The 144,179-nt window shown below is 39.2% G+C and overlaps 9 protein-coding genes across 9 annotated transcripts in view; all 9 read right to left on the reverse strand.

Moving 5' to 3' along the window:
* Positions 1-4,588: 4,588 nt before the first annotated feature.
* Positions 4,589-12,307, reverse strand: LOC131197001 (vomeronasal type-2 receptor 26-like). Its single transcript, XM_058180552.1, has 5 exons — positions 12,108-12,307; positions 10,535-10,826; positions 8,815-9,687; positions 5,624-5,750; positions 4,589-5,487 (listed from the first exon to the last, which is right to left on the reverse strand). The coding sequence occupies exons 1-5, from the start codon at positions 12,305-12,307 to the stop codon at positions 4,589-4,591; spliced, it is 2,391 nt and encodes a 796-aa protein (XP_058036535.1).
* A 4,203-nt stretch (positions 12,308-16,510) lies between these two features.
* Positions 16,511-24,399, reverse strand: LOC131197002 (vomeronasal type-2 receptor 26-like). Its single transcript, XM_058180553.1, has 4 exons — positions 23,599-24,399; positions 20,565-20,792; positions 17,547-17,673; positions 16,511-17,409 (listed from the first exon to the last, which is right to left on the reverse strand). The coding sequence occupies exons 1-4, from the start codon at positions 24,397-24,399 to the stop codon at positions 16,511-16,513; spliced, it is 2,055 nt and encodes a 684-aa protein (XP_058036536.1).
* A 12,795-nt stretch (positions 24,400-37,194) lies between these two features.
* LOC131197003 (vomeronasal type-2 receptor 26-like) lies at positions 37,195-43,421 on the reverse strand. Its single transcript, XM_058180554.1, has 5 exons — positions 43,228-43,421; positions 42,150-42,441; positions 40,888-41,751; positions 39,605-39,731; positions 37,195-38,093 (listed from the first exon to the last, which is right to left on the reverse strand). Exons 1-5 carry the CDS (start codon positions 43,419-43,421, stop codon positions 37,195-37,197), a joined length of 2,376 nt encoding a protein of 791 aa, XP_058036537.1.
* A 5,230-nt stretch (positions 43,422-48,651) lies between these two features.
* On the reverse strand, positions 48,652-53,570 carry LOC131197800 (vomeronasal type-2 receptor 26-like). The gene is made up of 4 exons (XM_058182307.1): positions 52,770-53,570; positions 52,188-52,415; positions 51,475-51,601; positions 48,652-49,550 (listed from the first exon to the last, which is right to left on the reverse strand). Exons 1-4 carry the CDS (start codon positions 53,568-53,570, stop codon positions 48,652-48,654), a joined length of 2,055 nt encoding a protein of 684 aa, XP_058038290.1.
* Positions 53,571-71,959: 18,389 nt separating this feature from the next.
* On the reverse strand, positions 71,960-81,652 carry LOC131197004 (vomeronasal type-2 receptor 26-like). Its single transcript, XM_058180555.1, has 8 exons — positions 81,456-81,652; positions 79,680-79,945; positions 78,584-78,708; positions 78,317-78,394; positions 76,808-77,656; positions 74,202-74,429; positions 73,305-73,431; positions 71,960-72,858 (listed from the first exon to the last, which is right to left on the reverse strand). Exons 1-8 carry the CDS (start codon positions 81,650-81,652, stop codon positions 71,960-71,962), a joined length of 2,769 nt encoding a protein of 922 aa, XP_058036538.1.
* Positions 81,653-91,453: 9,801 nt separating this feature from the next.
* LOC131197005 (extracellular calcium-sensing receptor-like) lies at positions 91,454-99,854 on the reverse strand. Its single transcript, XM_058180556.1, has 5 exons — positions 99,658-99,854; positions 98,844-99,135; positions 96,910-97,758; positions 92,818-92,944; positions 91,454-92,352 (listed from the first exon to the last, which is right to left on the reverse strand). The coding sequence occupies exons 1-5, from the start codon at positions 99,852-99,854 to the stop codon at positions 91,454-91,456; spliced, it is 2,364 nt and encodes a 787-aa protein (XP_058036539.1).
* Positions 99,855-107,627: 7,773 nt separating this feature from the next.
* On the reverse strand, positions 107,628-119,731 carry LOC131197006 (vomeronasal type-2 receptor 26-like). Its single transcript, XM_058180557.1, has 4 exons — positions 119,447-119,731; positions 117,307-118,170; positions 108,662-108,788; positions 107,628-108,526 (listed from the first exon to the last, which is right to left on the reverse strand). Exons 1-4 carry the CDS (start codon positions 119,729-119,731, stop codon positions 107,628-107,630), a joined length of 2,175 nt encoding a protein of 724 aa, XP_058036540.1.
* Positions 119,732-123,182: 3,451 nt separating this feature from the next.
* Positions 123,183-130,348, reverse strand: LOC131197007 (vomeronasal type-2 receptor 26-like). The gene is made up of 6 exons (XM_058180558.1): positions 130,149-130,348; positions 128,826-129,117; positions 127,623-128,486; positions 126,350-126,577; positions 124,213-124,339; positions 123,183-124,081 (listed from the first exon to the last, which is right to left on the reverse strand). The coding sequence occupies exons 1-6, from the start codon at positions 130,346-130,348 to the stop codon at positions 123,183-123,185; spliced, it is 2,610 nt and encodes an 869-aa protein (XP_058036541.1).
* Positions 130,349-136,668: 6,320 nt separating this feature from the next.
* LOC131197010 (vomeronasal type-2 receptor 26-like) overlaps positions 136,669-144,179 on the reverse strand; it is a 13,816-nt gene continuing 6,305 nt past the window's right edge. Inside the window, exons 3-5 of the mRNA XM_058180564.1 lie at positions 141,263-141,490; positions 137,666-137,792; positions 136,669-137,567 (exon numbers count right to left, since the gene is read on the reverse strand). Coding sequence (XP_058036547.1) covers positions 136,669-137,567; positions 137,666-137,792; positions 141,263-141,490 — 1,254 coding nt within the window. The remainder of the gene's footprint in view (positions 137,568-137,665; positions 137,793-141,262; positions 141,491-144,179) is intronic.

Raw genomic sequence — 144,179 nt, forward strand, 5'->3', positions numbered from 1 at the left:
AAATTCCTGGGATTTGAAAAGCAGGTCCAGAGTGGTGCGATAGGTCATCCTTGCATGGAGGTAACTGTCATATATGTGGAACCCAAGAGTGATGTTAGGTAAGACCTGGGAGTCCTCATTGATCTCTTTCACAGCAAAAGCCAAGGCAAGGACGTGTTGATGAAATTTGGGGATTAGACTGCAAATAATTTTAATAGTTGAAAGTGTAAATTGACAATTCTCATAAGGTGACAACATTTCTGTATAAATAACAAACATTTCTTTCTGTGATGGTAATAGAGAGAAAATAGCCTTTCCAAAATTCTTAATTTCTAGAATGATCATTGATGCTGTCTGAGCTTGGTTGCTTTCTTGCAGACATTTAACTACCCAAAGTAGATAACATCATCGCAACTCAACACTGATGTTGTTATCTGCAAGAAAACATTCAATGTCAGAGGACCCCCCATTATGAACAGATTCAGGAGCAATCATTTATTTACAGCATGTATGTTTTGTGAGAAGAGAAAATGCCAAATCTTTCTAAAAATTATCTTTATCCCAGTAAATCTTCAAATAGAGGCTTCTTGGTCTGACATTTTGTACATTTCATGTGAAAGACTTTGAAAATAATGTAAAGAAAATTATTTCTTCTTTCATAACCAGATACAATTGAAAGAAAAAAACCCTTCACAAATGGATATCTGCTTTTCTGTCTAACAGACAACAAGTGGTCAAAATTGGCAATGCTCTATCTAATCCTGTTCCTGTCAGGAGTGGAGATCCTCAAGGCAGCGTTCTTGGACCAACACTCTTCATACTATACATTAATGATCTTTGTGACCATATCTCAAGTAATTGTGTTCTCTTTGCTGATGATGTCAAACTAATTAACACCACAGACAATACTTCTATCATTCAAAAAGACCTTGATCATCTAACCGCTTGGTCTAAAACTTGGCAACTCCAAATTTCAATCAGCAAATGCTCAGTCTTACATATTGGAAAAAAGAACCCAAACAGTAAGTACATACTAGATAGACATTACCTTACAGATGACCCCCATCCCGTTAAAGACCTTGGAGTTTTCATGTCAAATGATCTAAGTGCCAAAGCCCACTGCAACTACATAGCAAAAAAGGCTCCAAGAGTTGTAAACCTAATCTTGCGTAGCTTCTTTTCCAAAAACACTACACTACTAATCAGAGCATATAAAACATTTGCTAGACCAATTCTAGAATACAGCTCGCCTGTTTGGAACCCTCACCGCATCTCTGACATCAATACAATTGAACGTGTCCAGAAATATTTTACAAGAAGAGTCCTCCGCTCCTCTGAAAACAACAAAATACCTTATCCCACCAGACTTGAAATCCTAGGCTTAGAAAACTTGGAACTCCGTCACCTTCGACAAGACCTAAGTTTAACTCATAGAATCATCTATTGTAAAGTCCTTCCTGTTAAAGACTACTTCAGCTTTAATTGCAATAATACAAGAGCAACCAATAGAAACTTAATGTTAACCGCTTTAATCTAGATTGCAGAAAATATGACTTCTGTAACAGAATCATAAGTGTTTGGAACACTTTACCTGACTCTGTGGTCTCTTCCCATAATCCTAAAAACTTTAACCAAAAACTTTCTACCATTGACCTCACCCCTTTCCTAAGAGGACCATAAGGGTTTATGCATAAGAGCATAAACGTGCCTATCGTTCCTGTCATATTGTTTTTTCTTTTCTTCTTCCTATATATATATGCTTATACCTCCTAATATTTACTCATATATATGATTATATACTATATAATTTTTTTGTATGACACTTATATATATTGTTGTGACAAAATAAAAAAATAAAAAATAAAATAAATTAAATAAATATGAAGGCATAGATGATGTTAAAACCCTACATTTATGATGAAATATCTTTTAATCATATAAAGGAAATATCTTTTAATCATATAAAGGATTTTTGACAATCTGAGTAAGCTAAGATAGAGAAAAAAATTCTTACATTGGTATTTCATAAGGTTTCTTGGAAGGATTTTCACTAAATTTAATTTCGTAAAGGTGGTAACCGAAGTGAGATGCCATGCCACCAACGATGAAGTCTCCAGGCTGGTACCACTCATGTGGAATAAGGAAAGCATCACTTGCAGGGCATTGCAGAGTAACTACTTTGTGTACCAAAAACATCACAAGAAACATCTTCATGCTTTTATTATTGTGAAAGTGTTTTGCCTTCCATCCTACCGATCACAAAGTACATATAATCCAATACTTCACCTAAAGATTGATCCAAGGTTTATATCTGAGAATGTTCCTAATGAGAAAATCTATTATTTTATATTTGAAGATCCATATAAATGCACATTTGTGTCTTGAATGCCACCAGGATTTGAACAGATACTCTGGCAGAAAGGAACAGAGGGTGGATACTTGAAACAACAAATCTGGCAGAGATGTTATTACCTCTTGTCAAAACTCCTTGTGCTTTGTTGTTGTATTTCAATAGCTTTCTGTACAGCCTTTAAAGTTTTAGCCTATAGTAATTCCTCTGGGATATAATTATTTTGTTTTGATGAAATAATACGTAGCTGATGGTTCAGCTATTTTTTTTAAAAAAAGAGCAATGCCAATGAAAGTAGCCTATGGAAGACTTGCAATCGAATATATATTTAATTTTTAAAAATAATGCTTTTTTCAAAGTACCACATTTATTTTCTATCGATTTTTGACAAAATAAAACACGAACAAATCCAATAGGTATCAATTTTTTATTGTATGTATTTTTTTTCAGAGTAACAATGCAGAACCTTTAAAAAAAAAAAGCTCACTAGAAAACTTCAAAAGATTCCTGGTACCCAAGTATCATACATTCTAATGCAAACACTTTAATATAACCTAAAGCAGAGGTCCCCAACCCCTGGCCATGGCAGAAACCAAGCCCATGGAAACAAGAGATGCCCTATCCATGGGATACAGGTAGCACGTGAAACAACATTTTTCCAGTATGCAGGAAAACCTCCCCCCTACCAGATAGTTTCATATTGGTGATATTTCTAGGATTTGGGCTGAATTTCATATTTGATTTTCTTGAAAAATGCCAGACTCTTTCTTATGGTCATTAGTCAGTATACATTTTGAATCATGGGTGAGACAGAAGGAAGAATACAAAGAATATCAAATAATAGAGTTGGAAAGGAACTATAAGGTCTTCTCATCCACACAACCCCTCCCCACTGAGCAGGAGACCCTAGACCATTTCAAACAATTGGTTCTCCAGTATCTTTATCAAAGCTTCCAGTGATAAAGCACCTCCAACTTCTGGAGGCAACCTATTCCATTAATTGATTGCTCTCACCATTAAGGAATTTCTCCTTAGTTCTAGGTTGCTTCCCTCCTTGCTTAATTTCCATTCATTGTTTCTTGTCTTTCCTTTTGATGCTTTTTAAAATAGTTTGACCCCCTTGTCTTTTTAGGAGTCCCTCAAATATTGGGAAAGTGCTATCATGTCACCCCACTTCTTCTTTTCTCTGGACTAGTCATACCCAGTTCCTCTAACTGTTGTTCATATGTTATATCTTCCAGCTGCTAATCATTCTTGTCTGCACTCTTTCTAGAGTCTCAGCATCATTTTTTATACTCTGGTGACGAGAACTGGATACAGTTTTCCAAGTGTGGTTTTACTAAGGCTTTGTAAAGTGATACTAGAACTCAATGTGATCTTCATTCTATCCCTCTGTTAATGCTTTCTAGGATTGTAGTGTGTTCGTTTGTTTTTTTGCCTGGGAAAATCTCATTTTAATAAATTTCCTATATTACATTAATCTTGATAACAGTTTACAGTGGAAATAGATTTATGGGTAGGGAGTGAATGATTGGGACCCAGTATGAAATCTGTTTTCTTTCAATACAGTTATATATTCAGGATCCACAAACTCAGCATGTATTACGTTTCAAAGCACCCTAACAAACCCAAACTAATGTCTTTATAACAGTATATTAACTATATATTCATAAAATGGTAGTCAGGTTCTTACTATATTTGTATAGTACTTTAGGAACAAAAGTATAAAACCCATGAAAATGACACTGCAAAAATTGGACATCATTTGAATGATGATGAAATAATATGCTAACAGCAAGAAAAGAAAACTAGATCAAAGTCAAGTTCAACAGGTGAAAAGGAGAATGAATGAGGTCAAAGAATCTAGGAAAATGGTGGAAATGTAGGAACTTAAGCACTTACTGTAGAATGGGCTTCAATATGAATAAATCTTAAATATCCTACATAAAACCTTCCTTGACAGAAAAAATAAATTATATTCCTATAGTTTTTTATAAATACTTCTTTAGACAGCAGTTTTTCTATTCTTTTTTTTCCAGCATTTTTTACACAAATCCTTCTTTGACGACGACAACAACAACAACAACAACAACAACAACAACAATAATAATAATAATAATAATAATAATAATAATAATAATAATAATAATAATAATAATAATAATTGTTCCTACAACTTTATATATGTGTCTTACAGACTGCATTCTTTCTATTTCTTTTTTCAGGAAATTTTATAAACAAGAAAGATTGCATGATTTACTAATTTCTCTTTGTGAGTTGTTCTCTGTGGTTGAGGTCAGATCTGAAAACAATGATGTAGCACTTTGGGAAAAATATGCATCCCAGTAATGCGGCACTGGAGGCCAAGATGGAGAAGACCTCCACAGCTACCATGGCTTTTCCTTTTGTGCTCAGGTAGGATGGAAAAAAGGAGATCCAAACACTGCAAAAGGCCAACATGCTGAAGGTGATGAACTTGGCTTCGTTAAAGCTGTCAGGTAATTTACGGGCAAGGAAAGCCACAATAAAGCTGGCGATGGCCAAGATACCCATGTAGCCCAAGACACAGTAGAAGAAGAAAGCTGAACCCTCATTGCACTGTAAAATCATTTCTTGGAGCTCTGAGTGCATGTCCAATTCAGGGAATGGGGGAAATGTTGACATCCAAAGAATACAAATCCATACTTGGAAGAGAGAGCAGGAAAGGACAGTAGAAAGAGCCAATCTTCTCCCCACCCATCTCCTCATCTGAGATCCTGGTTTAGTGGCCATGAAAGCAACAACCACAGTGATGGTTTTGGCCAGTACACTAGAAATGGCCACTGAGAAGGTGATGCTAAAAGTTGGTTGTCGGAGAAGGCAGGTCACTTTGCCAGGTTGACTGAGAAAGAGCAAAGAGGAGAGAAAACAGAGCTGAAGAGAGACAAGCAGGATGTAGGTGAGGAACCGATTGTTGGCTTTGACAATGGGAGTATCCCTATGCTTAATAAAAGTTCCAAGAACCCAAGATGTCAAGAAGAACAAACAAAGAGCTGCTGAGACCAAACCAATTCCTAAGGTTTCTTTGAAATTTAGAAAGACCAGCAGTTTCAGGACACAACCTTCCTTTTCTTTATTTGGATAATGATCTTCTGCACATTTAAAGCAGTCATCCATATCTGGGAGGAAAGTCAAGAAGTTTGTCATCTAGGCATTCCAAATTATTGACACTCATTTTATTAATTTTATGTATCTTAAATTTGTATATTAAAGTTCTTTTAAGTCTAATGAAAAATGGTAGAATGCATAACCTACCAATTTGATCCGAAATCTTCCCTTCTGGGCAGGGAACACAGTCATAGCAGCAGAACTGTTCCCCCTCAATCCCTTTCTTCCAGGATCCGTGGAAACAAGGGTCATTGCATCGAGAAAGTGGAATAATCTGGTAATAAACTTGAAAATGTTTTGAAAAGGAGGGTTTTTAAAACAGCTTCTGAATTTTCTCCTTAATGGAGTGATATGATTATTGACTTCCCAAAAGGATACTGAATTTAACAACTTTATCAACAATAACAACAACAACAACAACAACAACATAATAATAATAACAACAACAACAACAACAACAACAACAACAACAACAACAGCAGCAGAATTGGAAGGAACCTTGGAGGTCTTATAGTCCAACTCCCTGCCCAGGCAGGAAACCCTACACCATTTCAGACAAATGGCTATCCAACATTTTGTTAAAAATTTCCAGTGTTGGAGCATTTACAATTTCTGCAGGCAAGTTGTTCCACTGATTAATTGTCAGGAAATTTCTCCTAAGTTCTAAGGTGCATCTTTCCTTGATTAGTTTCCACCCATTGCTTCTTGTTCTACCCTCAGCTGCTTTGGAGAACAGCCCGACTCCCTCTTCTTTGTGGCAACCCCTGAGATATTGGAACGCTGCTATCATGTTTCCCCTAGTCCTTCTTTTTATTAAACTAGGCATACCGAGTTCCTGCAACCATTCTTCATATGTTTTAGCCTCCAGTCCCCTTATCATCTTTAAAAACTTCTAGAAATTTCAGTGTTGTAAAAAAGGTCCTGTTTGAAGGGCAGTATGACTATTTAATTACACATGGTGACAATCTCATGGAAACATGGCCAGTCTTGTGATTTCAGAAAGAAATGCCCAGCAAATTTGCAACTCTGGCTCTTACGTTGTAATATCGTATTTATCAATCTGAGGAATGCTTGATCATCAACAGCCTTTGAAAGCATATACCATTGTTTATATAAAAAAGAGAAATCGGAGACTATGTTCAATATGAGATCATAGTGGATTAAGGCATGGTGGATTCACTAATTCGATACCTGGTTAAAAGCTGGACTCCAGACAATCACATCATCATCAATCCATAATTCCTTCCCTTTTGGAGCCTGTAGATCCATCTTTCCAACTCTAACTTTCTGAAAAGATCTGTTTGAAAAAGTAATCAAGTTGGTGATGTCGAATCCACCTGTTGCTTCTCCTTTCTCATTCAGGAACACTCTCTCCCCAGCTGAATTGTTAAAAGAAATGCCTTGAAGAAATGAATGGAGCTATTTGAAAAAGAATGAAAGAGAAAGGGAGTTGAATACAATGTAGTGGGGAGGAGAACACCATATTCAAGGTTCATTCATTCATTCATTCTTTCCATTCCAATAACTATTTCTAAGTATGACCATTCAGAAATTTGACAATCAATATTGCTCGATAATGTACATGTTTGATATTAATATAAGGAAGAGTAAGAATGAGCTAGGGACGTGGTGGCTCAGGGGCTAGGACGTTGAGCTTGTCGATTGAAAGGTCGGCAGCTCAGTGGTTCGAATCCCTAGTGCTGCCATGTAACGGGATGAGCTCCCGTTACTTGTCCCAGCTTCTGCCAACCTAGCAGTTTCGAAAGCATGTAAAAATGCAAGTAGAAAAAATAGGGACCACCTTTGGTGGGAAGGTAACAGCGTTCCGTGCACCTTTGGCGTTGAGTCATGCCGGCCACATGACCACGGAGAAGTCTTCAGACAACGGTGGCTCTTCGGCTTTGAAACGGAGATGAGCGCCACCCCCTAGAGTCGGCAACGACTAGCACGTATGTGCGAGGGGAACCTTTACCTTTACCTTTAAGAATGAGCTGTAGCAGGATGAATAAAAGGTTCTGGAATTATGTACCTTCCTTAAATTATTATTTAGATCAGGGATGTCAAACTCATACGGTCATATTGTCGTCATGTGACATATCATGACTTTTTCCCCTTTGCTAAACCAGGGGTGAACATGACCAGCATGTGATGCATCCAGCCTGCGAGCGGTGAGTTTGACACTAATGATTTGGATTCACTACATAAAGAACTAATTCAACCTAGATTGGATCTAATCTTTCCTCATTGTCCTTTACAATGAACGTATCTTTTCTTTTATGTACACTGAGAGCATATGCACCAAGACAAATTCCTTGTGTGTCCAATCACACTTGGCCAATCAAAAAATTCTATTCTATTCTATTCTATTCTATTCTATTCTATTCTATTCTATTCTATTCTATTCTATTCTATTCTATTCTACTCAAATTTAAAATCTGAGACTCAAGCATTCCTCCATAGAGAGATGCAAGACGGAGATTGTTGCAAACATGTTTCATGTTTCATACTATGGAGGCCACATCTAAGAAGGGCCACTTTTATTTCATTACTCTAAAACTTTGATAGAGACAGAAAGCTGAGCCTGTTACCCATAAGCCACATAGAAAATTCTTGGAGAACTGATTAGTTTTGGATGAGGCAATGAAAAGTAATCTAAATTATCATTTTAACTAACACTTATGATGCAACTTAGAACTAAGGAGAAATTTCCTGATGGCTAGAACAATTAATCAGTGGAACAACTTGCCTGCAGAAGTTGTAAATGCTCCAACACTGGAAATTTTTAAGAAAATGTTAGATAGCCATTTGTCTGAAATGGTGTAGGCTTTCCTGCCTGGGCAGGGGGTTGGACTAGAAGACCTCCAAGGTCCCTTCCAACACTGATATGATGATGATGATGATGATGATGCAATGTATGGTGATATATTAAATAACCTCTACTGACATCTAAACCATAATTTATACAGTATTTTCCTGATGATCAGAATAACAACAGAAAATATTTTTTTTATATCTATTTCAGAGAGAGCAGTAAGTTAGGATAAAAAGGAGGCTGGAGGTCTTCTAATCCAAACCCTACTCAAGGAGGAGACTCTATGATATTTCAGATAAGTGGTTGTCTTTCTCTTCAAAAAAATCTCCAAAACTTCTGAAGGCAATTCCATTAATTAATTGTTCAATGTTCTCACCATCAGGAAATTTCTCCTTATTTCTAGGTTGCTTTCTCATGCTTGATTCCACATGCAGAAAATAAAGGACATTCAACAATGGCTTCAAGACATATTTCTACATCAAACTGCTCATTGAAATAAAAGAAGTGTCCAAGGCAAAGGGAATACCTGCCAAGCCTGGAGATGTGGAAGGTCAGGATTTTTACAGATCATAGGTTTTTTCCTATTTAAATGTAATGTATACAGAGCCTGCAAAGCATGAGCCACAGCATAAACAGCATTGTAGATGCTGTAGCTTTGGCCAGTCATCTCCATTTCAAAGGCAGGTGCAGGAAGATCCTCCAGCTTCATCTCCCCAGTGCATTTTCTACTCTGCGTTTCTCGTAACTCTGGTTTTGGAAATGAACAATCAAATGCTTGTTCCCAAACTTCCTGCAGAAACCCATCATTGTATTCTGAAAGTGGATTGATGGTCTGAAGAAATTCCTTGAAACCTACAACTTCTGTTGAATGAACAGTGAAGGAAATTGCCCCATGGAACATCTGGAGGTCCAAGCTGATTTGAAGTCCTGGCAATATGAAATCAATCTGTGCAGTCATGATCCATACCTTTCCAAATAAAGTAACGTCAGAATTTGAATTGCTGTCAGAATTTACTGGAAGCATTACAACTCTTAGCCACATAATTATCAATGATTCTCCATAGACAAGAACTGCATTGACTTTCCTATTCATCAAATGAATGGAAATCATTGAGAGTCTTTGAAAAAAATCTTGGAATTCTTCCATGTGGGCCAGTGGTGAAAGCCTTTCTATAAACGTTGAGCAGATTCCGATCTGTGAAAGTAAGGGCTGTATTTTTTGTAAGAATTTTTCTCCATTGTGGTTATCAACAGCAAACATCCCAATCCATGTCCACCTGAAATGATGAAGCAGTTGGACAATGCCAGTGTACTGGTTGTCTTCTTTGGGGACCATGAAGTAAACTGAAGAGAGCTTACTGGTCTCAAATTCCTCTTTGGATAATGAGCCATATGTCAGCTGCAAGAAAGTGGAGTAGTATTCTCTTGAGTTGTTAGATCAAATGCAATTGTCCTGATCTAGTCTTTATACAAAATATATGCAAGGAAGGAATTGTATTCCTGAAATTCTTCTAGGTATTAATATGGAAAGGAATTTATTCGAATTATTTCAAACACATATAATTGATCAATTATTTTGATAGAAACAAAGAACACTATGTTCCATCAGGGACGAAGTGTCTGTGGATACTCACTTCTTGTTATTTGGCATTGCAGTTTCACAATTATGCTAAGTAAAGGTAAAGGTAAAGGTTCCCCTCGCACATATGTGTTAGTCGTTCCTGACTCTAGGGGGAGATGCTCATCTCCGTTTCAAAGCCGAAGAGGCAGGGCTGTCCCAAGGCGGCTCCGTGGCCATGTGGCCGGCATGACTCAACGCCAAAGGCGCACAGAACGCATACCTTCCCACCAAAGGTGGTCCCTATTTTTTCTACTTGCATTTTTACGTGCTTTCGAAACTGCTAGGTTGGCAGAAGCTGGGACAAGTCATGGGAGCTCACCCCGTTACACGGCAGCACTAGGGATTCAAACCGCCGAACTGCCGACCTTTCGATCGACAAGCTCAGCTGTCTTAGCCACTGAGCCACCACGTCTCACTGAGCCACCGCATCCCACTGCTAAGTAATATACCTTATATGCTAGGTATATGTTAAGTATATGCTAAGTATATGCTAAGTAATATACCTTAAATCAGGGAGAACATCTTAATACAAACATAAATTTAATCTTTAATGCTCCTTAATTAATCCATAACAACATCAAGAACAGAATGTAAAATTTTTCTCTTTAGCCCTTTCACAACTTACTTGTGGAATTTTGAAGAATCCTGTAATTCCAGCAATATGAGATGATGTGACAAAATCCAGTCCTCCAATGATGGCCATGAGATTCTTCTCGCTATCACACTTGTAGTTAGGGACAAATTCCTGGGATTTGAAAAGCAGGTCCAGAGTGGTGCGATAGGTCATCCTTGCATTGAGGTAACTCTCATAAATGTGGAACCCAAGAGTGATGTTAGGTAAGATCCGGGAGTCCTCATTGATCTCCTTCACAGCAAAGGCCAAGGCAAGGACGTGTTGATGAAATTTGGGGATTATACTGCAGATAATTTAAATAGTTGAAAGAGTAAATTGAGAATTCTCATAAGGTGGCATCATTTCTGAATGAATAACAAACAATTTTGTCTCTGACAATAGTAAAAAGATAATCACTTTTCTAAAATTGTTAATAATTTCTACAGAGGGGTCCTTGGTGTTATCTGAGCTTGGTTGCTTTCTTTCAGATATTTCATTACCCAAAGTAGGTAACATTATCACTGCCTGGCACTGAGGATGTTATCTAGTTTGGATGATGAAATGTCCGCAGGCAAACAATCAATTTCAAAGGACCCATCATTTTCACCCTGAACTAAAATATTCTCCTTTATTGGTAATTTCTACAGAATTCTAATTTATTTTACAAAGCATTTCCCTGACTTTCAAGAAATATGTACTGCAATAAATACAAGTTGTCACTTTTTTTTCAAAGTACTAAATTTTCTATGACGTTTTCAAAAAAATGTATATGAACAGATTCAGGAACTATCACTTATTTAACTGAATGTATGTTTTGTAGGGACGTGGTGGCTCAGGGGCTAGGACGTTGAGCTTGTCAATCGAAAGGTCAGCAGCTCAGCGTTCGAATCCCTAGTGCTGCGGTGTAACGGGGTGAGCTCCTGTTACTCGTCCCAGCTTCTGCCAATCTAGCAGTTTCGAGAGCACGTCAAAATGCAAGTAGAAAAAACAGGGACCACCTTTGGTGGGAAGGTAACAGTGTTCCGTGCACCTTTGGCGTTGAGTCATGCCGGCCACATGACCACGGAGACCTCTTCGGAGAGCGCTGGCTCTTCGGCTTTGAAACAGAATGAGATGAGCAGCGCCCCCTAGAGTCGGCAACGACTAGCACGTATGTGCGAGGGGAACCTTTACCTTTACCTTTACCTATGTTTTGCGAGGAGAGATAATGCCAATCTTTCTAAAATTATCTTTATCCCAGTAAATCTTCATATAGAGTCTTACTGATCCGAATTTTTTTACATTTTATGTGAAAGACTTTTAGATAATGTAAAGAACGCTATTTCTTCTTTCAAACCCAGATACAATTGAAAGAAAGGGAAGGCAGAGATTAATTTCTTTTAATATTGATATTGTGATTTTTTACTTGGCTGTACACCGCCCTGAGTCCTTCGGGAGAAGGGCGGTATAGAAATTGAATAAAATAAATAAATAAATAAATAAATAAATATATTTTAAACCCTACATTTATGCACAAATAAGTTTTTAGTCATATAATGGATTTTTGAAAATCTGAGTAACATTAGATAAAGAAAAAAATTCTTACAGTGGTATTTCATAAGGTTTTATAGAAGGATTTTCACTAAATTTAATTTCATAAAGGTGGTAACCGAAGTGAGACGCCATTCCACCAATGATGAAGTCTCCAGGCTGGTACCACTTATGTGGAACAAGGAAAGCATCACTTGCAGGACATTCCAGAGTAATTACTTTGTGTACCAAAAACATCACAAGAAACTCCTTCATGCTTTTGCTATTGTGAAAATGGTTTTCCTTTCAACCTACTGATCAGAAAGTACATATAATCCAATACTTCATCTAAAGATTGATCCAAGGTTTATATCTGAGAATGCACCTAATGAGAAAATCTATTATTTTCTATTCGAAGATCCATGTGAATGCAAATTTGTGTCTTGAATGCCACCAGGATTTGAACAGATACTCTGGCAGAAAGGAACAGAGGGTGGATACTTGAAACAACAAATCTGGCAGAGATGTTATTACCTCTTATACCAAACTCCCTGTGGTTTATTGTTGAATTTCAATATCCTTCCGCACAGCCTTTAAAGTTTTAGCCTATAGTAATTCCTCTGGGATATAATTATTTTGTTTTGATGAAATAATACGTAGCTGATGGTTCAGCTATTTTTTTAAAAAAATGAGAAATGCCAATGAAAGTAGCCTATGGAAGATTTGCAATCGAATATATATTTAATTGTTAAAAATAATGCTTTTTTCAAAGTACCACATTTATTTTCTATGATTTTTGACAAAATAAAACACGAACAAATCCAATAGGTATCAGTCTTTTATTGTACGTATTTTTTTTTCAGAGTAACAATGCAGAACTTTTTTTTTTAAAAAAAAACAACAACTACCTTAAGCTCACTAGAAATCTTTAAAAGATTCCTTGTACTGAAGTTTTATGCATTCTATTGCAAAGGCTTTTAAGATAACTTGAAGCAGAGGTTCCGGGCCCCTGGCCATGCCAGAAACCAAGCCCATGGAAACAAGAGATGACCTATCCGTGGGATGCAGGCACCACATTCATCCAGACTGCAGGAAAACCTTTCTCCCCCAGTAGCCTGACTAGGTGGTTCAGTGTCTAAAACACTGTGTTGTGTCCCACTCCTCCTCTGATGGCCAGGTCGGGGAAGTCCGTATCAAGCGTGCCTCTGCAGCTCTGCCAAAGTCCTATCAGAGTCCTCAGGGCAGGCAAGAATCCAAGGTGTGACTTCAGCAATCCAGATTAGACTTTGCCTGACTCAGAGAATGCCAGAAAGCAGATCCTTTATATAGGCCATGGGGTGTGGCTCCATGACTCAGCACTTATCCAGGCCTGCCCCTCCCATCCTTTTTCTGACATCGCCTCTCCATTCTCCGGAAGCGTGGATCTATCCATTGCATTGTTTCGTCTCCAACTGTCAGTAATCCCAGCTCGTGGCTGGCTTCAGGCGCACATGCTATCGGAGGGAGGTTTGTTTGTTCGGTTTGTCCGGGCATGGTGCCAGGGCTGGGGGCTGGAGGCATGCCAGGACATTCTTCAGCACTATCAGCGTCCGGCAGGAGATAAGAGGGGCCCAGCTGCGGCGGAGGGGGCGAGCGAGGCACAACACACTGAGTTTGTCGATCAGAAAGGTTGGCAATTTGGCGGTTCGAATCCCTAGTACAGGTCTCCTGCGTGAGCAGGGGGTTGGACTAGATGACCTCCAAGATCCCTTCCAACAATGTTACTGTTGCTAGTTTCATGCTTTTCATATCTTCTTCAATCACAGAGGGATGTACGTTTGTTCTAGGATTTGGGCTGAATTTCATATTTGATTTTTTTTTAAAAAAAAAAATAATGCCAGACTTTGAATTGAAAGCCAAATCAAGTCACTCTTTATTATGGTCTTTAGGCAGTATGTCAACTCACAGAGCATCCCTGGCCTGCTCTTGAACTGCCATAAGCAAGAGGGATGGGAATCCGAGCAGGCATCATGGCAGCCAAATATGAAAGCACATTCCAGACATATCTATCTCAAGGCTGTCTCCAGGGTTATCCACAGTGGCCTGATGGAAGTGAGCTCTACAACCCGTGAAACTGCTCTGTTGACGAATGTGATAGATGACACACCCTGGAAGGATGGGGTGGGGAGGAAAGAGTCATGATTGGGGCGTAAATTATGTGGGGTCAGAATTGGCTTCATTTGGAACATCCCGACATGAAGCTCCTAATAAATAACTGGATTTCTTTTGAAGATTGGCTCGAGGCTCATGATTTAATTAGGACACCCGTCAGAACCCTGACAGCAAGCCAGCTCTCACCCCACGTAATTTATATTTTGAATAAAGTCTGAGAGAGAAGGGAGAATACAAATAATAGAGTTGGAAAGGAACTTATAGGTCTTCTTATCCACCCCTCCTCTGCTGAACAGGAGATCCGATATCATTTTAAAGGAATATTGTCCAGTCTCTTTGTCAATGCCTCCGGTGATGAAGCACCCCCAACATCTGAAAGCAAACTATTCCATTAGTTGATTGCTCTCACCATTCGGAAATTTCTCCTTAGTTCCAAGTTGCTTCCCTCCTTGCTTAATTTCCATTCATTTGTCTTGCCTTTTGGTGTTTTTAAAAATAGTTTGACCCCTTGTCTTTTTAGGAGTCCCTCAAATATTGGGAAAGTGCTATCATGTCACCCCACTTCTTCTTTTCTCTGGACTAGTCACAACCATGCGTTTCCGTCTGATACGCCAGTTGCGTCCCTTCTTAGACCAGCATTCCCTATGCACGGTCACTCACGCCCTCGTCACTTCCCGCCTGGACTATGGTAATGCTCTCTACATGGGGCACCCCTTGAAGGGCATCCGGAGGCTCCAACTGGTCCAGAATGTGGCTGTGCGGGTAATAGAGGGAGTGACTCGAAGCTCCCATATAACACCTCTCCTGCGCAAGCTGCACTGGCTTCCGGTGATCTTCCGGGTGCAATTCAAGGTGTTGGTTACCATCTTTAAAGCGCTCCATGGCATAGGACCGGGGTATTTACGAGACCGCCTGCTGCCACCAATGGCCTCCCAGCGACCTGTGCGCTCCCATAGGAGCTCCTCAGGGTGCCGTCAGTCAAACAATGTCGACTGGCAACATCCAGGGGGAGGGCCTTCTCTGTGGGGGCTCCTGCCCTCTGGAATGAACTGAATCCGGAGATACGACAACTCTCCGACCTCCGGACCTTTCGTCGCAAACTAAAGACCTTTTTGTTTTATTGCGCAGGGCTGGCCTAACGTATTTTAAATGTGGGTTTTATTATGGTTTTATCACTGTTTTTATTCGTTTTGGCCTAATTTGAATTAGATTTTTAAAATGTTTTTTAATTTTTTGTAACTTTGTTTTTATCTGGCTGTAAACCGCCCTGAGTCCTTCGGGAGAAGGGCGGTATATAAATTAATTAATTGACAGTTCCTCTAACTGTTGTTTGTATGTTTTAGCCTCCAGCCCCTAATCATTCTTTTTGCTATTCTCTGCACTCTTTTCAGAGTCTCAACATCTTTTTTATATTCTGGTGACCAGAACTGGATACAGTTTTCCAAGTGTGGTTTTACTAAGGCTTTGTAAAGTGATACTAGAACTCCATGTGATCTTCATTCTATCCCTCTGTTAATGCTTTCTAGGATTGTAGTCTGTTTGTTTGTTTTTTGCCTGGGAAAATTTCATTTCAATAAATTTCCCATATTATTAATCTTGATAACAGTTTACAGTGGAAATAGATTTATGAGTAGAGAGTGAAGTGTTATGACCCAGTATGAAATCTGTTTTCTTTCAATACAGTTTTCAATACAGTTTTCTTTCAATACAGTTCAATATTCGGGATTCACAAACTCAGTGTATATTACATTTCAAAGCACCCTAACAAATCCAAACTAATATCTTTAAAACAGTATGTTAAATATAGATTCATAAAATGGTAGTCATCTTTTTATTATATTTGTATAGTGCTTTAGGAATCGAAATATAAAACCGATGAAAATGTCGCTGCAAAAATTGGACATTATTTCATTGATGATGAAATATCATAACAGCAAGAAAAGAAAACTAGATGAAAGTCAAGTTCAACAGGAGTGTTGAAAGGGAGAATTAACTAGGTTAAGGAATCTTGGACAATGATGGAAATGCAGGATCATGAGCACTTACTGAAGAATGGGCTTCAGTATGAATGGATCTTAAGTATCCTACACAAAACCTTCCTTGACAGAAAAAATAAATTATGTTCCTATAGTTTTTTATAAATACTTCCTTAGAGAGCAAACAGTTTTTCTATTCTTTTTTTCGGCATTTTTTTTTTACACAAATCCTTCTTTGAATAAAATAATAATAATAATTGTTCCTGCAACTTTATATATGTTTCTTACAGACTGCATTCTTTCTATTTCTTTTTGCAGGAAATTTTATAAACAAGAAAGATTGCATGATATACTAATTTCTCTTTGTGAGTTGTTCTCTGTGGTTGAGGTCAGGTCTGAAAACAATGATATAGCACTTTGGGAGGAATATGCATCCCAGTAATGCAGCACTGGAGGCCAAGATGGAGAAGACCTCCACAGCTACCATGGCTTTGCCTTTTGTGCTCAGGTAGGCTGGAAAGAAGGAGATCCACACACTGCAAAAGGCCAACATGCTGAAGGTGATGAACTTGGCTTCATTAAAGCTGTCAGGTAATTTACGGGCTAGGAAAGCCACAATAAAGCTGGTGATGGCCAAGATACCCATGTAGCCCAAGACACAGTAGAAGAAGGAAGCTGACCCCTCATTGCACTGTAAAATCATTTCTTGGAATGCAGAGTGCATGTCCAACTCAGGGAATGGAGGTGATGTTGACAACCAAAGAATACAAATCCATACTTGTAATAGAGAACATGAAAGCACAATAGAAAAGGCCATTCTTCTCCCTACCCATTTCCTCATCTGAGATCCTGGTTTCGTGGCCATGAAAGCCACAACCACAGTTATGGTTTTGGCCAGTACACTAGAAATGGCTACTGAGAAAGTGACCCCAAACATTGATTGTTGGAGAAGGCAGGTCACTTTGCCAGGTTGGCTAAGGAAGAATAAAGAGGAGAGAAAACAGAACTGAAGAGAGACAAGCAGGGTGTAGGTGAGGAACCTGTTGTTGGCTTTGACAATGGGAGTATCCCTGTGCTTAATAAAAGTTCCTAGTACCCAAGATGTCAGGGAGAAGAAACCAAGAGCTGCTGAAGCTAAACCAATTCCTAAGGTTTCTTCGAAGCTTAGAAACACCTCTGGTTTCAGGATACATCCATTCTTTCCTTTATTTGGATAATGATCTTCTGGACATTTAAAACAGTCATCCATATCTGGAAGAAAAGACAAGAAATTGGTCATTTAGGCATTCCAAATTATTGAAATTCATTTTATTAATTTTATGCATCCTAAACTTGTATATTAAAGTTTGCTTAAGTCTAATGAAAATTGGTAAAAATTCCTACCCTACCATTTTGATTTGAAATCTTCCCCTCCGTGCATGGAACACAGTCAAAGCAGCAGAACTGATTTCCTTCAATTCCCTTCTTCCAGGATCCCGGGAAACAAGGGTCATTGCATCGAGAAAATGGAGGAACCTGACGATAAACATGAAAATGTTTGGAAAAGGAGGGTTTTAAAAACACTTTCTGAATTTTCTCCTTATTTATTTATTTTATTTATTTATTTATCATACTTTTATACCGCCCTATCCCCCTAGGGACTCAGCCATATAAAAACACATAAATATACAAAGTAAAACATTCGTCTAAAAAACTTATTATATAGGCCAAAATTTAAAATAGACATATAAACAATAAAACCCAATTTAAAACCAAATCTAAAATTTAAACATTTAAAATTTTAAAAAATCTAGTCCAGTCCTGCGCAAATGAATAGGTGTGTCTTAAGCTCGCGGCGGAAGGTCCGAAGGTCAGGAAGTTGACGAAGTCCTGGGGGAAGCTCGTTCCAGAGGGTGGGAGCCCCCACAGAAAAGGCCCTTCCCCTGGGCGTCGCCAGTCGGCACTGCCTGGCCGACGGCACCCTGAGGAGTCCCTCCCTGTGAGAGCGCACGGGCCGGTGGGAGGCATTCAGTGGCAGTAGATGGTCCCGTAAGTAACCCGGACCTATGCCATGGAGCTCCTTAATGGAGTGACATGATTATTGACTTCCCAAAAGGATCCTGAACTTAATAACTTCCATCAACAACTTAAAAAGATGTAGAATTTACAATGATGTACAAAAGTTCCTGTTTGAAGGGAAGGGGAAATAGATTGTAGCATAAAGCATACCATACCATACCATAACATAACATAACAACAGAGTTGGAAGGGACCTTGGAGGCCTTCTAGTCCAACCCCCTGCCCAGGCAGGAAACCCTACACCATCTCAGTCAGATGGTTATCCAACATTTTCTTAAAAATTTCCAGTGTTGGAGCATTCACAACTTCTGCAGGCAAGTCGTTCCACTTATTAATTGTTCTAACTGTCAGGAAATGTCTCCTTAGTTCTAAGTTGCTTCTTTCTTTGATCAGTTTCCACCCATTGCTTCTTGTTCTACCCTCAGGTGCTTTGGAGAACAGCCCGACTCCCTCTTCTTTGTGGCAACCCCTGAGATATTGGAACACAGCTATCATGTCTCTCCTAGTCCTTCTTTTTATTAAACTAGACATACCCAGTTCCTGCAACCGTTCTTCATATGTTTTAGCCACCAGTCCCCTAATCATCTTTGTTGCTCTTCTCTGCACTCTTTCTAGAGTCTCAACATCTTTTTTACATCGTGGAGACCAAAACTGGATGCAATATTCCAAGTGTGGCCTTACCAAGGCTTTATAAAGTGGTACTAACACTTCACGTGATCTTCATTCTATCCCTCTGTTTATGCAGCCCAGAACTGTGTTCGCTTTTTTAGCAGCTGCTGCACACTGCTGGCTCATATCTAAATGTTCATCCACTAGGACTCCAAGATCCCTCTCACAGGTACTACTATTGAGCAAGGTACCACATATACGGTACTGGTGCATTTTGTTTTTTTGGCCTAAATGTAGAACCTTACTTTTTTCACTGTTGAATTTCATTTTGTTAGATAGCGCCCAATGTTCAAGTCTGTCAAGATCCTTCTGTATCTTGAGCCTATCTTCTGGAGTGTTGGCTATTCCTGCCAGCTTGGTGTCATCTGCAAATTTGATGAGTTCCCCATCTATCCCCTCGTCCAAGTCATTGATGAAGATGTTGAAGAGTACTGGGCCTACAACAGAGCCTTGGGGTACTCCACTGCATACTTCCCTCCATGTGGATGTAGTTCCATTGAGGACTACACGTTGAGTGCGGTTGGTCAGCCAATTACGAATCCATCTGGTGGTGGTGCTGTCTAACCCACATTTTTCTACTTTATCTAGTAGTAGGTTATGGTCTATTTTATCAAATGCTTTACTGAAGTCCAAGTAAATTATATCGACAGCATTCCTCTGGTTTACTAATTTTGTCATTTTGTCAAAGAATGCGATAAGATTAGTCTGGCATGATCTGTTTTTGACAAACCCATGTTGGCTTTTGGTTATTACTTTGTTTGCTTCTAGGTGTTCAGTGATTCGTTGCTTGATTATCTTTTCCAGAATCTTCCCTGGTATTGAGGTCAGGCTGATAGGTCTGTAGTTTCCTGGATCTGTTTTTTTCCCTTTTTTGAAGATGGGAACTACATCAGCTCTTTTCCAGTCCTCTGGCAGCTCCCCTGTGCTCCAGGATCTTTGAAAGATATAGTTCAGTGGTTCTGAGATCATGTCTGCCAGTTCCTTCAGAACCTTGGGGTGTAATCCATCCGGTCCTGATGATTTGAACTCGTCTAGGGTAGACAGGTATTCACTTACCATTTTCTTCCCTATTTTAACTTGTGTTTCTAATCTGTTTTTTGTAGTGCTGTTTTTGATAGGTTGGATTGTTTTTTCCTTTTGTGTAAAGACAGATGCAAAATATGAGTTAAGTAGATCTGCTTTCTCCCTGTTGCTTGTCATCTTCTTGCCACTTTTCTATGATGAGTATCTCTTGAAAACATGGACACTCTTGTGGTTTCAAATGGAAATGCCCACCAAATAGGCAACCATGTTTTTTTATTGTAATATCGTTTTGGTCAATTTGCGGAATGCTTGACTGTAAACATTGCAAAGTGTTACGTTGGTAGAATGAGGAGACTGGAGACAGGCTTCAGATAACAGCTCTTTATTCAGCAACTACAGTATGTACAATCCAGCAGCTAGCATCTCTGACAGCTTGCCCTTTTATAGGCAGCTGTCAGGGGGCTCAGCCAATCAGGTTTGAGAATTGTACCCGCTCAAACAGTGGACCAGATAGAAAACTCTACAAATTGTCAATTTCTAACACAAAGAATATGCCATTGTTTATTTGTTTGTTTATTTAAAAAAACAGAAAATAGATTTCTAAAAAGTCTATGTTCAATATGGGATCATAGTGGATTAAGATACTAATGTAATACCTGGTTAAAAGCTGGACTCCAGACAATCACGACATCATCCATCCATAATTCCTTCCCCTTTGGAGCCTGTAGATCCATCTTTCCAACTCTCACTCTCTGAAAGGATCTGTTTGGAAAAGTGATCAAGTTGGTGATGTCGAATCCACCTGTTGCTTCCCTTTTCTCATTCAGGAACACTCTTTCCCCAGCTGAATTGTTAAAAGAAATGCCTTGAAGAAATGAATGGAGCTATTTGAAAAAGAATGAAAGAGAGAGGGAATTTAAAGCATTATAATAGAGAAGAGAAAATCATGTTCAAGTTTCATTCAATCATTCTTCCTATTCCTATAATTATTACTAAATATGAACTCTTAGAATTTGACAGTCAATATTGCTTGACAATGTACCTGTCCACACTATATATTTGGTCTAGTAGGATCAAACCAACAAGGACCTACTCACTCTGCACCTCAAACTCAGCAACAAAATCCACCCAACACTCTGGGACAAATCTAAGCAACTAGCCTTCTGGAAAGCCAAAACGTAAACCTCCCACACACACCAACGAACTCCACAGACTAGAAAAATGCCACTGTACAATCAGGCCAGAAATGTATTAACAAGCAAGATCAGAGTAGCAAAAAGAAGCTACTCTGAAAAGCTAAAGAATCCGTTCTCAACCAATGAACCAGCAAACATGTGGAAAACTCTTAAATATCACTGACTACGGCAAACCTCCTGCCCAGGCTGAAGGAAATCAGCAACTGGCAGATGACCTGAACGTGTTTTCCTGCAGGTTTGAAAGGAAACTACAGCCACCTAACTCCACAACCCCCATCTCAGACACACCAACAACTGCCAAGCCTCCTAAAACTGACCCCATTCCATTGGTTTACAACCCCTAGTGATCATAGAAAAGGAAGTGCAAGACCTATTTCACAGACAAAAGCCAGGAAAAGCTCCAGACCCAGACAAGATAACTCCTTCTTGCTTAAAAGTCTGTGCTGACCAATTGGTCCCCATCTTCACCCATAAATCACTAGACATATGCTATGTTCCTTCTTACTTCAAATGCTCTACTATCATCCCAGTGTTGAAGAAGCCCACCATCAAGGAACTGAATGACTACAGACCAGTTGCTCTAACATCTGTAGTCATGAAAACCTTTGAAAGTCTAGTGCTGTTCCACTTGAAAATGGATCCTCTGTTATACCCCTTGCAATTTGCATACCGAGCAAATAGATCAACAGATGCTGCTGCTAATATGGCTCTGCACTACATCCTACAACATCTTGAATCTCCAAAGACCTACGCAAGGGTCCTCTTTGTAGACTTTAGTTCAGCATTCAATACCATCATTCCAGACACTCTTCTAACTAAGCTAAACCAGCTACAGGTACCGGAACATACTTGTAAGTGGATCATAAACTTCCTAACAAACAGGAAGCAGCAGGTGAAGCTAAGCAAGATCACATTAGATACCTGTACAAGTAGCGCAGCCCTCCCCCCAAGGCTGTGTGCTCTCCCCACTTCTTTTCTCTCTGTATACCAATGACTGCATCTCTAACATCTGCATCTGCATCTGTAAAACTACTGAAGTTCTCAAATGATACAACAATGATCTGTCTCATTGAATACAATGATGAATCCGCACATAGATGGGAGGTTGAACAACTAGCCTCATGGTGTGACCGGAACAATCTGGAACTGAACACACCCAAAACCGTAGAAATGGTGATAGACTTTAGGAGAAACCCTTCCATACCTCCATCTCTTAGAATACTAGATAAAAGAGTATCTACAGTAGAGACCTTCAAATTTCTAGGTTCTACGATATCGCAAGATCTAAAATGGACAGCTAATATCAAAAATGTCATCAAAAAAGCACAACAAAGAATCTTCTTTCTGCGCCAACTCAGAAAGCTCAAACTGCCCAAGGAGCTGCTGATACAATGCTACAGAGGAATTATTCAGTCTGTCATCTGCACCTCTATAACTGTCTGGTTCGGTTCTGCAACCCAACAAGACAGACACAGACTTCAGAGGATAATTAGCACTGCAGAAAAAACAATTGCTACCAACCTGCCTTCCATTGAGGACCTGTATACGGCACAAGTCAAAAAAAGGGGCTGTGAAAATATTTACAGACCCCTTCACATTCTGGACATAAACTATTTCAACTCCTAACCTCAAAATGACACTATAGAGCACTGCACACCAGAACAACTAGACACAAGAACAGTTTCTTCCTGAAGGCCATCACTCTGCTAAACAAATAATTCCCTCAACACTGTTAAACTATTTACTAAATCTGCACTATTATTAATCTTCTCATCATTCCCATCACCCATCTCCTTCTGCTTATGACTGTATGACTGCAACCTTGTTGCTTATATCCTTATGATTTATATTGATATTGATTTTTTCCTGACTATCATTAAGTGTTGTACCTTAGAATTCTTGATGAAGGTATCTTTTCCTTTATCTACCCTGAGAGCATATGCACCAAGACAAATTCATTGTGTGTCCAATCACACTTGGCCAATACAAAATTCTATTCTATTCTATTCTATTTTTGGAGGAGGCAATGAAAAGTAATCTAAATTATCCTTTTACCTGTCTCTTCTATGCAATGTATGGTGATTTACTACATAATCTCTACTGACATCTAAACCATAATTTATACAGTATTTTCTCGATGTTCAGAATAACAAAAGAAACTATTTTTTCTATATCTATTTCAGACAGAAGAGTAAGTTAGGGTCAAGAGGAGGCTGGAGGTCTTCTAATCCAACATCCTACTCAAGGAGGAGACCTTATGATATTTCAGATAAGTGGCTGTCCTTCTCTTCATAAATATCTCCAGTGTTGAAGGTCTGAAGGCAAATTGTTCATTGTTCTCACTATCAGGAAATTTCTCCTTATTTCTAGGTTACTTTCTCATGCTTGATTCCACGTGCAGAAAATATTAGGACTTTCCACAATGGGATCGAAACATAATTCTACGTCAAACTGCTTATTGAAATAAAAGAAGTGTCCAAGGCAAAGCGAATACCTGCCAAGCCTGGAGATGTGGAAGGTCAGGATTTTTAAAGATCATAGGTTTTTTCCTATTGAAATGTAATGTGTACAGAGCCTGCAAAGCATGAGCCACAGCATAAACAGCATTGTAGATGCTGTAGCTTTGGCCGGTCATCTCCATTTCAAAGGCAGGTCCAGGAAGATCCTCCAGCTTCATCTCCCCAGTGCATTTTCTACTCTGCATTTCTTGTAATTCTGGTTTTGGAAATGAACAATCAAATGCTTGTTCCCAAACTTCCTGCAGAAATCCATCTCTGGAGATTGAAAGAGGATTTACAGTCTGAAGAAACTCCTTGAAACCTGCAACTGCTCTTGAATGAACAGTGAAGGAAAGAGCCCCATGGAACATGTGAAGATCCCACTTGATTTGAAATCCTGATAATATGAAATCAATCTGTGCAGTCATGATCCACACCCTTCTATATAATGCAATTTCCTTGCTTTCAGAATCTACTACAACTGTGACAAATCTTAGCCACATAATTGTCAATGATTCTCCATAGACAAGAAATGCATTGGCTCGGCTATTTACCCAACTCATGCCAATAACTAAGAGTCTTTGAATTATTTCTGGGTAGTCTTCGAAGTGGATTAGCTGTGCAAGTCTTTCTACGAACGCTGAGCAGATTCCATTCTCTGAAAGTAAGGGCTGCATTTTATGTAAGAAATTTTCTCCATCATTGTTATCAACAACAAATATCCCAATCCATGTCCACTTGAAATGATGAAGCAGTTGGACAATGCCAATGTACTGATTGTCTTCTTTGGGGACCATGAAGTAAACTGAAGAGAGCTTACTGGTCTCAAATTCCTCTTTGGGTAATGAGCCGTATGTCAGCTGCAAGAAAGTGGGGTAGTGTTCTCTAGAGTTGTAAGATCAAATGCAATTGTCCAGATCTAGTTTTCATACAAAATACATGCAAGGAAGGAATTGTTTTCCTGAAATTCTGCTAAATATAAATACAGAAAGGAATTTATATTCCTTCCTTTCTGTAAAGGAAGACTTTTTTTTTTCACCAAGCGGGGCTGGCCTGATTGATTTTAGTATGGGGGTTTTTAGCGGGTTTTTAATAGGGTTTTAGTTTTTGAAAAATTTTTAGCTAATATTTTAAGTATACAGCGGTTGAATCAGATTTTTAAACTTGTTATAGTATTTTAATTTGTTTAGGATTTTTGTTGTTTTATTGGCTGTACACCGCCCTGAGTCTTTGGAGAAGGGCGGTATAAAATTATGAATAAATAACTAAATAAATAAATAAATAAATATTGGAATTATTTCAAACACATAGAATTTATCAATTATTTTGATAGAAATAAAGAATACTCTTCTCAACCCTTTCCTTGAGTGTGGATTATCTATGGACACTCAGTTCTTATATTTGGCATTGTAGTTTCAAAATTGTTCTAAGTATTAATACAGAAAGGAATTTCTTGGAATTACACATAGAATTGATCAATTCTTTTGATAGAAATAAAGAATACTATTCTCAACTCTTTCCTCGGCTGTGGATACTCACATTAGATTAGATTAGAATTCTTTATCGGCCACCATGTGATTGGAGAACACAAGGAATTTGTCTTTGGTGCATATGCTCTCAGTGTACGTAAAAAAAAGATAAATTCATTAAGAAGCATAGGTACAACACTTAGTAATAATCATAGGGTATAAATAAGAAATCAAATCATACTAAGAAACAATCAATATAAATCGTAAGGATACCAGCAACAAGTTACAGTCATACAGTCATAATTGGAAGGAGATGGGTGATGGGAGTGATGAGAAGATTAATAGTAGTGCAGATTTACTCAATAGTTTCACAGTGTTGAGGGGATTATTTTTTTAGCAGAGTGATGGTGCTGGGGAAAAAACTTGTTCTTGTGTCTAGTTTTTCTGGTGTGCAATGTTCTATAGCGTCGTTTTGAGGGTAGAAGTTGAACAGTTTATGTCCAGGATGTGAGGGGTCTGTAAATATTTTCACAGCCCTCTTTTTGACTCGTGCAGTATACAGGTCCTCAATGGAAGGCAGGTTGGTAGCAAGTGTTTTTTCTGTAGTTCTAATTATCCTCTGAAGTCTGTATCTATCTTGTTGGGTTGCAGAACCAAACCAGACAGATGACAGACTCAATAATTCCTCTGTAGAGGAATTATTAATAATTCTTGTATTCAGCATTGTAGTTTCAAAATTATGCCAAATAATAGACCTTAAGCCAGGCAGAACACCTTAATACCAACCTAACCCTAATATTTATTGCTTCTTAATTAATCCATATTAAAATCAAAAACAGAATATAGAATTATTCTCCTTAGCCCTTTCACAACTTACTTGTGGAATTTTGAAGGATCCTGTAATTTCAGCAATATGAGATGATGTGACAAAATCCAGTCCCCCAATGATAGCCCTAAGATTCTTCTGGCTATCACATCTGTAGTTAGGGACAAATTCCTGGGATTTGAAAAGCAAGTCTAGGATGGTGTGATAGGTCATTCTTGAATTGTAGTAACTGTCATAGATGTGGAACCCAAGAGTGATGTTAGGTAAGATCTGGGAGTCCTCATTGATCTCCTTCACAGCAAAGACCAAGGCAAGGACATGTTGATGAAATTTGGTGAATATACTGCAAAAATTTAAAAAAACCCAATTGAAAGAGTAAATTGACAATTCTCATAAGATGGCATCATTTCTATGTGAATAACAAACATTTCTTTCTCTGACAGTAGTAAAAAGATAATCACTTTTTCTAACGTTCTTAATAATTTCTACAGAGGGGTCCTTGGTGCTCTCTGAGCTTGGTGGCTTTCTTGCAAACATTTCATGACCCAAAATAGGTAACATCATCACTGCCTGGCACTGAAGATGGTATATAGTTTGTATAATGAAATGTCTGCAAGAAAACAACACATCTTAGAGAGCACCAAGGATCCTTCATTTCAACCCTGAGCTACAAATATTCTCCTTTATTGGTAATTTCTGTAGAACTCAAATTGTTTTTACAAAGCATTTCCATGACTTCTGAGAAATTGCAACAATACACGAGCACACAATAGATTTAACCTTAATGTTAACCGCTCCAATCTTGATTGCAGAAAATATGACTTCAGTAACAGAGTTGTTAATGCCTGGAATACACTACCTGACTCTGTGGTCTCTTCCCAAAATCCCCAAAGCTTTAACCAAAGACTATCTACTGTTGACCTCACCCCATTCCTAAGAGGTCTGTAAGGGGCGTGCATAAGAGCACAAGCGTGCCTATCGTTCCTGTCCTATTGTTTCCTTTCGTTATATCCAATTAATATAGTTATTACATATTCATGCTTATATATATGCTTATATATTGTATAGTTATTTCATGCTTATGCTTATATATACTGTATGACAAAATAAAAAAAATAAAAAAATGTACTTCTATAAATACAAGTAGTCACTTTTTTCAAAGTACTATGTTTTCTATGATGTTTTCAAAAAACGGTTTATGAAAGGATTCAGGAGGTAACACTCATTTACTGTATGTATGTTTTGTGAGGAAAAAATAATACCAAATCTTTCTAAAAATCATCTTCATCCCAGTAAATCTTCAAATAGAGGCTTCTTGACCTGAAGTTTGGTACATTTCGTGTGAAAGGCTTTAAAAAATAACGTAAAGAAGGTTATTTCTTCTTTCATAACGATTGGAGAAAGGCATGGCATAGATTCTATTTTAAACCCTACATTTATGCACAAATAACCTTTTAGTCATATAAAGGGATTTTGAAAACCTGGCTAAGATTAGGTAGAGAAAAAAAATTCTTACACTGGTATTTCATAAGGTTTTATAGAAGGATTTTCACTATATTTAATTTCATAAAGGTGGTAAGCGAAATGAGATGCCATGCCACCAATGATGAAGTCTCCAGGCTGGTACCACTCATGTGGAACAAGGAAAGCATTAGTTGCAGGGCAGCTCAGAGGAATTACTCTGTGCACCAGAAACATCAGGATAAACATCTTCATACTTTTGTTACTATGAAAATGTTTTCCCTTCCATCCTACCGATCAGAAAGTACCTATAATCCAATACTTCATCTAAAGATTGATCCAAGGTTTATATCTGAGAATGCAACTAATGAGAAAATCTATTATTTTCTATTTGAAGATCCACGTAAATGCAAATTTGTATCCTGAATTCCACCCGTATTTGAACAGATACAAGAGAACAGAGGGTAGAAACCTGAAGCAATGAGTCTCACAAAGCTCTTATTACCCTTGTGCCAAACTTCATGTGGTTCTAATATTTCTTTATATCCAAGCTGATACCTTGATTGTTATTGAATATCATCCCTACTGTGCAGCCTTTTGGTGTTTTGGCCTAGCTAAGAAAATATGGTGATTCCTGTAGGAGATAATTATTTTGTTTTGATGAGATAATAATTGGCTAATGGGTCATTTTTTTTTAAAAAAAAATGAGCAAATACCAATGAAAATAATATAAGGGAGATTTGCAATAAAATATATGCTTAGTTGTTGAAATTGTTGGAAGTGTTTTTTTTGAATCTACAAACATTTATTTTCTATCAATTTTTCACAAAATAGAATATGAACATATCCAGCAGGTATCAGTCATTTATTGTATGTATGTTTTGTGAGGAGTAAGGAGCGGGACAAAACTCAGAGGTAATTTCAGGCTTCAGCAAACTACAATGGCATAAGAAGTTGCAGTTCCACCATGACTAGGTTAATAATAGAATAGAATAGAATGGAATGGAATGGAATGGAATGGAATAGAATGGAATAGAATAGAATAGAATAGAATAGAATAGAATAGAATAGAATAGAATAGAATAGAATAGAATAGAATAGAATAGAATTTTTATTGGCCAAGTGTGATTGGACACACAAGGAATTTGTCTTGGTGCATGAATGATGGAGAAAGGACCAATATACTTAAGTCCCAACATTTTTGATGGTTGCAAGGATTTTAGAAACAGATAAACTTTGTCACTCACCTTGTAAGGTTTAGGTTCTATTCTTGTCTTGTTGACTTGTGCCTTATAGGCAGGTCTGGTTTCACCCAGAGCTTTGTTGCCAGGTGGTTTGCAAGTGACTTATCCATTGCTTCAAGGAGGGGATTTCTGGTTCATATGAGGGCAACTCTGCAATAGCGCTAAATTCTTGCCCTGCGGCTACTCTGAAAGGGGTGAATCCTGTGCCAATGTGTACAGCATTATTATAAGCCACTTCAGCAAAAAACAGTATTCAGTTGTCTTGTTGGGAATTAATAAACCAATGCAGCTATTGCTCCAGAACTGAGTTAGTTCATTTCATCTTCCCATTTGTTTGTGGATGATGACTAGAACTGAGTCCCTATTTGGTTCCAAGGAAGTCCAGGAAGGCTTTCCAGAACTTGGAGGTAAATTGGGCCCCTCTATCTGAAATAATACATTGTGGAGCACCATGCAAGTGATAAATGTGTAGTAAAACTAGCTTAGCTCGGGCTTTTGCTATAGGGATCTTTTGGCATGGTGTGAAATGAGCCTGCTTTGAGAAGAGATCTGTAATGACCCAGATTACTGTGTTTCCAGAATTCTCAGGCAATTCTACAGTGAAATCCATGGAGATCTATCTCCAGGGTGCTGAAGGGTCTGCCACTGGCTGTAGTAGACTGGAGGTCTTCCCTTTATTTATCTATTTATTATTTATTTATTCATATTTTTATACCGCCCTTCTCCGAAGACTCAGGGCGGTGTACAGCCAATAAAACAACAGAAATCCTAAGCAAATTAAAATACTATCACAAGTTTAAAAATCTGATTCAACCGCTGAATCAATACTTAAAATATTAGCTAAAATTTTTCAAAAACTAAAACCCTATTAAAAGCCCGCTAAAACCCCCCATATTAAAATCGATCAGGCCAGCCCTGCTTGGTGAAAAAAAGAAAGTCTTGAGCTCGCGTTTAAAGGTCCAGAGATCAGGGAGGAGATGGAGTCCCACCGGCAGCTCATTCCATAGAGCTGGGGCCCCCACAGAGAACGCTCTTTCCCTGGGGGCCGCCTGCCGACATTGACTAGCCGACGGCACCCTAAGAAGGCCCTCCCTGTGAGTGCGCACTGGACGTACCGGACAATGGAGGTAACTGTCGGCAGCAGGTGGTCCCGTAAGGTTCCCTTGCCTGTGCTTAGCTGCAGCACAAATGAGACAGGTTGCTACACAGCTTTCCACATCCTTCTTTAATGAAGGCCACCAGACTTGCCATTTTAGCAAGTGTAGAGTTTTTACAAAACCCCAATGACCTGCTAAACTGGAGTTGTGACGGTCCTGCCTAGTTTTTAATCTTTCCCTGGCTGGGACACACACAGTTTGTCTCCCACCCATGCTAGTCCACCCTTCATTGTGCAGGTGTGTTTGTGAGCAACGAACCACTCATCTGCTTCCAATGCTTTTTTAAACGTCATAATGATGGTGTTATATAAGGCAGAGTGGAGTACTCTTCTTGTGAAATACTTCTGGACCCATTTAATTGTATTAATGTCTGATATACAGTGTAGATTCCAGGCAGACGAACTGTATTCAAGAATTGGTCTGGCAAAGGTTTTGTATGCCCTAATTTGCAGTTCGATGTTACCAGAGAAGAAGATTTGCAAAATTAGGTTAATAACTCTTAATGCCTTTTTGGCAATGCTCTTACAGTGAGCTCACGGCCATCATTCTGTCAAGGACCTAGGAATACTCATCTCAAAGGTCCTTTGAGATGAGTATTCCTAGGTCCTTGACAGAATGATGGTCGTCTACAAAGTCGTATCTGCCCAGCTTGTATTTGGTGTTCTGATTTTTGTTGCCAATGGGTAAGACAGAGCATTTGTTGGTTGAGATTTGGAGTTGCCAGTTGTGCGACCATTAGAATAGACTAAAATAGAATAGAATTTTTTTTTATTGGCCAAGTGTGATTGAACAAGGAATTTGTCTCAGTGTACATAAAAGAAAAGATACCTTCATCAAGGTACAACATTTACAACACAAACGATGGTCAATATATCAATATAAATCATAAGGATTGCCAGCAACAAAGTTACAGTCATACAGTCATAAGTGGAAAGAGATTGGTGATGGGAACGATGAGAAGATTAATAGTAGTGCAGATTTAGTAAATAGTTTGACAGTGTTGAGGGAAATTATTTGTTTAGCAGAGTGATGGCCTTCGGGGAAAACCTGTTCTTGTGTCTAGTTGTTCTGGTGTGCAGTGCTCTATAGCGTCGTTTTGAGGGTACAGTTTATGTCCTGGATGTGAGGGATCTGTAAATATTTTCACGGCCCTCTTCTTGATTCGTGCAGTATACAGGTCCTCAATGGAAGGCAGGTTGGTAGCAATTATTTTTTCAGTCAAGGTTTCTAGGGCAGCAGCATTGTAGGTGGTGTTAAATAGTTTGATGTCATCGGTGACGAGGATGCAGCTGCTTATAATATGATCACAAGGGTCATTTATGTAAAATAGAAAAAGTGTAGGTCCTAAAACTTTGTCTTGGGGGACATCACTGTTTACCGGTGCTGGGTTTCATAAGGTGCTCCCTATTTTGACTACTTGTTGCCTGTTTGACAGGAACATGGCTATCCATTTGTGCAGGGATCTGGAAATGCCATAAGAGCTTAGTTTTAACAGTAGTTTGTCATCTGAATTGAAGGCTTTGCAGAAGTCTATGTAAATTGCTTTACCCTGATCAAGTTTCGTGGTCCAAATGTTTCTGCAGTATAGAAATTGTAGATTACAGGACAGATTTTTCCTGAAACCTAACTGCTTGTTAGAGAGCAGGTTGTTTGACTCTAAGTGGAGGGTGATGGATTGGTTTATAGTTGATTCCATGACTTTACAGGTGACGCAATTTAGTGAGATTGGTCTGTATTTTTCAACTAGGTTTGGGTCTCTCTTTTTGAAGATCGGAATGACCGTGGCTAATGACCATAGGTCGGGCAACGTCCTGGTTCTGAAAGATATCTCATAGATTGTGGTTAGAGGTTCGGCTACAGCAGTGGAAAGTTTTTTTCAAGAAGTAGGCGCATTATCCATCAGGTCCAATAGAGAGAGATGGTTTTAGGTTGCATAGTGCCCTTTCAGTGTTATCTTTTTTATTATTATTAAAAAAGTTTTACAAAAAACAAATAAATTTTCCCCCTCCCCTCCCCTCCCCTCCCCTCCTCCAAAACCACCTCCCCCAGACTTCCTGGAGCAAACACAAGGTATAATTCAATAAACAAACATTGTTACATTAAATTTTTAAAATCTAACACCATTATAATCTTTCTCTTTTGCATATCCTGACTTCCTCCATTAAGATCAAAAATAACTTTCTTCATTCAAAAACAGGCTGATATCTCTTAATCTAGTATCTGTTTTGAATATAGTCAATCCAGTTCTTCCATTTGTTTAAATATTTTTCTTGAGTACTGTCTTTCAAAAAGGCTGAGATTTTGGCCATCTCAGCCAAATTGGAGACTTTCAATATCCATTCTTCTATTGTAGGTAATTCTTTTTTCTTCCAGTACTGTCCAATCAATAGTCTTGCTGCTGTTATTAAGTTCAAAATCAATTTAGTATCAATAACTGTACAATCCATTGTAATCCCTAAAAGAAAAGGTTGTGGTTGGAACTTAATCTTCTTCTTCAACACATTTTGCATAATCCACCAAATTCTTATCCAGAAAGACTTAATCTTCTTACAAGTCCACCATACATGAAAATATGTAGCATCATCAGAATTACATCTCCAACATTTCGCTTGCATATCTGGATACATACATGATAATTTCTTAGGATCTAAATGCCATCTATAAAACATCTTATAAAAATTTTCCCTTGAATTCTGCACTTGCGTAAATTTAACATTTCTAACCCAAATTTTCTCCCATGTTTCCAACATTATTGGTTCCTGACTATTCAGTGTTATCTTCTGTAATGCAGTGGCCGACACAGTTTTGTGCAGACCCGTTTGTATTACCTCTCCTGCGGGAGCTACATTGGTTGCCAATTTGCTTCTGGGTGCAATTCAAGATGCTGGTTGTCATTTTTAAAGCCCTTCATGGCTTGGGACCAGGTTATCTGAGGGACCATCTCTTGCCGGTCATATCTATCTGACCCATCGGAGTGGGGAGGCAGGGAATGCTGCAGGTCCTATCCCCGAGGAAGATACACTTGGTGGGACCTAGAAGAAGGGCCTCCATGGTGACTCCCTCACTCTGGAACATCATTCCCCCACAAATTAGAACAGCCCCCCCACCCTCTTCCGGAAGGCACTGAAGACCTGCTTCTGCCAGCGGGCCTGGGGATCCCAGAGTGGGATGGAGCCCATTAAATGGCTCTTGTGAACTGCTGCCACAGGGACAGGGGGTGTGGGGGGTGATTTTATTACATTAATTTATCTGATTTTTTTATTAGTTTTATTAGTTTTGCTGTTTTTAAACGTGATTTTATATTTGGTAAGCTGCCTTGAGTCTCTATGTGTGAATAGGCAGCAATATTAATTAATTAATTAATTAATTAATTAATTAATTAATTAATTAATTAATTAAATAGTCACTCTCTGAATGATCGGGTTCTTCTGCTGGAAGGATCAGAGATCCCATAATCAGAGGCGACTCTGGCGGGAACTCCATGAGATGAAAAACCAGCTGCAGAAAATTTGTACAAAATGTTTTATAGGTGGAATTTAGCACCGGCGAGATTGGCTAAAATGTATACAAATATGAAACCGGAGTGCTGGAAGTGCAAGCACAAGGGTGGAACATTTTATCACACGTGGTGGCAATGCCACAAAGCAAAAAATAAAATAAAAAATGGGAACAGATAAGGAGGTAGCTGCAGGAGATAACAGGAGAACAAATTGAAGTCAAAGCTGAACTATTTTTATATTCAAGATGCTGGTTGTCATTTTTAAAGCCCTTCATGAGGAATGATTAACCGAAAGATCAAGAAGCAACTCCAATACATTATTTTACACATAGTAACAGCAGCAAGAATTGTCTATGCTCAATGTTGGAAACTAGAAAATGCACCAGCCAATGAGATGATTATATACAAGGTAGTAGAATGTGCTGAGATGGATAGGCTCACGTTAGAAATGAAAGGCAAGGAAGAAGTAGAATTTTATGAGGTGTGGGATAAGGGTATAACTGGTTAGAACAGAGAAACAAGAAATGTATAGGAACAAATGTAAATACCTGCAAGAGACACATGACACAGTACTGTTAAAAATGTTTATTGTTATGTAAATTGAAAATAAAAAATTAAAATTAAAAAAAAAATTAGAAAAAGAAGAAGAAAAGTCAGCTGCATAGTGGCCTTCCTTTCCGCAGTTGAAACAAGGGGTCAAGCACGGCAGGGAAGAGTAAGGTTTGGCCATCTCCCTCCTTCCTGGGATCTACTCCAGGAGGAGCTTGCATGGAACTGGTTTGAGGCTTGGTCAATTTCAGCTTCCTCACCCAACACATACCATTCATGCAGGTGGATTGGGGCTTCATGGGCGACGCAAGCATTGTTGAGCCCACCCCTGAACCAGCTCACAAGTATTTCTTCTGGCCAATCTATGTGGCAGACCAGGTCTCAGAATCTTTTCATGTATTCGACGACTGTCCTTGCCTGATGTGCCTTTCGCCTTTTGATCACCTAGGGGGTCCTCAAATTTCCATCTCAGGGCTGTCATGAAACGGTTGAAATTGTGGTGTTCTGGGGCATCTGCATTGTGGAGGGTCACCATCCAGCATGCAGCCACCATTTCTAGGGCCAGGGTGACGACCCTGATCTTGGCTCCTTCTCTTAATTCCATAATTCTGCATGCGGGTCAGCATTTTTTTGTAATGACAGATAATGCCAAACCTTTTTAAAAATTACCTTTTCCACAGTATATGTTCAATAAGAGACTTCTTGATTTGAAATTTTGTACATTTCACGTGAAAGTCTTTAAAACAATGTAAGGAGGGACGCGGTGGCTCAGGGGCTAGGATATTGAGCTTGTCGATCGAAAGATCAGCAGCTCAGCAGTTCGAATCCTTAGTGCTGCCGTGTAACGGGGTGAGCTCCCGTTACTTGTCCCAGCTTCTGCCAACCTCACAGTTTTGAAAGCATGTAAAAATGCAAGTAGAAAAAATAGGGACCACCTTGGTGGGAAGGTAACAGCGTTCCGTGCGCCTTTGGCATTGAGTCATGCCGGCCACATGACCACGGAGACGTCTTCGGACAGCGCTGGCTCTTCGGCTTTGAAACGGAATTGGATGAGCAGCGCCCCCTAGAGTCGGCAATGACTAGCACGTATGTGCGAGGGGAACCTTTACCTTTACCTTAAAGATGATTATGTCTTCTGCCAGAATCAGATACATTTCAAAGACACAGAAAGCATAAATTACATTAAAAGAATTATATACAGAATTTATGCACAAACAGCTTTCACTTATATAATGGTGTGTTTTTTTGGGGAGATCTGGCTAAGATTAGATAGCAAAAAAAAAAAAACCCACAAAAAACCCACAAAACCTTACACTGGTATGCCATAAGGTGTTATGGCAGGATTTTCTTTAAATTTACTGTCAATAAAGTGGTAAAGGAGGTGAGATGCCATCCCACCAATGGTGAAGTCTTCAGGTTGGTACCACTCATGTGGAACAAGGAAAGCATCACTTGCAAGGCAGCTCAGAGTAGCCACTTTATGCACCAAAAACATCAGGAGAAACATCTTTATTTATTTATTTATTTATTTATTTATTTATTTGTCACAACATTATATACAGGAACATAAATTGAAAGGAAACAATATGACAGGAATGGTAGGCACTTTTGTGCACTTATGCACGCCCCTTATAGTCCTCTTAGGAATGGGGTGAGGTCAATGGTAGACAGTTTTTGCTTAAAGCTTTTAGGAGTTGGAGAGGAGACCACTGAGTCAGGTAGTATATTCCAAGCATTAACAACTCGGTTACTCAAGTCATATTTTCTGCAATTAAGATTGAAGCGGTTGACATTAAGTTTGAATCTGTTGTTTGCTCTTGTATTATTGCTTTTCCTTGAGGCTTTTGTTATTGTGCAGAAGTTTTGTCTTCCATCCTACCCATTGGAAAGTATAGCTAATCCAATACTTCATCTAAGGATTATATTTGAGAATGCAATTAATGAGAAAAATCTACCATGTTCTATTTGAATATCCACGCAAGGGCAAATTTGTATCTAGAATACTGTCAGGATTTGAACAGATATTCTGACAGAAGAGAGCAGAGTGTAGAATCTTGAAGCAATGAGTCTGACAGAGCTCTGATTACCCCTTGTGCCAATCTCCCAGTGGTTCAAGACTTGCTTTATAGCCAAAGAAATACCTAGATTGTTGCTGAATTTAAATACCCTTCTGTGCAGCCTTCTGTTTATATTTAACATAACATAACATCAGAGTTGGAAGGGACCTTGGAGGCCTTCTAGTCCAACCCCCTGCCCAGGCAGGAAACCCTACACCATCTCAGACAGATGGTTATCCAACATTTTCTTAAAAATTTCCAGTGTTGGAGACACTGGAATCCACAACTTCTGAAGGCAAGTCGTTCCACTTATTAATTGTTCTAACTGTCAGGAAATTTCTCCTTAGTTCTAAGTTGCTTCTTTCTTTGATCAGTTTCCACCCATTGCTTCTTGTTCTACCCTCAGGTGCTTTGGTGAACAGCCCGACTCCCTCTTCTTTGTGGCAGCTCCTGAGATATTGGAACACAGCTATCATGTCTCCCCTAGTCCTTCTTTTTGTTAAACTAGACATACCAGTTCCTGCAACCGTTCTTCATATGTTTTATCCTCCAGTCCCGTAAACATCTTTGTTGCTCTTCTCTGCACTCTTTCTAGAGTCTCAACATCTTTTTTACATCGTGGCGACCAAAACTGGATGCAATATTCCAAGTGTGGCCTTACCAAGGCATTATAAAGTGGTATTAACACTTCATGTGATCTTGATTCTATCCCTCTGTTTATGCAGCCCAGAATTGTATTGGCTTTTTTAACAGCTGCTAAAAAAATATGGTGATTCCTCTAGGAGATTTTTTTTTTTGATCAGACAATAAGTGGTTGATGGTTTATCTTTTTTTTTTTAATCAGCAATGCCAATGAAAGTAGCCAAGGGAACACTTGCAATAGAATATATTTTTAATTGTTGAAAATGTAGAAATATAAAATAAAGCTTTTTTCAACGTACCACGTTTATTTTCTACCAGTTTTGAACAGTTGAAAGAGAGTTGAAAGGGAGAATGGATTCAGTTCAAGACTCTTGGACGATGATGAAAATACAGCAACATGAGCACTTACTGTAGAATGGGCTTCAATATGACTGGATCTTAAATACCCTACATAAAGCCTTCCTAGATAGAAAAAATAATCTATGTTCCTATAGGTTTTATAAATACTTCCTTAGAGAGCAAACAGTTTTTCTATTCTTTTTTTCAGCAATTTCTTTTACACAAATCCTCCTTTGACAAAAATATATATAAAAAGGTTCCTACAACTTTATAAATGTTTCTTATAGACTGCATTCTTTCAATTTCTTTTTTCAGCAAGTTTTCTGAGCCAGAAATAGAACATGATGAACTAATTTCTCTTTATGAGTTGCTCCCTGTGGTTTAGCTCAGGCCGTAAAACAATGATGTAACACTTTGGCAGGAATATGCATCCCAGTAATGCAGCGCTGGAGGCCAAGATGGAGAAGACCTCCACAGCTACCATGGCTTTTCCTTTGGTGCTCAGATAGGCTGGAAAGAAGGAGATCCATACACTGCAAAAGGCCAACATGCTGAAGGTGATGAACTTGGCTTCATTAAAGCTGTCAGGTAATTTACGGGCAAGGAAAGCCACAGTAAAGCTGGCAATAGCCAGAATACCCATGTAGCCCAAGACACAGTAGAAGAAGAAATCTGAACCCTCATTGCACTGTAAAATCATTTCTTGGAGCCCTGATTTCATGTCCAACTCAAGGAATGGGGGAGATGTCAACAACCAAACAACACAAATGCACACTTGTAAGAGAGAACATGAGAGGACAATAGAAAAAGCCAATCTTTTCCCCACCCATCTCCTCATCTGAGATCCTGGTTTAGTGGCCATGAAAGCCACAACCACAGTGATGGTTTTGGCCAGTACACTAGAAATGGCCACTGAGAAAGTGACACCAAACATTGATTGTCGGGCAAGGCAGGTCACTTTGCCAGGTTGGCTGAGGAAAAGCAAAGAGGAGAGAAAGCAGAGCTGAAGAGAGACAAGGAGGGCATAAGTGAGGGACCGGTTGTTGGCTTTGACAATAGGAGTATCCCTGTGCTTAATAAAAGTTCCAAGTGCCCAAGATGTCAAGAAGAAGAAACAAAGAGCTGCTGAAGCTAAACCAATTCCTAAAGTTTCTTCAAAGGTTAGAAAGACCAGCAATTTCAGGATACATCCATTCTTTTCTTTATTTGGATAATGATCTTCTGAACATTCAAAACAGTCATCCACATCTGGAAGGAAAACAAAGGAATTTGTCATCTAGACCTTTCATATTATTCACATTACTTTCTGAATGGGTGACAGTTCTTATTCCTTTTGAATTCTTTCCACTGGTTATCAGATTGATTATGTTTCTATGAAAATTCAGGTTTTCCTTAAATGGAAAATTTAAGAATGGCATAAAACAAAGCAGAAATGGAAGGAATATTATTCTTTGAAATGCAATCCTTTGTATCATTTTAAATTTTATTGCAATCTAGGCCATTTGGACTTTCCCCATTTTTTTCCAAAACATGGAAAAGGAAAAATAAAAATAAATATTCATTAATAACTAGTTATTTGCACACTAAGGTAGTGTAGTACAGTTTGCTTAAACGTACTTATTTATTCAGTATATGGTGATGTTACGTTAGCCAGGAGACTATAATGCTAATACAGACAAGTACTTTGGCTGCCTAAGACTGCTAACACTGTTTGTCTATGAAGATTCTCAGTCACCCAGGTTTTGGTTGTCCCAAAGGTGCTTTTTCAAGAGGCAACTTGACTTTCTTGCTTTTTCTTTGAATATGTTTCGCTTCTTCTCCAAGAAGCTTCTTTAGCTCTGACTGGATAGTGGAGAATGGAAGGATTTATATTCCTTGGAGAAAGCTGGCCATTAGAAACACCTTTGAGACAACCATGACCTGGATGACTGAGAACCTCCATTAACATTTAGCTATGCACTTTATGATGAATACCCTTCAAATGGTGTGGAAGTATGAATGGATTTCCAGCAAAAAACATGCAGACTACAGGAACCATTTGTGCTTCAGTTTGAAAAGCAAACAACACAGACTCATCCCCAAAAGTCTGTGTCTGTCTTCAAGAGTGAAGGGACACAGGACAGAAAGGAACAAAGCTCCAGAAAGCACAGCTCCACAACTCAGTCCTTTCAGCAGCTCCAAGAAGGCTCCAAACCCATTTGCACTACTCAAGTGACCCTGAGGACACAGACAAACCTCCAAGTGGCCTCAACAACTCTCTACAAGAGTGTAAATGACTAGCGGTCTCCAAGGAATATAAATCCTTCCATTCCCCACCATCAAGTCAGAGTTCAAGAAGCTTCTTGTATGAGAAGTGAAATATCTTCAAAGGGGGCGAGCTAGGTCTGCATCAGAAAGAAAGTTGAGTAATTTTCCTGCAGCATCATATGGGATCATGTCCCTCACCCAAAGCTGTGTCACAAATGGACATCGCAAATGGGAAGTGCAGTGCAAGCAGGATTCTAACCGTCCACATGAAGTGCCAGCTCATCTCCCCACCGAAGTGGTACCTATTTATCTACTTGCATATAACATAGTTTCAAACTGCTAGATCGGCAGAACCTGAGACGAGTGATGGAAGCTCGCTACACCACCCAGTGCTAGGACTCAAACCGTTGGAGCTTAATTACCTTCTCCAGCGTCGTTAAGCCTTTGAACCACCGCTCCTCTTTGTTTGCTTAAATCAACCGAATGAAAGCTTCCTGGAATGTCTAACCTACCCCTTTGAGTTGAAATCTTCCCTTCTGGACATGGAACACAGTCATAGCAACAGAATTGTTTTCCTTCAACCTCTTTCTTCCAGTATCCAGGGGAACAATGGTCATTACACAGAGAAATGGGAAGAACCTGGGGATAAACATAAAAGATCCTTGCAAAGGGAGATTTTTTTAAAACAATTATTAATCCTGCAGGATCCAATCTGGGTCAGTCACGGGGACCAAAGGTTGACCTGTGAACAATTCAGACTAGATTCTTCAATATTATCCTGGGACACTTTAACTGATGAGTTATTAATCATTCTCTTTTATTGGTGTAAAGAATCCTTTACTTCTCAGAGGGCTAGTGAATATTATCTAGCTGTATTTATATTATACATTGAAAGTTGTTGAAATTACAATGATGAGGGAAAGGCAAGGTGAGCAAATCAATATGAGGGATGAAAATGTTTGGGAAATAAGGCAACGTTCATAATTTGAAAGATAATTGCAACCAAAAAGATAACTTGACATTTACATCGTAAGATCATTTTGTCAATTTGATTAATGCTTGATCCTGGGCCATATTTGTTCATAGTATGCCATTTTTTCTTACAAACATAGAAATCGGATTTCTAAAGCGGCTTTGCTCAATATGGTTCAAGAGACCAAGGCCTCTATCTGGGATCATAATAGCTCAAGATATAGTCCATTAAATGAGTCCATGCCTGATTAAAAGCTGGGTGCCAGACAATCAGATCTTCATCCATGAATAATTCTTTGCCTGTTGGAGAACTTGGATCTATTCTTCCGATTCTAAGTCTTTGAAAAGACCGATTGGGAAATGTGATGAGGTTGATGATATCAAATCCACCCATTACTTCCCCTTTTTCATTCACGGAAACTTTCTCTCCAGCTGAATTGTTAAAAGAAATGCCATGTAGAAATGGATGGAGCTATGTGAAAGAGAATGAAAAAAAAGAGAGGGTTGAAAGGATAATATAGGTAGTCTTCTATTTACAACAGCTTGTTTAGTGACTGTTTGAAGTTGCAATGACGCCAAAAAATGTGATTTTTGTCCATTTTTCAAATGGTGACCTTTGCCACTTTCTGATAAGCAAAGTCAAGGGGGAAGCCAGGTTCCCTTTACAGCTCTATTACTTAACAAGACAGTTGTTTCTTGATGTTCATAATTAACTGGATTTCATAAGCATAAAATATTAAGACTTTCTGCTATAGGTTCAATTGGTAATTCTATATCAAACTGGTCACTGAAATAAAAGAAGTGTCCAATGCAGAGAGAATACCTGCCAAGGCTGCAGATGTGGAAGGTCAGTTTTTTTAAGCATCATTGTTTTTTTCTTATTAAACCCTGACATGAATAGAGCCAGCAAAGCATGAGCCACAGCATAAACAGCATTGTAGACACTGTAGCTGTGGCCGGTCATTTCCACTTCAAACACGGGCCCAGGAAGATCCTCTAGTTTCTTTTCCACTGGGCATTGCCTATTGGACGTTTCTTGTAATTCTGATTTTGAGAATGAACAATCAAATGATTGCTCCCAAATGTCCTGCAGAAACCCATCTCTGCAGCCTGAATGAGGTTTGATGGTCTGAAGAAACTCCTTGAAACCTGCAACTGCTCTTGAATGAACACTGAAGGAAAGAGCCCCATGGAACATCTGGAGATCCCAACTGACTTGAAAGCCGGACAGCACAAAATCAATCTGTGCAGTCGTGATCCACATATTTCTCAATAATGAAGTTTGCTTGTTTTCAGGATCTGTTAAAAATATGATAGCCCTGAGACACATAATTATTAGTGATTCTCCATAGACAAGAAATGTGGTGGTGTTGCTATTCTTCAAATCAGTGAAAATATCTGAGATTATGTGATAAAGTTTTATATAGTGCTCAAAGTGTATTAGTTGTAAAAGCCTTCGCATGAACGATGGACAGATCCCATTTTCTGAAAGTATTGGCTGCATTTTCTGTAAGAAACGCTCTCCGTTGTTGTTATCCATAGTAAAAATCCCAATCCAGGTCCATCTGAAATGATGAAGCAGTTGAATGATTCCAATGTATTGATGGTCCTCTTTTGGGGCCATGAAATAAAGTGAAGAGCCTTTGCTAGTCTGAAACTCCTCTTGGGCTAATGAGCCATAGGTCAGCTAAAATAAAGCAGAATAATACTCTGTTGAGTCATTAGCTCAAATCTGATCCTTCTGGATCTAGTTTTCCTCTAAAAGATATCCAAAGAAGGAATTTTTCCTCTAGTTCTTTTGAAATATTAATATAGAATGGAATTTCTAGGAATTATTTCAAACCTATTATAATAGTTCATTTGTTTGAACAAGATGAGTGTGTGCTCCATTCAAATCTTCCCTCTATGGTATGGAATGGAATGACTCTAGATTCTACGATTGGCATTGCAGCTTCATAAAAGAGTGCTAAGTATTATGCCTTAAGGTCTGTAGAATGTCTTAATACAAACCTAATATCTGATTCTTAATAATTCTTTCATAACAACAAAGTACCTTTATTTTCTGTTCATCTCGTCCATACTGACCTGTGGAATCTTGTAAAAACTTACAACTTCAGCTATATTAGATGATGTATCAGAACCTAATCCTCCAATGATAGCCATGAGGTTCTTCTTGCGATCACATTTGTAGTTAGGGACAAATTCCTGGGATTTGAAAAGCAGGTCCAGAGTGGTACGATAGGTCATCCTTGCATTGAGGTAGCTGTCGTAGATGTGGAACCCAAGAGTGATGTTAGGTAAGATCTGGGGGTCCTCATTGATCTCCTTCACAGCAAAGGCCAAGGCAAGGAGGTGTTGATGAAATTTGGTGAACACACTGCGAATATTTAAATCCCCCCATTGACAAAAATAATAATTTTACAACCTTGTAAGGTAGCATCATTTCTATATGAATAAGAATTTTTTTTTCTCTAACAGTAATAAGAATATTATAGCTTTGGTACAATGCCTAATAATTCCTACAGAGCTCAGATTTATTTTAAACAGCATTCCCATGACTTCCAACAAATATCTACTGCAACAAATACAAGTAGTGGCTTTTTTCAAAGCACTATATTTATTTTCTATGAGATTTTCAGAAAATGATATATGAACAGATTCAGGGGGTATCACTCATTTACTGTATGTATGTTTTGTGAGGAGAGATAATGCCAAATCATATATCTTTACCTCAGTAACTGTTCAAATAGAGATTTCTTGATCTGAAATTTTGTACATTTCATGTGAAAGACTTTAAAAGAATGTAAAGAAGGTTATTTCTTCTGTCATAACCAGATACAGTTGAAAGAAAAACAAGGCATAGATTACATTAAAAATGTTCCACTTATGCACAAATAGCTTTTATTCATATTAAAGATTTTTGAAAGTCTGTGTAAGATTAGATAAAGAAAATAAAATCCTTACACTGGTATTTCGTAAAGAGTTACAGAAGAATTTTCACTAAAGTTAAATTCATAAAAATGGAAAGCCATGTGAGATGGCATCACACCAATTGTGAAGTCTCCAGGCTGGTACCACTCATGGGGAACAAGTAAAACAGCTTTTACTCATATAACGGATTTTCAAGATTGTCTAAGATTCGATAGCGAAGAAAAATTCGTACATTGGTAACTCGTAAGGTGTTAAAGCAGGGTTTTCAACAAATTTCATTTCATAAAAGTGGTAACCCATGTGAGATGCCATCCCACCAATGGTGAAGTCTCCAGGCTGGTACCACTCATGGGGAACAAGGAAAGCTTCACTTGCAGGGCAGCTCAGTGTACCTATTTTATGCACCAAAAACATGAGGAGAAACATCTTGATGATCCTGTTACCGTGAAAATGTTTTGCCTTCCATCCTATCCATAGGGAAGCATATATAATCCAAGGCTTCATCTAAAGGTAGATCTAAGGATTATATTTGAGAATACATCTGATGAGAAAATCTATCATTTTCTGTTTGAAGATCCATGTGAGTACAAACGTTTATCTTGAATATCACAAGGATTTGAACAGATACTCTGGCAGAAGAGAACAGAGGGTGGGTACTTGAAGCAATGAATCTGAGAGAGACTTTACTACCCCTTGGACCAAACTCTCTGTGGCTCAAGACTCACTTTATAGCCAAACAGAAACCTTCATTGTTGTTGAATTTCAATAGCCTTCTGGGAAGCCTTTGGTGTTTTGGCCTATAGTAATTCCTCTAGGATATAATTGTCTTATTTTGATGAGGTAATAAGTAGCTGATAGTTCAGCTATTTTTTTTAATTAGCCAATGCCAACAAAAGTAATATAAGGGACATGTGCAAGAGAATATATAGTTAATTGTTATAATTGTAGAAATAAATACAAAGCTTTTCTTTTTCAAGATGACACATTTATTTTCTACCAATTTTTCACAAAATAAAATATGAAGAAATCCAGCAGGTATCAGTCATTTATTGTAGGTGTGTTTTCAGAGGAGTAACTACGTAGAAACTTTTACACCCCTGCTATAACATATTCTAAATATTTTTTTTTCTTTTCCTCGAATTAGAAAGATTTCAAACACAGAGGAGTTATAGACTAAAAAAAGAAGCCTACATTTTTGCTGAAACACCTTTTACTCATATAAGAAATTTTGGGGGAACTGGCAAAGATTATAAAAAGGGAAAAAAAACCACCTTTTACAATTGTATGTCATCAGGTTTTATACAAGGATGTTCCTTAATTTTCAATTCATAAAAGTGATGAACTATCTGGGACACCAGGCCACCAATTATGAGATCATCAGCTCTACATGGGACTCTACATGGAGCTGTCCTTTAAAAGTATCCATAAGCTCCAATTGTTTCCAAATGCAGCCACTCGTATGGTTTTCTGCAGACCCAGTTTTGTCACCTTTCCTGGAGGAGTTGCATTGGCTGACAATTTGCTAATAATAATAATAATAATAATAATAATAATAATGATGATGATGATGATGATGATGATGATGATGATGATGATGATGTTTTAATTTGTATACCGCCCTTCTCCCGAAGGACTCAGGGCGGTGAACAGGTGAATAAAATACAAATAGAAACATACACCATAATTAAAACAACCCTTAAAAAACTGATTCGATATGCCAGAGAATTTAAAATACCATTACACCCCATAAAAATGACAGGAATTTAAAACCCACAATTAAAATATTTAAAATTTAAAATCAGGCCAGTTCAGCCATATGAAATAAATAAGTTTTAAGTTCGCGGCGAAAGGTCCTAAGGTCAGGTAGTTGTCGAAGTCCGGGGGGAAGCTCGTTCCACAGGGTAGGAGCCCCCACAGAGAAGGCCCTCCTCCTGGGGGCTGCCAGTCGACATTGTTTGGCTGACGGCACCCTGAGGAGTCCCTCTCTGTGGGAACGTACCGGACGATGGGAGATAGAAGCCGGCAGTAGGCGGTCCCGTAAGTAGCCCGGTCCTAAGCCATGGAGCGCTTTAAAGGTGGTAACCAATACCTTGAAGCGCACCCGGAAAACAACAGGTAGCCAGTGCAGTCTGCGCAGGATAGGTGTTACGTGGGAGCTCCGAACCGCTCCCTCAATAACCCGTGCAGCCGCATTCTGGACTAGCTGAAGTCTCCGGGTGCTCTTCAAGGGGAGCCCTATGTAGAGAGCATTGCAGTAGTCCAGACGAGAGGTAACGAGAGCATGAGTGACCGTGCATAGGGCATCCCGGTCCCGGAAGGGACGCAACTGGTGGATCAGGCGAACCTGATAAAAAGCTCTCCTGGAGACGGTTGCCAAATGATCTTCAAAGGACAACCGACCATCCAGGAGCACGCCCAAGTTGCGTACCTTCTCCATCGGGGCCAACAACTCGCCCCCGATAGACAGCCGCATCTGTAGCTGACTGTACCAAGATGCCGGCATCCACAGCCACTCCATCTTGGAGGGATTAAGTTTGAGCCTGTTCCTTCCCATCCAGACCCGTACGGCTTCCAAACACTGGGACAGTACTTCGACAGCTTCGCTGGGGTGGCCCAGGGTGGGAAAGTACAGCTGAGTATCATCTGGGTACAATTCAAGGTGTGTTGTGACTCGTCCTCCCTCCTTTCCTCAGCCGGGCCCCTCCCGTCTCCAACCGGGCCTTTTATCAGACTCCGAGTCTGATAACGAAGATGAATGGCCTGTCATTCCTCCAGCCCCCGGCCCTGGCCCCAGGCCTGGAGAGGATTCCAGGAGTGAAAGGAGTAGCCGAATAAACCTCACTCATACAGCGTGTGTTCCTTTGGCTCAACCTTCAGAGCAGGAAGCCAGCCAGGTGCTGGAATTACTTGGGCCTACTCCCTCTGACCCCTCCCTTTCCCAGACGCTGACAGCAGATCCAGCTGAAGACAATTTAGAATTGGGTGGACCCTCACTTCTGGAGAACTGAGAGGCGATGCCAGCAGAAGGAAGGGTGGGGCAGGCCTGGATAAATGCTGAGTCATGGAGCCACACCCCACAGCCTATATAAAGGACCTGATTTTGGCATTCCAACCTTGAGTCAAGCAAAGTCTTATCTAGTTTGCTGATACCGGACCCTATCACTGAAATCACAACTTGGACTCCTGCCTGCCCTGATAAACCTCGAAGGAACTTGGCAAGCTGCAGAGGCTTCGTTGCCAAGTTGGTTATGGATTTCCTTGACTCGTTCATCGGAGTGGGGGTGGGACACGACAAGGTGCTGGTTGTCACCTCTAAACTCTACATGGCTTGGGACCAGTTTATTTGAAGAACTGTCTCTTTCTGATCACATTCATGGGATCTAGTGGAACAGGGGGAGAGGGATAGTTGTGGGTCCTCTCACTTAAATCAGGATATCTGGTGTCACCCAGAAGAAGTCTCTTCTTCATGATGGCTTCCTCCCTCTGGAACATCATCCATGCTGAGATTAGATTGGTCCCCACTTTGACCCTCTTTTCCAAAGCCCTGAGCACCTGGTTCTGTCAATGGGCCTGTGGAACCCAGCATGGGTTGGAACCTATGACGTGGCTCAACCAATTGATTGTTATCCCCAGTGGTGTGTTTTTATTCTTTGCATATTGGGTTTTTATTTTTTTTAAGCATCTCAGAGACGCTGAAAGTGATTGGGTGGCCACATTCATTCTCTTAAATGTTTATTTATTTATTTATTTATTTAATTTTGTCATAACAATATACACAAGCATAACAAGCATAACAAGCATAACACAAAAGATTATATAATGTATAAACATATATACGGGGAGAAAACAAGGTAGTATAAGCATATATATATATATATATATATATATATATATATATATATATATATATATATATATATATATATATATATATATATATATATATATATATATATATATAGGGGAAGAAACAATAGGACAGGAACGGTAGGCACGTTTGTGCTCTTATGCACGCCCCTTAGAGTCCTCTTAGAAATGTGGTGAGGTCAACAGTGGATAGATTTTTAATAAAACTTTTGGGGTTATGAGAAGAGACCACAAAGTCAGGTAATGCATTTCAAGCATAGATAATTCTGTTTCATAAATCGTGTTTTCTCCAATCTAATCTGGTGCGGTTGACATTAAGTTTAAATCTGTTGGTAGCTCTTGTGTTATTGTAGTTGAAACTGAAGTAGTCATTGGCAGGAAGGACATTACAATGGATGATTCTATAAGCTAAACCCAGGTCCTGTCGAAGGCGATGAAGTTCCAAGTTTTCTAGACCTAGGATATCAAGTCTGGTGGAATAAGGTATTTTATTGGTTTCGGAGGAGTGAAGAACTCTTCTTGTAAAATACCTTTGGACACGCTCAACTGTATTGATATCGGATATATGGTATGGGTTCCGGACAGGCGAGCAGTATTCAAGAATTGGCCTAGCAAAAGTTTTATATGCTCTGGTCAGTAGCGTGGTGTTTTTGGAAAAGAAGCTACGTAGAATTAAGTTAACAACTTTTAGAGCCTTTTTTGCTATATAGTTGCAGTGGGCTTTGGCACTTAGATCGTTAGATATAAAAACTCCAAGGTCTTTGACTGGGTGAGGGTCATCAGTGAGGTAATGTCCATCAAGCATGTACAAATAAAACTGCTTCCAATGTCTGTCTTCCAATGGTTTATTCAAGGCTTCTCCTTAAATTTCAATTTGTAAAACTGGCAAACTATGTGGGACATCATGCCACCAATGATGAGAACAGGAGAAGCATCAGGTGCAGAGAAGTACAGAGTAACTAGTTTCTGTCTGAATTAGGGCTGCACTTTCATTATAAATTGGGCTCCTTGTCCTGTCCATAGAATCAATCTATCTGTTTAGCTGTCGGTCCATCTAGCCATCCATCCATCCATCCATCTCTCTATCTCACTTTCTCTATTCCTCTCCATCCCTCCCCCCCCTCTCTCTGGATATCTAGCTACCTAACTATTTAGCTATCAATTTATAATAAATTATAATAAAACATGACAGTAAAGATACTCTTTATGGCATGGAAATGTCAGCCTTTTGTATAGATCATTATGCATTTACAAACTGGGTGGAATTTAGTTAATGATGTCATCGTACATTTTACATCTTTCAATCCCTTTCACTTGCTATAGCAGGTTTGTTTCATTTTATAACTTTATTTTATTTTATATTTTATTTTATTTCAGTGCTTCATTTCCATTTTATTTATTATTATTATTATTTTTACAATATATAACACTTTATTATTTTTACAAACAACCAAAGGCAGCAAACTTATCCAATATATTGTCCTTTTTATTTTTTCGACACAGCAACAACCCTGCGAGGTAGAGTGGGCTGAGAAACAGTGTTTGGTCCAAAGTTACCCAGCTGGCTTTCATGGCCAAGGAAGGACTTGAACTCTTGGTCCCTTGCTTTCTAACGCAGGCTCCCTACCCACTAAACCAGGCAAAAATCCCTTTAAATCTAGAAATTATAGAGAAACCTCAGTGAAAGAAAGAGTGTGGATTGCAAAGGCACCAAATATAAGGTTCTTTCCCTGAAATGTTATAAAAACCACCTTTGATATTAGGGGAGCCAGAAAGAACACATGATATACTAATTTCTCTTTATGAGTTGCTCCCTGTGGTTTAGCTCAGGCCGCAAAACAATGATGTAGCATTTTGGCAGGAATATGCATCCCAGTAATGCAGCACCAGAGGCCAAGATGGAGAAGACCTCCACAGCTACCATGGCTTTTCCTTTGGTGCTCAGATAGGCTGGAAAGAAGGAGATCCATACACTGCAAAAAGCCAACATGCTGAAGGTGATGAACTTGGCTTCATTAAAGCTGTCAGGTAATTTCCGGGCAAGGAAAGCCACAGTAAAGCTGGCAATAGCCAAGATACCCATGTAGCCCAAAACACAGTAGAAGAAGAAATCTGAACCCTCATTGCACTGTAAAATCATTTCTTGGAGTCCTGATTTCATGTCCAACTCAGGGAATGGGGGAGATGTCAACAACCAAAGTATACAAACACATACTTGTAAGAGAGAACATGAGAGGACAATAGAAAAAGCCAATCTTTTCCCCACCCATTTCCTCATTTGAGATCCTGGTTTAGTGGCCATGAAAGCCACAACCACAGTGATGGTTTTAGCTAGAACACTAGAAATGGCCACTGAGAAAGTGATGCCAAAAGTTGGTTGTCGGAGAAGGCAGGTCACTTTGCCAGGTTGGCTGAGGAAAAGCAAAGAGGAGAGAAAACAGAGCTGAAGAGAGACAAGGAGGGCGTAAGTGAGGGACCGGTTGTTGGCTTTGACAATAGGAGTATCTGTATACTTAATAAAAGTTCCAAGTGCCCAAGATGTCAAGAAGAAGAAACAAAGAGCTGCTGAAGCTAAACCAATTCCTAAAGTTTCTTCAAAGGTTAGAAAGACCAGCAATTTCAGGATACATCCATTCTTTTCTTTATTTGGATAATGATCTTCTGAACATTCAAAACAGTCATCCACATCTGAAAGGAAAACAAAGGAATTTGTCATCTAGACCTTTCATACTATTCACATTACTTTCTGAATGGGTGACTGTTGCTATTCCTTTTGAATTCCTTCCATTGGTTATCAGATTGATTATGTTTCTATGAAAATTCAGTTTTTCCTCAAATGGAAAATTTAAGAATGGCATAAAACAAAGCAGAAATGGAAGGAATATTATTCTTTGAAATGCAACCCTTTTTATCATTTTAAATTTTATTGCAATCTAGGCCATTTGGACTTTCCCCATTTCTTTTCCAAAACATGGAAAAAGAAACTGTGGAGATATATGTAAGTCTATAGTAACAGAGTGTACTGACCTGAACAACAGATTGTGAGTCACAGCGAATAAAAATAAATATTCATTAATAACTAGTTATTTGCACACTAAGGTAGTGTAGTACAGTTTGCTTAAACGTACTTATTTATTCAGTATATGGTGATGTTACATTAGCCAGGAGACTATAATGTTAATACAAAACACATTTATTCATTCAAGCGGGACTGGCATAACTAGTGTTGGATTTTAATTGGGTTTTCTTACTATTTTAAAATTTTAAATCTAATTTTTAACTATCAGCCTTTATAATTTGCTTTGTTTTAATTGTTATCTTAATTGTATATATTTTGTTTTTTACCCTTGGCTGTACACCGCCCTGAGTCCTTCGGGAGAAGGGCGGTATAAAAATTTAATAAATAATAAATAATAATAATAACAACAACAACAACAACAACAACAACAACAACAACAACAACAACAACAACAACAATAATAATAATAATAATAATAATAATAATAATAATAATAATAATAATAATAATAATAATAATACAGACTAGTACTTTGGCTGCCTGAGACTGCTAGCTCTGTTTGTCTATGAAGATTCTCAGTCACCCAGGTTTTGGTTGTCCCAAAGGAGCTTTTTCAAGAGGCAACTTGACTTTCTTGCTTTTTCTTTGAATATGTTTCGCTTCTCCTCCAAGAAGCTTCTTTAGCTCTGACTGGATTCTGGGGAATGGAAGGATTTGTATTCCTTGGAGACAGCCGGTCATTAAAAGGCACCTTTGAGACAACCATGACCTGGATGACTGAGAACCTCCATTGACATTTAGCTATGCACTTTGGGATGAACACCCTTCAAATGGTATGGAAGTATGAATGGATTTCCAGCAAAAAACATGCAGACTACAGGAACCATTTGTGCTTCAGTTTGAAAAGCAAACAACACAGACTCATCCCCAAGAGCCTGTGTCTGTCTTCAAGAGTGAAGGGACACAGGACAGAAAGGAACAAAGCTCCGGAAATCACAGCTCCACAACTCAGTCCTTTCAAGAAGGCTCCAAACCCATTTGCACTACTCAAGTGACCCTGAGGACACAGACAAACTTCCAAGTGGCCTCAACGACTCTCTACAAGAGTGCAAATGACTAGCGGTCTCCAAGGAATATAAATCCTTCCATTCCCCACCATCAAGTCAGAGTTCAAGAAGCTTCTTGTATGAGAAGTGAAATATCTTCAAAGGGAGCGAGCTAGCTCTGCATCAGAAAGAAAGTAGTTTTCCTGCAGCATCATATGGGACCATGTCCCTCACCCAAAGCTGTGTCACAAATGGACATCGCAAATGGGAAATGCAGTGCAAGCAGGATTCTAACCGTCCAATGAAGTGCCAACTCATCTCCCCACCAAAGTGGTACCTATTTATCTACTTGCATATAACATAGTTTCAAACTGCTAGATTGGCAGAAGTTGAAACGAGTGATGGAAGCTCGCCACACCACCCAGTGCTAGGACTCAAACCGTTGGAGCTTAATGACCTCCTCCAGCGTCATTAAGGCATTGAACCACCACTTCTTTTTGTTTGCTTAAATCAACCTAATGAAAGCTTCCTGGAATGTCTAACCTACCCCTTTGAGTTGAAATCTTCCCTTCTGGACATGGAACACAGTCATAGCAACAGAATTGTTTTCCTTCAGCCTCCTTCTTCCAGTATCCAGGGGAACAATGGTCATTACACAGAGAAATGGGAAGAACCTGGGGATAAACATAAAAGATTCTTGCAAAGGGAGATTTTTTTAAAACAATTATTAATCCTGCAGGATCCAATCTGGGTCAGTCACAGGGACCAAAGGTTGACCTGTGACCAATTCAGACTAGATTCTTCAATATTATCCTGGGACACCTTCATTTTTGAGTTATTAGTCACCCTCTTTTATTGCTGTAAAGAATCTTTTACTTCCCAGAGGGCTAAGTGAATATTACCTAGCTGGATTTATATTAATACATTAAAAGTTGTTGAAATTACAATGATGAGGAAAAGGGCCTCTTTGAAAAAGGCAAGTGAGTAAATAAATATGCAGGATGATAATGTTATGGAAGTAAGGCAATGTCCATAATTTGAAAGTTAATTGCAACCAGAAAGAAAACCTGACTTTTACATTTGAAGATCAATTTGATTGATGCTTGGTCCTGGGCTATATTTGTTCATAGTATGCCATTTTTTTTTACAAACATAGAAATCAGATTTCTAAAGAGGCTTTGCTCAATATGGTTCAAGAGACCAAGGCCTCTATCTGGGATCATAATAGCTCAAGATATAGTCCATTAAATGAGTCCATGCCTGATTAAAAGCTGGGTGCCAGACAATCAGATCTTCATCCATGAATAATTCTTTGCCTGTTGGGGAACTTGGATCTATTTTTCCGACTCTAACTCTTTGAAAAGACCGATTGGGAAATGTGATGAGGTTGATGATATCAAATCCACCCATTACTTCCCCTTTTTCATTCAGGGAAACTTTCTCTCCAGCTGAATTGTTAAAAGAAATGCCATGTAGAAATGGATGGAGCTATGTGAAGGAGAATGAAAAAAAAAAGAGAGAATTGAAAGGATAATACAGGTAGTCTTCTATTTACAACAGATTGTTTAGTGATTGTTTGAAAATGCAATGGCACTGAAAAATGTGATTTTTGTCCATTTTTCAAAATTGTGACCTTTGCCACCTTCTGATAAGCAAAGTCAAGGGGGAAGCCAGGTTCCCTTTACAGCTCTATTACTTAACAAGTCAGTCGTTTCTTGATGTTCATAATTAACTGGAATTCACAAGCAGAAAATATTAAGACTTTCTGCTATAGGTTCAACTGGTAATTCTATATCAAACTGGTCACTGAAATAAAAGAAGTGTCCAATGCAGAGAGAATACCTGCCAAGGCTGCAGATGTGGAAGGTCAGTTTTTTTACACATCATAGTTTTTTTCTTATTGGACCCCGATATGAATAGAGTCTGCAAAGCATGAGCCACAGCATAAACAGCATTGTAGACACTGTAGCTGTGGCCAGTCATTTCCACTTCAAACATGGGCCCAGGAAGATCCTCTAGTTTCTTTTCCACTGGGCATTGCCTATTGGACGTTTCTTGTAATTTTGATTTTGAGAATGAACAATCAAATGATTGTTCCCAGACGTCATGCAGAAACCCATCTCTGCAGCCTGAATGAGGTTTGATGGTCTGAAGAAACTCCTTGAAACCTGCAACTGCTCTTGAATGAACACTGAAGGAAATAGCCCCGTGGAACATATGGAGATCCCACGTGACTTGAAAGCCTGAGAGCACAAAATCAATCTGTGCAGTCATGATCCACACCTTTCTCAATAATGAAGTTTGCTTGTTTTCAGGATCGGCTGCAAACATGACACCTCGGAGCCACATAATTGTCCCTGATTCTCCATAGACAAGAAATGCGGTGGTGTTGCTATTCCTCAAATTAATAACAATACTTGAGATTATGCTATAAAATTCACCAAGATGTTCTATGTGGATTAGTTGTGAAAGCCTTTCTATGAACGATGAACAGATTCCATTTTGTGAAAGTAAGGGCTGCACTTTCTGTAAGAAACGCTCTCCATTGTTGTTATCCATAGTAAAAATCCCAACCCATGTCCATCTGAAATGATGAAGCAGTTGAATGATTCCAATGTATTGATGGTCCTCTTTTGGGACCATGAAATAAAGTGAAGAGTGTTTGCTAGTCTGAAACTCCTCTTGGGCTAATGATCCATATGTCAGCTAAAATAAAGCAGAATAATACTCTGTTGAGTCATTAGCTCAAATCTGATTCTGCTGGATCTAGTTTTCCTGTAAAAGATATTCAAAGAAGGAATTTTTCCTCTAGTTCTTTTGAAATATTAATATAGAATGGAATTTCTAGAAATTATTTCAAATATATTATAATAGTTCATTTGTTTGCACAAGATGAGTGTGTGCTCCATTCAAATCTTCCCCCTATGGTATGGAATGGAATGACTCTAGATTCTACGATTGGCATTGCAGCTTCTTAAAAGAGTGCTAAGTATTATGCCTTAAGGTCTGTAGAACGTCTTAATACAAACCTAATACCTGATTCTCAGTAATTCTGCCATAACAACAATATATATATTTTTTCCTGTTCATCTCCTCCATACTGACCTGTGGAATCTTGTAAAAACTTACAACTTCAGCTATATTAGATGATGTATCGGAACCTAATCCTCCAATGATAGCCATGAGGTTCTTCTTGCAATCACATTTGTAGTTAGGGACAAATTCCTGGGATTTGAATAGCAGGTCCAGAGTGGTGCGATAGGTCATCCTTGCATTGATGTAGCTGTCATAGATGTGGAACCCAAGAGTGATGTTATGTAAGATCTGAGGGTCTTCGTTGATCTTCTTCACAGCAAAGGCCAAGGCAAGGAGGTGTTGGTAGAATTTGGTTATTATGCTGAAAATAGATTAAGCACACCTTTTCAAATTATTATTATTATTACTGTTATTTACACAAAATGACAGTATACACAGCAAACGAGATAACTATGTTGGATTTCGTATCACAGATCACTAGTCGAACACTTCCCAAGCGTTTAGGACTGCGTGATGTATCGGCAAATTATGCGAGCATATCCCAGTAAGGAGGCCTTCTGTAGCTGACCAATGGTGATCTTGTTAGCACTAATTGCTTTTAAGTGCTTGCCTAGGTCTTTAGGCACAGCTCCCAGTGTGCCGAGTACCACTGAAACCACCTGCACTGGTTTATGCCAGAGTCTCTGCAATTCGATTCTCAAATCTTGATATCTGATGACTTTTTCAAGTTGTTTCTTATCGATTCTGCTGTCACCTATTATGATGATGATGATGATGATGATGATGATGATGATGATGATGATGATTTTAGTCTGGTACTATTTGTAACTGACAACTGGAAAACTTGTTTCTGGCTGAAGTATGAAATAATTTTGTAATCTGTCCAAATATATATTGCACACAATCTTTTTTCTCTATATTTTTTTTCTAGAAAGTTACTCATCTTAGTTCATGGAGTTTTTATTTCAGCATTCATTTTAACCTAGAATGTTGTGGCTTGTTTTCTCTGTTGATTTCATTTTCTAGGAACTTTACTGAATTAGAAAGAATTGTAGATTAAGGGTGAGATTCTATCTAAACCCATAGATCTTGTTTATCTGAATCTTTTCAGTTCTGAAGGAATATTCTATGAGTTCTCATAATTCTAAGTTCCTCCAGAATCAATATCTAAGGTGTGTGTCCACTTTGGATGCAAGAGAAATATTAAAACACATTTACTCTATCCTATCATTCCTTACCTGTTCAGTAAAACAGAATGCCAATAGATTTAACTAAGTTCCAATATTTATGTCTATGGAGATTCTCAGCCATCCTGGTCACAATTGTCCCAAAAGTGCTTTTCCAAAAGGCAACTGGACTTTCTTGGGTTTTTTCCTTTGAATTTTTTAAATTTAATTTTATTTTATTTATTTGTCACAACAGTATATATAAGTATAAGCATGAAATAACCATACAAATTGGATACAATCGAAGGGAACATTAGGACAGGAACGGTAGGCATGCTGGTGCTCTTATGCACGCCCCTTACAGACCTCTTAGGAATGGGGTGAGGTCAATGGTAAATAGTTTTTGTATAAAAAGTTTTTATTGGTCAAAAAAGATTTATGCAAATACATATCAGGTATGGTAAATTTTCATTTTTCTTATACATGATAAGAATTTTACTCAAAATTTTAAACACATACAACAGCCATATGGCAAGCAGGTGATACGAAGTAGCTAAGTTTCAATCTTACATACACAATAAGGAAGGGTCAAGAATAATCAGAATATCATACGAAAGAGAATAAGGAAAACCAACACAATACCAAATATCTTTGTCACTTCCTAGTTTTGGATCTCAGAACTCTGGGCTCAGCCTGACCCAATTCCAGGGCCGCAATAGCGGCAGCCGCCTCCGCCCCATGGTCTATAACCTCCCCTTCTTCAATTCCTGGGTCATCTAAATCCAGGAGGGCTTTGTGTTCCTCCACGTAGGCCGCAGCCTCCGCAATTGTACTAATTTTTTTCGTAATGCCCTCCCGGAAAATCATCTATCCTCTGGCATCAGCCATCTGAAGCCCACTCCTTCTGGTACAATTTGCTTGATAAAAGTAATATTTCTTTCTCATTTCACGTACCTGTCTGGGAATCTGCCTCAGAATGGCTATCTCCTGCCCCTATAAGTCAGTGCCCCACTCCTATGTTTTCTAAGAATTTCATCTCTCGTCTCTCTTTTCACAAATTTGACATGAACCTCTCTAGGAACTGCATGCGTGCGTGCATATTGTGAATTAACTCTATAAACTCGATCCACATCCCAATTCATAAAATCAACACCTCTCCCAAGAAATTCTCCCAACAGTTTAGTCACAACATCTCTCAAGTCTTCTTGGTCCACTTCTTCCAAATTTTGAAACCTAAGGAAATAAGACATTTTATCCATCTGTAGTCCAAGCACAACATTGCTTGTCGTCTCCCCTCTTTTCTGCACTGCCCGCATCTCACCCTCCAGACCTTCCACTTTCTGCTTATTTTCTGCTGAGACTTGTTGAGTATCCTTTAAATCCTTTTGGATAGTCACAATTTCTGCTCTTATTTCATCCAGTTTCTTGTCCATATTAGATAACTTTTCCAGAATTCTCTCCATTTCTCCAGCAGTTGGTCTCTGACCTTTTGCCATTTAAAAAAAAATTTTCAAAATCCTCAGGCAAGCACAGTATCCTTATAATTTCCTCCGGATCCACCAGGGGGCACTCACAGGAGCAACGAGTCCAGAGTACAGTTAATCAACCAGGAAGCCGAAGGGAAGTGATGTCATCAAGATTCTCATAGTGAAGGCGGAAGCTGGGCGCCACCATTGTTCCCCAGAGGAGGGGCCTCAAACCCTCCTCCTAAATTTCTCCATCACCTCTTCTCTCCAGAGCTCCACAAAACCGTAATCTTGTTATTTTAAGTTCTCCTCTCTCCAAAGTGATTCGTACTCCTTCCAGTCGCAGGGGAGAAAAACCCCCGCACCGGAATACTCCACTCACGTTTGCCGATATTCCCTTCCCTTCTTCATTCCTCAATTCTTCTCCGTTCCCTGTTCACCACCAGGCTGCTGCAATTATAAATCCAAAGCCCCGGTGTCACCGGGCACAGCGGCCCAGGCGACGACCAAAGTAATGGCCGCGGCCTGTAGCCTCCGAACCCCGCCGAGCCTAGGACGCGCCAGCATCGGTCCCCCCAGTCCTGTATATCGGCTGGGAGACCCCTGGCGAGCCGTCCGTGCGGCAGGTGTCCTTTTCGGAACACCTGGCCCCTAAGGGCCTCGGCGGCGGCCAGATTCGGACACTGGAGGCAGGAGAAGCCTTCCAGACGTCCGTTGCCACCGGACACCGGAAGTCGTTCCAATGGTAAATAGTTTTTGGTTGAAGACTTTCTTGGTTTTTTTCCTTTGAAAATAATTTCAATTCAACCTTTATTGTCAAAGCGCAACACGTGTACAACGAGATTAGCTGAGTCTCCCTTCGTGCACCCCCTCTAATGTAAATACATATCAAAGATCAAAGAAAGATACATATCAAAGTGAAAGAAAGAATCCCTAACCCAATAAATCATACGAACAACACACAATCCTCTATACATATAGAATAGAATAAAAGAGTTGGAAGGGACCTTGGAGGTCTTCTAGCCCAACTCCCTGCTTAGGCAGGAAACCCTACACCACTTCAGACAAATGGTTATCTAACCTCTTCTTAAAAACTTCCAGTGTTGGAGCATTCACAACTTCTGCAGGCAAGTTGTTCCACTGATTCATTGTTCTAACAGTCAGGAAATTTCTCCTTAGTTCTATGTTGCTTCTCTCCTTGATTAGATTGCATTTATATTGCACCAATGAGAACATGTTGCGCCGGCCATGGAAGTCTATCATACTACATGCTTATGATATTATGTTGCATTCAGGAGTCTGACAGCTCACGGATAAAATTTGGCTTCTCATCCAAGAAGCTTCCAGAACTGAATCAGAACAAGAAGCTTCTTGGATAAGTAATGAAATATTTTCAAAGAAAAAAAAACAATAATGTCCAGTTGTTTTTGGGGGAAAACACCTTTATTTTTGTGTTGGGAAATGTGGCAGAGCTGATTTTTCTTTTTGATAATTTCCACACAATCAACAAACACAAAGAAACTTCCCTCTTCTCTCACCGCTAGAAAACTTTCACGACATAATAATAATAATAGTTATATCCAAAGATTTAACTAAATTCTCATATTTATGTTTATGGAGATTCTTAGTCATCCTTCTCATGGTTGTCCCAAAAGTGCTTTTCCAAAAGGCAACTGGACTTTCTTGGGTTTTTTCCTTTGAATTTTTTTAATTTAATTTAATTTAATTTATTTGTCACAACAGTATATATAAGTATAAGCATGAAATAACCATACAAATTGGATACAATCGAAGGGAACATTAGGACAGGAACGGTAGGCACGCTGGTGCTCTTACGCACGCCCCTTAAAGACCGCTTAGGAATGGGGTGAGGTCAATAGTAGACAGTTTTTGGTTAAAGCTTTGGGGATTTTGGGAAGAGACCACAGAGTCAGGTAGTGTATTCCAGGCATTAACAACTCTGTTACTGAAGTCATATTTTCTGCAATCAAGATTGGAGCGGTTAACATTAAGTTTAAATCTATTGTGTGCTCATGTATTGTTGCGATTAGAAGCAAAAAAATATTTTGCTTCTATTCCAAGAAGCTTTCAGAATTGAACCAGAACTGAGACCAAACAAGAAGTTTCTTCGATAAGTAATGAAATGTTTTTAAAGGAAAAAAAAAACCACAATAATGTCCAGTTGCCTTTTGGAAAAACATCTTTATTTTTGTGTTGTGAAATGTGGCAGAGCTGGGTTTTTTGTTTGGTTTTTTAGCATTCTTCTTTTTGATCATTTCCACACGATCAAATATGCTTTACTTATGAGACTGTTGTTCATGAAACAAACACATTGAAAGTTTCCTCTTCTCTCACCACTTTCAAAACACAAAGAATTCTTACGTTTACATGAAAAACTCTACATTTCCTACACAAACAGTCATATCAATGATTCTTTGCTATGTGGGTTTAAGGTCAGATGATTCAAAGGAAAACCTTTACATTGGTGAATCATAAAGGTTGACAAAAGGGTGTTGTTTGAATAGAAGTTGATAGAAATGGTAAATCAAGTGAGACATCATCCCACCAATGACGAGGTCGCCAGGTTGGTACCACTCATGTGGAACAGGGAAAGCATCGCTTGCGGGACAGCTCAGAAGAACTGCTTTGCGCATCCGGAACACAAGGAAGATCAATTTTATGATTCTCTGTAGATGGAGAAAATGTCCGAGTCTTCAAGGAGAACTTCTGGCAGATAAAACAGAAGGAAGAGAGCTTTGTGGAAATGAATCTCACAGAGTCAGCATGACCACTTCCTTCCTCCCTGCGGCTCTTGAAATATTTATATGGATCCTTTCTCACTTTCTATTCCCTGCTATGCAGAATGTTTGATATTGTGGCCTGATAGAATAATAGCATGATTGCAGTCATTCATAAGGGACGTAATTGCCATTGAACTATTGGCAACCTGGCACTGTTTTCTTTATATGTCTGATCAACAACTTTCCTTCTTTGGAGTGACATCATAAGTGACTGATGCTTAACCTGTTTTGAAAACAGTGGGGAAATGGAATTGGGAAGTTGGAAGCTACAACGTTGCTCTAATTCTAGAAATCAGGACAAAGAAAATACTTTGGAAACTAGATAAAAATAAAAGTGAAATAGAAAATCACTGGCACTTCCACCCCTCCAAAAAAAAAAGGGGGGGGGAGAAAGAAGAAACAAAAGCAGATAGGGTTATTTGAAAAAAATAAACTAAAATATATTTTACAGTTATCTTGTATGTGTTTTTTTAATAAGAATGGAGAATTCACATACACACACACACACACACACACACACACACACACACACAAACCCCTCATAGTTGTTCTGTTCCAGGATCTATACTTTCATTTTTTTTCATCTGTTTATCTATATTTTCATCATATTCCCATCTTGCTATCTTTAATTTTTAGTTTCCAATGGTATTTATGAAAATTCCAGATATTCTACAGTGGCAGGGGGGAAAGTCAAATTTTCTTGACTGGTTAATTGAAAGAAATTGAAATAGATAGCATCTGCCTTTTACAATATACTAAAAGGATATCTATACACTAATGGAACAAGTACTCAAGAAATTGAGACTCTAGAAAAAGTGCAGAGAAGACCAACAAAGATGATTAGAGGACAGGAGGCTAAAGTGTATAAAGAACTGTGACAGGAATTTGGCATGTTTAGTCTAGTGAAACGAAGAACTAGGGGAGATATGATAGCAGGGTTCCAATATTTGAGGGGTTACCATAAAGACGAGAGGGGCAAACTATTTTCCAAAGCACCAGAAGGCAAGATGGGAACCAATGGATGGAAACTAATCAAGGAGAGAAGCAATCTAGAACTAAAGAGAAATTTCAAAATGGTGAGAACAATCAACCAGTAAATGGCTTGCCTTCAGAAGTTATAGGTGCCCCATCATTGGAGGCTTTCAAGAAGAGCTGGACAGCCATTTATCTGAAATAATATGGTATTGTCCTGCCTGAGCAGAGGGTTGGACTCAATGACCTCCAAGGTTCCTTCCAACTCTGTATTTCTATGCTCTATGTTCTAAATATTTCACAGAATAGTACTTCTAGCTTACCAAGAAGTAAGTTATGGTCTACTTTGTCAAATGCTTTGCTGAAGTCTAAATATATTAGGTGAAGGCTTTGGAAAAGGTATTAAAATGCTGCAAGGATCAGAATCATGCTTGCCATAGTATTCCCTGAGACTTTACAGAAGCTAAAGTGGGATTTTAAAACAGAATATTGATGCTTTTGAACTTTGCTGTTGGGGAAGACTCCTGAGAATTTCATTGGCAGCCAAGAAAAGAAACTAACAGATCATGAAACAAATCAATTCAGAATTTTTACTCGAAACAAAAATGATCAGGCACAAATTATTCTATTTGGACCACCACATATGAAAACTCAGCCCTCTGGAAAAGGCTCTAATGCTGGGAAAGATGGAAGGAAAGAGAAAAAGACGACAGTGAGCAGGAAGGCAGAGATACTCAGTTACATTGGCCATGAAAGTTACATTGGGAAACTTGAAAGAATAGGTTAAAGATACATTATCACGGCAAAAGTTTATCTATGGCAGAGGTCACCAATCCCCAGGCTGTGGACCTGTACCAGTTCAGAGTCCATTGGGAACCAGCTGCATAAGGGGCACGCAAGTGTGCAAAGTTTCATTCATGCATGTGTGGGATCTAGGTTTTTTGTGTGCAAAACCATGCCCTTCTCTGACCCCTCCGCTGCAACTGCTATGGCAGCTGGTTCATGGAGCCAGAAAGATTTGGGGACCACTGATCTATGGAGTTCCTGAGTTGAAAACAATTTGGTGACACATAATCAATCAATCAATCAACCAATCTATCAATCTATCAATCAATCAAATCACTGAACTGTTAAGAATTGACCACTAAAGAAAGTTCTGTTGACAGGGCCTACACTCAATCATTGGAATTATATTGATTGAATGATCTCTTGTTCCTTTCATCCTTGATTATAAAATCATTGTCAACTCTGAAGTGAATCTGGCTGGGTCCATTTTGGAGGCTTCAATGAGAAGAAGGGATAGGGAGGGGGAACATAGTTAGATGGGGGTTTTGTAACCAAAACAAAATAGTTTCCTCTGAGAACCAAAGACATTCCAACAGGTGGTGGGAGAAAGGAGTAGTAAATTAACCAGGCAACCAGCCAGCATCTTGATTGGGCAATTTGACTGATTGTTTGGGGACAAGGGAAAATTTCATTTTCTAATCAGGTGAAAACCATGGGAACTTTCAGAGTCAGTTTTCACCAGTTTGTCCCAATATGATATCTCCAATAAAATTGTTCTTTGAGGAACCTGCCTGACTCAGAGTTCTGCTTTCTATGGAGTTATTTCCAGCTGTGGGAAGAGATTGCCATGGACTTTATCATAGAGCTCCCTGACAGCAGGGGTAATACAGTCATTTGGACTGTAAGAGACCAATTCTCGAAACAAGCCAATTTCATAGCTTGCCCCGTTCTCCGGTCCACCCATAAACTAGCTAAACTTTTCATAAAGCATATTTACAGGCTACATGGTGTGTCTTGGAGAATCATCTGCGATAGGGGGATCCCGTTCACAGTCAAATTCTGGAGGGAATTCATAAAGTCCATTGAGTCCTTGCAGGGACTTAGTTTGGCATTTCACCCAAGCACCAATGGCACTGTGGAATGCATGAACGCAATGGGGAAACAGCATTTAAGATGCTGTGTGAACTATCAGCAAACATATTGGGCAGAATTGCTGCCTTTTGCCAAAGTGGAATACAACAATGTGGTGTACAGTAGCATCAGACTGACCCCATTCCAAGTCACTAGTGACATGGAGTTTGTCCCATTGCCTGAACTCCCTAGGGAACCACTTTCACCCATGTCCTTGACTGACTGGATGGAATCCCTGAAAAAAGCTTGGGAAAATTCAAAGCGAGCCTTCAGAAAGTGGTGAGAATCCATAAAGTGCAAGCCGATAAGCATCGGGGACCCCAAAGCCAATTCCAAATAGGGAGTAAGGTTTACCTCTCGACCAAGTACTTGAGGCTAAAGCCTCAAGTCATCCAGGTCATGGTTATCCCAAACCCAAGTCCAGAGGCAACTGGACTTACTGGTTTTTCTTTGAAGACATTTCACTTCTCATCCAAGAAGCTTCTTCAGCTCTGACTGGATGGTGGGGAATGGAAGGATTTATACTCCTTGCAGAGAACTGGTCATTTGCATTCTTTTAGCAAGCTACTAAGGTCACCTAGAGGCTTATCTGTGTCATCAGGGCCTTTTTGGAACTGCTGAAAGGAGTTCTTGTAGATTGGAAATAGATGATGTTCTATCCCTCCCCCTGTGTTGAGAGACAGCTGTTCAATTTTGAAAGCACCTTTGGGATAACTTAACCAAGGTTTTTTTTTATGTATCTTATGACTTCAGCCTGCAAATGAAACTAACTTTTGCTCTATATCCATTGCAATCTAATTTTAGAATCATTTGTACGTTTGTACATTCGAAGTAGTATTAGGTAAAGGTAAAGGTTCCCCTCACACATACGTGCTAGTCATTGCCGACTCTGGGGGCAGTGCTCATCTCCATTTCAAAGCCGAAGAGCCAGCGCTGTCTGAAGATGTCTCCGTGCTCATGTGGCCGGCATGACTCAACGCCAAAGGCGCATGGAATGCTGTTACCTTCCCACCAAAGGTGGTCCCTATTTTTCTACTTGCATTTTTACATGCTTTTGAAACTGCTAGGTTGGCAGAAGCTGGGACAAGTAACGGGAGCTCACCCCGTTACACGGCAGCACTAGAGATTTGAACCGCTGAGCTACCTACCTTTCAATCAACAAGCTCAACGTCCTAGCCCCTGAGCCACCATGTCCCTGTAAAGTAGTATTAATTCCTAGCAAATGTCTGGACATGTTGTTGTTGTTGTTGTTGTTGTTGTTGTTTTGGTTAATATCTTTATCACACATTGGCATGAGAGCTCATAGAGGACCCACATGATATTCTCAAAAATAAAGACAATACTAAATGCTAGGGATTTGCTTTTTGTCTTATCTTTTTATTTTTTCATTGCATTTCAAATTTTATTTTAATAAAAAGAAAGGGTGCTGATATATCTTTGCATAATATGGAATGGAGGGGAGCTGTATGGATTTGTCAGTTTAAGGTTAACATACTGTCATTAAATGATCCAGGAATCAAATCCCAAATAGCTTTGGTGTGTTTGTATTGGTTTGAATTTTGACACTTCAAACACACAGGACCGAAATTCCTGCAATATAATCACAGAGGGGATAATTTCTTAAAAAGCAGAAGGAGGACTCCAGCTCACTAATTGCCTCATTGGAAGAAGGGGAAGATTAGGCAAACTACCAAGAGAGCATTTCAGATTTTCTTCTTCAATCCTTCTTCTGCGAACTCTAATAACTCTATCATTAAGTGATCCTAAAGGTGCTTTTTCAAGGGGGACATTTTTCCTCATGGAAAAACAAAGTTCAGCTGCCTTTTGAAAAAGCACTTTCAGGACAACCATAACCTGGATGACTGAGAATCTCCATAGGCATCATTAAGTGATACTCTGGTGTGTAATTACAACACAGACAGCCTGGCTGGCTGACTGATGCCAGTCCTGCTAGGGCTTGTGTTAATTCTTGGGTTGAATCAGAAAATAAGAATATGAATGTTCGTATCTGCTGGCTATAAGCGTGCTATAGTAGGATAACTAATGCCCAATTCCACAGACATCTTATAATGCCGTTGTTTATTTTTCAGGATAATGACTCTGCAATTTGGCTTTAGATGTTCCCTTAGCCTCAGCGTTGAGAAGAAGACTACTTCCAGGCCTTTGAGAGTTGCAGTCCCCACGAGAGCTTCTTACAAACCATCTCAGCTCTTTTCACAGCCGAGATATTTTCAACTTTAACTAGAATTTGCTGAAAGGAAAACTGAATTGCTTGGAGGACATGAGAATGGTTTAGAGAAGTCAACACACACACAAGCACACATACACACAAATTTTATTTGGATCTCTATAGTCACAATGTGCTTTTGCCTGTTGCTGAAAATGTGCAACTAGAGCTATGGTTGTCACTTTCAGAGTTATACATTTAAAACAATGGGACTAAAAAAATACTGTGTTTCCCCAAAAACAAGAACAGGTCTTATATTAATATTTGCTCCAAAAGATGCATTAGGGTTTATTTTCAGGTGATGTCTTATTTTTTACATATACAACAGACATATCAAGAACACGGCCCATGAGCTAGATAGACCCATATCTGGCCCAATGGCCCTCAAAGGAGATAGCAAGGGATCAGCCCCTGCTGCCCAGGTCCTGACCCAGCCTGACTGGGTGCCCCTCCCAATGTGCGAACAGGGGATCATTCAGGGGCCGATGGTATCTGGGGCACTTAACTAGGGCACTCTGAGGTTGTGCAGCCCACACAAAGCAGATAAGTCAGAACACTGTGACTGCCAGACTGGCCCTCCCAGCAGCAGGAAGAGCCATAGGCACAGGAGAGAGGCACACATACTCTGACCTGCCAGATGAGCTGTGCGGTCAGAGCCCATTCCATCCCACATGCTGTCTCTAGTTGCCCATGGCCATGACCAGGAAGGCAGCTATATAGCGCCTGGAGCAGGTGGGATCCAGTGCTTCCACCCATGCCTCTATGGTTGGACATTGGGGGTCAAATGTGCAGAGGCCATGCCGTGGTGCCATCCTTGCCTCATCTTGCCACATCAGCAATGGCAGCAGGCAGAAGCAGAGCCATGGGGGAATGCAGATGATCTGGCCCTCTGGTCACACCACACACTCGCCTGCCCCATCGTGGATGTGGGCAGGCAAAGGCAGATGGTGGGAAGGAGTGGGAAGGTGGCCACGTGGTGCATTCAGCGGGCCACCCCACCCGCGACATCACCGCTAATCCTTCTTTTCACTAGACTAGACATACCCAATTCCTGCAACCCTTCTTCATATGTTTTAACCTCCAGGTCCTTAATCATTTTTGCTGCTCTTCTCTGCACTCTTTCCAAAGCACAGAAAGGATACATTTGATGTTGAAATATCTGGTGGGCTTCTCATGAAGGCTGCTGATGAACAACAGACTCATGGACTTCTCGAGGTGAGAGCCTAGAGAATGTCTGGAATGAAAAAGCCCAGAGCAAATTCCAGAGCCCCCTTTTATTGTGTTTAGGTAAAAATGGGTGGTTACAAAAGGTAAGCAGGGGAGGTTACATATTAGCATATAATCAACATGTGAATACGTGACTGCAAGCACATCTATAAGCCTATGATTTTGGGAGGAAGCTTGTGATTTTTTGGGAGGAGTTTTGCCATGAGGTGGCTCTTTGTTCTCTGCCATGAGGTGGCTGTTCTTTGTTCTCTGCTTTTGCCCACGTGGTACAGCTGCAAGGCAGCCTACACAGGCTACAAGGACATCACTCCCAAATGTATCTAAGGCGTTCTACAGTTACACTATTCAAGCTACACGTAGCAAAGAGAAATACATCTTGTAATATCCTGGCCCTGCATGTTAATAAATCTCATATAATTGTATGTAGGAGAAACTTCTAAGAAACTTTGTGCGAGGAACCTTTTCAGAAAAGGAATGTCCTGTGGTTAATCACAAAAGTGTTGATACATTTCACACCATCGTACTGCAGCCTTGATGTGATTGACATCAAACAAGTTTCTGCTTTTTTCTTTTGTACATGATAAAATTAGCCAAAGTTACTTATGCTGATCTTGCACATAAGCAATCTCTCAGAGGTTACCTTTGCTGATCTTTGCACATAAGCAATCTCTCAAAGGTTACCTATGCTGATCTTTGCACATAAGCAATCTCTCAAAGGAATCCATATGGCTAATATTGCAACAATTTGAAATGCAAAGACACCAGAAATCATTTGAAATGTATTTGAAACACAGAGAAGCAATAGATTCTATACAAAACCCTTCATTGAGGCTCAAAATGCTGTCACTCCAGTAAGTATTTTTGGGATTGTAGGTAAGATTATGAAATTCATGGGAAGAAAAAAAAAATCCTTGCATTGGTAAATCATACTGTATTAGAGACTAATGTTCCTTAAATTCAATTTCATAAAAAGGGTAGAAAATTTAGACACCATCCCACCAAGGATAAGGTCACTGGGTTGGTACCATTCATGTGGAACAAAGAAAATCTCTCTTGAAGAGCAGCTCAGGGTAATTTGTTTGTGACCTCAAAATATCAAAAGCAACCACATTTTGACTCTTTAGTTATGGTGAAAATATCCATCTCTTTTATCAAATCATAGGAAAGCAATAGTGAAATTATTTTTTTTAATACTGGTTCTGTAGGCGTGGTTTGGTGGGCGTGGCAGGGGAAGGATACTGCAAAATGTCCATTCCCACCCCACTCCAGGGGAAGCATACAGCAAAATCCCTATTCCCTCCCCACTCCTGGGGGAAGGATATTGCAATATCTCCATTCCCACTCCACTCTGGGGACAGCAAGGTGGTATTTGCCAGTTCTCTGAACTACTCAAAATTTCTGCTACCTGTTCTCTAGAACCCGTCAGAACCTGCTGGATTTCACCCAGGGGTGGGTTCTACTTACCTCTGCTACCTGTTCGCAATGGGAACGCACACAAATGCTTCTGCGCATGTGCAGAAGCTTCTGTGCATGCGCAGATCATTCATGATAATGTCCGGGCAGGTGGGCAGAGCCTCACTGCCATTACTACTGGTTTGCAAGAACCGGACCAAACTGGGAGCAATCCACTACTGATTTCACCCCTGTAGGAAAGTAATCCAATGACTGAGCTAAGGTTTATGCCTGAGAGTGCACTTAATGGCAAAAATTCATTACTATCTATCTGAAGATCCATGTGAGTGCCAATTCAAATCTTGGCTATCATCGGGGTCTGGCAGAAGGGACAGTCAGAAGGGTCCCTGTAGCAATGAATTCAACTGTCTCATTTCCCCCCTTGTGCCCATTTCCCTGTGTGTCGTGTCCCACTCCTCCGCTGACGGCCGGGTCAGGGAAATCCGAATCAGGCGTGCCTCTGCAGCTCTGCCAAAGTCCTAGCAAAGTTCTCAAGGCAGGCAGGAGACCAGAAAGTGACTTCAGCAAGATATGTTAGACTTTGCCTGACTCAGAGAATGCCAGAAAGCAGATCCTTTATATAGGCCATGGGGTGTGGCTCGATGACTCAGCACTTATCCAGGCCTACCCCTCCCTTCCTTCTGTCGCCGCCGCCTATCAATTCTTCTGAAGCGAGGGTCACTCCAGTCTGCAGCTGTTGGTAATTGGCCTTCCTCAGGCTCACATGCTGTGGGGGAGGGAGAGGGGTCTAGTTGCTCCGTTTGCCTGGGCATGGAGCCAGAGCTGGGGGCTGGAGGTACTTCTTCCTCCTCAGCCTGTCTGGGCATGGAGCCAGGGCTGGAGCCGGGAGGCATGCTAGGACATTCCTCAGCGTTCGGAAGCAGATAAGAAGGCCCCGGCTGCGGTGAAAGTGGACGAGACACAACACTGTGGTTCAAGAGATACTGATATAAAGTGCCCATTTCTGGGGTCCTTCAGGGGGTCCTTATCATTACTTTTACCTTTTCAATTCTTGTGGTATCAATTAGGGGTGAAATGCTCCCAGTTCAGACCAGATCGTGCGATCCGATAGCAATGGGGGCAGGTAGTTCGGAGAACCGGTAGCAAAAATCCCTCCCCCCTCGCCCACGCCTCGCTGTTCCTCTTCTCTGTCCCTGAAGTGCTCGGTGGTGATATAGCTGCAAATGGCCTTAAATGACTGCCGCGGCACTTCAAGGCGCCGCACTACAGCTGATCAGCGCTGTTGGAAGCTAGTAGACTGGTGCCTCTATTTTTAAATCTTCTTTCTTTTGAAGATCATTTGACGGCCGTCTCCAGGAAAGCTTTTTACCAGGTTCACCTGGTTCGCCAGTTGCGCCCCTTTCTAGACCGGTGTGCCCTATGCACGGTCACTCATGCGCTTGTCACATCTCGCTTGGATTACTGCAATGCTCTCTACATGGGGCTCCCCTTGAAGAGCATCCGGAGGCTTCAGTTGGTTCAGAACGCAGCTGCGCGGGTAATAGAGGGAACCCCTCGTGGCTCCCACGTGACACCTCTCCTGTGCAGACTGCACTGGCTACCTGTGGCCTTTCGGGTGCGCTTCAAGGTTTTGGTTACCATCTTCAAAGCACTGCATGGCATAGGCCGGGTTATTTACAGGACCGCCTGCTGCCACCGAGTACCTCCCACCGACCCGTACGCTCTCACAGGGAGGGACTCCTTAGGGCAGTGCCGACTGGCGACACCCAGGGGAAGGGCCTTCTCTGTGGGGGCCCCCACCCTCTGGAACGAGCTCCCCCCAGGATTACGTCAACTTCCTGACCTTCGAACCTTCCGCCGCGAGCTTAAAACACATCTATTTATTTGTGCAGGGCTGGCCTAGGGTTTAATTTTAAAATTAATTTTAAATGGGGTTTTGTATTTTTAACTATAGTTTTAAATTTGGCCTAATGGAATAAGTTTTTTTAAATGTTGTTTTAACATGTATTTATTTTATACTTTATGTTTTATAAGGCTGTAAACCGCCCTGAGTCCTTCGGGAGATAGGGCGGTATAGAAATTTGAATAATAAAATAAATAAAATAATAAAATAAATAAAGAAGGTAGACCGGAGCTTGTCAGTAAAAGGCAATTGGTAGACCGGGGTCTCTATTTTTAAATAAGGTAGACTGGGGCCTCCCAAGTTTTGTATACTTTGTTATTTATTATTATTTATTATTATTGACCATGCCCATTCAGTCACCTGACCACCAAGCCACACCCACCAATGAAGCCACGCCCACAGAACCGATAGGGAAAAATTTTAGATTTCACCCCTGGTATCAATATGTTGCCTGTGGAGAGGGCACGCCCTGTCAGGCCCTCTAGAACCATACTGGGAAGAGGGGGAAAATACTCTCAGTGCCCAAAATGTTTAGTTACAAAACCTCATGGGTTGTATTTGGTTTTTAGTATAACAAAATTCCCAAACTGCGATTCCAAGGGGAAGTAGCTGGCTTAGCTGACGCACTATGTGGTAACCAGAAAGAACTATTTCTACATACTATAAGCTATTTACCGGCTTTGATTTCTGTAACTCAATGTATAAGAAATGGGTACTGAAAGTATAGACATGTGTTGTCCTGGAAGGTGTATGATAGTGCCATATATAGGAAAATGTCAGTTGAACCAATTGTGTATCATTTTGTTGTGCCTCGCCCGCCCCCGTCTCCGCAGCTGGACCCCTCCCATCTCCTGCTATCTCAGCCAGAGACTGATAGTGCAGACGAAGGGTCTGGCATGCCTCCAGCCCCCAGTCCTGGCACCATGCCCGGACAGACTGAACAAATAAACCTCCCTCCCACAGCATGTGAGCATGATGAGCATGAAGCCAGTCACGAGCTAGAATTGCCGGCAGCTGGGCAGGCAGATGAAGAGTGGAGAGATCCCTGCTTCCAGAGAATGGAGAGGCGACGTCAGCAAAAGGAAGGGAGGGGCAGGCCTGGATAAGTGCTGAGTCATGGAGCCACACCCCATGGCCTATATAAAGGATCTGCTTTCTGGCATTCCTTGAGTCAGGCAAAGTCTAATCTGGTTGCTGAAGTCACACCTTGGATTCCTGCCTGCCCTGAGAACTCTGACAGGACTTTGGCAAAGCTGCAGAGGCTTCGTGGCTACGCTTGATACAGACTTTATAGACCCGGCCGTCAGAGGAGTGGGACACGACACATTTCGTCTTTTCCTGTTTAGCCATGTAATGCATCTAAGGTATAAAAGAATGTGCTTGGGCAATGCCTGGGGTTCAGACTTTGTTTCTCTACGTGAGAGGAAGTCTGTACCTATAATTAAATAAATAATTCTTATTTCTTCAATCCTTCGTGGTCTTTTCTCCTTCAACTTAGAGTTTGGGATTTTTCCCATAACAATACTTTATAAGCAAACAGATTCTTCCATCTTGATTGTTGCTGAATTTTGCTTTTGCTCAGCAAGTTTGAGCCTAGCTAAGAAAATATTACGATTCCTGTAGGAAATGATTATTTTGGTATTGGTCAGATGATAAGTGTCTGATGATTTAATATTGAGAAGATGTCAGTTCAGATGATCCAAGGGAGAATGACAAGAAAAATAGGCTTCATTGTTCAAACTCAGGTTCGTTTACAATGGAGTAGGACTCCCATTAACCACGTAAAATAAACAGAGTCGTTTAATACAGAAGACAAAACTTTTTTTAACCTATTAAGGAATTAAACCAGATAGCCATTTGGATGAGGAATTCATTCACATTGCCAGGCAGAGAATGCTAATGTGAATCAATAGCAATACTGACATCATGGAATTAAAAGACAAACACACACACATAAATATATACACACACACATACACACACAAACATATAGGTTTTATTATTTTTACAAATAACTCAAGGCATCAAACACATCTAACATACCTTCATCTTCCTATTTTCCCCAAATAACAACCCGTTGGCCTGAGAGAGAAGGACTGTTCTTAAGAAAACCAAATGACTTTCATGGCTAAGGCAGGACTGGAACTCAGGGTCTCCTGCTTTCTAGCCTGATGTGGTATTTTATTAGCATAATGCATCCAAAAGACTAGTGGAAAACACACCCAAAGCAAACCAAATTAAAAGAAAATTTATTATGGTCAATGCTCAGCATATCCTTCTAATAGGATGAGTTACACGAAAGATTACATTTTATATAATGTCATTATTAAAATAGGATAATTAGCTACAGTAGATATACATTGGTGGATGGAGAGCGATCCTTCATGAAAACTTTTCCAAAAACAGATTTAAACGTCTGTTACATGTTCAAAGATTTTCTAGCTTTTACATTTCAAAGAAGGCCAATCAGTCCAAAATGGATTCCCTATGATACTGTATTAAATTCAAGGGTATAAAATAGTCATTAGCTTTTTTCCATATTTAAGTTGATGAAGTGAAGCTATAAAAACCCAGAAATGGAAGCTGAGAACTTTTAGGCAACCTTAAAGTAAATCTCTCCAATCTCCTAAGAATATAAAGAGAGAGATGCTCAAAATCTCAATGTATGAATCTCAATTGATGTATTTGACAAAAAAAAAAGGGTTAGGTTAAACAATCTTGGCAAAATTGCTGAAAATGTAGCACAATAAGCACTTCATTTGGAATAGGTTATTTTAATAATAATCCCAATCCTACATAAAATCTTGTTTGATAGAAATAATGACATCTATAATTTCCTGTAGATAGCAGCTCTCTACTCTTTCTTCTTAATCATTTCCATATCCAGAAGGAACACATGATGCACTACATTCTTTTTATAAGTTGTTCCCGCTGGTTTAGCTCAGGCTGGAAAACAATGATGAAGCATTTCGGCAAAAATATGCATCCCAATAATGCAGCGCTGGAGGCCAAGATGGAGAAGACCTCCACAGCTACCATTGCTTTGCCTTTGGTGCTCAGATAGGCTGGAAAGAAGGAGATCCACACACTGCAAAAGGCCAACATGCTGAAGGTGATGAACTTGGCTTCGTTAAAGCTGTCAGGTAATTTACGGGCAAGGAAAGCCACAATAAAACTGGCAATGGCCAAGATACCCATGTAGCCCAAGACACAATAGAAGAAGAAAGTTGAACCCTCATTGCATTGTAAAAGCATTTCTTGTAGGTTTGAGTGCATGTCCAACTCAGGGACTGGGGGAGATGTCGACAACCAAAGAATACAAATAAATACTTGGATGATGGAGCATGAAAGCACAATACAAAAGGCCAATCTTTTCCCCACCCATTCCCTCAACTGAGATCCTGGTTTAGTGGCCATGAAAGCCACAACCACAGTGATGGTTTTAGCCAGTACACTTGAAATGGCCACTGAGAAGGTGATGCCAAAAGTTGGTTGCCGAAGAAGGCAGGTCACTTTGTCAGGTTGGCTGAGGAAGAGCAAAGAGGAGAGAAAACAGAGCAGAAGAGAGACAAGCAGGGTGTAGGTGAGGGACTGGTTATTGGCTCTGACAATGGGAGTATCTCTGTGCTTAATAAAAATTCCAAGAACCGAAGATGTCAAGAAGAAGAAACAAAGAGCTGCTGAGGCTAAACCAATTCCTAAAGTTTCTTCAAAAGTTAGAAAATCCAAGAGTTTCAAGATACATCCTGTCTTTTCTTTATTTGGATAATGATCTTCTGGACATTGGAAACAGTCATCCATATCTGAAAGAAAAGTCAAGGCATGATTTTATACACTCCATATTTTTGAAAATAATCTTTATGGGAGCCAACTGTTATCCCTCTCAAGTTTTTTTCTATTGGCTACCAGTTGGATTATGTTTCTATGGAAATGCAGTTTTTCCATTGTTGTATCAGTTGGGACCACCATAAAAAAGGTTCAGTGGGAAGGGCAATTCTATGAAATGCAGTTCTGTCTAATAAATTTTGCAATGTATTAAAAATTTTCAAAACATGGAGAAGAAACCTGTAAGGGTGGATAGAAAAGCTTAGATTTTATTGAGCAAACTTTGAATTGAGAATGACAAGTTGACATTTACAGGTATAGAAGTGAATATTGACCTTTAAGAACTCAAAATTATTTGCTATACTAAAAGTGGTGTATTTGCTTCAGTCTATCTAATGAGAACTTGCTGGAATGTCTAACCTACCCTTTTGATCTGAAATCTTCCCTTCTGGACACGGAACACAATTGTAGCAACAGAATTGCTTTCCTTCCAAGCCTTTCTTCCAGGATCCAGGGGAGCAATGGTCATTACACAGAGAAATTGGAAGAACCTAATATTAAACGTAAAAGATTTTTGCAAAGAGAAATTTTTAAGCAGTTTCTATTGTTCTCCTTTATGGTGGGAGGAAGAATATTTGAATTCTCAAATGGTTAGTCTAGGTGTATTTATAAGATAAAGGTTTCCATGGCCAGTTGTGTTCAACTTTAGGACACAGTGCTCATTTCTTTTTCTTGACCGATGGAGCCAGCATTGTCCAAAGATATATTCCATGGTCATGTAGCTAGCATGGCTGTATGACAAGGAACATTATTACCTTCCCATCAAAGTGGTACCTATGAATCTACTCAGATTTGTGTGCTTTTGAATTCCTAGGTGGATGGGAGCTGAGGCAGGAATGGGAGCTCAAACTATTGCATAGTTCTCAGGTCACAAACCCGGGCCTGCGGCTTTTCAGGTGACAAGCTCAGTGTCTTTAACCACTGAGCCATCACATTTTTAAACTATTCATTAAAATGTTGACATTATAAGGTTGAGCAAAGGATGTGTTTGCAGAATGGCAGGCTGAATAAAGAAATATATGAGATCACAATATTATGAGAATCCTGTGACTCCTATGATTTCAAATGGAAATGCAATCCAAATGTGAATACCTATCTTTTAAATTATAATGTCATTTTGTCAATTTGATGAAAGCTTGATCATTGACAATGTTTGTACAGAATATGCCATTTCAAAAATCACAAATTAGATTTCTAAAGAGATTGTGTCCAATATTGGATCATAATGCATCAAGGAAGAGTTGATTAAATGAGTCCACACCTGGTTAAAAGCTGGGTGCCACACAATCACATCTTCATTAATGATTAATTCCTTTGCATTGGGAGTATGAGGATCAACCTTTCCAACTTTGACTCTCTGAAATGATCTGTTTGGAAAAGTGATCAAGTTGGTGACGTCGAATCCACCTGTTGCTTCCCCTTTCTCATTCAGGAACACTCTCTCCCCAGCTGAATTGTTAAAAGAAATGCCTTGAAGAAATGAATGGAGCTACTTGAAAGAGAATGGAAGAGATTTTAAAGAATAATAACGAAGTAACCAGTATATTTAAATTTATTTTAGGATTATAGAATATAATCCTAGAATATAGATAATCTACATTTCAGAAAAAGACACAGATCTGTATTAATTTAATGTTACTTCCTGGGGAAGAAAATGAAACAACAGCAGTTAAGAAATCAAAATCAAAACAAGGTATTGACATTATACATCTTGATTCAGATATGATTTATATTCACTATTTAAAGAACTAGACAATCAAACTTGGACCATATCTAAACTTATCCTAGATTATTTCTTCTTTGTTAGTACAAAGGTATTTGACATCCTAAGACGGGACAAATTTCCTTTAGGAGGATTTTATCATCTGAGACCAGTGGTGGGATTCAGCCAGTTCGCACCTATTCAGGAGAACCGGTTGTTAACTTTCCAAGCAGTTCAGAGAACCGGTTGTTGGAAGAAATCTCATTTCATTTTTTTCCACTTTACAGGGCTAATCCTGTAAGGAAGGCAGGAAGGAAACATTTTGTTGTTGTTTCTAACTTAATCTTTATTGCCCTGCTTACAGAAACTGCCTGTCTGGTTAACCCTTATTACATTGTAACAGCTCAGGCGAAGCGCCCATCGACATGAGTGACATTGAGTTGGTCACACCCACAAGGTCACATGACCACCGAGCCACACCTACCCAGCGGGTCATAATGGCAGAGAACCAGTTGTTAAATTATTTGAATCCCACCACTGTCTGAGACTCAATTGTTTTGAGTGTGTGTGTGAGAGAGAGAGAGCGGGAGGGGAGGGAGGGGGAGAGGGAGACGGAGAAAGAGAGAGAGAGAGATTCTTTCAAAGATAGAGTTGTTTCAAAGGGTGGAGGACACAGCTGAAAAGGAGTGACATTTGGTCCATTCTTCTTGAACATTGAAAGAGAGAGAATGCTCTGCATCCCAACTCTGAAAGGTTCATGATCCAAGGAGAAGTTTGGGGATAATTTAGACTTATATAGTGTTTCACAGTGCTTTGATATATATTGGTTTGATATATATATAGTTATATAGTGTGACCCAGTGCAGTGTCTAAGTGCTTTATAGAGTCAGCATTTGCCCCCAACAATCCGGATCCTCATTTTATCAACCTCAGAAGAATGGAAGGTTGAGTCAACCTCGGGCCAGTGGGTGTAAAACAACCAAACTGCTGGCAACCGGCAGCCAGTACAAGTAGCCTGCAGTACTGCTTTCTAACCAGTGCACCACCATGGCTCTGGTGAGAATCATTATCCATAAGCTAATGAGAATAGTGAAATGTCTAAATTTCGGAAATGTTTTTTTTTCACCAAAAGGAGAAAGACTGCCTTCAGACACAATGCAATTGAATTCTTCTTGTAACCAGGTTGGATAAATTCACCAGACAGACCAATACTACGTAGAGGTGAAAAGTTAGTTATACAATGAAAATTGATGAATACAGTACATCCCATTGACTATCCTGAAATTAGGAAAGGTTTGTTTTATATTCATCCTTGTCAGACTGCCTCTGATTATAACTAGGAAAGAATTCACCTTGACTTCATTTGCAATAAAGAAAAGTACTTTTACTAGTTACAGTCTTGATAGCAGCTTAGTAAAGTTGGATCTGAGACAAAATATGGCTAACATATCATATCCCCCCAATTGTCCCTCCTCCTTCAGGAGGTCAGGCTGGTCTGGTCCAATGCCAGCTCCTGCTCGGCCCCTCGTGGTAATCTTCTTCCACAGGTCTCTAGTTGTCAATCATCTTAGGAATGCAGTTTCTGTTGGAAAAGCCCGCGCTCTTAACACTCAGCCGTTAATCACCCCTCCCACACTGTTATGTCAGCCGACACTCTTAATAGGCCCCTTTCCCTTACCCTGTATGGTGCTATGATACATCTCATTTCCTTAACTGTTTTATAATACAGAAATAAACATTCCACATTCTATCTACTGATATAAATTGTACAAAAGTATACGAAGATTGGAGTGGAGGCTGACAATCCTCTTATTTTATAAAATTAATAGCTTTGTGGCCTCAGTCTCTCTATTTATTTATTTGTCAAGCATATACAAGATAACAAATATAAGTATAAACTTGATTATGAATACATGAAATGGATACGAATAAAAGGGAATATTAGGACTGGTAGGCATGTTGGTCTGCTTATGCACATCCCTTACAGACCTCTTAGGAATGGGGTGAGATCAACAGTAGACAGTCTAAGGGTAAAGTTGGGGGAGTTGGGGGAAGAAACCACAGAGCCAGGTAGTGCATTCCAGGCATTGAATTGTGATTGATTGATTATGGGTGATTGTGGATAATCATTGAAATACACGAGAGGTGTGGCATGGAAAGATTACCTGCCAAGACAGCAGATTTCGAAATTCAACCCTTGGAATCTCTCTTGGTTGGGATTTTGATCTCACTGCCTCATGCAAAGAATGTGCCACTGCATAAACAGCATTGTAGATACTGTAGCTTTGGCCAGTCATTTGAAATTCAAAATGAGGTGAAGGCAGATTCTCCAAATTCTCTTCTCCAGTGCAAGTTTCTGTGATCATTGAAGATAATTCTGAGTTTGAAAATGAACACTCAAACAATCGCTCCCAAACATCTCGAAGAAATCCATCTTTGTGGGTTGAAGGTTTGATGACTTGAAGAAATTCTTTAAAGCCTTGAATGTCTCTTGAATGCACAGTAAAGGAAAGAGCACCATGGAACATCTGGAGATCCCAATTCTTCTGAAATCCCAACAGGATGAAATTAATTGAATTCATCAGGATCCAAACCTTCCTAAATAATGCACTCTCTTTATTTTCGGAATCATGTACAAACATGACACTTCTGAGCCATGCTACTGTGATGGATTCTCCATGGACAAGAAAAACATTTGCTTTCTGATCTAACACTTTATCATAAAGAATTGACAATGAACTAAACAATTTGGATAAGTCATCAAAGTGGAGATGTTGTGGAATGTTTTGTGTGAAAGCTAAACAGACCCCGTTCTGTGAAAGCAATGGCTGCAGTTTCTGCAAAAAACGTTCCTCCTTATTTTCAGAAGCAAAGAGTCCAATCCATGTCCATCCAAAATGCAGAAGAAGTTGTATAAGTCCGGTGTACTGATGCTCCTCTTTTGGGACCATGCAGTAAAGTGGAAATAACTCAGTAATCTGAAAGTCCTCTTGGGCAAAGGAACCATAAGTCAACTAAACAAATGAAAAAGAGAAATTCATTATTCATGAAAACCATAGGGAAAATGTGAAGAAGACTGCCGGTTAGAAACTTAATGAAGGTCTCCATACATTGAACATTTGTCCAATTCTACATAGATTATGACAATTCTGATGAAAAAAAGAATCAATTAAAATACCATGATGAAATATTTTCTCATCTGAAATATAACTAGTGTCAAGGTTCCAGAAATACCTCTTCTGCGTAAAAGAAACTCAGAGACATTTCTTTTCCAGAGTTCTTTACTAGCAAGAGGAGACTGGCACACGATGAGTGCAATTCCAAAACTGAAGTTCCGGATTCTTTTCCCCCAGTTATACAAACCCCAAGAGTCCCACCCCCCTGACCCCTTTGATGGTCACATGGTCCCACTTCTCCCAGTCCATTCGAATATCTTCTTGCCACTCTTCCTGCAGATGTGAACTCCATCTGACCTTGACCGTCTGAAGAATGTTACCTTACCCCGCAGCCCCCCTTCTTCCCCTCAGGGGAAAAATGTGGCAGCGTCTGGAAACCTAAAGTCTAATATGGTTTCCAGGCCTGACAACTAGATTACAACCACACTGAGTTTCCTAATACAGAGTTCCAGTATGTTCATCTGCTTAGAACATCTGGAAACTTGATAACTATCTTACCTTGTGAGCTCTTCTCAGGCTAAGGAAAGGATTCTTAAGAGTTAGATTTACTGGACTACCTTCTTCCCTTATTTGTAGCTGATAAAATAAAATACTTATACATGAAAGACTATCCCCATGAGATTCTGGGTTAATCATGTCTTCATTTACTACAATTATTTTAGAGATCTCCAAAAGTACCACGTAGCCCCAATCCTTCAACAATTTCCAGGCAGATCAGTTGAGTTTTAAATTCAGTTATTACTATCACAATCAACCAAGACATACCAAGGAAAGTTGCAACCTATTGTCCAGTAGCTTGGTGGAATCTGGAGCTGAGTTGAGGGCATCAGTGAATATGCAGATAGCTTTGAGTTGGGAATGGGCAGGAAGTGGCTGAAAGGCGATCTTCCCTAAAACCATGAGATACAATAACAGTGTTCCAATATTTGAAGGGCTCCTATAAGCAGAAGGGTGTCAAACTATTTCCTTAAGCACCAGACGGCAAGACAAAAAACACTGGATAGAAACTAATCAAGGAGAGAAGCAACTTAGAACTAAGGAGAAATTTCCTAACTGTGAAAACAATTAACCAATGGAACAACTTGCTTTCAGAAATTTGGGTGCTCCATCAGTGGAGACTTTCAAAAAGAGACTGGAAAATGATTTATCTGAAATGATATAGGGTCTCGTGGTTGAAGAGGGGGTTGGACTAGAAGACCTCCACGGACCCTTCTAACTCTATTATTCTATGTGCTATGTGCTAGCTAGTCTTTTCTATCTACCTATTGTCACAGCTCTAGATTTCATCACAGATAGTGGTCAAACCACAACATCAGATGAACCTCTTCAACAAAATTAATTTTGTACTGTAATTTGTGATTTAAATTCTCTAATCTATGATTGCAGTAAAAGATTTAAGATTTTCTTGACTGATTATTTTGAGCCAATATTTTGAGTTGTGTGAACAATTGCAGAACGGAGAGCAAAGAGAGGAAAATTGAAGTCCTACAGAAAAGAATGGCAAGAATCTAATTAACCCTACAGCACCAATCCATCAACAATTGCTAAGAAAAACAGTCGAGTTTTATACTAAGCTACTTTTATCATACACCAAGCAAATTGTAATAAAAAAAGTTGTGACCTATTGCTGGTTGGCTGTCAAAACACATATATGATTATAATAAAAGATTTTGATTTAATTTGATTACCTTGAGCCAGTTTACTGAGTTTTGGGAAGAACAGAAGAAGGGTGATAAAAGTGTATTTAATTGAATTCCTGCAGAAAGATATGGTAAGCAACTAGTGTCTACTATTAATTACAAAAGAATGTTCTCTTTTACTCCATCCCAAACTACCTGTGGAATTTTGTAGACATTTATACTTTCTGCCATAAAGGATGATGTATCAGGACTTAGTCCCCCAATGATGGCCATGAGATTTTTCTGGCTATCACAATTGTAGTTTGGGACAAATTCCTGGGATTTGAAAAGCAGGTCCAGGGTGGTGCGATAGGTCATCCTAGGGTTGTTGTAACTGTCATAGATGTGGAACCCGAGAGTGACGTTAGGTAAGATCCAGGAGTCCTCATTGATCTCCTTCACAGCAAAGGTCAAGGCGAGGGCATGTTGGTAGAATTTGGTTATTACACTGCGAATAGTTTACAAAACAAAAAAACAAACAAAAAATGTTGACAATTCTTTTATGATGAAAGCATTGATATATGAGTAACAACCATTTCTATCTCTGTTGTAAGTGAGAAGATGAGAGTCTTTGTAAAACACTCTATAATTTCTATAGTTTTCAACAATGTAAAATGTGTCCTTGATTTACAACAAATAAGTATAGAACAAAATCGTGATTTTTTTTTCAAGCTATCACATTTATTTCTATCAGTTTGGTACAAAATAGAATACAACCAGTAAGTATCACTCTTTTCATCTCTAAATGTTTTCCAAAAGACTTATCGTGGGATAGTTACATACGTTTCGTGAGTAACCATGCATTTATTCTCAGAGCTATCTACAGTGTTTTTCTGATTTGCAACAAATAAATATAAAACAAAGTTGTCATTTTCCCCCCAAACTGTTTGGCACAAAATAGAATACAACCAGCAAGTATCACTCTTTTAATTTATGTGTAAGTTATGCAAGGAGTGACTGCACAAACTGGATACTTCTAATTATCTTACACTCCCTAAATGTTCTCCAAAGGAACATCTTGCAGAATAGTTAAGCTCAACTATCAACTATCAACTATCAACTATAGAATCAGTAAGCTCAAACTGCCGAAGGAGCTGCCGAAGGAGCTGCTGATTCAGTTCTACAGAGGAATTATTGAGTCTGTCATCTGCACCTCTATAACTTTCTGCTTCAGTTCAGCAACCCAACAAGAAAGACACAGTCTTTATGATAATAATTAGAACTGCAGAAAAAATAATTGCTACCAACCTGCCTTCCATTGAGGACCTGTATACTGCACAAATCAAGAAGAGGGCCGTGAAAATATTTACAGATCCCTCACATTCTGGACATAAACTGTTTCAACTCCTACCCTCAAAACGACGCTATAGAGCACTGCACGCCAGAATAACTAGACACAAGAACAGTTTTTTCCCGAAGGCCATCACTCTGCTAAACAAATAATTCCCTCAACACTGTCAAACTATTCACTAAATCTGCACTACTATTAATCTTCTCATCGTTCCCATCACCAATCTCTTTCCACTTATGACTGTATGACTGTAACTTTGTTGCTGGTAATCCTTATGATTTATATTGATATATTGACCATCAATTGTGTTGTAAATGTTGTACCTTGATGAAGGTATCTTTTCTTTTATGTACACTGAGAGCATATGCACCAAGACAAATTCCTTGTGTGTCCAATCACACTTTGCCAATAAAAAATTCTATTCTATTCTATTCTATTCTATTCTATTCTATTCTATTCTATAGTTTCATACATTGTGCAATTAAGATTTTAATACAATGAAAATGATTTGTTTTCCCAAAATCTGATAAGTTTGAACGACAAGAAAACAAGTGTAAGTTTATATGCAAAAACATGCATTTATTCTCAAAGAGCTATTAGTCGTATAAGCAATTATGGGAAATATGGCTAAGATTAGAAAATAAATGGAGAGAGAAAAAATCCTTACTCCGTTAAAGCATAAGGTTTTAGAGAAGGATGTTCCTTAAATTCAATTTCAAGAAAGGTTTGAATTATCTTAGACACCATCCCACCCACAATGAGGTCACCAGGCTGGTACCACTCATGGGGAATCGGGAAAGCATCACTCGCAGGGCAGCTCAGAGTAACTGCTTTCTGCACCAAGAGCATCAGAAGGAACAACATCTTCAGGCATTTGTCACAGTGAAAATATCTGTGCCTCCTGTCCATAAGGAAGTTTGTATTTCAGTGCTTCATTCAATGATTAAGCTAAGATTGATATCTGACAATGCACCTAATCAGAAATCCCATCATTTTCTATACTGGAGTTCCATGTGAGTGCAAATTTTATACTGACTATTATTAGGATTGAACAGATGTTCTGGAAAAGAAGAAAGGAGGGAGGAAGCCTGTAGCAATGTATCTGACGGAGCCATTATTATCCCTTTGTGCCAAACTCCCTGGGGTTCAAGACTTACTTCATAACCAAATTGATAATTATTGCTGAATGCACAGTCCTTGATGTTTTGGCTTAGCTAAAAAAAAAATATGGGGATTCCTGTAGGAGATAATTATTTTGTTTTTGGTGAGAGAATAAAAGGTTCAACTAAAGGTTCAACTTTTTTTTTTCAAATGAGCAAATGCTAAACAAAAGTAATCTAAGGGACATTGGCAATTAAAAACAGCCTCAAGTGGTGACATTCATGTTTATTTCTTACAGTGGAGCAGGGATCCCATTTTCCATATAAAATGGATAAAATTGTTTAGTAGAGAAGAGGAAACATTTTTACATGTTAAAATCTGACAAATAAGCCAATAATTTCTCTGGAGGTTTTATCCACATTTTCAGACAAAAGAATGTTGAAGAATGAAACAATAACAGTATTGATACTGATATTTGAAAAGTTGCATTAGCCATTGCCTTGAGTTTAATGATCTACCCCTCCAAGTCTTTATTTATTTATTGACTTATTTTATTTGTATTATTTTTTTACAAATAACTGAAGGCGGAGAAGATATTTAACACAGCTTCCTCCTCCTCTGATAGTTTATGACTGATATGATATGATGTGATGTAACATGATTTATATTATATGATATGATAGCATATAATAGATATTATAGCAATGTTCCAATATCTAAAGGGCTGCCACAAAGAAGAGTGGGTCAATCTATTCTCCAAAGCATTTGAAAGCAGGAAGAAGCAATGGATGAAAAATAATCGAAGAAAGAAGCAAACTAGAACGAAGCAGAAATTTCCTGACAGTGAGAACCATTAATCAGTGGAACAACTTGCGTCCACAAGTTTTTTTGTTTTGTTTTTTTATTTCATTTTGTCACAACAGTGTACACAAACATCAACATAAGAAAATCAACACATTATAAAAGCAAAAGTATGCAACAACCATGTTAACTTATTATAACGAAAGGGAACAATAGGACAGGAACGGTAGGCACATTTGTGCTCTTATGCACGCCCCTTATTGTCTCCTAAGGAATGGGGTGAGGTCAATAGTGGACAGTTTTTGGAGGCTTCCGCTGGCAACGCAGGCTTCGCGGACGTTCCTTTGGGATCGTCTGCCCTGAGTTTCGTCAAACCGTCCCTGACAGCGTAAATGGGCTGTCAAACGGTTTGGAATTCTCTCCCCCGGTTGAAGGGGGAGGGAAGAGGGGTCAGGTTTTGGGTAGAGCTCCCCGGGATCCCCTGGAATTTAACCAGGGGATCGAAGGGTGAGAGCTCCCCTTTAGCCTGACGAAACTCCGTGCCCAGGGTGCTTCTGTTTATACAGAACGAGAAGCCGCGACCATCTCTGTGTCAAGATTTATTCCTAAAAGAGAATTCAACACAGACAGAACAGAGCAGGAGGACTAGCAAGAATTTGCAAGTAATAAATCTTAACTTCAGTTCTTAAATAGCTTTCCTTTGAATTAACTTTCAACTTGAGTGGATCTAAAATGGCGTTTGCAATATACAAAGGAAAGCGAAACTATAAAGAAGAGCATAACAAGCTATTTTTTTTAAAATGGAATGAACAAGAACTGTTAATGATTTTTTTCTCCTTTTACCTTTTTCTTTATCATAATGTTTAAGAAGAAAAGTTTATTGATTTTTTTTAGATTTTACAGTTTATGAATGGCTCTTAAGCAAACAGAACTAACTATTAAAATCTTGCAAACTTCCTCATTTCAAATATGGAATTTTTTCTTTTATTTTTTTTTTAATAGAGAATTTGCAAGTAATAAATCTTAACTTCAGTTCTTAAATAGCTTTCCTTTGAACTAACTTTCAACGAGTGGATCTAAAATGGCGTTTGCAATATACAAAGGAAAGCGAAATTATAAAGAAGAAGAGCATAACAAGCTATTTTTTAAAATGGAATGAACAAGAATTGTTAATGATTTTTTTCTCCTTTTACCTTTTTCTTTATTACAATGTTTAAGAAGAAAAGTTTATTGGAATTTTTTTTTCTCTCTCTTTTTGGTAGATTTTACAGTTTAGGAATGATTCTTAAGCAAACAGAGCTAATTATTAAAATCTTGCAAACTTCTTCATTTCAAATATGGAATTTTTTTTATTATTATTATTACTTTTTCTTTTTTTTTTAATAGGAACTTTTGGAGGCTTATCTTTTCTTAATAAGTTTTTAAACAAGAGATTTTTACACCAATATATTAAAGATTGGAAAGTCTTTATTGCTAGATGTTAAGTTGATTGATGAGCAGATGGTGGAAAAGGTGTAAGAAAATGTGTAAGGAAATGTGTAAGATAGAAGACAAGGGGAAGGAGAATGCTTAAGATGTGATTTTGATGATATTTTCTTTTTTTAACATATATATATATAGGGTTTAATTTTTACAACTGACTTATTTTGGGTATATCATTATTTAATATATGTGAGGTATAAAGGAATGGGAAGATGGAATATTGTTTAACCCTTGGAGGATAGAAAAATTTATGGATGTAATGTTGGTATCTGGTTAAATAGAATTTAATTGTTATAATTGATATATTTTGGATATAAGTTATAATCTTAATAATGTTATTTGATAAATGTAAGGTAAATTGAAGAAATATTAATATTTGCAATGTTACCGTATATACTCGAATATAAGCCGATCCGAGTATAAGCCGAGGTCCCCAATTTTACCCCAAAAAACTGGGGTAAACTGGGGACTCGAGTATAAGCCGAGGGAGGGAAATGAGGCAGCTACCGGTCAGGGAAGCCTCCCTCAGCCGAGAAGGCTGGCGGCTCCCCCGCCCCGCCCTCTCACTGCACCGGCAGGGCTTCCCCGCGCTAATGCAAAAGCCCGCCAAGTTTGCACCATCCGGTATAATGTGAAAAAAAGAAAAGAAAAAAAAACTCGAGTATAAGCCGTATATACTCGAGTATAAGCCGAGGGGACGTTTTTCAGCACAAAAAACATGCTGAAAAACTCGGCTTATACTCGAGTATATACGGTATTTGATTTATGTAAGTGATATTTTTGGAGATTGAAAATGTGTAAGGAAATGTGTAAGATAGAAGACAAGGGGAAGGAGAATGCTTAAGATGTGATTTTGATGGTATCTTTTTTTTTTTTAATATATATATATAGGGTTTAATTTTTATAACTGTCATATTTTAGGTATATCACTATTTGATATATGTGAGGTATAAAGGAATGGGAAGATGGAATATTGTTTAACCCTTGGAGGATAGAAAAATTTATGGATGTAATGTTGGTATCTGGTTAAATAGAATTTGTTATAATTGATATATTTTGGCTATAAGTTATAATTTTAATAATGTTATCTGACAGATGTATGAAATATTAATATTAGCAATGTTATTTGATTTATGTAAGTGATATTAAAGATAAGAGAAGATAGAATATTGTTTACTTTTGGAGATTGGATAAAAATTTAAGAATTTAAGCTGGAAATATGAATTATATTTGGGATACTGTTTAAGGAAGAAAGGTATATTATAGAAGAATTTCTGATGAATACTGGAAGATGGAATATCGTTTTGGTCTTGATCGATGAAGATTGGAGATATATTTGGTCTTAATTGATGAAGATATTTTATTGATGAACTGGAAATATTAACTTAATTGGAAGATTCTGAAGATTTTAGGAGTGGAATGGACTGATATATAATGGACTGGAAGAAGAATGTACTTTTCTGTTTTTGGAAGGGGAGTTAAGGTCTTAGAGAGAGGAGTGACTATGGATTTGACTTATGTTGTATTTTAATTTATGATTGTTAATTTTATACCCTGTACTCTGTTCTGGGAAGTCTCGGGGGGTGGGAGGGGGGAGGGGGGGAAGGGAGGAGAGGGGGGAGATGAAGGAATAGTGGACAGTTTTTGGTTGAAGATTTTGGGATTATGAGTAGAGACTATAGAGTCTGGTAATGAGTTGTGGGTACTCCGTCATTCAAGAAGAGATTGGACAACCTTTTGTGTGAAATGATATAGGGTTTTGTGCTTGAGCAGAGGGTGGGACTATAAGACCTCCAAGGTCCTTTCCAACTCTGTTATTTTGTCTACAAATGCAAGAAGATGGGTTGGGCTATGAGAGAGTGACTGTGTGAAAGTTACCCAGTGGGCTTTCATGGCTACGGTGGGACTTGAACTCATTGCCTTCCACTTAATAATAATAATAATAATAATAATAATAATAATAATAATAATAATAATAATAATAATAATAATAATAATGATGATGTTTTAATTTGTATACCGCCCTTCTCCCGAAGGACTCAGGGTGGTGAACAGGCAAATAAAATATAAACAGAAACATACACAATAATTAAAACAACCCTTAAAAAACTGATTCTAATTTGCCAGAAAATTTAAAATAACATTACACCCTATAAGAATTACAAAAATTTAAAACCCATCAAAATTCAATTAAAAATTTAAAATTTAAAATTTAAAATCAGGCCAGTCCAGCCATACGAAATAAATAGGTTTTAAGTTCGCAGCGAAAGGTCCTAAGGTCAGGTAGTTGTCGAAGCCCAAGGGGAAGCTCGTTCCACAGGGTAGGAGCCCCCACAGAGAAGGCCTTCCCCCTCGACATTGTTTGGCTGACGGCACCCTGAGGAGTCCCTCTCTGTGGAAACGCACCGGACACTGGGAGATAGAGGCCGGCAGTAGACAGTTCCGTAGGTAGCCTGGTCCTAAGCCATGGAGTGCTTTAAAGGTGGTAACCAATACCTTGAAGCGCACCCGGAAAACAACAGGTAGCCAGTGCAGTCTGCGCAGGATAGGTGTTACGTGGGAGCTCCGGACCGCTCCCTCAATAACCTGCGCAGCCGCATTCTGGACTAGGTGAAGTCTCTGGGTGCTCTTCAAGGGGAGCCCCATGTAGAGAGCATTGCAGTAGTCCAGACGAGAGGTAACGAGACCATGAGTGACCGTGCATAGGGCATCCCGGTCCAGGAAGGGACGCAACTGGCGGATCAGGCGAACCTGATAAAAAGCTCTCCTGGAGACGGTCGCCAAATGATCTTCAAAGGACAACCGACCATCAGGAGCACGCCCAAGTTGCGTACCTTCTCCATTGGGGCCAAAGACTCGCCCCCGATAGACAGCCGCATCTGCAGCTGACTGTACCAAGGTGCCGGCATCCACAGCCACTCCATCTTGGAGGGATTAAGTTTGAGCCTGTTCTTCCCCATCCAGACCCATACGGCTTCCAAACACTGGGACAGCACTTCGACAGCTTCGCTGGGGTGGCCCGGGATGGAAAAGTACAGCTAAGTATCATCAGCATACAGTTGGTATCTCACCCCAAAGCCACTGATGATCTCACCTTCTAACCTGGTACCTAAATCGCTAGCCCACACTGCCTCTCAAATCTGACAGTAGCTCTCAAATAAAATATTTCATTTATGAGGGCAATGCAGTAATCCTTTTTGAGAAGGGAACTCCAAAGCCACGAACCAGAGTAGGAAATATTGAACTGATACTCAAAGAAAAGAAAAATTGTGGTTGCTGGGTGCGACTATCCCAATTTCCATGGCTCTGTTTCAGTAGATTGTGTTCCTCCATTGAATCCGTATCTTCATGTCTATTGGCACATGAGGACACTTGAAGGTCTTTTCTCAAAACTTCATTGCTACCTTTGCAAATTATAGTCTGACATTTTACTTTTCATTCAAGATGCTTCTTCAGTCCTTGGTCACAGTCAGAACTGAAGAAGCTTCCTGGATGAGAAGCGAAACGTCTTCAAGGAAAAACCAAGAAAGTCCAGTTGCCTTTTGAAAAAGCACCTTTGGGACAACCATGACCTGGATGACTAGGAATCTCCATAGATATTTATTGTTGGTCGTTGATCCTGAGATGCAAAATGTACATAAACATCAGGGCCATGTTTCTGAATTCGAAGGATGGTTGCTGCATGTTAATCCAGTTTTATAAAACTCTGTTTAATCGTATCCCCATTTCTAATGGATTTTTCCAGGTTTCCATTTCATACAGTTGCCAAAGGCCACAATAACGTCTAACATATTTTAATAACACATTTATTAATTTAGCAACTTTATGTGGTTGTGCATCTTGTGGCAATTGACTCTTAACAGCATGCAAAAAATCCAGTACACCTGAGATAATCATTACTCTTTAACAATTATTTAAAAGAATCAAAAGTTCATCAACATAAGCTTCTGGTAAGGTTGAGATGGAAGGAAGAATACATTTCATTTCTCTTCACTAATTCTTTTGTATTATTATTTATTCTTTTGTATTTATTATTTGTATTTATTATTTTTGTATATTATTATTTATTATTTTGTATTATTTATTATTATTAACAATATTATTATTAATATTGTATTCACTAATTCTTTTGTATTCTACAGAGGAATTATTGAGCCTCTATAACTGTCTGGTTCGGTTCTGCAACCCAACAAGAAAAACACAGACTTCAGAGGATAATTAGAACTGCAGAAAAAATAATTGCTACCAACCTGCCTTCCATTGAGGACCTGTATACTGCACGAATCAAGAAGAGGGCCGTGAAAATATTTGCAGATCCCTCGCATCCTGGACATAAACTGTTTCAACTCCTACCCTCAAAACGACGCTATAGAGCACTGCACCCCAGAACAACTAGACACAAGAACAGTTTTTTCCTGAAGGCCATCACTCTGCTAAACAAATAATTCCCTCAACACTGTCAGACTATTTACTGAATCTGCACTACTATTAATCGTTTCATAGTTCCCATCACCAATCTCTTTCCACTTATGACTGTATGACTATAACTTGTTGCTGGCAATCCTTATGATTTATATTGATATATTGACCATCAATTGTGTTGTAAATGTTGTACCTTGATGAACGTATCTTTTCTTTTATGTACACTGAGAGCATATGCACCAAGACAAATTCCTTGTGTGTCCAATCACACTTGGCCAATAAAAATTCTATTCTATTCTATTCTATTATTAAAAGAACAGATTACACTGGAAATAGATAGTGAGCATGATTAAAAAAAACATTTGTATTTCAGAAACTCTATAATGTTCACATTTCAAAGACCCCAGACCTACCTAAAAAAGATATTTTATTTATTTATTTATTTATAATTTAATTTCTATACCGCCTTTCTCCCGAAGGACCCAGCCATATTAAAATACAAAGAATAAATAGCAAATTTAAAAAGAATTTAAAAACAAATATTTAGTAGGCCAATCAACTAAAACGGTCATAGACCGACATAAAACCCCTTAAAATTTACAATTAAAAATACACTTAGGCTAGTCCCGCTCGTTGAAATAATAAAGTCTTCAGTTCCCGTTCGAAAGTCCGGAGGTCGGGGAGTTGGCGTAACCCCGGAGGCAACTCATTCCAAAGGGCCGGTGCTGCCACAGAGAAGGCTCTCCCCCTGGGGGCCGCCAACCGGCAGAAGGCCCACTCTGTGGGAGCGCACAGGTCATTGGGAGGCTATCGGTGGCAGAAGGCCACCATCTGACACCGTGTTAAATACATCTTCATAAAATATATGTCCCTTTTTACTACATTTATGACATCATTTATAAATAGAAAATATAAAAACCACAAAAATGGCAAAGTCCCATCCCCTAAGGAGGTACATTTGGTGGGACCAGAAGAAGGGCCTTCTACATGGTGGCTCCACCTTTTGGAACATCGTCCCTTCAGAATTTAGACTGTCCTCCATTTTGACACTCTTATGTATGGCCCTGAAGGCCTGATTTTGCCAGCAGGCCTAAGAGACCCAGAGTGGGATAGAGTCCATCAAGTGGCTTATTTGAACGTGTTTTGTCACTGGGAGGAGGGGATATATTATTATTATTATTATTATTATTATTATTATTATTATTATTATTATTATTATTATTATTATTATTATTATTATTATTATTATTATTATTATTATTATTATTATTATTATTATTATTTAATTTTTATACCGCCCTTCTCCTGAAGGACTCAGGGCAGTTAACAGCCAAATAAAAATGACAGTCAATAAACACAATACAAATAAAACAATAACTAAAAAACTTATTCAAAATTCGGCCCAAATTTAAAATACAATTAAAACCCTAAAAAACCAATTAAAAATTAAAAACCCATAATAACTTCTAAAAATTTTATGCCAGTCCTGCGCGGAAAAATAGATACGTCTTCAGCTCGCAGTGAAAGGTCCGAAGATCAGGAAGTTTCAGGGGGAAGTTCGTTCCATAGGGTTGGTGCCCCCACAGAGAAGGCCCTTCCCCTGGGGGCCGCCAGCCGACATTGCTTGGCTGACGGCACCCTAAGGAGTCCCTCTCTGTGAGAGCGCATGGGTCAGTGGGAGGCAGACGGTGGAAGTAGGTGGTCCCGTAAGTAGCCCGGTCCTACGCCATGGAGCGCTTTAAAGATGGTAACCAACACTATAATATACAACAATATATTTTATTTTTGTCTATATTGTGTTTTATTGCCAGTAAGCTGCCTAGATTGGTTGTGAGCAAGTAGGCGATATAAATTTTCTACATAAATAAATAAGGAAACTGGAAACATTGGAAATGATTTGATTCAATATCTTTAAACTTCTAACATGAGAGTTGGACCCTCAATGTCTTGCTATCTGTTGAAAGACCGAAAGTGTTTACTTAAAGAATCTTGGAGAATGGTTGCAAATGCAGTAGCATGAGCATTTCTTTTGCAAATAGCAACTATAATAAATCTTACTCTTCAAGATAATCCTCCATCAATGCTCTCTTGTCAGAATTAATGACTTCTACAGAGGAATTATTGAGTCTGTCATTTGCACCTCCATAACTGTCTGGTTTGGTTCTGCAACCCAACAAGAAAGACACAGACTTCAGAGGATAATTAGAACTGCAGAAAAAATAATTGCTACCAACCTGCCTTCCACTGAGGACTTGTATACTGCCTGAATCAAGAAAAGGGCCGTGAAAATATTTACAAATCCCTCACATCCTAGACATAAACTGTTTCAACTCCTACTGTCAAAACGACACTATAGAGCACTGCACTATAGAGCACTGCACACCAGAACAACTAGACACAAGAACAGTTGTTTCCCGAAGGCCATCACTCTGCTAAACATATAATTCCCTCAACACTGTTAAACTATTGACTAAATCTGCACTACTATTAATCTTCTCATCGTTCCCATCACCCATCTCTTTCCACTTATGATTGTATGACTGTAACTTTGTTGCTGGCAATCCTTATGATTTATGTTGATATATTGACCATCATTTGTGTTGTAAATGTTGTACCTTGATGAAGGTATCTTTTCTTTTATGTACACTGAGAGCATATGCACCAAGACAAATTCCTTGTGTGTCCAATCACACTTGGCCAATAAAAAAAAATCTAATCTATTCTATTCTATTCTATTCTATTCTATTCTATTCTATTCTATTCTATTCTATATGTCTTCTATGGATAGCAAAAAATACTTCTCTCTTTATTTATTTTTTTGTCAGCAATTTCTCAAAACCAGAAATATTACACAAAGTGCTAATTCCTCTTTATGAGTTGCTCCCTATGGTTCAGATCAGGCCGCAAAACAATGATGTAGCACTTTGGCAAGAATATGCATCCCAGTAATGCAGCACTGGAGGACAAGATGGAGAAGACCTCCACAGCTACCATGGCTTTGCCTTTTGTGCTCAGATAGGCTGGAAAGAAGGAGATCCACACACTGCAAAAGGCCAACATGCTGAAGGTGATGAACTTGGCTTCATTAAAGCTGTCAGGTAATTTACGGGCAAAGAAAGCCATAATAAAGCTGGCAAGGGCCAAGATACCCATGTAGCCCAAGACACAGTAGAAGAAGGAAGCTGACCCCTCATTGCACTGTAAAATCATTTCTTGGAATGCAGAGTGCATGTCCAACTCAGGGAATGGGGGAGAGGTTGACAACCAAAGAATACAAATCCATACTTGTAATAGAGAACATGAAAGCACAATGGAAAAGGCCATTCTTCTCCCTACCCATTTCCTCATCTGAGATCCTGGTTTAGTGGCCATGAAAGCCACAACCACAGTGATGGTTTTAGCTAGTACACTGGAAATGGCCACTGAGAAGGTGATGACAAAAGTTGGTTGTCGGAGAAAGCAGGTTATTTCGCCAGGTTGGCTAAAGAAGAGCAAAGAGGAGAGAAAACAGAGCTGAAGAGACACTAGCAGAGTGTAGGTGAGGGACCGGTTGTTGGCTTTCACAATGGGAGTATCTCTATGCTTAATAAAAGTTCCAAATACCCAAGATGTCAAGAAGAAGAGACAAACAGCTGCAGAGGCTAAACCAATTCCTAAGGTTTCTTCAAAAGTTAGGAAGACCAACAGTTTCATGATACATCCTGTCTTTTCTTTATTTGGATAATGATCTTCTGGACATTGAAAACAGTCATCCATATCTGAAAGAAAAGTCAAGGCATGATCTTATACACTCCATATTTTTGAAAATAATATTCTTTATGGGTAACCTCTTAGGTTTTTTCTATTGTCTACCAGATGGATTATGTTTCTATGAAAATGCAGTTTTTCCATCGTTGTGTCACCTGGGACCACCATAAAAAAAGTTCAGTGGGAAGGGCAATTATTCTATGAAATGCAGTCCTGTCTAATAAATTTTGAAATTTATTAAAATTTAGAGCATTTTGACTTTTTCCATTATTCCAAAACATGGAAAAGAAACCTGTAAGGGTGGATAGAAGAGCTTAGGTTTTATTGAGCAAACTTTGAATTGAGAATGACAGGTTGAGATTCACAGGTATAGAAGTGAATATTGACCTTTAAGAACTCAAAACTATTTGCTATACTAAAAGTGGTGTATTTGCTTCAGTCTATCTAATGAGAACTTGCTGGAATATTTAACCTACCCTTTTGATTTGAAATCTTCCCTTCTGGACACGGAACACAGTTGTAGCAACAGAATTGCTTTCCTTCCAAGCCTTTCTTCCAGGATCCAGGGGAGCAATGGTCATTACACAGAGAAATTGGAAGAACCTAATATTAAACGTAAAAGATTTTTGCAAAGAGAAATTTTTAAGCAGTTTCTATTGTTCTCCTTTATGGTGGGAGGAAGAATATTTGAATTCTCAAATGGTTAGTCTAGGTGTATTTATAAGATAAAGGTTTCCATGGCCAGTTGTGTTCAACTTTAGGACACAGTGCTCATTTCTTTTTCTTGACCAATGGAGCCAGCATTGTCCAAAGATATATTCCATGGTCATGTAGCTAGCATGGCTGTATGACAAGGAACATTATTACCTTCCCGCCAAAGTGGTACCTATGAATCTACTCAGATTTGCATGCTTTTGAATTCCTAGGTGGATGGGAGCTGAGGCAGGAATGCGAGCTCACCCTATTGCGTAGTGCTTAGGTCTCAAACCCGGGCTGGCAGCTTTTCAGCTGTCAAGATCAATGTTTTTAACTACTGAGCCACCACATTTTTTTTAACTATCCATTAAAATGTTGACACTATAAGGATGAGCAAAGGGTGTGTTTGGAGAATGGCAGGTTAAAAAAAGAAATTTATGTGATTACAATATTATGAGAATCCTGTGACTCCTATGATTTCAAATGGAAATGCAATCCAAATGTGAATATCTATCTTTTAAATTGTAATGTCATTTTGTCACTTTGATGAAAGCTTGATCATTGATAATGTTTGTACAGAATATGCCATTTCAAAAATCACAAATTAGATTTCTAAAGAGACTCTGTCCAATATTGGATCAAAATGCATTAAGGAATAGTTGATTAAACGAGTCCAGACCTGGTTAAATGTTGGGTGCCACACAATCACATCTTCATCAATGATTAATTCCTTTGCATTGGGAGTATGAGGCTCAATCTTTCCAACTCTAATTCTCTGAAAGGATCTGTTTGGAAAAGTGATCAAGTTCGTGATGTCAAATCCACCTGTTGCTTCTCCTTTCTCATTCAGGAACACTCCTTCTCCAGCTGAATTGTTGAAAGAAATGCCTTGAAGAAATGAATGGAGCTACTTGAAAGAAAATGGAAGAGAGTTGAAAGAATAATAATGAAGAAGTGGCCAGTATATTTAAATTTTTCTCAGTCATTCTTTCCGTTGCTCTAACAAATATCAAATAAGTACACTCAGAATATAGATAATCTACATTTCAGAGACAGATCTGTATTAATTTAAAGTTACTTCCAGGGGAAAAAAAATGAAACAACAGCAATTTACAAATCAAAATCAAAACAAGGTATTGACATTATACATCTTGCTTCAGATATGATTTATATTCACTATTTAAAGAACTAGGCAATCAAACTTGGACCATATCTAAATTCATCCTACATTATTTCTTCTTTGTTTATTTATTTATTTATTATTTTATTTATTATTCACATTTTTATACCACCCTTCTCTGAAGACTCAGGGCGGTGTACAGCATAGATAAAACACAGATACAAAAAATTTAAAATACAATATATAATTAAAAATCTAATTCCATAAGCTGAATATTTAAAATACGTGGATAAAATTACAGAATAAAATAACCCCATGAAAAAACCCCACTAAAACCCTCGATTAAAATTTATCATTAGGCCAGCCTTGCTTGATGGAAGAAGAAAGTCTTAAGCTCGCGCTTAAAGGTCCGAAGATCAGGGAATATGGGTAGTTCATTCCACAGGGCAGAAGCCCCCATAGAGAACGCTCTTCCCCTGGGGGCCGCCAGCCGACATTGTTTGGCCGACGGCACCCTAAGGAGGCCCTCCTGTGAGAGCGCACAGGTCGATGGGAGGCTACTGGTGGCAGCAGGTGGTCCCGTAAATATCCCGGTCCCATGCCATGGAGCGCTTTAAAGGTGATGACCAAAACCTTGAATCGCACCCGGAAGACCACCGGCAACCTTGTTAGTACAAAGGTATTTGACATCCTAAGACGTGACAAATTTCCTTTAGCCGGAGTCTACCATCTGAGACGCAATTATTGAGAGAGAGGGGGGGGGAGAGGGAGAGCGCACTTTCAAAGGGTGGAGGCCAGAGCTGAAAAGGACTGACATTTGGTCCATTCCTCTTGAACATTGATAGAGAGAGAGTGCTCTGCATCCCAACTCTGGAATGTTCATGAACCAAGGAGAAGTAGATTAAAGATCTGGCTGAGGATAATTTCGGACAGCAATAGCACTTAGAGTTATATAGTGTTTCATGGTACTTTGCAACCCTCTCTAAGTAGTTTACTGAGTCAGCATTTGCCCACAACATTCTGGCTCATTTGAATGAATGAATGAATAATGAATAATTTAATTTCTATACTGCCCTTCTCCCGAAGGACTCAGGGCAGTTTACAGCCAAGTAAAAAACACAATAAAAAACATACAATATACAGCTAAAAAACGATTTTAAAAAACCTATTCAATTTGGCCCATTAATTAAAAACATAAAAAAACCCATTAAAATTACTAATAGTTTTTAATTTTATGCCAGTCCTGCATGGAAGAATAAGTATGTCTTCAGCTCGCGGCAGAAGGTCCGGAGGTCAGGGAGTTGTCGAAGTCCTGGGGGAAGCTTATTCCAGAGGGTAGGTGCCCCCACAGAGAAGTCTCTCCCCCTGGGGGTTGCCAGTGACATTGTTTGGCTGACGGCATCCTGAAGAGGCCCCCCGATGGGAGCTCATTGGTCGATGGGAGGCAAACGGTGGCAGCAGGCGGTCCCGTAAATACCCTGGTCCTAAGCCATTTACCAACCTCAGAAGGATGGAAGGCTGAATCAACCTTGAGCCAGTGGGAATCAAACTGCTGAACTGCTGGCAACTGGCAGCCAGTACAATTAGCCTGCAGTACTGATTTCTAACCACTATGGCACCATGGCTCAGGTGAGAATCATTATTCACAAGCTAATAAGAAAAGTGAAATGTCTAAAGGTCAGAAATTTATTTATTTATTTTTTGTATTTTTATACCGCCCTTCTCCGAGGACTCAGGGCAGTGTACAGCATAGATAAAACAGATATCAAAAAAATTTAAAATACAATATTCAATTAAAAATCTGATTCAATAAGCTGAACATTGAAATTACTGAGTAAAAGTTACTAAATAAATTAAACCCCTTAAAAGCCCCACTAAAAAACCCTCAAATTAAAAATTTATCATTAGGCCAGCCCTGCTTGGTGAAAGAAGAAGGTTTTGAGCTCACGCTTAAAGGTCCGAAGATCAGGGAGAAAACGTAGTCCCACAGGTAGATCATTCCACAGGGCCGGAGCCCCCACAGAGAATGCTCTTCCCCTGGAGGCTGCCAGCCGACATTGGTTGGCCAATGGCACCCTAAGGAGGCCCTCCCTGTGAGAGCGCACTGGTCGATGGGAGGTAACTGGCGGCAGCAGGCGGTCTCGTAGATATCCCGGTCCCATGCCATGGAGCGCTTTAAAGGTGATGACCAAAACCTTGAATCGCACCCAGAAGACCACCGGTAACCAGTGCAGCCTGCGCAGGAGAGGTGTTACATGGGAGCTACGAGGCGCTCCCTCAATCCCCCGCGCGGCCGCATTCTGCACCAGTTGGAGCCTCCTGGTGCTCTTCAAGGGGAGCCCCATGTAGAGAGCATTGCAGTAATCCAGATGGGAAGTAACGAGGGAATGAGTGACTGTGCATAATGAGTCCCGATCCAGGAAAGAAATGTTTTTTCGGCACAAAAAGAAGATTGCAATCACACACAATGCAATTGAATTTTTCTTGGAAGCAGGTTGGACAAATTCACAAGACAGACTATCTGGAGATGAAAAGTTATTTATACAATGAAAATTGATGCATACAGTAAATCCCATTGTCTATACTGAAATTAGGAAATAAATGGTTTATATTCATCCTCTTATTTTATAAAATTAAAAAATTTCTTGTCTGTGTCTCTATTGATTTGTAGCCATAGAGCAGGATAAATAAGCTATATTAGATTGTAGGATAATCATTGAAATACAAGATAGGTGTGGCATGGAAAGATTACCTGCCAAGAAAGCAGATTTAGAAATCCAACCCTTTGAATCTCTCTTGGTTGAGATTTTGATCTCTCTGCCTCATGCAAAGAATGTGCCACTGCATAAACAGCGTTGTAGATACTGTAGCTTTGGCCAGTCATCTGCAACTCAAACAGAGTACCAGGTAGCTTCTCCAAATTCTCTTCTCCAGTACAGGTTTCAGTGACCGTTGAAGATAATTCTGTATTTGAAAATGAACAATCAAACAATTGCTCCCAAACCTCTTGAAGAAATCCATCTTTGTGGGTTGAAGGTTTGATGACTTGTAGAAATTTTTTAAAGCCTTGAATGTCTCTTGAATGCACAGTAAAGGAAAGAGCCCCATGGAACATCTGGAGACCCCAATTCCTTTGAATTCCCATCAGGATGAAATCAATTGGATTCATCAGTATCCAAACCTTCCTCAATAATGCACTCTCTTTATTTTCGGAATCACGTAGAAACATGACACTTCTGAGCCACGCTACTGTGAAGGATTCTCCATGGACAAGAAAAACATTCAATTTTTGGTCAATCAATTTATTCAAAATAATTGAAAAAGAATCTAACATTTCTGACACATCTTCCAAGTGGAGATGTTGTGGAATGTTTTGTATGAAAGCTAAACAGATCCCATTCTGTGAAAGCAACGGCTGCAGTTTCTGCAAAAAACATTGTTCCTTATTTTCAGACGCAAAGAGTCCAATCCACGTCCATCCAAAATGCAGAAGAAGTTGTATAAGTCCAGGGTACTGATGCTCCTCTTTTGGGACCATGCAGTACAGTGGAAATAACTTCGTAATCTGAAATTCTTCTTGGGCAAAGGAACCATAAGTCAGCTAAACAAATGAAAAAGAAAAATTCATTATTGATGAAAATGATGGGAAAATATGAAAACTGCTTGTGAGAAACTTAATGAAGGTCTCCCTAAATTGAACATTTGTCCAATTCTATATATGACAATTCTGAAGACAAAGAGAAGCAACTAAAATCCCAAAATGAAATATTTTCTCATCTGAAATATAACCAATTTATAACCACACTCAGTTTCCTAACACAGAGTCCCAGTATGTTCACCCCTTAGAACATCCGGAAAATTGCTATCTTATACTTGTATATGAAAGACTATGTCCATGGGATTCTCGAGGAATAGAAAGGGTTAATCATGTCTTCAATACTATAATTATTAGAGATCTCCAAAAGTACCACATAGCCCCAATTCTACAACAATTTCCAGGTAAATTAGTTGAGTTTTAAATTCAGTTATTACTATCAGACCCAACCAAGACATACCATGGAGGACCCTTCCAACTCTATTATTCTATGTTCCATGTGCTAGCTAGTCTTTTCTATCCTCCTATTGTCACAGCTACAGATTTCACCGCAGATAGTGGTCAAACCACAACATCAAATGACTCTCTAAAATAAAATTAATTTTGTACTGTAATTTGTGATTTAAATTTTCTAATCTATGATTGCAATAAAAGATTTAGATTTTCTTGACTGATTATTTTCAGTCAACATTTTGAGTTGTGGGAACAATTGCAGAAGGGAGAGAAAAGAGCGCTAAATTAAAGTCCTACAGAAAGGAATGGCAAAAGTCAAACTAACTCTACAACACCAATCCTTAAACAATTGCTAAAAAACAGTAGAGTTTTATACTAAACTACTTTTATCATACACCAAGCAAATTGTAGTAAGAATTGTGACCTATTGCTGGCTGGCAGTCAAAACACATATATAATTATAATAAAAGATTTTGATTTAATTGGATTACCTTGAGCCAGTCTATTGAGTTGTGAGAAAAACAGAAGAAGGGTGATAAAAGTGTATTTAATTGAATTCCTGCAGAAAAATATGGCAAGCAACTAGTATCTACTATTAATTACAAAAGAATGCTCTCTTTCATTCCATCCCAAACTACCTGTGGAATTTTGTAGACATTTATACTTTCTGCCATAAAGGATGATGTATCAGGACTTAGTCCCCCAATGATGGCCATGAGATTCTTCTGCCTATCACATTTGTAGTTTGGGACAAATTCCTGGGATTTGAAAAGCAGGCCCAGGGTGGTGCGAGAGGTCATCCTTGCATTGTTGTAACTGTCATAAATGTGGAACCCAACAGTGACATTGGGTAAGATCTGGGAGTCCTCATTGATCTCCTTCACAGCAAAGGCCAAGGCGAGGGTATGCTGGTAGAATTTGGTTATTACACTGCAAATAGTTTAAACACCCCCATTGAACAAAATAAGCTGACAATTCTTTTATGGAAAAGCATTGATATATGAGTAACAACCATTTCTGTCTCTGTTGTAAGTGAGAAGATGAGAGTCTTTGTAAGACACTCAAAAATTTGTATAGTTTTCAACAATGTAAACTGTTCAAGCTATCACATTTATTTCTACTAGTTTGGCACAAAATAGAATACAAACACAAAATATCACTCCTTTAATACATGTAAGTTGCACAGACTAGATACTTTTAATTATCTTACACTCCCTAAATGTTCTCCAAAGGAACTTCTTGCAGAATAGTTTTACACATTTCATGATTAAGATTTTAACACAATGAAAATGATTTGTTTTCCCACAATCAGATAAGTTTGAAAGACGAGGAAGCAAGTGTAAGTTTATATACAAAACGATGTATTTATTCTCAAAGAGGTATTAATCATATAAGCAATTTTGGGAGATCCGGCAAAGATTAGAAAATGAATGGAAAGAAAAAAATCCTTACAGTGGTAAAAAGTCACGTCTTAGAGAAGGATGTTCCTTAAATTCAATTTCAATAAAGGAGTGAATTATCTGAGACACCATCCCACCCACAATGAGATCACCAGGCTGGTACCATTCATGGGGAATCGGGAAAACATCACTCGCAGGGCAGCTCAGAGTAACTGCTTTCTGCACCAAGAGCATCAGAAGGAACATCATCTTCAGGCATTTGTCACAGTGAAAATATTTGTGTCTCCTGTCCGTAAGGAAGTTTGTATTTCAGGGGTTCATTCAATGATTAAGCCGAGGTTGATACCTGACAATGCACCTCATCAGAAATCCCATCATTTTCTAAAAAAAGTTTTTTGTGTGCACAAATTTGTATACTCACTATCATTAGGATTGAACAGATGTTCTGAAAAAGAAGAAAGGAGGGATCAAACTTGTAGCAATGAATCTGATGGAGCCATTATTATCCCTTTGTGCCAAACTCCCTGAGGTTCAAGAGTTACTTTATAACCAGATTGATAACTTAATTGTTGCCTTTATTTAAATACCTTTATGCATGGCCCTTGAAGTTTTGGCCTAGCTAAAAAGAATACAGTGATTCCTGTAGGAGATAATTATTTTGTTTTTTGTGAGTTCAACTCATCTTTCAAATGAGCAAGTGCAAATAAAAGTAATCTAAAGGACACTGGCAATTAACAATAGTCTTAAGTGTTGAAATTCATGGTCATTCCTTACAGTGGAGCAGCGTTCCCATTTTTCATATAAAATGAATAGAATTGTTCAGTAGAGAAGAGGAAACATTTTTTACGTGTTAAGGTCTGACAGATAAACCAATAATTTCTTTGGAGGTTTAATCCACATTTTCAGTCAGACTGTTGAAGAATGAAATAATAACAATATTTATGCTGATATTTGGAAGGTAGCATTAGCCATTGGCTTGAGTTTCATAATCTACCCATCCAAGTCTTTGGTTATTTATTTATTTATTTATTTTATTAGTGTCCTGACTTGCATTATTTTTATAAATAACTCAAGAAAGAGAAGATATCTAACACAATTATAATTAATATCTTTTATAATTATTATAACCAGAGCTTATAAAACATTTGCTAGACCAATTCTTGAATACAGCTCGCCTGTCTGGAACCCATACCACATTTCAGACATCAATACAATTGAACGTGTCCAGAAATATTTTACAAGAAGAGTTCTCCACTCCTCTAAATACAACAAAATACCTTATGCCACCAGACTTGAAATCTTGAATTTAGAAAACTTAGAACTCCGCCGCCTTCGACAGGACCTGTGTTTAACTCATAGAATCATCTATTGCAATGTCCTTCACTGACTACTTCAGCTTCAATCATAGCAATACAAGAGCAAACAATAGATTTAAATTCAATGTTAACCATTTCAATCTTGATTGCAGAAAATATGACTTCTGTAACAGTTATTAGTGCTTGGAACACATTTATTTATTTATTTATTTATTTATTTTGTCACAACAATATATGTAGGTAGGCATCATACAAAAAGATTATATAGTATATAAACACATATATAAGTAAATATTAGGAGGTATAAGCATATATATATATATATAGGAAGAAGAAAATAAAAACAATAGGACAGGAACGGTAGGCACGTTTGTGCACTTATGCACGCCCCTTATGGTCCTCTTAGGAATGGGGTGAGGTCAATAGTAGAAAGTTTTTGGTTAAAGCTTTTGGGATTTTGAGAAGAGACCACAGAGTCAGGTAAAGTATTCCAAGCACTGATGATTCTGTTACAGAAGTCATATTTTCTGCAATCTAGATTAAAGCGGTTGACATTAAGTTTAAATCTATTAGTTGCTCTAGTATTATTGCAATTAAAGCTGAAGTAGTCTTTGACAGGAAGGACATTACAATAGATGATTCTCTGAGTTAAACTTAGGTCTTGTCGAAGGCGACGGAGTTCCAAGCTTTCTAAGCCTAGGATTTCAAGTCTGGTGGGATAATGTATTTTATTGTTTTCAGAGGAATGGAGAACTCTTCTTGTAAAATATTTCTGGACATTCGATTGTATTGATGTGGTGAGGGTTCCAAACAGGCGAGCTGTATTCTAGAATTGGTCTAGCAAATGTTTTATATGCTCTGGTTAGTAGTGTAGTGTTTTTGGAAAAGAAGCTATGCAAGATTAGGTTTACAACTCTTAGAGCTTTTTTTGCGATGTAGTTGCAGTGGGCTTTGGCACTTATATCCTTTGACATGAAAACTCCAAGGTCTTTAATGGGATGGGGGTCGTCAGTAAGGTAATGTCCATCTAGTATGTACTTAGTGTTTGGATTCTTTTTTCCTATATGTAAGACTGAGCATTTGCTGGATGAAATTTGGAGTTGCCAAGTTTTAGACCAAGCGGTTAGATGATCAAGGTCTTTTTGAATGATAGAAGTATTATCTGTGGTGTTAAATAGTTTGACATCGTCAGCAAAGAGAACACAATTACTTGAGATATGGTCACAAAGATCATTAATGTATAGTATAAAGAGTGTTGGTCCAAGGACGCTGCCTTGAGGAACGCCACTCTTGACAGGAACAGGATTTGATAAAGCATTGCCAATTTTGACCACTTGTTGTCTGTTAGACAGAAAAGCAGATATCCATTTGTGAAGGGGTCCTGAGATGCCATAGGATATTAGTTTTAGGAGAAGTTTATCGTGTACTACTGAGTCAAAAGCTTTGCAGAAGTCTATGTAGATTGCATCTATTGATTTGCCTTGATCAAGATTTGTAGTCCATATGTTTTTACAGTGGAGAAGTTGTAAGTTACATGATAATTTTTTCCTGAAACCAAATTGTTTATTGGAGAGTAGGTTGTTAGTTTCTAAGTGTGAGGTAATGGATTGGTTGATGATTGATTCCATGACTTTTTTTTTTTTTTTTGTTTACATTTATACCCCGCCCTTCTCCGAAGACTCAGGGCAGCTTACAATGTATAGGGCAATAGTCTCATTCTATTTGTATATATTTACAAAGTCAACTTATTGCCCCCCCAACAATCTGGGTCCTCATTTTACCTACCTTATAAAGGATGGAAGGCTGAGTCAACCTTGGGCCGGGCTCGAACCTGCAGTAATTGCAGGCTTTGTGTTCTTAATAACAGGCCTTACCAGGCAGAGCTAAACCGGCCACTTTGCAGGTGACGCAGCAAAGAGAGATCAGTCTGTAATTTTCGACTAAGCTGGGGTCTCCTTTTTTGAAGATAGGGATGACTGTGGCTAGTGATCAAAGTTTGGGAAGGGAACTGGTAGTGAAAGCTTTATCAAAGATAATACTTAGGGGTTCTGCTATATTAATGGAAAGTTTTTTTAAGAAATATGCACATAGTCCATCGGGTCCAATAGACAGCGATGGTTTTAGGTTATGAAGAGCTTTTCCAACATTATCTTCTGTGAAATCTATGTGAGTTAAGTCATCATAATCATTGCTGGTACGTTTGTGGAATGTCAGATATGTGTTATCGGAGTTAATAAAAACTGAGCCAAAGAAAATGTTGAAGAGGTTTGCTTTAACTGTTTCGTCATTGCATTCTTTGTTGTTAGAATCTTTTAGTGGTGGGATGGATCTTGAGTCTTTAAGTTTATTGTTAACAAAATTATAAAAGGCACGATTGGAATTTGTGCGCAGAAGCTTCTCTTCTTGCTTGGTGTGGTAATTTGTGCATTCAGTTTTTATTTGGTTGCATATATTTCTGTAGCGGTTTTTGAAATTTGCAACATAGCCTTTTTTGTTTCTACCTGACTCTGTGGTCAGGTAGAAACACTACCTGACTCTGTGGTCTCTTCTCAAAATCCCCAAAGCTTTAACCAAAAACTGTCTACTATTGACCTCACCCCATTCCTAAGAGGTCTATAAGGGGCGTGCATAAGAGCACAAACGTGCCTACCGTTCTTGTCCTATAGTTTTCTTTCATTATATCCAATTAATATAGTTATCACATACTTATGCTCATATATATGCTTATATATTTTATAGTTATTTTCATGCTTATGCTTATACATACTGTTGTGACAAATAAAATTTAAAAAAATAAATAAATAAACACACCTTCTTCCTCCTATGATAGTATATGATCGATATGATATGATACGATATGATATGATTTGATATATACCGTATCATATGATATTATAGCAGTGTCCAATATCTATTCTCCAAAGCATTTGAGGGCAGGACAAGAAGCAATGGATGAAAAATAATCAAAGAGAGAAACAACCTAGAAGTACAGAAATTTCCTGACAGTGAGAACCACTAATCAGTGGAACAACTTGCATCCAGAAGTTGTGGGTACTCCATCATTCAAGAAGAGATTAAACAACCTTTTGTCTGAAATGGTATAGGGTGGTGTGCTTAAGCAGGGGGTGGGACTATAAGACCTCCAAAGTCCCTTCTAACTCTATTTTGCCCACAACAGTAAGAAGGTGGGTTAGGCTGTGAGAGAATGTCTGTGTGAAAGTTACTCAGTGGGCTTTCAGGGCTAAAGTGGGACTTGAACTCATTGCCTTCCATTTTCTAACCCGGTGCCTAAATCACTACACCAAACCGACTCTGAAATCAGACACTTTATTTATTTACTTATTTATTTGTTTGTTTGTTTAGTCAAGCATGTATAAGATAACAGATATAAGTATAAATATGTGTTATGTCCTCCTCGCCTCTGTCCAAACGATGGCTTAATTAGCCGGCTCTTATCAGCTCTGGCAGCAAAAGAGCCAGAGTCTGCCCAGAGCCCTCTTCAGCTGCCAAGATGCTGGTGAGTCACAACCTTCAGCTCTAGTCAATCCGTGGATTTGCCTGATACAAAGAGACACACCAGCTCTTGCTGCCTTTTATATCCTGTGGGTGTGGCTCCATGACTCAGCACTTCCTAGGCCTGCCCCTCCCCTGCTTCTGTTGTTCCCTTCTCTCCTGCCTATGAAAGCTAGGATTCAGCCAAGCCTAATTGCTGTCAGCTGGGTCTGCAGGCGTGGCCTGGGGGGGGGGAAAGAGTCAGGGGAAGGAGGCCTTGTTATCTTGGCCTGCTTCTAGCTCCTGGAGCTAATCCAGGGAGGCCGGTGCTTCCGAGGTAAGTCCTGATGGCCCTTCCCCCTCACTGTCCAAATCAGTTTCTGGCAGCAGGCCCGGCTCTGAGTCACTTTCTGGCAGCAGGCCCGGCTCCAAGACACTTTCGGGCATGGGGCCAGGTTCGGGGGCGGGAGCCACAACAGTATGATTATGAATACATGAACTGGATATGAATAAATGGGGACAGTAGGAAGGGGATGGTAGGCATGTTGGTGCACTTATCCACGCCCCATTGCAGACCTCTTAGGAATGGGATGAGGTCAACAGTAGACAGTCTAAGGTTAACATTTTGGTGATTTTGGGATGAAACCACAGAGTCAGGTAGTGCATTCCAGGCATTGACCACTCTGTTACTGAAGTCATATTTTTTGCAATCAAGTATGAAACAGTTTACCTTGAGTTTGTATCTATTATTTGCTTGTGTGTTGCTGTGGTTGAAGCTGAAGTAGACATTGACAGGTAGGACATTGTAGCAGATAATTTTATGTACTACACTTAGGTCAGACTGAAGGCGGCCTAGTTCTAAGTCACTGGCTCTCAAATAAAATATTTCACTTAAGAGTGAATGAAACAATCATTTTTGAGCCAGTAATGCAAAAGCCACAAACCAGAGTAGGAAATATTGAACTGATACTCAAAGAAAAGAAAAATAGTGCTTGCTGGCTGTGACTGCCACAGTTTCCATGGCTCTGTTTCAGTAGATTATATTCCTCCATTGAATCCTTATCGTAATTGAATACTCTTTTGTAAGACTCTGAAGAAGGGGTGAAAGCTAAAAATTTTCCCTACCGGTTCTGTGGACATAGCTTAATTGGTGGGCGTGGCTTGGTGGTCAGGTGAATGAATGGGCATGACCAATAATAATAAATAATAAAAATAGTAAAGTATACAAATCTTGGGAGCGCAGCAGTCTACCTTCTTTAAAAATACAGGCACTGGTCTACTAATTGCCTTTTTTTGGGAGGCACCAGTGTACCTTCTTTAAAAATGGAGGCACCAGTCTACTAGCCGCCTACATTGCTGATCAGCTGTAGTACGGCCCTTTGAAGCGTGAGAGACATTTAAGGCCGTTTGCAGCTATATCACCACCGAGAGCTTCAAGGACAGAGAAGAGGAACAGTGAGGCATGGGCAGTGGATGGGGTAGGGATTTTTGCTACCAGTTCTCTGAACTACCTGCCCCCATTGCTGCCGGAATATGCGATCCGGTCCGAACCGGGAGCATCTTACCCCTGCCCTGAAGGCCTGTTTTTTTCAGTGGGCCTGAGGAAACCAGAGTTGGATGGAGCCCATCAAATGCCTTTTTTGACTGTGTGTTGTCACCAGGGAAGATGTAGTTTTTGATTTTGATTCTTTCCCTATATTGTGTTTTATTGCTTGTAAGCTGCCAAGAGTCACTTGAGCATGTAGATGGCTATATAAATTTTCTGCATTAATAATTAAAATGGAAACATTGGACATGATTTGATTCAATATAGAATAGAATAGATTTTTTATTGGCCAAGTGTGATTTGGACACACAAGGAATTTGTCTTGGTGCATATGCTCTCAGCATACATAAAAGAAAAGATACGTTCATCAAGGTACAACATTTACAACACAATTGATGGTCAATATATCAATATAAATCATAAGGATTGCCAGCAACAAGTTATAGTCATACAGTCATAAATGGAAAGAGATTGATGATGAGAACTATGAGAAGATTAATAGTAGTGCAGATTCAGTAAATAGTTTGACAGTGTTGATGGAATTATTTGTTTAGCAGAGTGATGGCCTTCGGGGAAAAACTGTTCTTGTGTCTAGTTGTTCTGGTGTGCAGTGCTCTATAGCGTCGTTTTGAGGGTAGTAGTTGAAACAGTTTATGCCCAGGATTTGAAGGGTCTGTAAATATTTTCACGGCCCTCTTCTTGATTCGTGCAGTATACAGGTCCTCAGTGGAAGGCAGGTTTGTAGCAATTATTTTTTCTGCAGTTCTAATTATCCTCTGAAGTCTGTGTTTTTCTTGTTGGGTTGCAGAACGGAACCAGACAGTTATAGAGGTGCAAATGACAGACTCAATAATTCCTCTATAGAACTGAATCAGCACCTCCTTGGGCAGTTTGAGCTTACTGAGTTGGCGCAGAAAGAACATTCTTTTTTGTCCTTTTTTAATGATGTTTTTGATGTTAGCTGTCCATTTTAGATCTTGCGATATGATAGAACCTAGAAATTTAAAGGTTTCTACTGTTGATACTGTGTTGTTTAGTATTGTGAGAGGTGGAAGTATGGAAGGGTTTCTCCTAAAGTCTACCACCATTTCTACGGTTTTGAGTGTGTTCAGTTCCAGATTGTTTTGGTTGCACCACAAGGCTAGTCGTTCGACCTCTCGTCTATATGCAGATTCGTCATTGTCTCGAATGAGACCAATCACTGTTGTGTCATCTGCGAACTTCAGTAGCTTAACAGATGGATCGTTAGAGATGCAGTCATTGGTATACAGAGAGAAGAGAAGTGGGGAGAGCACACAGTCTTGGGGGGCCCCTGTGCTAATTGTACAGGTATTTGATGTGATCTTGCTTAGCTTCACCTGCTGCTTCCTGTTTGTTAATCTCTAATCTCCTAACAAGACAGCTGGATTCTCAATGTTTTGCTATCTTGGGGTGTTGAAAGACAGAAGGTGTTTAATTACTGAATCTTGGAGAATGATTGTGAATGCAGCAGCATGAGCATTTCTTTTGCAATTGACAACTATAATAAATCTTAGTGATCAGGATATTCCTCCATCAATCCTCTGTTGTCAGAATTAATGACTTCTATATGTCTCCTATGAACAGCAAACTATCTTTCCCTTCTTTTTTTTCAGCAATTTTTCAAAGCCAAAAAGCTCACATGGGGAGTTAATTTCTCTTCGTGAGTAGCTCTCTTTGGTTTAGGTCAGGTCGCAAAACAATGATGTAGCATTTTGGGAGGAATATGCATCCCAGTAATGCAGCGCTGGAGGACAAGATGGAGAAGACCTCCACAGCTACCATGGCTTTTCCCTTTGTGCTCAGATAGGCTGGAAAGAAGGAGATCCAAACACTGCAAAAGGCCAACATGCTGAAGGTGATGAACTTGGCTTCGTTAAAGCTGTCAGGTAATTTACGGGCAAGAAAAGCCACAATAAAGCTGGCAATAGCCAAGATACCCATGTAGCCCAAGACACAGTAGAAGAAGGAAGCTGACCCCTCATTGCATTGTAAAATCATTTCCTGGAGCTCTGAATGCATGTCCAACTCAGGAAATGGGGGAAATGTTGACAACCAAAGAATAGAAAGAAACACCTGGATGATAGAGCAAGAAAGCACAATAGAAAAGGCCAATCTTTTCCCCACCCATCTCCTTATCTGAGATCCTGGTTTATTGGCCATGAAAGCCACAACTACAGTGATCGTTTTGGCCAGTACACTAGAAATGGCCACTGAAAAAGTGACACCAAACATTGATTGTCGGAGAAGGCAGGTCACTTTGCCAGGTTGGCTGAGGAAGAACAAAGAGGAGAGAAAACAGAGCAGAAGAGAGACAAGCAGGATGTAGGTGAGGGACCGGTTATTGGCTTTGACAATGGGAGTATCTCTGTGCTTAATAAAAGTTCCAAGAACCCAAGATGTCAAGAAGAAAAAACAGAGAGCCGTTGAGGCTAAACCAATTCCTGAGGTTTTTTCAAAAGTTAGAAAGACCAGCAATTTCAGAATACATCCTCTCTTTTCTTTATTTGGATAATGATCTTCTGGACATTCAAAGCAATGTTCCATATCTGGAGGAAAAGTAAAGGAGTTTTATCATCTATGCATTCCATAATATTGAAAAAAAACCTTATTAATTTTATGCATCAAGTAGTTTATTAAAGTTTACTTAACTCTAATGAAAAATAGTAGAATTCCTATCCTACCATTTTGATTTGAAATCTTCCCTTCTGGGCATTGAACACAGTCATAGCAGCAGAACGGATCTCCCTCAATCCCTTTCTTCCAGGATCCAGGAAAACAAGGGTCATTACATGTAGAAAGTGGACGAACCTGGTGATATTCATAAAAGGTTTTGAAAGGAGAGATGTTTAAAACAGTTTGCAATTTTTATCAAATATGCAAGGAAATTATTTTTGACTTCCTAAAGAAATGCTGAATTTATCAATTTCATTAACAACTTTAAAAAGATGTAGAAAGGACAGTACTGTAGAAAATGTGCTGTTTGAAGGGTAAATAATTGCACAGGGTGACAATTTCATAGAAAAAAAGCCACTCTTGTGATTTCAAATGCAAATGCAAATGCAAACCAAGTATGCAAACATGGCTTTTGTATTGTAATATGTTTGATGAATGCTTGATAGTCAAGAACATTTGAATAGAGTGTGCCACTGTTTATTTTAAAAAAACCGAAAATCAGATTTCTAAATGTATAATGTTCAGTATCAGATCATAATGGATTAAAACATGTTTGATGCAATAATTCAAAACCTGGTTAAACTTTGGGTTCCAGAATATCACATCTTCATCTATAAATAATTCCTTCACTTTTGCAGCCTGAAGATCCAGCTTTCCACCTCTAACTCTCTGAAAGGATCTGTTTGGAAAAGTGATCAAGTTGATGATATCAAATCCACCTGTCGCTTCTCCTTTCTCATTCAGGAATACTCTCTCCCCAGCTGAATTGTTAAAAGAAATGCCTTGAAGAAATGAATGGAGCTACTTGAAAGGGAATGAAAGAGAGAGGCAATTGAAAGCAATATAACAGAGAAGAGGACAACATATTCAATTCTGACTAATTTGTTTTAGCCAGATTTTACAATTTGACACTCAAGCACTGTTTGATTGACAGATAAGAGGTAGAGATTATAACATAGGTTTGTTTCATACAATGGATGCCACATTTAAGAAGGACTACTACTTTATCCCCCTAAATATCCGATAGAGACAGAAAGCTAAACTGTTACTCATGAAAAATTCATGAGCCACACAGAAAGATCTTGGAGAATTGATTATTTTTGGAGAAGACAATGATAAGTAATCTAAACGATCATTTGAACTATCTTTTATTGTGCAAGCTATGTTGATTTATTAAATAACTCCTACCGACACCTAAACCAGGGGTTTCATAGCAGCTTCTGGATGACCACAAAAGCAGAATACCTGAATGACAGCATAATAACAGAAACTGATTTTTCTGTATCTATTTTAAACAGAACAGTATAACAGAGTTGGAAGGGACATTGGAGGTCTTCTAGTAGAACACTTTGCCCAAGGAGAAGAGCCTACAACAATTCAGACACATGACTCCAATTTCTTCATAAAAATCTCCAATTATGGAGGTCTCAGGGCTTCTGAAGGCAAGTTTTTACACCAATTATTTTTTTTTATTTCTTTTTGTCACAACAATATACACAAACAATTGTCATAGATAAAACAACACAATTGAAGAATATATATATATATATATATATATATTTGTTTCATACAATGGATGCCACATTTAAGAAGGACTACTACTTTATCCCCCTAAATATCCGATAGAGACAGAAAGCTAAACTGTTACTCATGAAAAATTCATGAGCCACACAAAAAGAGAATTGATTATTTTTGGAAGAGACAATGAAAAGTAATCTAAATTATCATTTTAACTATCTCCTATTGTGCAAGCTATGGTGATTTATTAAATAACTCCTACCGACACCTAAACCAGGGGTTTCATAGCAGCTTCTGGATGACCACAAAAGCAGAATACCTGAATGACAGCATAATAACAGAAACTGATTTTTCTGTATCTATTTTAAACAGAACAGTATAACAGAGTTGGAAGGGACATTGGAGGTCTTCTAGTAGAACACTTTGCCCAAGGAGAAGAGCCTACAACAATTCAGACACATGACTCCAATTTCTTCATAAAAATCTCCAATTATGGAGGTCTCAGGGCTTCTGAAGGCAAGTTTTTACACCAATTATTTTTTTTTATTTCTTTTTGTCACAACAGTATACACAAACAATTGTCATAGATAAAACAACACAATTGAAGAATATATATATATATATATATATATATATATTTGTTTTCTGAGGTTTTCACGGGTGTTTGTATATAGGTCTTTGGTTGTTCGGGTTTTCTCCCGTGTAAAATTGGAAGTGTCTTGGCGACGTTTCGACGAAGTCTCATTCGTCATCTTCAGGCTTCAGCTTCGTGCTTCTGGGAGCAATGTGTGATCGCAGCTGTTTCTTCCTTTTAACAGAAGAATAAGTGCACGCATTGAAGAACACAAGAACTCATTCAAAAAAGAGGAACCAACTTCTTCCCTGGTCCAACACTTTAAAGTCACAGGACATGATATTGACTTTAAAGAAATGCTGAATTTATCAATTTCTTCATAAAATCTCCAATTATGGAGGTCTCAGGGCTTCTGAAGGCAAGTTTTACACCAATTATTTTTTTATTTCTTTTGTCACAACAATATACACAAACAATTGTCATAGATAAAACAACACAATTGAAGAATATATATATATATATATATATATATATATATATATATATATATATATATATATATATATATATATATATATATATATATATATATTTGTTTTCTGAGGTTTTCACGGGTGTTTGTATATAGGTCTTTGGTTGTTGGGTTTTCTCCGTGTAAAATTGGAAGTGTCTTGGCGACGTTTGACGAAGTCTCATTCGTCATCTTCAGGCTTCAACCGTGCTTCTGGGAGCAATGTGATCGCAGCTGTTTCTTCCTTTTAACTGCTAGTGGGGTTTGAACTGATTGGGTGGGAGCTTGGCTGTGCTCTGATTGGCTGGGGTTTTTCTGTGCTCTGATTGGCTGGGGGTGTGTCTGTGTTGGTGGGGGCTTGGTTGTGCACAGATTAGACTGAGCACAACCAAGCCCCACCAACACAGGACACACCCCAGCCAATCAGAGCACAGAAAAACCCCAGCCAATCAGAGCACAGCCAAGCTCCCACCCAATCAGTTCATACCCCACTAGCAGTTAAAGGAAGAAACAGCTATGCAGCTCACCAGCTCAAATCCCCTGCAGCACAGACCAGACTGAGCACAACCAAGACCTATATATATATAATATATATATATATATATATATATATATGTTTTCTGAGGTTTTCACGAGTGTTTGTATATAGGTCTTTGGTTGTTCGGGTTTTCTCCGTGTAAAATTGGAAGTGTCTTGGCGGCGTTTGTGAAGTCTCATTCGTCATCTTCAGGCTTCAGCTTCGTGCTTCTGGGAGCAATGTGTGATCGCAGCTGTTTCTTCCTTTTAACAGAAGAATAAGGGCACGCGTTGAAGAACACAAGAACTCATTCAAAAAAGAGGAACCAACTTCTTCCTGGTCCAACACTTTAAAGTCACAGGACATGATATTGACTTTAAAAGACCAGAACTATCGCCAAAACTGAACACTTTAACAACAGAATAATCAGAGAAGCCATTGAGATAGAAAACGCCCACACAGCATGAACAAACGAGATGACACCTCCGCCTACCAGCCATTTGGAAACCCGCCTTATTGACAAACGAGTCCCTAACACGAGGAATGACACCAGACCCACACTCACAAGGTCCACACAGGATGTCACCACCGCACATCCACCCAGAAAGCAGACCCAAACCCACACTGATCATGAAGCACGACCAAGGACCAGAAGCCAGACCGCAGCTGCAACATTAGCCATTTCAAACCCCTCCAATCCATTCATGCAGCAGACTGACACCCACTATGAAGATGTAGCACGACCACAAAGCCAAACAACAGCTATGCAGCTCACCAGCTCAAATCCCCCTGCAGCACAGACCAGACTGAGCACAAACAACGCCCCCCCCACACAGGACACACCCCAGCCAATCAGAGCACAGAAAAACCCCATCCAATCAGAGCACAGCCAAGCTCCCACCCAATCAGTTCAAACCCCACTAGCAGTTAAAGGAAGAAACAGCTGCGATCACACATTGCTCCCAGAAGCACGAAACTGAAGCCTGAAGATGACGAATGAGACTTGTCGAAACGTCGCCAAGACACTTCCAATTTTACACGGAGAAAACCCGAACAACAAAGACCTATATATATATATATATATATATATATATATATATATATATATATATATATATATATATATATATATATATATATATATATATATATATATAAAAAAATATGCATCAACTATATTAATTTGATATAATGAAGGAACAATAGGACAGGAACAGTAGGCACTATTGTGCTCTTATGCACGCCCCTTATAGTCCTCTTAGGAATGGGGTGAGGTCAATAGTAGACAGTTTTTGGTTGAAGATTTTGGGATTTTGAGTAGAGACTATGGAGTCAGGTAATGAATTCTTCTCACTGTCAATAAATTCTTCCTTATTTTTATTTTTGTCTCATACTTAAGAATAGAATAGAATAGAGACGACTTCCGGTGTCCAGCGGCAACGGACGTCTGGAAGGCTTCTCTTGCCTCCAGCGCCCGAATCCGGCCGCCGCCGAGGCCCTCAGGGGCCAGGTGTTCCGAAAAGGACACCTGCCGCACGGACGGCTCGCCAGGGTCTCCCAGCCGACATACAGGACTGTGGGGACCGATGCTGGCGCCCTAGGCTTGGCGGGGTTTGAGGCCACAGGCGCGGCCATTATTTTGGTCGTCGCCTGGGCGCTGTGCCCGTGACACCGGGCATTGGATTTATAACTGCAGCAGCCTGGTGGTGAACAGGAACGGAGAAGAATTGAGGAGGAGAAGGAAGGGAATATCGGTAAACGTGAGTGGAGTGCTCCGGAGTGCGGGGGTTTTTCTCCCCTGCGGTTGGAAGGAGCACGAGTTATTCTGGAGAGGAGAACTTAAAATAAGAAGATTACCGGTTTTGTGGAGCTCTGGAGAGAAGAGGTGATGGAGAAATTTAGGAGGGAAGGTTTGAGGCCCCCTCCTTCTGGGGAACAGTGGTGGCGCCCAGCTTCCGCCTTCACTATGAGAATTTTGATGACATCACTTCCTTCGGCTTCCTGGTTGACTAACTGTACTCTGGACTCGTTGCTCCTGTGAGTGCCCCTGGTGGATCCGGAGGAAATTACAAGGATACTGTGCCTGCCTGAGGATTTTGTATTTTTTTTCCTTAATGGCAAAGGTCAGAGACCAACTGCTGGAGAGATGGAGAGAATTTTGGAAAAGTTATCTAATATGGACAAGAAATTGATGAAATAAGAGCAGAAATTGTGACTATCCAAAAGGATTTAAAGGATACTCAACAAGTTTCAGCAGAAAACAAGCAGAAAGTGGAAGGTTTGAGGGTGAGATCGGGCAGTGCAGAAAAGAGAGGCGACAGGCAATGCTGTGCTGATCATGAAGCACGACCAAGGACCAGAAGCCAGACCGCAGCTGCAACATTAGCCATTTCAAACCCCTCCAATCCATTCATGCAGCAGACTGACACCCACTATGAAGATGTAGCACGACCACAAAGCCAAACAACAGCTATGCAGCTCACCAGCTCAAATCCCCCTGCAGCACAGACCAGACTGCGCACAACCAAGCCCCACCAACACAGGACACACGCCCAGCCAATCAGAGCACAGAAAAACCCCCATCCAATCAGAGCACAGCCAAGCTCCCACCCAATCAGTTCAAACCCCCACTAGCAGTTAAAAGGAAGAAACAGCTGCGATCACACATTGCTCCCAGAAGCACGAAACTGAAGCCTGAAGATGACGAATGGGACTTTTCGAAACGTCGCCAAGACACTTCCAATTTTACAGGAAAAGAACAACCAAAGACCTATATATATATATATATATATATATATATATATATATATATATATATATATATATATATATATATATATATATATATATATATATATATGTAAAAAAAATATGCATCAACTATATTAATTTGATATAATGAAGGGAACAATAGGACAGGAACAGTAGGCACTATTGTGCTCTTATGCACGCCCCTTATAGTCCTCTTAGGAATGGGGTGAGGTCAATAGTAGACAGTTTTTGGTTGAAGATTTTGGGATTTTGAGTAGAGACTATGGAGTCAGGTAATGAATTCTTCTCACTGTCAATAAATTCTTCCTTATTTTTATTTTTGTCTCATACTTAAGAATAGAATAGAATAGAGACGACTTCCGGTGTCCAGCGGCAACGGACGCCTGGAAGGCTTCTCTGCCTCCAGCGCCCGAATCCGGCCGCCGAGGCCCTCAGGGGCCAGGTGTTCCGAAAGGACACCTGCCGCACGGACGGCTCGCCAGGGTCTCCCAGCCGACATACAGGACTGTGGGGACCGATGCTGGCGCGCCCTAGGCTTGGCGGGGTTTGGAGGCCACAGGCGCGGCCATTATTTTGGTCGTCGCCTGGGCGCTGTGCCCGTGACACGGGGCATTGGATTTATAACTGCAGCAGCCTGGTGGTGAACAGGAACGGAGAAGAATTGAGGAGGAGAAGGAAGGGAATATCGGTAAACGTGAGTGGAGTGCCCGGAGTGCGGGGGTTTTTCTCCCCTGCGGTTGGAAGGAGCACGAGTTATTCTGGAGAGGAGAACTTAAAATAAGAAGATTACCGGTTTTGTGGAGCTCTGGAGAAGAGGTGATGGAGAAATTTAGGAGGGAAGGTTTGAGGCCCCCTCCTTCTGGGGAACAGTGGTGGCGTCCAGCTTCCGCCTTCACTATGAGAATTTTGATGACATCACTTCCTTGACTTCCTGGTTGACTAACTGTACTCTGGACTCGTTGCTCCTGTGAGTGCCCCTGGTGGATCCGGAGGAAATTACAAGGATACTGTGCCTGCCTGAGGATTTTGTATTTTTTTCCTTAATGGCAAAGGTCAGAGACCAACTGCTGGAGAGATGGAGAGAATTTTGGAAAAGTTATCTAATATGGACAAGAAATTGATGAAATAAGAGCAGAAATTGTGACTATCCAAAAGGATTTAAAGGATACTCAACAAGTTTCAGCAGAAAACAAGCAGAAAGTGGAAGGTTTGAGGGTGAGATCGGGCAGTGCAGAAAAGAGAGGCGACAGGCAATGCTGTGCTTGGACTACAGATGGATAAAATGTCTTATTTCCTTAGGTTTCAAAATTTGGAAGAAGTGGACCAAGAAGACTTGAGAGATGTTGTGACTAAATTGTTGGGAGAATTTCTTGGGAGAGGTGTTGATTTCATGTATTGGGATGTGGATCGAGTTTATAGAGTTAATTCAATATGCACGCATGCAGTTCCCAGAGAGGTTCATGTCAAATTTGTGAGAAGAGAGACGAGAGATGAAATTCTTAGAAAACATAGGAGTGGGGCACTGATTTACAGGGGCAGGAGATAGCCATTCTGAGGCAGATTCCCAGACAGGTACGTGAAAAAGAAAGAAATATTATTTTTGTCAAGCAAATTGTACCAGAAGGAGTGGGCTTCAGATGGCTGATGCCAGAGGGATTGATGATTTTCCGGGAGGGCATTACGAAAAAATCAGTACAATTGCGGAGGCTACGGCCTATGTGGAGGAACACAAAGCCCTCCTGGAATCAGATGACCCAGGAATTGAAGAAGGGGAGGTTATAGATCATGGGGCGGAAGCGGCTGCCGCTGTTGCGGCCCTGGAGTTGGGTCAGGCTGAACCCAGAGTTCTGAGATCCAAAACTAGGAAGTGATAAAGATATTTGGGATTGTGTTGGTTTTCCTTATTCTCTTTTGTACGATATTCTGTTTATTCTTGACCCTTCTTTATTACGTATTTAAAATTTGTAAACTTAGCTACTTCGTGTCACCTGCTTGCCATATGGCTGTTGTATGTGTTAAAAAATTTGAGTAAAATTCTTATTTTAGATAAGAAAAATGAAAATTTACCATACTTGATATGTATTTGTATAAACCTTTTTTTGACTAATAAAAACTTTTTGAATAAAAGAATAGAATAGAATAGAATAGAATTTTTTATTGGCCAAGTGTGATTGGACACACAAGGAATTTGTCTTGGTGCATATGCTCTCAGTGTACATAAAAGAAAAGATACGTTCATCAAGGTACAACATTTACAACACAATTGATGATCAATATATCAATATAAATCATAAGGATTGCCAGCAACAAGTTATAGTCATACAGTCATAAGTGGAAAGAGATTGGCGATGGGAACTATGAAACGATTAATAGTAGTGCAGATTCAGTAAATAGTCTGACAGTGTTGAGGGAATTATTTGTTTAGCAGAGTGATGGCCTTCGGGAAAAAACTGTTCTTGTGTCTAGTTGTTCTGGTGTGCAGTGTTCTATAGCGTCGTTTTGAGGGTAGGAGTTGAAACAGTTTATGTCCAGGATGCGAGGGATCTGCAAATATTTTCACGGCCCTCTTCTTGATTCGTGCAGTATACAGGTCCTCAATGGAAGGCAAGTTGGTAGCAATTATTTTTTCTGCAGTTCTAATTATCCTCTAAGTTGATTCCACATGCAGAAAATCTTAAGAGTTTCCACAATGGGTTCAAAAGATAATTCTACATCAAACTGTTCATTGAAATAAAAGAAGAATCCAATTCAAAGAGAATACCTGCCAAGCCTGCAGATTTGGAAGACCAGCTTTTTTACCCATCTTAGTTTTCTTCCTATTGAAACCCAACATGTGTAGAGCCTGCAAAGCATGAGCCACAGCATAAACAGCATTGAAGATGCTGTAGCTGTGGCCAGTCATTTCCATTTCAAATATAGGTGCAGGAAGATCCTCCAGCTTCATCTCCCCAGTGCATTTCCTACTGTGTATATCTTGTAACTCTGCTTTTGGAAATGAACAATCAAATGATTGCTCCCAAACATTCTGCCGAAATCCGTCTCTGTAGTCTGAAAGAGGATTTATGGTCTGAAGAAATTCCTTGAAACCTACAACCGCTGCTGAGTGAACAGCGAAGGAAATTGTCCCATGGAACATCTTGAGATCTGATGTGATTTGAATGCCCGATAATGCAAAATCCATCTGTGCAGTCATGATCCACACCTTTCTTAATAATGGAGTTTCCTTGCTTTCAGGATCTACTTCATATATGATCATTCTTAGCCATATAATTGTCCAGGCTTCTCCATAAACAAGAAACACATTGGCTTTGCTAGTCCTCATATTCCTGGAAATAATGGAGATTGTGTGATAAAGTTCTGGGAAATCTTCCAAGTGGAGTTGTTGAGCAAGCCTTTCTACGAATGATGAGCATATTCCATTCTCTGAAAGTAAGGGCTGCATTTTTTGTAAGAAATTTTCTCCATTGTTGCTATCAACAGAAAATATCCCAATCCACGTCCACCTGAAATGATGAAGCAGCTGGACAATCCCAATGTACTGATGGTGCTCTTTGGGGACCATGAAATAAAGTGAAGAGAGCTTACTGGTCTGAAATTCTTCTTGTGCTAATGAGCCGTATGTCAGCTAAAAGAAAATCCAACAGTATTCTAATGAGTCTTTAGATCAAATTTAATTTTCCTACCTTGTTTTCATATAAAATATATCCAAGCAACATTTTCCCCTAGCATTCTTTAAAGAATATAGAAACAAATATCTTGCAACTATTTCAAATTTATGTACTAGATCTATTGTTTTAATAGAAGCAATTCAAATATTCAGACCCATGATAGCAATATCAATAGCACTTAGACTTATATACTGCTTTACAGCCTTCTCTAAGCAGTTTACAGGGTCAGCATATTGCCCCCTACAATTTGGGTTTTCATTTGTTCACCTCGGAAGGATAGAAGGCTGAGTCAACCTTGAACATGGTGAGATTTGAACTGTCAAATTGCAGGCAGCTAGCAGGCAGCAGAAGTAACCTGAAACCATTTAAATATGTAACCATTTAGATATGAGCCAGCAGTGTGCAGCAGCTGCTAAAAAAGCCAACACAGTTCTGGGCTGCATAAACAGAGGGATAGAATCAAGATCACGTGGAGTGTTAATACCACTTTGTAATGCCTTGGTAAGGCCACACTTGGAATATTGCATTCAGTTTTGGTCGCCATGATATAAAAAAGATACTGAGACTCTAGAAAGAGTGCAGAGAAGAGCAACAAAGATGATTAGGAGACTGGAGGCTAAAACATATGAAGAACGGTTGCAGGAACTCAGTATGCCTAGTTTAATGAAAAGAAGGACTAGGGGAGACATGATAGCTGTGTTCCAATATCTCAGGGGTTGCCACAAAGAAGAGGGAGTCAGGCTGTTCTCCAAAGCACCTGAGGGTAGAACAAGAAGCAATGGGTGGAAACTGATCAAAGAAAGAAGCAACTTAGAACTAAGGAGAAATTTCCTGACAGTTAGAACAATTAATAAGTGGAACGACTTGCCTTCAGAAGTTGTGAATGCTCCAACACTGGAAATTTTTAAGAAAATGTTGGATAACCATCTGACTGAGATGGTGTAGGGTTTCCTGCCTGGGCAGGGGGTTGGACTAGAAGGCTTCCAAGGTCCCTTCCAACTCTGTTGTTATGTTATGTTAAATACTGCACTCTAACCACTGTACCACCGTGGCTCAGGAACTGATTCTCACTTCCTGTAGTTGGCATTGTAGTTTCAGTAATGAATGAATTAATAGACTTTAAGCAATGCAGAATATCTTAACAGAAACGTAAACCTAATCTTTGATGTGCATTAATTGTTCCATAAGAACAAAAAGATTAAGAATTTTCTTCCTATCCTTTTCAGGACCTACTTGTGGAATCTTGAAGAATCCTATAATTTCAGCTACACATGATGATGTGACAAAATCCAATCCTCCAATGATAGCCACGAGATTCTTCTGGCTATCACATTTGTAGTTAGGGGAAAATTCCTGGGATTTGAAAAGCAGGTCCAGAGTGGTGCGATAGATCATCCTTGCATTGTTGTAACTGTCATAGATGTGGAACCCAAGAGTGACGTTAGGTAAGATTTGTGAGTCCTCATTGATCTCTTTCACAGCAAAGGCCAAGGCAAGGATGTGCTGGTAGAACTTCATTATTACACTGTAAATGATTTAAACACCCCAGTTGAAAAAGGAAGTTGACAATTCTCATAAGGTGGCATCATTTCTATATGAATAACAAATATTTATTTCTGTAATGAAAGTTGGAATGTAATAGATTTTCTAACATTGCTGAACAATTTGCTTTTTCTTCAGTATTTCTATGATTTGCAACAAATAGGTGCTATAAGAAATAAAAATAGTGCTTCTTTCACGATACCACATTCAATTTCTAACAGGTTTTTCACAAAATAAAATATGAATAATTGCCGTATGTGTCAGCTATTTCTTGTATGTATGTTTTGTTCAGAGTGACAAAGCAATTTTTTAAAATAATAATAATAATCTTACGCCTGCTAAATGTTTTTCAATAGATATTTTGCACCCAAAGTTCATACATTACATGATAAATACTTTACCATAAAGTAAAGAGAATTGTTTATTCTCCCATAACTAGAAGCATTTGAAAGACAGAGACTTGGATTAGATATATAGCCAACATTACTCTCATAAGCAATTTTGGGGAAACTGATTAAGATTAGGGTGAAAAAATCCTTACTTTGGTATGTCATAAGATGCTATACAAGGATGTTCCTTAAAATTAATTTTGTGAAGGCTGTAAAAGATGTGGGACATCATCCCACCAATGATGAGGTCGCCAGGTTGGTACCACTCATGTGGAACAAGGAAAGCATCACTTGCAGGGCAGCTCAGAGTCACTATTTTCTTCACCAGAAATATCAGGAGGAGCAACATCGTCACTCTTGAAAATATCTCCGTCTTTCATCCTATCCTACAGGAAACGTTGCATTATTTCAATGATTAATCATGTGTTTAGTAGTAGCAATAGCACTTAGACTTACACTATATGCCACTTTACAGTGCTTTTACAGTCCTCTCTAAGCAGTTGATCCTTGAAGCGGATTGCTTCAAAGTTTATTTCTGAGAGCACACCCAATCAGAATATCCACTATTGGGTATTTCGAGATCCGTGAGAGTGCAGATTTGGTGTCTTAAATATTATCAGAGTTTGAATAGATACTCTGGCAGGGGAGAAGAAAGGGAGGAAACTTGTAGCAATGACTCTGACACACAAGACATTATTATCTTTGTGTCAATTTCCCTGAGGTTCAAGATACTTCGATTGTTGTTCAATTGAAATAGCCTTCTGTGCAGTCCTTGATTTTTTTTTCCTAATTAAGAAATCACGGTGATTCCTATAGGAGACAATTATTTTGTTTTTGATGAGGGAATAAATGGCCGATGTTTAAATGCTTTTTGAAATGCACAGTTGCTAACAAAATGTATAGAGGGTGTACATTTTACAAAACACACCTGATTTTTTTAATTTGTTTTATTTATTTTTTACAATGAATGATACATGCAGTTCATCTTCCATTGTATAGCATTAAGATGCATATATATTTTGGCATTCTCTCATTTTAAGAAGTTCTGTATGATTTCCTTCCAGATCCCTATAGAAGGGAGGGGGACACCTCTATTGTTTCCACAACATTGGGTTGGGTGACATTTTTATTTGAGTTAGCCATGAGCAGGAAATAATTTTTTTCTTCTAGTTGAAAATGCCTACAGCCTTAGATCTTTCTGTTTGTTTCAAACCCTTTGTGGACCAATTCAAGAAAGGGTTTTACTTTTGCTCCATAGTAAAATCTGTGGTCATTTACTCCTCAAAATTTCCAAAGAGAGAAAAGTTGTTCTGATATTTTTTTAAAATTTCTTTGACCTCTCTCTCACACATCCTTTCTTCACTTTCAGTAGAAGTTTTTATTTATTTATTTATTTATTATTTTGATTTATATACCGCCCTTCTCCTGAAGGACTCAGGGCGGTTTACAGCCAGGTAAAAACAAGAATACAAACATTAAAAACATTTTAAAAAACTAAATTCAATTTGGCTAAGAGAGACTAAAAAACTCTAATAAAAACCCCATTAAAACTATCAGGCCAGCCCTGCGCGATGAAACAAAAATGTCTTCAGCTCGCGGCGAAAGGTCCGGAGGTCAGGGAGTTGACGTAACCCTGGAGGGAGCTCGTTCCAGAGGGCAGGAGCCCCCACAGAGAAGGCCCTTCCCCTGGGGGTCGCCAGTCGACATTGTCTGACCGACGGCACCCTGAGGAGACTCTCCCTATGGGAGCGCACTGGTCGATGGGAGTCAATTGGTAGCAGCAGACGGTCCCGTAAATAACCTGGTCCTATGCCATGGAGTGCTTTAAAGGTGGTAACCAACACCTTGAATTGCACCCAGAAGACCACCGGCAGCCAGTGTAGTTTGCGCAGGAGAGGTGTTACATGGGAGCCACGAGTTGACCCCTCTACTACCCGCGCAGCCGCATTCTGGACCAGTTGGAGCCTCCGGGTGCTCTTCAAGGGGAGCCCCATGTAGAGAGCATTGCAGTAGTCCAGGCGGGAAGTGACGAGGGCATGAGTGACCGTGCATAAGGAATCCCGGTCTAGGAAGGGGCACAATTGGTGTATCAGGCGAACCTGATAGAAAGCTCCCCTGGCGACGGCCGTCATATGCTCTTCTAAAGACAGCTGTACATCCAGGAGGATGCCTAGATTGTGGACCCTTTCCAAGAGGGCCAATGACTTGCCCCCAATAGCCAGCAATGGAGTCAGCTGACTGTACCGGGATGCCGGAATCCACAGCTACTCAGTCTTGGAAGGGTTGAGTCGAAGCCTGTTTCATTTTATTGTCATTGATGAACACAACAGAAGTGAAAATCCCATAAACTAACGTGCAGGATTTCTGTATTCATTACAGATATTTCGTTGATGGAGTGGATAAAAGAGAAAAGAGGCAATGGAGCCTAGCATTTAACTCTAACTTAGCTCCCCAGTAAATAAATTTGGGAGTGGAGATTAATCTCAGGAAGAAAAAGAAAACAGGTGCACACACAATCAAATAAACCTGATTTATTGCTTAAAGTCTATGCAGAGGAATCTATTCAATGGATGGTCAGCAGAAAGAGATAAGAATGCTAGATGACCAAAATCTGGTTCAATAGATGTGTTGAAAAGGAGAAAGGATTTAGTTAAGGAATCTTGGAAAATGGTGACAAGACAGCAGCATGAACACTTCCTTTGGAATGGGCGATCGTAATAAATCTTAATAATCATAAATAAGGTAAAAGTAAAGGTTCCCCTCGCACATACGTGCTAATCATTGCCGACTCTAGGGGCAGTGCTCATCTCCGTTTCAAAGCTGAAGAGCCAGCGCTGTCTGATGATGTCTCTGTGATCATGTGGCTGGCATGACTCAATGCCAAAGGTGCACAGAATGCTGTAAATATCATACACAAATTGTTCTTTGACAGAAATAAACACTTCTATGTTCCTATAATTTTATTCAGTATATGTTTCCTATAGACAGCATTCTTTCTATTTCTTTTTCCAGGAATTTCTCAAAGCCAGTAATATGAACTAATTTCTCTTTGTGAGTTGTTCCCTGTGGTTGAGGTCAGGCCGGAAAACAATGATGTAGCACTTTGGCAGGAATATGCATCCCAGTAATGCAGCACTGGAGGCCAAGATGGAGAAGACCTCCACAGCTACCATGGCTTTTCCTTTGGTGCTCAGATAGGCTGGAAAGAAGGAGATCCATACACTGCAAAAGGCCAACATGCTGAAGGTGATGAACTTGGCTTCATTAAAGCTGTCAGGTAATTTACGGGCAAGAAAAGCCACAATAAAGCTGGCAATGGCCAAGATGCCCATGTAGCCCAAGACACAGTAGAAGAAGAAAGTTGAACCCTCATTGCATTGTAAAATCATTTCCTGGTGTTCTGATTGCATGTCCAACTCAGAAAAAGGGGGAGATGTTGACAACCAAAGGATACAAATCCATACTTGTAAGAGAGAGCTGGAAAGCACAATAGAAAAGGCCAATCTTTTTCCCACCCATCTCCTCATCTGAGATCCTGGTTTCGTGGCCATGAAAGCAACAACCACAGTGATGGTTTTAGCCAGTACACTAGAAATGGCTACTGAGAAAGTGACACCAAACATTGATTGTCGGAGAAGGCAGGTCACTTTGCCAGGTTGGCTAAGGAAGAATAAAGAGGAGAGAAAACAGAGCTGAAGAGAGACAAGCAGGGTGTAGGTGAGGGACCGATTGTTGGCTATAACAATGGGAGTATCTCTGTACTTAATAAAAGTTCCAAGTACCCAAGATGTCAGGGAGAAGAAACAAAGAGATGCTGAAGCTAAACCAATTCCTAAGGTTTCTTCAAAGGTTAGAAAGACCACCGGTTTCAAGATACATCCTGTCTTTTCTTTATTTGGATAATGATCTTCTGAACATTCAAAACAGTCATCCATTTCTGGAAGCAAAATCAAGGAATTTGTCATCTAAGCATCCCGATTATTAGAAATTACTAATTACTCATTAATTTTTTGCATTCTAAACTAGTATATTGAAGTCTAATGAAAAATGGTAGAATGCATAACCTACCATTTTGATCTGAAATCTTCCCTTCAGGGCATGGAACACAGTCATAGCAGCAGAATTGATTTCCCTCAATCCCTTTCTTCCAGGATCCAGGGAAACAAGGGTCATTGCATCGAGAAAGTGGAGGAACCTGGTGATAATCATGAGAGGTTTTGAAATTAGAGATACTTAAAACAGTTTGTAATTGTTTTCGCTTCCCAAAAAGATATTGAATTTTTGAACTTCATCAACTTTTCATCAACCCCATTCCTAAGAGTACTATAAGGGGCGTGCATAAGAGCACAATAGTGCCTACCATTCCTGTCCTATTGTTCCCTTCATTATATCAAATTAATATTATTGATGCATATTTTTTACTTATATATTTTCTTCAATACATGTTGTTTTATCTATGACAATTGTTTGCGTATGCTGTTGTGACAAAATAAAATAATAATAAAAAAACTTAAAAAGATGTGGAAATTGCAATGATGTAGGAAAGTTCCTGTTTGAAGGGCCGGCCATGTAAATAATTGCACATAGTGACAATCTCATTGAAAAGTGGCCACTCTAGTGAGTTCTGATTCAAATCCAAACCAAAAATGCAAACATGCCTTTTACATTGTAATACCTTATTGTCAATTTGAGGAATGCCTGATCATTTGATCTTGGAACAAGATTCAAAAAGAATAGGACATTGTTTTTTTTATAAAAGAAATCAGATTTCTATACAGAGTATGTTCAATATGGGATCATAATGGATTACGGTTAGCTGATTAAATAATTCAATACCTGGTTAAAAGCTGGGCTCCAGACAATCACATCTAAGGACCTAAGTTTCCAGAGCCATTCCCAATAGTGAAAGTGATTAACTCAGTGACTGTACAATTTAATCTCCCACTCCTGCTACGTCTGATTTTTCATAGCAGCTTGTTAAAGCCTGCAGTTGGCTCTCAGCTAAGACCGAGGGACCGGGCAGCACCTAAACCGGTTGTGGTACAAGGTTAGACCCACTATGAGGTTAAGAAAATATTGGATTCCAGGTTGCACCAGGATCACTTGCAATATTTAGTTCACTGGAAAGGATATCCTTTGTCTGAGGATACATGGCTATATGGCTACATTGTCTGAGGCTACATGGGATGTAAAAGCAGACAGACTAGTAAATCAGTTCAATGAGAAATTCCCTAATAAGCCAAAGGGCCCCCTGGAGAAGGGGAAGAGGTGGTTAAGAACAGCATTACTAACCCTCTATCCCTTATCTTGGTTCAGGATGTCCTCATCTGCTGAGGGTCGGGTTGCCCGTCAGCCCTGGAGTTATCTTTAAAGAGAGTCTTTAGGGTGCCACAGCAGTGGCTATGCAAGTTGTGGGAATGGCAATGGGGAGGTGAAGATAGGTGGGATGGGTAATCATAAAACATTCTTTTCCTAGGGAGTCAAGGACATCTTGCCAGCAACTGAGAAAGTGGGACGGAAGTTAACTGAAGTTGACAGGGACCTGATTAGACCATGTGATGTAGATGTGAATAGAGGGGAAGGAATTTTGATTTTACTTTGGGTGGGGAAAACGCAGGGATTTTTTTCACGTTTTCCCCAGATGTGCCAAGATGACAATAAATAATAAATTTATACTTTGAGAAAGATGCCTGCCTCGGAGTCTTAATTCTATTGGGGGTGTTACATGGAACTATAACACTGAAATCTTCCCTTCTGGGCATGGAACACAGGCATAGCAGCAGAAGATATTTAAAACAGTTTGTAATTGTTTTTTATTTCCCCCCCAAAATACCGATTTTTTCAACTTTAGCAACTTAAAAAGATGTCAAAATTCTAATGATATAGGAAAAGTCTTGTCTGAACGGTACGGTGTGTAAATAATTGCACATAATAACAATCTCATGGAAAAGTGGCCACTCTAGTGATTTCTGATTCAAATCCAAACCAAAAATGCAAACATCCCTTTTACATTGTACCATCATATTGTCAATTTGAGGAATGCCTGATCATCCACAAGATTTGAAAAGAATATGCCACTCTTTATTTTTTTCAAAAAAAAAAGAAAGAAAGAAAAAAACAGAAATCAGATTCCTAAACAGAAAAGAGACTACGTTTAATATGGGATGAAAATGAATTAAGCTTAGTTGCTTCAATACTTCGATACCTGGTTAAAAGCTGGGTTCCAGACAATCACATCTTCATCCATGAATAATTCTTTCCCTTTTGGAGCCTGGAGATCCATCTTTCCAACTCTAACTCTCTGAAAGGATCTATTTGGAAAAGTGATCAAGTTGGTGATGTCGAATCCACCTGTTGCTTCCCCTTTCTCGTTCAGGAACACTCTCTCCCCAGCTGAATTGTTAAAAGAACTGCCTTGAAGACATGAATGGAGCTATTTGAAAAAGAATGAAAGAGAGAGGGAGTTGAATACAATGTAGTAGAGAGGAGAACACTATATTCAAGTTTTATTGACTCATTCTTCCCAGTCCTATAACAATTATTAGAAATTTAATAATTGATAATTCATAGTTATGTACAGTACATAGCCATTCTATTATTAATTTGATATTATTTTAAGGAAAAATAAGAATGAACTAAAGCAGAATGAAAATAGGATGTTGGGATTACTGAAAGTCCTTCAGTTGTGATTCAGGTTTATTTCTTAAACAATAATGAAACCAAGACCTTAGCTAATCATCCCTCAATGGCATAAAGATATTTTGAAATATGATAAATTTTCTTTAGCCAGATTTGAAAATTGGAGACTCATTATTTGATAGAGGTGAGATAGAGATTATTGCAAACATAAGGTTCTTCCAATTTTTGAGAAGAATCTATTAATTCATTCTCCTTAAATTCTGTTAAGGACAGAAAGATCAGCTTCTTAATGTGAAACATTCATGAGTCAGAAAGAAGTATTTGGATAATTGATTATTTTTGGAGGAAATAATGAAAATTATCATTTTAAATATATCTTATTTTACAAATTATGATAATCCCTACATAATTCCTTCTGATACCTAAAGCATGATAAAAGGTAGAGAGAGACATACTGGATTTATTGTAATTCCCACTAACAAAGAGAAATGAAAGGAGATGAAGTTACAGGAATGTTCAGTACGAGAGACCATGCAATAACTTGAATTTAATATTATGCAAGCAAAAGCAATAGAACAAAATCAAACTGGAGTCTTGGACTTCAAGAAAGAAATTATATAATTCTATAATTAATTAGAGATAAATTAAAGATTATATCCATGGATTAGGATTCTCAAAGAGAAAACAACCCAAGAAGCCTTGGAAAATTTGAAAAGGGAGATTATAAAAGCCCAGTCTAGCACAATTCCAATAAACAAGAAAAATAAGTGGGTTCCAAAGATAATTCTACATCAAACTTCTCACTGAAATAAATGAAGTGTCTAGAGTAGAAAGAATACCTGAAAAGGCTGGAGATCTGGGTGGTCAGATTTTTTACCAATCATAGCTTTTTTTCTATTAAAACGTAATGTGTACAGAGCCTGCAAAGCATGAGCCACAGCATAAACAGCATTGTAGACACTGTAACTTTGGCCAGTCATTTCTATTTCAAACAAAGGTGAAGGAAGATATTCTAACTTCTTTTGTCCAGTGCATGGATTACTCTGCATTTCTTGTAATTCTGGTTTTGGAAATGAACAATCAAATGATTGTTCCCAAACATCATGCAGAAACCCGTCTCTGGAGACTGAAAGAGGATTGATGGTCTGAAGAAATTCCTTGAAACCGGCAACTGCTGTTGAATGAACAGTAAAGGAAATAGCCCCATGGAACATCTGGAGATCCCAACTGACTTGAAATCCAGATAATATGAAATCAATCTGTGCAGTCATGATCCACACCTTTCTAAATAATGCAATTTCCCTGCTTTCAGGATCTGTCATAAATGTGACAAATTGTAGCCAGATAATTGCCCATGATTCTCCATAAACAAGAAATGCATTAGCTTTGCTATTCATTATATTAATAGAAATAACTGAGATTGTTTGATAAAGTCCTGGGAAGTCTTCCACATGAATTAGTTGTGAAAATCTTTCTATGAACGATGAGCAGATTCCATTCTCTGAAAGTAAGGGCAGCATTTTCTTTAAGAAATTTTCTCCATTGTTGTTATTAAATGCAAAAATCCCAATCCATGTCCACTTGAAATGGAGAAGCAGCTGGATAATCCCAATGTACTGATGGTCCTCTTTGGGGACCATGAAATAAAGTGAAGAGAGTTTACTGGTCTCAAATGCATCTTGGGCTAATGAGCCATATGTCAGCTATAAGAAGGTGGAATAGTATTCTATTGAAATGTTAAATCATATCTATTTTTTCTTATCTAGTTTTCTTATGAAATACATCCATGGAACATTTTCCTTAGACTTCTTCTAAACATTACTGTAGAAAGGAATTATTATTATTTCTCTCAGATATGGAATACTGCAGATACTTACTTCCTGTATTTGGTATTATAGTTTCATAACTGAATGCTAATAAGTAAACCATAAGCCATGCAGATCATCTTAACACAAACCTAAACCTAATCTTTCATGCTCATTATATATTCCACCACAACAACAAAATATAGAATTTCCCTCCTCAACCTCATCACAGCTTACTTGTGGTATCTTGAAGAAACCTTTAAGTTCACCTATATAAGACGATGTTTCAAAATCCAATCCTCCAATGATAGCCATGAGATTCTTCTGGCTATCACATTTGTAGTTAGGGACAAATTCCTGGGATTTGAAAAGCAGGTCCAGGGTGGTGCGATAGGTCATCCTCGCATTTAGGTAACTGTCATAGATGTGGAACCCAAGAGTGATGTTAGGTAAGATCTGGGAGTCCTCATTGATTTTCCTGACAGCAAAAGCCAAGGCAAGGACGTGTTGGTGAAATTTTGTGATTACGCTGCAAATATTTGAAATACCCCAGTTAAAAAAAGTAAGTTGACAATTCTCATCATTTCTCTATGAATAACAAACATTTCTTTCTCTGACAGTAGTAAAAAGATCATCACTTTTTCTAAAGTTCTTAATAATTTCTTTGGAGGGATCCCTGGTACTCTCTTAGCTGGGTAGCTTTCTTGCAAACATTTCATCACCCAAAGTAGATAATATCATCACTGCCTGGCACTTAGGATGTTATCTAGTTTGGATAATGAAATGTCTGCAAAAAAAATATCCAATCTCAGAGAGCACCAAAGATCCTTCATTTCAACCCTAAGCTGCAAATATTGTTCTTTATTGGTAATTTCTACAGAGTTCAAATTTACTTTTTACATAATATTTCCATGACTTGCAACAAATACATACCGCAACAAATACAAGTCGTGACTTTTTTCAAAATGCTCTATTTTCTACAAGATTTTCAGAAAATATTACACGACTACATTAATCAGGTGTCACACATTTGCTGTAATGTATCTTTGGTGAGGAGCGATAATGCCAAACCTTTTAAAAAATTACCTTAACCTCAGTAGATGTTCAACAAGGTGAGTGAAAGTCCGGTGCTGGTGAATAGCGCAGGCTGATAAAGCCTGTTATTAAGAACACAAAGCCTGCAATTACTGCAGGTTCAAGCCCGGCCCAAGGTTGACTCAGCCTTCCATCCTTTATAAGGTAGGTAAAATGAGGACCCAGATTGTTGGGGGGGCAATAAGTTGACTTTGTAAAAATATAGAAATAGAATGAGACTATTGCCTTATACACTGTAAGCCGCCCTGAGTCTTCGGAGAAGGGCGGGGTATAAATGTAAACAAAAAAAAGAAAGTCTTTAAAAAAAATGTAAAGAAAAATATTTGTTCTATCAGAACCAGATGCATTTGAAAGACACAGAAAGCACAGATTACATAAAAAAAAAGATTAGTGCACAAACAGCTTTTACTCATATGAGGGATTTTGGAGTTTGGCTAAGATTAGATAGCGAAGAAAAATTCTTACATTGGTACCTCGTAAGGTGTCCTAGCAGGGTTTTTATCAAATTTTATTTCATAAAAGTGGTAAACGATGTGAGACGCCATCCCACCAATGGTGAAGTCTCCAGGCTGGTACCACTCATGTGGAACAAGGAAAGCATCACTTGCAGGGCAGCTCAGAGTCCCTACTTTATGCACCAAAAACATCAGAAGAAACATCTTCATGCTCTTGTTACTGTGCAGACGTTTTATCTTCTGTTCTTCCCATAAGAAAGTATATATATTCCAACATTTCATCTAAGGATTAATCAAAGGACTACATTTGAGAATGCATTTAACGAGAAAGTCTATCACTTTCTATTGCAAGATCCATCTGAGTACAAATTTGTATCTTGAATATCAGAAGGATTTGAACAGATACTCTGGCAGAAAAAAACAGAGGGTAGAAATTTGAAGCAATGAATCTGACAAAACTCTTAATACCCGTTGTGCCAATCTCCCAGTGGTTCAAGACTTACTTTATAGGCAAACAAACGTCTTGACAGTTGTTGAATATAAATACCCTTCTGTGCAGCCTTTGATGCTTAGGCCATATGAAGAAAGAAACTGGGGATTCTTCTAGGAGATAATTATTTTGTTTTGATCAGATAGTAAGTGGCTGACGCTTCACTTATTTTTTTTAATTTTATTTTAAATGAGCAAAGACCAATGAAAGTAGCATCAGGAAGATTTGCAATTGAATATATATTGAATTATTGAAATGGTAGAAGTAAAAATAGTGCTGTTTTTCAAGATACCACACTTTTTTCACAAAATTGGTGAATTTTTCACCAGTCGTATGAACTGATCCAGCAGATATCAGTTATCTGTATTTTTTTTTTGTGAGGAGTTACAATGCAGAACCTTTTAAATCAATTACTTTAAGTTCACTAAAAATCTTCAAAAGATTTCTTGCAACAAAGTTTCATACATTCTGTTGCAAACAATTTAATATAAACTAAACAATGTTATTATCAGGGCTGCAATGTGGGGGAGAGAGCTGCAGGGGGAGGGGGAGGGTTACCATGAGTTACCACGAGGAAACAAAAGCGAGCCTCATATCATCCTGTGAAAATTGTTGGCCATTCCATGATCAAGCAAAGGAATGCAGCCAACTGAGTAGACCGTGACTATTACCCAAACAATTGATTAGCACATAGTTGGACACTTCTTCAGAATCAGAGGGTGAAAGGGAACATGGAAAAGTTTACCATATACTTTGGGCATGAAAACTTCAGATCCAGCTTTGCTTCTTCTATAACCGTTTATCTTTAGTAAAGTATATCGTTGGCTAACCATAGGCCTAAGAGTCTTTCTTTCCTGACTGACCAGGGGTGGGACAGCTGACATTTATTTCTTCTTCCACAACTAGAAGCATTTCAAAGACAGAGAAGTTATAGTTTAGAAATAAAGGCTACATTTTTGCTCAAACACCTTTCATGCATATAAGAAAAAGAGAAAAAAACCTTTTACAATGGTATGTCTTTTGCAGGGGTGTTAAACTCAAGGCCTATGGCCCATGGGGTGCTTAGATCTTGCCCTTGGGGCCGCCTGGAAACAGTGAAGGACCAGCCTGTGATGCTTCTGCCAGCAAAAATGAAACTCAGGAGGACCACGAGCAGTCCCCGCCAGCTCCATTTTGGTTGGTAGGGAGCTGCAGGAGGCCATTGCAGCCAAAAACAGAGTTCAGGGGGGCCACATGTGCTCCATTTTCATTGGGAAAGGGCTGCAGGAGGCTATTGCAGCCAAAAACAGATTTCAGGAGGGCGATATGTGTGCGCCCCCCCTTAGCTCCATTTTTGCTGGTAGAGTGCTGCAGGAGGCCATGCAGCCAAAAATGGAGTTCAGAAGAACCATGCACTCCCCCCCCCAGCACCATTTTCACTTGCAAAGTGAGTTAAAACCAACTAAAACCAAAACAAAACAGAAGCAGAAAGGTTTCCACTTTTGCATTTTAGCATCCAAGAAGGGACAGGAAAGGAGAAATGAAAGAGGAAAGACAAAGAAAAAGATGGAAAGATGGGAAGAGTGCAAGGAAGGAAAAAGAAGGAAAGAGGGCAAGGAAGAAGAAAGGAGAAAGGAGAATGAAGAGGGAAAGGAAAAGAAGAAAAGGCAAAAAGGAAGGAAGGAAGAAGGAAGGAAGGAAGGAAGGAAGGAAGGAAGGAAGGAAGGAAGGAAGGAAGGAAGGAAGGAAGGAAGAAAAAAGAACCCAAACACTAAGTACAAGCTTAATGGACATTATCTTACAGATGACCCACACCCTGTTAAGGACCTTGGAGTTTTCATATCAAATGATCTAAGTGCCAAAGCCCACTGCAACTATATAGCAAAAAAGACTCTAAGAGTTGTAAACCTAATTCTGCATAGCTTCTTTTCCAAAAACTCTACACTACTAACCAGAGCATTCAAAACATTTGCTAGACCCATTCTTGAATACAGCTCATCTGTCTGGAACCCACACCACATCTCTGACATTAATACAACTGAACGAGTCCAAAAATATTTTACAAGAAGAGTTCTCCACTTCTCTGTAAACAACAAAATACCTTATTCCACCAGACTTGAAATCCTGGGATTAGAAAACTTAGAACTATGCCGACTCCGACAAGACCTGTGTTTATCTCACAGAATCATATATTACAATGTCCTTCCTGTTAAAGACTTCTTCAGCTTCAATAGCTATAATACAAGAGCAACAATAGATTCAAACTTAATGTCAACCGCTTCAATCTTGATTGCAGAAAATATGACTTCAGTAACAGAGTTGTTAATGCTTGGAATACACTACCTGACTCTGTGGTCTCCTCTCCAACTCCTAAATGCTTTAACCAAAAACTGTCTACTATTGACCGCACCCCATTCCTAAGAGGACTATAAGGGGCGTGCATAAGTGCACAAAACTGCCTACCATTCCTATCCTATTGTTTCCTTTCAATATATGTTCCTGTATATAATGTTATGACAAAATAAATAAAATAAAAAATAAAATAAGGAAGGAAGGAAGGAAGGAAGGAAGGAAGGAAGGAGATTATAATGAGTGGGAGGAAGCATCTACGGGCAGTCCTGCCTTGGCCACCAGTAGCCCTCCTGCCCTTTTGCCATCCTCTTATCTCCCTCTCCTGACCTCTCCTGGTGGTGTCCCATCCTATTTCTGAGAATGCTTTGGTTACAAAGCCAGATCTCCTTGCTTGGAGAGGGAGTAGGCCACCCTCTGATCCACACACTTTGCCCTTCTGCAAACACCATGAGCAACATGGCCAAGGAGAGCAAGAACAGGAGCAGCAGCTTCAAAGAGGAAGTAAGTGCAGTTGGGCACCCACTGCAGGGCTGGGCTAGAATTGACTGTGGGATCCCGATTCCCTGGGAGATGGATGCTTGCCCTCCACTGCTTAGGGCTCTGGACAGCCTGCATGACCATCCAGGGATTCTCCATGTGGCCTGAGAGGAATAACAAGGCTCCTCTGGCCAACAAGGGTCTGGCACGCTCCCTGATCTCACCTTCCTCCGCTGAAGACAATTGTTGTGTCCTCCTCACCTCCATCTGAACGATGGCTTAATTAGCCAGCTCTTATCAGCTCTGGCAGCAAAAGAATCAGCGTCTGCCAAGAGCCGTCAATAGCTGCCAAGACGCTGGTGAGTCACAACCTTCAGCTCTAGTCAATCCGTGGATTTGCCTGATACAAAGAGACACAGCAGCTCTTGCTGCCTTTTATATCCTGTGGGGTGTGGCTCCATGACTCAGCACTTCCTAGGCCTGCCCCTCCCCTGCTTCTGTCGTTCCCTTCTCTCCTGCCTACGAAACCTGGGATTGAGCCAAGCCTGACTACTGTCAGCTAGGTCTGCAGGCGTGGCCTGGGGGGGTGGGAAGAGTCAGGAGAAGGAGGCCTCATTATCTCTTTCACTTGGCCTGCTTCTGCCTCCTGGAGCTGATCCAGGGAGGCCGGTGCTTCCGAGGTAAGTCCTGACGGCCCTTCTCCCTCACTGTCCAAATCACTTTCTGGCAACAGGCCCAGCTCTGAGTCACTTTCTGGCAGCAGGCCCGGCTCCATGGCACTTTTGGGCATGGGGCCAGGTTCGGGGGTGGGAGTCACAACAACAATGGATACCCCAGCTGCAACTGGTCCACCACGGGTGCCCCCAGTATGAGTGATCAAGCTGGTCAAACCAGACACACCCACCCCGGCCATGCCCACCGGGCTCCCCAAGGTCAAAACCAACTCTAATGCGGTCCTCAATGAAATCGTGTTTGAAACCCCTGCCTTATAGTTTGATTTAAGGATGTTCCTTAAATTTCAATTCATAAAAGTTTTAAACTAAGCCAAACACCATGCCACCAATTAATAAATCACCACTCGATCTGGGACTCTACATGGGACTGTAGTTGAAAAGTATCCAGAACTACAATTGGTTCAAAATTCAGCCATTTTTTTTTCAAGGTGCTAGTTGTCACCTTTAAACGCTACATGGCTTGGGACCAGATTATTTGAAGAACCATCTCTTCCTGATAACATCCATGTGATCTGCTAGAGCAGGGAGGCAGGAAATAATGTGCGTTCTCTCTCTTAAGTAAGGACATCTGGTGTGACCCAGAAGAATGATCTCCTTTGTTAAGGCTTCTTCCCTCTGAAACATCATCTGGATGGAGATAAAATTGGCTCCTACTTTGACGCTCTTTTGCAAAACCCTGAGCACCCAGTTTTGCCAATAGTCCCGTGGAACCCAAAGTGGGTTGGAGCCCATCAAGTGGCTCAACTGATTGACTTGTATCTCTAGGGGTGCATTTTTATTGTTTGTATATTGGGTTTTCATTTTAAAAAAAAAAAATTAAGCAACTGAGAGACTCTGATAGTGAATTGGTGGCCATATAAATTCTCTTCAATAAATAAACTCCTCACAATGGTATGTCATAGGTTTTTATTCAAGGATGTTCTTGGAATTTCAGTTCATAAATTCCTGGAAATATCAAAGGACTTCCCTGCAGTACCTCTGGTGGCTAAAATAGGGTTTGTGTAACTCTTTGTGCCTCATTTTCATCCTCCATGGTCTCCTACAGCACTCTGCTGGCCAAAAAGGGCCCAAAAACCAAGCCAAAAATGGGCCAAAAAAAAAAAAAAACCCAGGACAAGAACAGAACAAAAAACGGGCGAAGAGCAGCCAAAAACAGCCCGAAAAATGGCCTGAAAACAAGCATGAAAATGGGATAAAAACAGAGTCAAAACGGCTAGCAGAGTGCTGCAGGAAGCAATGTAGGGTAAAAACGAGGTCCGGGGGCGGGGTGGGGGGCGGGCTGAGCTACGGGAACACTCAAAATTTTACCCTCAGATATTTTCATTTTTGTAATCCCTCCCTTTATCAGACACAAGTGTACATTTTTTTTCTAGGATTTATATTGGATTTCACCTTTGCATTTATTGAAAATTCCAAACTAATTGAAATCACTCTTTATTATCTTCTTTGTTCCGCACAACTTTGGATAAAGGATGAGACAGAGGAAAAATACATTTATTTATTTATACATTATTAATACATTATTAATAATGTATAAATAAATTTGTATAAACATTATAATGTTTATGTATTTAATATGTAAACATTATGCATTATTAAATACATCTCACCAAATTTCATGTATTATTGAAATCTGAAAACAGGTCGCAATGAAAATAGATTTATGGAAAGAGAGTGAATGGTTATGACCCAACATGAAAATCTATTGTTTTTTTTTATTATTTATTTACATTTATATCCTGCCCTTCTCCGAAGACTCAGGGCGGCTTACAGTGTGTAAGGCAATAGTCTCATTTTATTTGTATATTTAAAAAGTCAACTTATTGCCCCCCCCCAACAATCTGGGTCCTCATTTTACCTACCTTATAAAGGATGGAAGGCTGAGTCAACCTTGGACCTGGTGGGACTAGAACCTGCAGTAATTGCAGGCAGCTGTGTTTTTTGATAACAGGCTTCTTATAGCCTGAGCCACACCGTGGCCCAACTGTTAAACACAGTTAAATATTTACAAACTCAATAAATTTTCATTTCAAAGAAGCCTAAAAAATCCAAAACAGATATTCTATAATACTATGTTATTAATATTAATATTAATTAGCTTTTTAATATATTTATATAGTGCTTTAAGAATTTAAAGGATAAATGCCATGAGAATGTATCTGCAAACACTGAACATTGTTTGAGTCACTATCTGAAATATCTTAACAGGAAGCAAGAAACTTCAATTGTCAAAGTCAAGTTCAACTGAAGTGTTGAAATGGGGAAAGGATTAGGTTAAAGAATCTTGGAAAACAATGGAAATGCAGCAATATGATAATTTACTTTGGAAAGGCCAACCATAATAAAACTTAATAAACATAAATATCCTATACAATTCACTATTTAACAGAAATAAGAATGTCTATGGTTCTAAACTTGTATACAATTTTACTGTAGGCAGCAATCTTTCTATTTGTTTTACAAAAAGTTCCGCAAAGTCAGAAATATCACATGATATACTAATTCCTCTTTATGAGTTGTTCCCTGCGGTTGAGGTCAGGCCGAAAAACAATGATGTAGCACTTTGGTAAGAATATGCATCCCAGTAATGCAGCACCGGAGGACAAGATGGAGAAGACCTCCACAGCTACCATGGCTTTTCCTTTTGTGCTCAGATAGGATGGAAAAAAGGAGATCCAAACACTGCAAAAGGCCAACATGCTGAAGGTGATGAACTTGGCTTCATTAAAGCTGTCGGGTAATTTACGGGCAAAGAAAGCCACAATAAAGCTGGCGATGGCCAAGATGCCCATGTAGCCCAAGACACAGTAGAAAAAGAAAGCTGACCCCTCATTGCACTGTAAAATCATTTCTTGGAGCTCTGAGTGCATGCCCAACTCAGGGAATGGAGGAGATGTTGACAACCAAAGAATACAAACCCATGCTTGGAAGAGAGAGCAAGAAAGGACAATAGAAAAGGCCAATCTTTTTCTCACCCATTTCCTCATCTGAGATCCTGGTTTAGTGGCCATGAAAGCTACAACCACAGTGATGGTTTTGGCCAGTACACTAGAAATGGCTACAGAGAAGGTGACACCAAACATTGATTGTCGGAGAAGGCAGGTCACTTTGCCAGGTTGGCTGAGGAAAAACAAAGAGGAGAGAAAACAGAGCAGAAGAGAAACTAGCAGGGTGTAAGTGAGGGACCGGTTGTTGGCTTTCACAATGGGAGTATCTCTATGCTTAATAAAAGTTCTAAGTACCCAAGATGTCAAGAAGAAGAGACAAAGAGCTGCTGAGGATAAACCAATTCCTAAGGTTTCTTCAAAGGTTAGAAACACGACCGGTTTCAAGATGCATCCTTTCTTTTCCTTATTTGGATAATGATCTTCTGAACATTCAAAACAGTCATCCATATCTGGAAGAAAAGTCAAGGAATTTGTCATCTACGCATTCCATGTTATTGAAACTCACATGAATCCAAAAGTAGTATATTAAAGTTTGCTAAAACCCTACCATTTTGATTTGAAATCTTCCCTTCTGGGCATGGAACACAGTCATAGCAACAGAACGGATCCCCCTCAAACCCTTTCTTCCAGGATCCAGGGAAACAAGGGTCATTGCATCGAGACAATGGAAGATCCTGGTGATAGGCATAAAAGGTTTTGAAAAGGAGGGTTTTTAAAACAGTTTCCGATTTTTCTCCTTAATGGAGTGAAATTATTATTGCCTTCCAAAATGGATGTTGAATTAACTGGGGTTTATCCTGTACATTAAAAAGATGTAGACATTAAAATGACACACAAAAGGTCCTGTATGATGGGCAAGGTGAGTAGATAAGTAAATATGTTGACAATGTGATGGAAGAATTGCTATTCTTGTGATTTCTAATGGAAATGGAACCCAAGTTTGCAAACATGGTTTTTACACTGTAATGTAATTTTGTCAATTTTTTATTTATTTATTTAATTTTGTCATAACAATATACACAAGCATCACACAAAAAGATTATATAATATATAAGCATATATATGAGGAGAAACAAGGAAGTATAAGTATATATATATATGGAAAGAAACAATAGGACAGGAACGGCAGGCACGTTTGTGTTCTTATGCACGCCCCTTAATGTCCTCTTAGGAATGGGATGTGCTCAACAGTGGATAGATTTTGGTTAAAGCTTTTGGGGTTATGAGAAGAGACCACAGAGTCAGGTAATGCATTCCAAGCACAGACAATTCTGTTACAGAAATCATATTTTCTGCAATCCAAATTGGAGCGGTTGACATTAAGTTTAAATCTATTGGTAGCTCTTGTATTATTGCAGTTGAAACTGAAGTAGTCATTAACAGGAAGGACATTACAATGGATGATTCTATGAGCTAAACCCAGGTCCTGTCGAAGGCGATGGAGTTCCAAGTTTTCTAAACCCAGGATTTCAAGGCTGGTGGGATAAGGTATTTTGTTGGTTACAGAGGAGTGGAGAACTCTTCTCGTAAAATACCTCTGGACACACTCAACTGTATTGATGTCAGAAATGTGGTATGGGTTCCAGACAGGTGAGCTGTAATCAAGAATTGGCCTAGCAAATGTTTTATATGCTCTGGTTAGTAGTGTGGTGTTTTTGGAGATGGATTTGATGAATGCTTGACCATTAATATCATAAAAAAAAGCCATTTTTATATTAAAAATAGAAATTAGATTTCTAAAGAGACTATGTTCAATATGAGTTCATAATTGTTTGAAGTATGGTTGATTTAACATCATCTCTTTTCAATTGTGGTCTAATTAAATGCAACAGATTCAGTCTCCAGAATAAGTCTCTCTTCCTATCAAAGTCCAAATAGAAGTGGTAAACTCAAAAAGAATTTTTTTTTCCAAATTCAAAAAGTAGAGAAATCCTTTGATGAGATTCCAATAGTAAAACAAGTCAAATGGAAATTCTTCACCATGCAAAGGCTTCCTTACAGGAGGAGTTAAGCAAAACAACATATATCAAAGGGAGAATAGAAAACAAAAGAAAAACAGAGTCCAGCAAGGGGTTGAAATAAATCAGCATTCAACCACTGATCAACTTTAAAGCAAAATAATAATAATAATTAAATTGAAAAGTGAAAGTTAAGTCCCCAAGCATGCTTAAGAAAATGAAACTGCTGCCAGGAAGATGTTTATGCCCAGTGACTTTTTGATTACTTCCAGATTTCTTCAAGACTCCCCTTCCCAACTGGGGCCATAGTTGTCCAAAAGTCATCTTGGATCATTTCTAAGTACATCCAGGGAGGGAAAAAAAATTCATAGTTTTGGACATAGTTGTCCAAAAATCAAAAGACATAATTGTCCAAAAGTCATCTTGGATCATTTCAAAGTACATCCAAGGAGCAGCACTGCCAGAAAACTAGATCTGGCAGAACAACCAGTTCATTGTTGGTAAGAGAAAAGAAAAGCTCTTACCATACAGCAGCCACCTCGGGGAGGAATCTCCCATCAAATGTGTATATTTGATTGAGGACAAAATATTTTTAACTTTTGGGATGTTTTAGGATAAATACGATGCTGTGGCAAACTTTCTACGAGTGGATTAGAATAGAATAGAATAGAATAGAATAGAATAGAATAGAATAGAATAGAATAGAATAGAATAGAATAGAATTGAATTTTATTGGCCAAGTGTGATTGGACACACAAGGAATTTGTCTTGGTGCATATGCTCTCAGTGTACATAAAAGAAAAGATACGTTCATCAAGGTACAACATTTACAACACAATTGATGATCAATATATCAATATAAATCATAAGGATTGCCAGCAACAAGTTATAGTCATACAGTCATAAGTGGAAAGAGATTGGTGATGGGAACTATGAAACGATTAATAGTAGTGCAGATTCAGTAAATAGTCTGACAGTGTTGAGGGAATTATTTGTTTAGCAGAGTGATGGCCTTCGGGGAAAAACTGTTCTTGTGTCTAGTTGTTCTGGTGTGCAGTGCTCTATAGCGTCGTTTTGAGGGTAGGAGTTGAAACAGTTTATGTCCACGATGCGAGGGATCTGCAAATATTTTCACGGCCCTCTTCTTGATTCGTGCACTTTTAACAAACTCTTACAATAAGAATTTGTTAAAAGAGACTTTTGAAACTTTAATTTTGTTTTGTTTTAGTATTATTCTTCTTCCTGGTAACTATTTTGTCACTAATATAATATATAGGGGCTCCCCTTGAAGAGCACCCAGAGGCTTCAACTGGTCCAGAATGCAGCCGCGCGGGTGATAGAGGGAGCAAGTCGAGGCTCCCATATAACACCACTCATGCGTAGGCTGCACTGGCTTCCGGTGAACTTCTAGGTGCAAATCAAGATATTGGTTACCACCTTTAAAGCGCTTCATGGCATGGGACCTGGGTATTTACGGGACCGCCTACTGCGACCAACGGCCTCCCAGCGACCAGTGTGCTCCCACAGAGTGGGCCTCCTTGGGGTGCCGTCGGCTAGACAATGTTGACTGGCGACCCCCAGGAGGAGGGCCTTCTCTGTGGGGGCTCCAACCCTCTGGAACGAACTACCATCAGGTTTCCGCCAACTCCCTGATCTCCGGACTTTTCGACGCAAGCTGAAAACATGGCTGTTTCATCATGCAGGATTGGCCTGATAGTTTAAATTGGGAATTTTAAATGGGTTTTTAAATGGAGTTAGCCTAAATTTAAATGTTTCATTTTAAATTATTTTAATATTTGTAATGTTGTTTTTTATATGGCTGTAAACCGCCCTGAGTCCTTCAGGAGAAGGGCGGTCTAGAAATTTAAATAAATAAATAAATAAATATAGTAGAAAGGTCAATAATATGCAAATAGATGCATCAGTTTAAAATTGTGGGATGGGGGCTTTTTCTCAAAGGGTGGGAATCAATGATGTAGTAATCAGGGGGGAATTATATGTGTATACGTGTTGGGCTTTTTGGATGCACCTTTTTCTTTTTTTAATGTTTTGGTTGTTTTGTGTTGTTTTTCTTGTTTGACCTTTTTTTTTCTGAGTTTCATATTTTAAGTTTCCCTTGAATAAAATAAATAGATGCACACACACACACAAAAAAAGCAAGCATGGTTGATTAAATGCCTCCATACCTGGTTAAAAGTTGGGTGCCAGACAATCACATCGTCATCAATGAATAATTTCTTCCCTTTTGTGGCACTGGGATCCATCTTTCCCACTCTAACTCTCTGAAAGGATCTGTTTGGAAAGGTGATCAAGTTGATGATGTCGAATCCACCTGTTGCTTCCCCTTTCTCATTCAGGAACACTCTCTCCCCAGCTGAGTTGTTGAAAGAAATGCCTTGAAGAAATGAATGGAGCTACTTGAAAAAGAATGAAAGATAGAAGGAGTTGAAAGCATGATGGTAGAGAGGAGACCATCATATTCAAGTTCCAGTCACTCATTTTTTTTCATTCCTATAATAGTTACTAAATATGTACTCTTTTAAATTTGATAGTTGATATTGCATGCAGATGTAAATACGAACTCTATTATTCATTTGGCATTGTTAAGGAAAGATTAAAAAACAACAATGAACCAAACCAAAATTAATATTGAAATTATACCAATTCCTAAGATTTAGGTATGATTTATGAATTTATGAATTATGATTTTATTAAATAAGTTGGACCCGAGTGTTAGACCATAAGGAAGGCTGAGCAGCAAAAAATTGAGACCTTTGAACTCGCTGGAGAAGACTCCTGTGAGTCCCTTGGACTGCAAGGCGAACAAACTGGTTAGTCCTAGAGGAGATTAACCTTGACTGCTCTTTAGCAGGCCAGATCCTGAAGATGAAACTCAAATACTTTGGCCACCTAATGAGAAGGAAGGACTCACTGGAGAAGAGCCTAATGCTGGGAACGATTGAGGGCAAAAGGAGAAGGGGATGGCAGAGAACGAGGTAGCTGGATGGAGTCACTGAAGCAGTTGGCGTGAGCTTAAGTGGACTCCAGGGGCTGGTAGAGGACAGGAAGGCCTGGAGGAACATTGTTCAACAAATAAATAATTATATCTAGAGCATATCTCATCTTTCCTCATTTGTATGAAGCTATTTGATAGTCTGAAATCCCTTAGTCAGAATTTTAAAATCTGAGATTCAAGTACTCTTCCATAGATAGATGAGAGATAGTGATCATTGCAAATTTAAAATTGTTTCAGACTATGTATGCCACATATAAGGACCAGCACTTCATTCCTGTAAATATCTATCTTAAAAGTTCATGAGCCGCACAAAAGTATCTTTAAAAATTGATTATTTTTGGAACAGACAATGAAAAGTAATTTAAATTATCTGTCAGCCTCCACTCCAATCCTCACATCCTTTTGTACACTTATATTCAGTAGTTAGATTGCAGTGGGGTTTTATGTATAATGTACATAGCTCATGGTTAAGTAGAGAGGGCCCTTTAAGAGTGTCGTCTGACATGAGATCAAGGGGAGGGGAGATTGATGGTTTGAATTCAGCAGGAATGTTAGAATGTTAGTATGTTAGTAGAGCGCGGGCTTTCAACGGACATTGCATTCCTGAGATGATTTACAACCAGAGACCTGCAGAAGATTACCACGGGGGGCCAAGAAGGAGCTGGCATTGGACCAGACCTGGCTGACCTCTTGTGGGAGGAGAGACTAACGATGGGATATGGAATGTTAGCCATATTTTGTCTCAGATCCAAGTTTATACTGCTGCAGTCCGGATGTATTTAGTAAAAGTACTTTTCTTTATTTGCAAATGAAGTCAAGGTGAATTATTTCCTAAATATAATCAGAGGCAGCCTGACATTATCATTCTTAAAGTAAAGGTAAAGGTTCCCGTCGCACATACGTGCTAGTCATTCCCAACTCTAGGGGGCGGTGCTCATCTCCGTTTCAAAGCCGAAGAGCCAGCGCTGTCCGAAGACATCTCTGTGGTCATGTGGCCAGCATGACTCAACGCCAAAGGCGCACGGAACACTGTTACCTTCCCACCAAAGGTGGTCCCTTTTTTTTCTACTTGTACTTACGGGACCGCCTTCTGTTACCGCATGCCTCCCACCAACCCGTACCCTCGCACAGAGAGGGCCTTCTCAGGGTGCCGTCCGCCAGACAATGTCGGCTGGCAGCCCCCAGGGGAAGATCCTTCTCTGTGGGGGCCCCCACTCTTTGGAATGAACTTCCCCCTGGTTTACGTCAAATACCTGACCTTCGGACCTTCCGCCGCGAACTGAAAACATATCTGTTTGTTCGTGCGGGGCTTTCTTAAATTGTTTAGTTTTAAATTTTAAACTTCTCTCTGGTTTTAATTGGGGTTTTTAGATTCTTAACTATTTTAATTTCGGCCACACTGTATAATAAGTCTTTTAATTTTATTTTAACTGTACATTGTTTCTTTTTATTTTGGCTGTACACCGCCCTGAGTCCTTCGGGAGAAGGGCGGTTTATAAATCTAATAAAATAAATAAATAATAAAATAATATTTTTACATGCTTTCGAAACTGCTAGGTTGGCAGAAGCTGGGACAAGTAACGGGAGCTCACCCCATTACATGGCAGCACTAGGGATTTGAACCGCTGAGCTGCCGACCTTTCGATCGACAAGCTCAACATCCTAGCCCCTGAGCCACCGCATCCCTCTCATTCTTAGATGATAATTTAATAATCTAAGATGATAATCTAAGATGATTTCCTAAATAATTCCCACAGAGACCTAAACCACGATTTATATAGTAGCTTCTCAATGATCAGAATATCAAAAACCTGTTTTTCTGTATGTCTTCTATAGAAAAGAATAATAGAGTGGGAAGGGACTTTGGAGGTCTTTTAGTTCAACTCCCTGCTGAAGGACGAGACCCTATACCATTTCTGACAAATGGTTTTGCAAGCTCGTCATAAAAATCTCCAGTGAGGAAACACCCAGAACTGTTGAATGCAATCTGTTCAAGAAATTAATTTTTCTCACTGACATAGATAAATCCCTCCTTATTTCTAGATTCTTTTTCATACTTAACTTGATTCCACGTGCAGAAAATATTA

The sequence above is a fragment of the Ahaetulla prasina genome, chromosome 4, assembly GCF_028640845.1.
Source record: "Ahaetulla prasina isolate Xishuangbanna chromosome 4, ASM2864084v1, whole genome shotgun sequence".
NCBI classification, from domain to species: Eukaryota; Metazoa; Chordata; class Lepidosauria; order Squamata; family Colubridae; genus Ahaetulla; species Ahaetulla prasina.

What these genes read in the sequence shown, in the direction of transcription:
- LOC131197004 (XM_058180555.1), bottom strand. Translation starts at nt 81,652, where the DNA reads ATGTTGTTCCTTCTGATGCTCTTGGTGCAGAAAGCAGTTACTCTGAGC. An exon ending in ATCATCCTTTATGGCAGAAA is followed by an intron (nt 78,709 to 79,679) that starts GTATAAATGTCT and finishes TCATGGTTTTAG; the next exon opens with GGAAGATCGCCTTTCAGCCA. An exon ending in ATAGGTTGCAACTTTCCTTG is followed by an intron (nt 78,395 to 78,583) that starts GTATGTCTTGGT and finishes TTATTTTATCAG; the next exon opens with CTACAAATAAGGGAAGAAGG.
- LOC131197800 (XM_058182307.1), bottom strand. Translation starts at nt 53,570, where the DNA reads ATGGTCCCAAAAGAGGACCATCAATACATTGGAATCATTCAACTGCTT. An exon ending in CACATCTGCAGCCTTGGCAG is followed by an intron (nt 52,416 to 52,769) that starts GTATTCTCTCTG and finishes TCCTTCACATAG; the next exon opens with CTCCATCCATTTCTACATGG. An exon ending in GGCACCCAGCTTTTAATCAG is followed by an intron (nt 51,602 to 52,187) that starts GCATGGACTCAT and finishes GTTTATCCCCAG; the next exon opens with GTTCTTCCCATTTCTCTGTG.
- LOC131197001 (XM_058180552.1), bottom strand. Translation starts at nt 12,307, where the DNA reads ATGAAGGAGTTTCTTGTGATGTTTTTGGTACACAAAGTAATTACTCTG. An exon ending in GATTCTTCAAAATTCCACAA is followed by an intron (nt 9,688 to 10,534) that starts GTAAGTTGTGAA and finishes ACTTTCTTGCAG; the next exon opens with CTGACATATGGCTCATTATC. An exon ending in CACATCTCCAGGCTTGGCAG is followed by an intron (nt 5,751 to 8,814) that starts GTATTCCCTTTG and finishes GTTTATTACCAG; the next exon opens with ATTATTCCACTTTCTCGATG.
- LOC131197006 (XM_058180557.1), bottom strand. Translation starts at nt 119,731, where the DNA reads ATGAAGTTCTACCAGCACATCCTTGCCTTGGCCTTTGCTGTGAAAGAG. An exon ending in GATTCTTCAAGATTCCACAA is followed by an intron (nt 118,171 to 119,446) that starts GTAGGTCCTGAA and finishes ATTTTCTTTTAG; the next exon opens with CTGACATACGGCTCATTAGC. An exon ending in CAAATCTGCAGGCTTGGCAG is followed by an intron (nt 108,789 to 117,306) that starts GTATTCTCTTTG and finishes GAATATCACCAG; the next exon opens with GTTCGTCCACTTTCTACATG.
- LOC131197007 (XM_058180558.1), bottom strand. Translation starts at nt 130,348, where the DNA reads ATGAAGATGTTTCTTCTGATGTTTTTGGTGCATAAAGTAGGGACTCTG. An exon ending in CAGATCTCCAGCCTTTTCAG is followed by an intron (nt 126,578 to 127,622) that starts GTATTCTTTCTA and finishes TTTTTCAAATAG; the next exon opens with CTCCATTCATGTCTTCAAGG. An exon ending in GAAGATTTCAGATCAAAATG is followed by an intron (nt 124,082 to 124,212) that starts GTAGGTTATGCA and finishes TTTTGCTTCCAG; the next exon opens with AAATGGATGACTGTTTTGAA.
- LOC131197003 (XM_058180554.1), bottom strand. Translation starts at nt 43,421, where the DNA reads ATGTTTCTCCTCATGTTTTTGGTGCATAAAATAGGTACACTGAGCTGC. An exon ending in GTTTTTACAAGATTCCACAG is followed by an intron (nt 41,752 to 42,149) that starts GTCAGTATGGAC and finishes GCTTTATTTTAG; the next exon opens with CTGACCTATGGCTCATTAGC. An exon ending in GAAGATTTCAACTCAAAGGG is followed by an intron (nt 38,094 to 39,604) that starts GTAGGTTAGACA and finishes TTTTCCTTCCAG; the next exon opens with ATGTGGATGACTGTTTTGAA.
- LOC131197005 (XM_058180556.1), bottom strand. Translation starts at nt 99,854, where the DNA reads ATGATGTTCCTTCTGATGCTCTTGGTGCAGAAAGCAGTTACTCTGAGC. An exon ending in ATGTCTACAAAATTCCACAG is followed by an intron (nt 97,759 to 98,843) that starts GTAGTTTGGGAT and finishes TCATTTGTTTAG; the next exon opens with CTGACTTATGGTTCCTTTGC. An exon ending in TAAATCTGCTTTCTTGGCAG is followed by an intron (nt 92,945 to 96,909) that starts GTAATCTTTCCA and finishes GTTTAATATTAG; the next exon opens with GTTCTTCCAATTTCTCTGTG.
- LOC131197002 (XM_058180553.1), bottom strand. Translation starts at nt 24,399, where the DNA reads ATGGTCCCCAAAGAAGACAATCAGTACATTGGCATTGTCCAACTGCTT. An exon ending in CACATCTCCAGGCTTGGCAG is followed by an intron (nt 20,793 to 23,598) that starts GTATTCGCTTTG and finishes TTTTTCAAATAG; the next exon opens with CTCCATTCATTTCTTCAAGG. An exon ending in GGAGTCCAGCTTTTAACCAG is followed by an intron (nt 17,674 to 20,564) that starts GTATTACATTAG and finishes GTTTATCGTCAG; the next exon opens with GTTCCTCCATTTTCTCGATG.